The 144,179-nt window shown below is 32.2% G+C and overlaps 3 protein-coding genes across 10 annotated transcripts; 1 reads left to right on the plus strand and 2 right to left on the minus strand.

Moving 5' to 3' along the window:
• The first annotated feature begins 3,893 nt into the window (after window positions 1-3,893).
• On the plus strand, window positions 3,894-30,155 carry LOC123196099 (eIF-2-alpha kinase GCN2). 3 transcript variants are annotated; one of them, XM_044609979.1, is made up of 30 exons: window positions 3,894-4,010; window positions 4,129-4,352; window positions 5,292-5,357; window positions 5,447-5,506; window positions 5,590-5,695; window positions 5,846-5,929; window positions 11,324-11,848; window positions 12,804-12,935; window positions 13,023-13,109; window positions 13,222-13,308; window positions 13,399-13,510; window positions 13,986-14,103; window positions 15,287-15,341; window positions 15,748-15,917; window positions 17,093-17,277; window positions 17,648-17,796; window positions 17,934-18,183; window positions 18,474-18,756; window positions 18,847-18,940; window positions 19,281-19,361; window positions 19,519-19,575; window positions 20,288-20,419; window positions 20,507-20,590; window positions 21,346-21,454; window positions 21,524-21,660; window positions 28,053-28,175; window positions 28,698-28,786; window positions 28,893-28,995; window positions 29,102-29,224; window positions 29,622-30,155. In XM_044609979.1, exons 2-30 carry the CDS (start codon window positions 4,225-4,227, stop codon window positions 29,730-29,732), a joined length of 3,840 nt encoding a protein of 1,279 aa, XP_044465914.1. In that variant the 5' UTR covers window positions 3,894-4,010; window positions 4,129-4,224; the 3' UTR covers window positions 29,733-30,155. The 3 variants fall into 3 exon arrangements, with proteins under 3 accessions (XP_044465914.1, XP_044465915.1, XP_044465916.1); XM_044609980.1 differs by having other exon boundaries at window positions 3,917-4,352; window positions 11,324-11,746; XM_044609981.1 differs by lacking the exons at window positions 3,894-4,010; window positions 4,129-4,352 and having other exon boundaries at window positions 5,601-5,695.
• Window positions 30,156-63,843: 33,688 nt separating this feature from the next.
• On the minus strand, window positions 63,844-69,118 carry LOC123196690. 5 transcript variants are annotated; one of them, XM_044610769.1, is made up of 7 exons: window positions 68,881-69,117; window positions 68,515-68,556; window positions 68,163-68,301; window positions 66,620-66,746; window positions 66,405-66,517; window positions 64,530-65,621; window positions 63,844-64,141 (listed from the first exon to the last, which is right to left on the minus strand). In XM_044610769.1, exons 3-7 carry the CDS (start codon window positions 68,295-68,297, stop codon window positions 64,109-64,111), a joined length of 1,500 nt encoding a protein of 499 aa, XP_044466704.1. In that variant the 5' UTR covers window positions 68,298-68,301; window positions 68,515-68,556; window positions 68,881-69,117; the 3' UTR covers window positions 63,844-64,108. The 5 variants fall into 5 exon arrangements, with proteins under 5 accessions (XP_044466704.1, XP_044466706.1, XP_044466703.1 ...); XM_044610771.1 differs by lacking the exon at window positions 68,515-68,556 and having other exon boundaries at window positions 66,620-66,743; window positions 68,881-69,118; XM_044610768.1 differs by lacking the exon at window positions 68,515-68,556 and having other exon boundaries at window positions 68,163-68,297.
• A 49,298-nt stretch (window positions 69,119-118,416) lies between these two features.
• LOC123195831 (protein FAR1-RELATED SEQUENCE 5-like) lies at window positions 118,417-120,742 on the minus strand. Of its 2 annotated transcripts, none has more exons than XM_044609681.1 (3): window positions 120,634-120,742; window positions 119,539-120,016; window positions 118,417-118,846 (listed from the first exon to the last, which is right to left on the minus strand). In XM_044609681.1, exons 2-3 carry the CDS (start codon window positions 120,004-120,006, stop codon window positions 118,643-118,645), a joined length of 672 nt encoding a protein of 223 aa, XP_044465616.1. In that variant the 5' UTR covers window positions 120,007-120,016; window positions 120,634-120,742; the 3' UTR covers window positions 118,417-118,642. The 2 variants fall into 2 exon arrangements, with proteins under 2 accessions (XP_044465616.1, XP_044465618.1); XM_044609683.1 differs by having other exon boundaries at window positions 119,539-119,963; window positions 120,634-120,722.
• Window positions 120,743-144,179: the final 23,437 nt, after the last annotated feature.

Consider the following 144,179-nt stretch of genomic DNA (forward strand, 5'->3'; position numbering starts at 1 on the left):
ATGTGTAACAATAGCACGACTAGGACAATTTGATCATCACAACTAGAACATGTGCAATACTGGCATGGCTAGGATGATTTGATCATCATGGCTAGAGCATGTGCAACAACGACATGGTTGGGATGTTTTGATCATCATAACTAGATGATGAAAGGCATGACTGGACTTTTTCTTTTCGAGTAATTTTTTCATAACATTGAACGATTAACACACGACTTGCTCACAGGAAAAGCATAACTATATTTTTTTTCTTTACGATTAATTTTGCAAATGTCTCACTTTGTTCCTCTTGTAATGCTTTCATGCATTCCTTAGATATGTTAGCATATTAAACTTAATAGGCTGTTAGGTAGGTGGCTATTGAACCGAGATCGTTGGCACCTTTGTTGCATTCCTATACTAGTAGATATCTCACAATGCTTCTTTAACGCCTTCTGCATAATATTTTCGATCTTTGACACCTTAACCATCCTAGATGCCAAAATTAGTGTCGAGACTGGTGTTGGTGTTAGGGTTGTATAAGTACCAGGGTTGAGGTTGGTGTTGGTGTCGACACATGTGTAAAAGTCTCAAAATGACTCTCCTTTAGAACATTATTTAAATGGTTGGATCTTCTCATTTTCCATTTTCTTTCTACTAAAATCATTCCAAAGCTCAACAAAATAACAATAATCATAAAACATGTATAGTACTCACAACAGTTAGGTCATGGAACGGATCAACATTACGTAGGCCACTATACTCATACACCCTAAGTTCGTACAACCACTTATACATTTAGGATCCCAAAACCATGCTCTGATACAAAAAATGTAACAATTCATCTCCAAATCATACCCTTATGAGTAATTCATTAGGATGATGTGTCACGTATGTAATAACAATTCTTTTATAGACACACACACACTGCAGAAAAATAGTTTAATGAAATACTTCAACAATTTATTTAAAATAAAAGTAAGATCCATAGTTCATGAAAATCATGCTATTAATAATAATGCATAATAGTCCCAAAACAGTTTAACTCAAATGAATAACATAAAATGTCTATGAAGGTGGTCGCATCAACGATGATTGTCGTCCCTTTCATAAGGGGATAGACGTCCCTCGCCCTTGTAACTTCTAAAACCTTGTTGCTTCTAACAATGGTTTGACAATTCGACAATCCAAAATTAAATTAGGACTCCCATAAACTTATTCAATTCACCAAAACCAGTTCAACACACCCATAAACCCAATAATGCAACTCGAAACGAACAAAATCTAATTTATACATATTCTTAGTATTCCATCATCATCTTAATCATACTCATATGGATCAATCATATATGCACACGTATATCTTGCAATCACTACAATTCAACTATTCTACAACAGATTATACACAATACTCATAGAACATGATGTTACAAAAGAAAGAAGGAAAGAAATGTGCCTACATCTTCTTTGATGGTGCTTAGTCTTTGAGTGACAAGAATTTGGCAGCGTTCTCTACTTCGATGACTCTCCAAGACTCTCAATCCTTATTGCTCTCCCTGTGTAGGTGAAAAAAAAGGGTTAACAATATGTACCCTAATCAAAATGCATGGAGGAGTTTTGTAACCGCTATAAAACACGCCTAAGATAGTCGTCCCCTCAAATGGGACAGACATCCCTCAAGATATTTATCACAAAAATTATGCAAGCACAACTTGAAATTGCCAACTTATAGGGACAAGTGTCCCATAGGTTTGACTTTTGCATTGCTTTGAAAATTCAATACTGTCAAACCTCGCGGAGGATTTGGATCATGCCAAATGACCAACTTACCCTTGAACATAATTGATGTTGCTACACAAAAATGTAAAAATTTTCTATTAATGCACCTCCTTAAGACAAGATTCATAACTTCCATGTTGTTTAATAAATTAATACCTGAATATTAGAGCAAAGTTTCTAGAGAAGCCAATACAGAAGAGATTGGGTTGTCTGCCTAACTTCAGAAGCTAATGCTTTAATAATAGGTAATCTTTCATGACAGGAACACCCTAATATTACTAAGCACATGTCTCGAAGTTTACAACCAAAATTATACTAGTTGATATGGAAATAACAGAGAAACTCACTTGGGGTGCATGGTAGAAATTTTGCAAATGTATGCTTCTAATGAGCTTCATCGAAATTTCCATTGCTTGCACATCTGCAAAAGGAAGATACTTATTTTTTTTGAACATATGCGTGTCCAGATGCTGACGAATTTCAAGAATATCAAGCAAATTACTGTGGATTTGCCAGCAGTGTTTGGTTCATCTGTCTTTTCTCCAAAATTTGTTCACTAGATTCAGTGAATTCTGTAAAACCCAAGGTCAGTTTCGGAATCTCGGTTATCTGCAAATGGTAAAAAAAAAAAAAAACATATTCTTTACTTCATTATATTCTTCTATCATGGAAACAACTGTAAGATTAACAGGCCATCTATGATGATTTCTTTCATAGATTGAATCCACGACCTATGACAATATTCTATTCGCAACTCATCTAACAACATGTTTCTTCATCTATTAGCCCTATCTTTTTGGTTAAAATCATAGATTTGGTTTTGACAAAAAAAAACATGCATGTTTTTCTATTCGCAACTCATGGATCAGGCACAAAAAAGTAGCAACTAAACTTTAAACACTTTCTAATTAATGATAGATATCACAATAATTAGAATATGAGTTTAAAAATGTTTCAAATCAGAAAATACTAAAAGAATGAATAGATCTAGTTAATACAGAAAGATGATATTTTTGGCAGTAAAATAGTTAAAACAGAGAAATAAAAAAGAAAAATAATATTTTTTTAATACAATTAATCAATGAATAAATGTTTTCAGATCTTTTACCATTAAATTTTAATGTCTAAAATCTCAGGATAAGCATATTTTATTTATGATGCAGTAAATTTTAGCACTCTGAATTCGAGAAATAAGATAAACAGGGTGATTCTGAAATTAAAATGAGGGTAATATTTCGTCAGATAATAAAATTATTATGTACATGCGGCTGCTGTTAACCGCAAGAGTCCAAACGTTAATCTCGTAACCACGAGTGCTCCGCTGGCTTCTGTGTCTCCAGTCAAATTCGTTGACGCAATCTCCCTAATTCCAATCGCATTTGCCTTCTTTATTTTTTATTATTATTACCCTTTTTATCAGTAGCAATTAATCTCAACAATTTTAAATCAGGTGAGATTAATCGATTAAATCTATTGAATCAAATATTAATTTTAAATTTAATTTAATTAATATAAAAATATAATTTTTTTGATTAATTCAGTTAAATTTAATTAAAATTAGATTTAATCAAATTTAATTAGATTTAATTAAAATTTTAAATTTTTTAAATTTTAATTATTTTTAAATAATTTAGTGTTTTTATTAGATTGGATAAATTTCTAAATATTTATAAAAAAATAAATATTTCATATTTATTAAAATATCTTCTATTGATAATAATTTACATAATTATATTTTTTTATATCATAAAATTAAAAGTTTTTTATTTGAGCAATGTTATGTATATCCAATTTTAATACACAATTTATATACATAATGATATATTATCATATAATTAAATGATTTTAAAACATATGTCATCATATGATAAAAAAATTTACTCATATAATAATATTTTATCTATATATATAAATTATATATCAAAAATAGATACACATAATTTTATTATTTTTATTATAATTATTTTATTAAAATTAAATAAATAATTATTATTTTTTAAAAATGATATATTTTAACTTTTATAATAATAAGTATCATAATTAATTTTATTTTATATAAACTTTTAAGTTAAATACATTTATTATAATATAATAATAAATTAAATCAATAACTCCTCTAATTAAATTAGTTAAACTATAAATCAATGAAACAATCGATGGTCGCTGGTTTTAAAAACATTGGTTAATCTTATCCACATCCCGATCCTTCTCATTTCTATAGAATTTTCAAAGAGCAAAGAAAGTCCTCTTGGGTAATTGGGTTTATCAAATTCGTCGGTTTCGGCATATTTTAACTGTTTGTTTATTGATTTTGATACAGAAGCTGAACTGGGTTGGAGTTGTTTCTTGATTTCTACTCTGTGTTGGCAGTGTTTTAATATAGCAAAAGGGCTCTTGGATTTATCAAAGTTAAGTTTATTCACTGTGCAAAAAGGGTTCTGGGGTTTATCATAAATCTTGGTGTAAATGGCAAAGAAGAAGAAGAAACGAGGAGGAGGGAGTGGAAGGAGAAGTAAAGGGAGAGGTCAACTGAAGGATCATTCTTCTGATAATGGCGGTGATAATGAGCTTCTTTCTGAGGAGATCACTGCCTTGTAAGATCATGTTTAGCTCTGCATTTGAATTCAAATTCAATTTTATTGATTGATGACTTGTTGGTAAAAGCTTAAAGTATGATTTTGTTTTTTCTTTGTTGAAGTTTTGGTTATGTTTGAAGAGAATGACAATCTGTTTGGTTTGAGGTTTCTGTAGAATAGTGGAAATAGAGTTATGAGGAACTGGTATTATTGTTGGATAACTAAGCTTAATAGATGAAGCTTTCTCAATTAGTTAGAATTAAGAATAAAGATAAAAATAAATAAATAAATAAATAAAGAGAGACAAAAAAAAATCTCTCTAGTTATTTGCGATTGATGCGCAGAGCTGGGTTAAAAAGCTAACTCTATGACGTGAAACTGATATCCGTTCCCCCATAATTAATCAATAATCATAGTAGTTCGTTTCCAGCCAATTCCAAACATATCCAGAAGACTTTGGATTTTCACATGCCTATGAAAGCTGAAAGTTTTCTCTAATAGCAAAAATGTGTAGGAGAGAGTTCCACCGGCAATCATTTTTACTTTCCTAAATTTATAAAAGCACTTTAGTGGGACTGTGAATTAAAGATGATCAATGTTTTCCATGGCCTTTTTCACACATAAGAAAGCGATGTGGTTAAATACAAGAAAAGAGTTTAGGAACATACTCTAATTCCTGCTTTGATATAAAAAGTTTAGGATCATACTCTGCAATACCTGTTTCAATATGAACATTTGTTATTCTTTCTCTAGCTTCCCTTATAAATCTGTTGTACTGTTTTCACTTTAGGAATTCATAGTTGTAGTAATCTATGATGTACTCTAACTACTGTTTATATGTGGACTCAAAGGTCCTGCTTAAATGTCATCATCTTTGAAGATATTTTTGAGATCTTGTAAAAGTAATTTGCTATGATGTTGTTAATATATTTTACAATTTTTATCTTTTGGTTTTAGGTGTGCAATATTTCAAGAAGATTGTCTTGTTTCAGGATCACCTCCTCAAATCAGTATTAAGCTCAGGTTCTTTTGTTTTCATTTCAGCTCAAACACGTTTTCAGGAGCTATGATTTCTTCTTGACTTTGTTTTTCTTTCTTTCAAATTTGAGCAGGCCTTACTCAAAGGATATGGGTTATGAAGATCTAGATGTTTCTGCCTCTCTCTCAGTAAGGTAGATGAGGTGGCATTCAATGTTTTTTGTTTAATTGGCCATGCATATACTTTCTTGTAGTTTTCTGCTTATATTTTTATCAGGTGCTTGCCAGGGTATCCTTACAAATGTCCAAAGTTGCATATTACTCCCGAGAAAGGTTTGACAAAAAAGGATGCTGATAATCTTCTTTGTCTCCTTCATGATCAGGTATTTTATGACTTTGGTTTTTAATTAATTTCCATGAACTTTTTTATTTGAATGTCATGAATTTCTCTTATTATGACAGTTTTTACTTAAGTTCATCTAATATATTTATGCCAACAGAGCTTTCCTTCATTGTAAATGTCTTTTTGTTAGGCAAATTCTAATGCTCGAGAAGGAAGAGTAATGATTTTCAATCTGGTGGAAGCTGCTCAAGAATTCCTATCTGAAATTGTTCCGGTGGGCCAGTCTAATGAATCTATAAGCTTTGCCATTAAGAGTTATTTGTTTTAAATATCTATTAATTTGTTTTTCTACATGGCGAAACTGTGTGGTGTGTTTGTTTGCTTAGCAATTAACATATTCTTTCTTTGGAGTTGATTGATATGTCTTGTTTTGTTATTACTTGCTATCGATGTCTATTTTATTTGTCATTTATTTTTGCTTCTTTAATAAGTATTTCTCCCTAAAATTTCCAGCAGCCTCTATTTATATTTCCATTTAATTTACCATGGAATAAATTTGTTTAACTTTTACTTCATTTTTACATGTGCTTTTTTTTTAAAAGAAGAACCAAAGGGATAAAGGGGAGTATCTTTGGGTAGAGTAACCAATATGTATGCGAATAATGATATAGGAGATGGCTTGAAACGAAGAAAAACTATTTTGGACAGTTTAGGAGCAAAGAATTGGGTGGATTGCAGAGCTTAAAGGAAATAAATTGGCATCTAACAATTTGCACTTAGGGGATATTAAACCCTTGCCCCTTGTCTTTGTTCACTGAAAATCGCATGCAGAAGCTGATGTTTGACCCAAAGAATTGGCCCAACCATCAGTTCCTTAAATAGGAATTACAATAGAAATCTTTTTTCTGCTGAGGTCTTCATTATATGTTGTCTTACATTTCATATTAAATGATAGGGGAAATTTCATTGATCTCCCTTGAGATTTCATTGAAAAGAAATTAGCTGTTTTGGTTTGAGAATTAGACAAAAATCTTGCCAAAGATTTTGAAATTGTCATAAGCCTCAGCTGAAATTCCTTTAATGTTTTATATAATTTACAGGGAGGTCCTGTATGCCTTTAAAATCAATGGGTTTCCTTCACTAAGTGAGGTGAATGAAATTTACTGTTAAGAATGTGATAGTTCAAAATCTTAAGCCACTTAATCACTATCCTACCACTGCTTCATGAGGTTAACACACTGAAACCAACTTTGAAATTTTTCTTTGACATGTTCACTTTTTGACCTATATGTAGAATAGGTGGAAAATCTTCCTGTATGAGTAAATTTCAAATATTCTTATTAGCACTATCTTACCACTGCTTCATAAGGTCAACACACTGAAACCAACTTTGAAAAATTTCTTTGATACGTTCAATCTTTGACCTATGTTATAGAAATACAAGATAAGACGATTACTTCTCATTTTATGGATTTTAAAATAACTTATGAAGAACTTAATATTTTATTACTATTTAGTCTTGATGTGAAAGTTCAACAAGCCCAACAGGAGCAAATGGCCATTATGAGTTTTCTAGCCGGTCTTCATCCTAAGTTTGAAATTGCTAAGTCTTAGATTCTTGCTAGTCCTGAGATTTTATCGTTGTATGACCCATTTACCGATGTATTTCGTACAAAAAGTTTTTCATCGTTTCATAATAATAGTGTTTTTGTTAGTCAAAGTAGTGCACATGAAACTGGACATCCATATAACAAAAGTGGTAATAAAGGAGGGGGAACTAGTTATCATGAAAGAGTTATTGATAATCGGAGTTGAGATTCAAGAGGGATTATTTGCTTTTACTGTCATGAGCCTAGACATACAAAACACACTTGTAGAAAATTGTAGAATTGAACTCAGAAATCTCAGTCAACACATATTGCAGTCACCAACTCTGCAAATGAAGAGACCATTATAATTTTTGCAGATAAATTTGCTAAATTCTCTCAATATCAAGAATCACTAAAGTTTTCATCTATTTCTTTTACTACTATTGCTGAGTTAGGTAAACCAAATACATGTCTTGTTTCCTCATCATCCAAATGGGTCATTGATTATGGTGCCATAGATCGTATGATAGGTTTTCCTCGTCTGTTTTCTACCTTCCCGTCACATGCATCTCCTTCTAGTGTTACTTTAGTAGATGGATCAACATTATATGTTCTTGGTTCTGACACTATTGATCTAACTTCGTTAATTTCCCTGTCATTTGTCTTAAGCCTACCAAAATTTTATTTCAATTTAATTTCTATAAGTAAGCTCACTTGTGCCCTTAATTGTTGTATCTCATTTTTCCCTGATCATTGTTATTTCATTATCTTATGACAAAGTAGATTATTAGTAGAGGACATGAATCTAGGGTTCTATAAATCCTTGACATGCAAATTCCAAGACCAATTGCTTGTTTCAGTGTCTTAACTCCATTCGAAGCACATTGTTGGTTGGGACATCTTTCTCTATTTTTGTTGAAGATGCTATGCCCTTAATTTTGTCATGTATCTTCATTAGAATGTGAATCGTGTCAGTTTGCCAAACATTATCATCTGTCTTTAGGTTCTAGAGTAAATAAATGAGCTAGTTTTCATTTAGATATTTAAGGTTCATGTCCTATTGTGTCTAAGAGTAGATTTAAATATTTTGTTACTTTTGTTGATGACTATTCTCATAAGACTTGACTTTATTTAATGAAAAACCATTTTGAGGTATTTTCTCATTTTCTGCTTTTTGTGCTGAAATAAAAACATAATTTAATGTTTCTGTACATACGTTCCGAAGTGATAATGCTAAGGAATATTTTTCCTAATCTTTTCAGTCATAGATTATTCAAAATGACATGCTTCATCAATCTTCTTGTACTGTCACCCCATCTCAAAATGGTGTAGTTAAGAGGAAAAATAGACATCTCTTTAAGACAACTTGAACTCTCTTATTCCAAATGCGAGTTCCCAAACAGTTTTGGGTTGATGCAATCTCCACATCTTGTTTTTTGATTAATCACATGTCTTTATCTGTTCTATAAGGTCAGACTCCTTACAGTGTTCTCTTTCCAAATAAAGCCTTGTTTGCTGTTGAACCTAGAATATTTGTTAGTACTTGTTTTGTTCGTGATTTTTGTCTCTATGTCACAAAGTTGGATCTAAAATCTTTAAAATGTGTCTTTCTTGGTTACTCTCATCTTCAAAAGGGTTATAGGTATTTTTGTCTTATTCTTAACCGATATCTTGTGTCAATTGATGTTATCTTATTAGAGAACACTCATTTTTTTTCCACCTCCCTTACCTATTCCATTCAAGGGGAGGATGATGATTTACTGGTATGCACTGATACATCTTCTAGTTCACCAGAAGTGTTTCCACTTGGTAATCCTACACCTGTTAGTTCTCAAAAGGTTTCTCCACTTGATGATTCTACACCTACTAGGCCACCTATTACCTAGGTTTATTCCAAATGTTAACAACCTCCGGATACATGTTCTGAACCAGTCTTTTCGTCAATAGATCCAGTCTCAAGTGATCTTGATTTTCCTATTGCCTTTCAGAAAGGTAAATGTTAGTGTACTTGTTGTATTCCCTCATTCCTTTCTTATGATCACTTTTTTTTTTCTACTTGTTCCCTTATTGCCTTTCTCGACACTATTTCTACTCTCAAAACTATTCAGGAAGATGTATCTCATTCTGGTTGGCGTGATGCTATAAACAGATGAATGCTTTAGATGATAATGGTAATTGGGACTTGGGACTTGGTAAACCTACTTGCAATAAAAAAAGTTATTAGATGCAAATAGGTGTTTGCAGTTAAGGTTAAACCTGATGGATCAGTGGTTCGCCTTAAGGCAGATCTAGTTTGTTAAAGGATATGCCCAAACTTATGGAATGGATTACTCTGACACTTTCTCCCCTATAGTTAAGTTGACATCTATCCATCTATTCATTTCTGTTGTAGCTACATATGATTGACCCTTACATCAGTTGGACATCAAAAATGTCTTTTTACATGGTGACCTTCAAGAAGAAGTTTATATGGAGCAACCACCTGGGCTTGTTGCTTAAGGGGGGTATGAGAAGGTTTGTCAGCTTCGCAAATCTTTGTATGGTTTAAAATAAAGTCTTTGTGCTTGGTTTGGAAAATTTAGTCAAACAATTCAAAAATTTGGAACAGTAAAGAGCAAGTGTGATCACTTTGTTTTTTATAAATAGTCTGAAACTAGCAGTATTCTTTTAGTTGTATATGTTGATGACATTGTTATTATTGGGAGTGATACTGTGAGAATTTCATCTCTTCAATCATTTGAGTTTCAAACAAAAGATTTGGAGGTATTGAAATATTTCTTGGGTATTGAAGTGACGAGAAGCAAGAAAGACATCTTCGTATTTCAAAGGAAATATGTATTTGACTTATTGATTGAGACAGGAAAATTAGGAGCTAAACCATGTAGTGCTCCAATGATTTCTAATTTGCAATTTGCAAAAGATGATAAATTGTTTGATGACCCTAAGAAATATAAAAGACTGGTGGGAAAGTTGAATATCTTACAGTGACTTGTTTTGATATTGCATAATCTGTCAGTGTTATAAGTCAATTCATGTTTTCTCCAATAGTTGATTATTGGGTAGCTTTAGAACAAATCCTATTCTATTTGAAGAGAGCCCTTGGACATAGCATACTATATTGGAGTCATGGACATAAGCACATTAAATGTTTCCCAGATGCAAACTAGGCAGGTTCCAAGATAGATAGAAGATCCACTACTGGCTACTGTGTCTTTGTTGGAAGAAATTTGGTATCTTGGAAGAGTAAGAAACAAAATTTTGTGTCCCGATCTAGTGCGGAATCAGATTATAGAGCTATGATACAGTTTGTGTGTGAAATAATGTAGATATATCAACTTTTGACTAAAGTTGGTTTCCGGATTTCATTACCAACACAATTGTGATGTAATAACCCAACGGCTCGTCACATTGCTTCTAGTCTTGTGTTTCATGAACGAATAAAGCATATTGAAATTGACTGTCATTTCATCTGTGAGAAAATTCTGCAAAACATGCTAAGACATGTGAAGACGAGAGAACAATTAAGAGATATTTTTACTAAGTTGTAAATGTGGTTTGGATTGATCATATTTGTAACAAACTAAACACGATTAACATCTATGCCTCAGTTTGAGGGGGAGTGTTACAAAATATGTAAACTTTATATTACCATATAGAAGTAGATTATATAGATAATAGAAATTGATTATAGGGATTTAACTATGATAGAGCATAATTATAAGATTGTAATCATAAGAAATCAAATATTTTGCTTTCTTAAGAGAGGATTCCTAATTTGTGTATATTCATGTATTGTTATGGCAATGAAATATGAACGAAATTACTTTTGTTCAATTTTGTACAACCTACATGTAGATTAGGTGGAAAATCTTCTTGTATGTGTAAATTTCAAATGTTCTTATTAGCTAACTTGACAACTGTTCTATCATGATACTACATACTGCTCAGGTAACATTTGTTGATGCATTAAATGTGTAACTTGGTGCTTATTCTAAAATTGGATTATAGTTCTTTTTTTCTTGTTAGTGTCTTTCCCTTTTATAACTTCATTTTTTATCATTCCGCTTCTCTTTTGGCAGGTCTTAAGCTCAGCAAATGATAGCAGCGATCAGTTGTTTAAGGATATTGTAGTCTCAGCTGCCAAGAGCTGCTCTATGAGGGAACCTTTTGTTTATGGCTTCATGGATCTATTCAGTGGCTCTGGAGAGTCATGGCACTGGGGTATTGGAATGGATGAGAACAAGGGCATAGTTTCTTCTGTAAACCCCCACACATCTGATGGTTTGAAACTTGGACGTGAGATTTCAGGGGAAAATGTTGATAAGAATGTGAAGCCATTGACAGTGCAAGAGAAAAAGCAAAGTCTGTTACCTTTTCCAGCTCCCAAACTAGAGTCTGTTAAAGAAGAGCACAGAGAGTTCAATAAGAGTAGATCATCAACTGATTCAAATGGATCAGCTATTGAGGAATCGCTAGACAATGATACAGAGAGCAAGAGTGAGGTGAGCTATGTTTGCATGTCTTGGATGTCTTCGACACATGGAGTTATATTTAGGGAAATGCTAGAAACACCCTCTTCCTCATTCTCTTACTCTTCCCCTGACGTGAGTACAACTGATTTAACTATTACTTCATGCTATTTTTTTACCCAACATCTTATTAACTGTATTACCAACTTACCACTGTCCTTTTCTCTAGTCATGAATCAAGAGAAGGTTGAGAGCAAGAAATAAAGTAAAGAAGAGAGAGTTGCTGCATTACTCTCTAAACTAATACTGTTATATTCCATGTTTTTGGAACTTATCTAATTAATTAATTGTTGCTGTAGCTGCCATTGCTTTGATGGATATATTTGATTTTGCAAGCATCATTTTTTGATCTATTTTTATTATATGCATTGTTTTTATATACTTATGGAGGACTTATTATATTTAATCTAATATATCCATCAAAGCAATGATGCTTTATGTTGCTAAAAAGATAGGGAAAAGGGAAGAAATGATTCACTATATATTTGATCTATGTTTTTATACACTTTGCTCTATATGTTTCACTTTAAATAAATGATGCAGGTATGTTCTTAGGTCATACCCTTTATGTTGCTAAAATGATAGGGAAAAGGGAAGAAAAAGTGCTGGTTTATCAGTATAGGGCGCATACAGTTTCAAAATTCAATGAAGACATGAAAAATTGTCAAAGAAGTACATATGTTATAGTTGGGAATAAACTCATGCATGGTCAACAAATCTTTTCCCCATTTAAGTACTTTGAATTTCAGATGTTAGATTGTGGTTTGTTGCTTAGTTCCGTTAATTACATTTGTTATTCATTAGCCTCCATCTTTTTTCTGGATGAGAAGGAAATTTGTTAAGATAAAGAAGGTGAATACTGAATAATTTGTCTTGTCAGTTATTTATTATTATATCAGAAGCCTTTACAAAAACAAAGTTAATAGGTAAAGTAGCCAAGTGCATAGATGATAGTTATATGGTATGTCTTGGAAGTGCTTATATTTTGATAATATTTCACCCACTGTATAGATATTGCTTGCTTTTGCAGTCTATTTTTATTCAGGAGAATAGAACTGATGAAGATGATGGTGGTTTTGAAAGTGAGACTTCAGACTCATTCTCTTTTGTATCCTTAGGTCAAGATCAGCCATCTCAAAATGTTGAAAAAGAACTGTTAACGGTAATTTTTATATGCTCTGTTACTGTCTTATTAGGTGTCAAATATATTCCATATTATAGGCTGAGTATTAGGTTTATTTTTCATCAGGTTCATCTTCTACGCCTTGCTTGTGCTTCTAGAGGACCATTGGCTGATGCGTTGCCACAAATAGTCACTGAGCTGTGCAATCTAGGTGTATGCATTTTAACCTATTCTCTTCTAGAGAAATAAGGTCTTTTTGTTTAATTTGCAAAATTCTTGTTCTTGTTTTGATTAAACTGCTATGCTCTCTGATGGTTTGATTCAGATCTTTTCAGAAGGGGTGCGGGATTTAGCTTTTAAACCATCTTCACTCTTTAAAAAAACATTTGATCATGTTTTCCATCAACACATGGTTAGTCTCTCATCTTTTTGCTTTTACCCTTTTCTGCCACGTGAGATTTAAAAATTGTTTCACTTTGTTTTTTTAATTAATATTTACTAGGTTTCATCCGGAGTGTCTCAATTTTGGAAACCTACTTTGGAATTTGGAGAACAAAGTGCATCTCTCCCAAGCTCTCGCTATCTCAGTGACTTTGAGGAGTTGCAACCTCTTGGTACTGCCTTTGTCTCAAGTTTTGATTTGTTTTGAAAATTAAGAATTAGATAGATTAATTTGATTAAATTCATCCAATTTAACCCTCTAGTATGATGATTTCTTTGGTAAATGGGCTGCTGACTTTTGTAGTTTGTCTTGAAATAATAAAACTTATCAAAAGTTCAGATCTATAACTTTAACTAAAAATGGTAGTACAGTATGATTACGTTTAATGGAGATTTTTAGTTGAATAAGTTTTCTGAATAAAAGGCTGTTTTGCGCCTATAATTTCAATTATAATATAATTCGACACTACTTTCTCTCAGTAAATCATAATATGGAGTCTAAATGGGTTTATACAAAACAAATTGCTTGGATTGGAGGACATATTTTATTTTTTCCAGCTTGCTTAAGCCTAGAACTATGGGGGAAATCATTTAGGTGTTTTCTTGTGTTTATGCCTTCTTAAGAGTTTTCCTTTACAATGGTAACAGGTCATGGTGGTTTTGGCCGTGTTGTATTATGCAAAAATAAACTAGATGGAAGGCAGTATGCTGTGAAAAAAATTCCCCTAAAGGATAAAAGTTTGCAAATTAATGACCGGATATTGAGGTAAATTTAATTTTTCTGGGAAAGAAATCTGGATTTCATTCACCTCAAAGTGTAATACCTTGTTTCAGTACTTCTAAAATAACTTGATTTACAAAAGACATAATTTATTAATGGTAATTCTTTTACTTTGTTACCTATTATTATATTGTAAGAGGTCCCATGATAATTTGTTATCTGATACATGCTTTGGAGCTGAACAAGCATATTATGAATTATGTAAGATTGTTCCGAGATAGAATTTGGAGTTGTAACATGTCTAGATGTCTGAATTCTCCATTCCCAACATTTTACTTGATAATGGTTGAGGGATCAAGCATGATCCAATATTTGGTGCAACATAAATTTAGTATGTTTCTATGATGCATACCTAATGGAAAGTGTTGGGGTTTAATTAATATTAATTTTTGTCTTCTCTTCTGCTGAGAGATTGTATAAATTTATTGCTAAGAGAAAGAAAGTACTAGACCGCATGCTTAACCAGTGTCTACCTGACTAAGTGTCATGGGAAATATAAGAGAGAGCTAATTTGAAAAGTCCAAAATTTGAGCTTCTTTTGATGGGAATCAAACAACGTCTTTCATGTCTTTGAACTCTTGTTGAATTGCAATCAAATGACAAAAATCCAATGGAGCTTCAAACATAAGAAAAAAAAGCGTTATTTTGGTCTGTATATAAGTTGTATCTAACCGGTGCTAAATATGTTGGCTTTTCCTTTCTTTCTTGGGGTTTAAAAAAGAAAATCATCTTTACTAGTATTAATTCCCAAAAGGTCAAGCTTTTTTTTTTAAACAACATATATAACTATAAAAACATGTGAATTACTATTTATATCCTTAAGGAAACAACAATGTATTTGTTTTCTAGCTGGTAGCACTAGACTAAGCTAGACCATAATAAGAGTCTGATTAAAAGCATGCTAATTGCTAAATCATGCTAGAGTTATTAGTCTTGCACATTCTAGCTATTTTGTCCTCATTATATCTCTTTGAGAGCAATTAGTAACTTGTGTGATTTTATGGTTATTTCTATCTTTTAAACAAAGCCTTTATGCTTAGGGATTAGAATTAATGAGATATAGGGGAATTACTCGGGGAATTACTCTTATACTCCCAACCCCTTTTGTTGATTTTTTTCTTGGACATCATTTTAAAATCTGTTTGTGTCAACTTGGTGAGGTACTTAGGGAAGTGGCCACACTTTCCCGTTTGCAGCATCAGCATGTTGTCCGTTACTATCAGGTGAGAACTTTTTCTTTGTCACCATCTGCATGTTTTTAACACCATTCCTGTCTTTTAGTGACTAGATTTTAGTTACTTGCATAATGTTGGTCCATTTATGTATTATAACACCTCATTTTTAGAACTCTTTGTGGTGCAATATTTGAATTGTTTGATTGATGCAATTTCAATGTTAATATCATGTATAACATGCATATTAACCTGAGAATGACACACAGGAAATGTGATCTTAAACATTTGAGGTTAAAATTTAATTGCCCACTAGTTGTGTGACTTATGTCATAATTTGTGTCAAAAACAGAGGAGAGTGGCATTGATACTAACTTTACGGGTATTGCTACCTATAAGATAGTTTCATAAATATTTGTAACTCTGTCATGGTTTTAATGTTTGTAAAAACTCCCAGGCATGGTATGAAACAGGAGTTGTTGGTTCTGATGTGGACAGCAATTGGGGTTCAGGAACTGCAGCAAGCTTTACATTCAGCCGCAAAGCAGGAAGCTCAGCTGATGTCCTTGGCCTAGAGAATAAACTCGAGTCAACATATTTATATATTCAAATGGAATATTGCCCCAGGTAAAACATTAACTCCCCTTGATTTTCTCCAGGCTTGAGCTGTAAATTCTTCTTTCTGAACTGTGGTAAATTATTTTACCAGATGATTTGAATTAAAGGTGAATGAATCTAAGTTAAATTAATTAATATAAGTTTAAATATGTTGTTGAACTCTCTCTTTTTTTCTTTAATTTTTTTTAAAGAAATGCAAAATTTGTATTATGTGTGAAATTTACAGAAAGTATCCTTCAGCAATACAGAAGAAAATGAAACATGACACCCCTAAGTTTCTATAACAAAAGCAGGACATTCTAAAGTAGCCCTACAGATGTTGGGCTCTTTCCTGTTTAAACTTCAGGATTAATGTTCCTTGACAAGGTATAGATCAAATTGTACAAAAATTTGTATGTTTTAATCCCCCAGTACTAATGAATTATGCAGCACATTAAATTGGCCCATGTTTAGAAAATTGTTGTGTGTGTAAGGTTCCATGTGTTTGTATGATTGTGTGTGAATGCACTTGACATTTTTTTCTTTGGAATTCAACGTTGCACATAAAGAGAGGTGTTAGAGTTTAAGCTACGTTGTTGGATTATATCCATAAGTTTAAGCTTTTATGTCTATTTGGACTACAAGTGTGTGCAAATTCACAGTAGTAAGTAATGAAATTAAGAAATTCTTGTCTCTGTGTTTGATTATTTGGTATTAATCTTTTCTAACCTGATAATGCTACTGTGTTGCACATTTTTAGCCATGATTATTAGAAACTGCATGCATGGAATCTTTATTCATGTTAATTAATACTTGGTACTTGAAAATCATCTTGTCACGGAAAAGCTGATTACATCATTTAATATAGAACAGCCCTAAATGCATTGCAAGGTGAAGTGCATATGTTATCCGAAATGATCTTTTATCTATATCTTCTGTTTCCTCTTCTTCCTATGGAAATTTGTTTTGCTTCATGTTATACATAACCTTTTAAGTTCTTGAATGCGAACACATCTGAAACCACATATATATTTTTTTAATTTTGAAATTGTTAGTAAGAATACTTATTCCATTGCCATTCACCTTAACACTAGGAAGCTGTAGGGAGTTTATTGTTTTTTTGTTTAATTATTTCAATTTTTTTGCAATATGTCTTCTTGATCAATGTTATACTCTATTTGTATGTTCTTCTTGTTGGTTTGAAGGACTCTTCGCCAGGTTTTTGAGTCATATAGTCATCTTGACAAAGAATCAGCATGGCATTTGTTTCGACAAATTGTAGAAGGCCTGGCACACATACATGGACAAGGAATCATTCATAGAGATTTAACTCCCAGTAATATCTTTTTTGATGCTCGGAATGATATTAAAATTGGGGATTTTGGTCTCGGTAAGGTTCTGCCATAATTTTGTTTCCTTCTAGTTTTTTAGTTTCATATTGCCAGTCTTTTCAATATCCATACTGATACACGATAGGCTCCCTAAGTATATCAATCAATGGGAATAACAGTTCACATATGGTGGACAAATAATTCTGTATGTGTTGTACTGCATGGAACTAATGCTTCTAAATGACACTATTTTATATATATATATATACACACACACACATACAATTAAGTGTATTTTAAATGCATCAAAATGGTCTGGTAAGTGCATATATTGTTGAACTATTAAATGAAGCAACTGGAAACATTGAAACTTTATATTTTGCTTAAATCTATGAGATAGAAATTTCATGTTTCTCTTTTATGCTTCAGCCAAATTCTTGAAGTTGGAGCAAGTGGATCAGGATTCTTTTTTTCCGACGGATGCTACCGGAGTTTCAATGGATGGTACTGGCCAAGTTGGTACTTACTTTTACACTGCTCCTGAAATTGAGCAAGGATGGCCAAAGATTGACGAGAAGGTATTGTTTAGATCTCTTTTGCTTCTGCTGCTTTCCAGCTGGTATACCTTTTAAATTTTTTGCTGCAGCAATTTAGTCATATTATCTATTTTGCAAAAGATTACTGCATAACTGTTCTGATTCTTCTTTTATTTCAGGCTGACATGTACAGCTTAGGGGTTGTATTCTTTGAGCTTTGGCATCCTTTTGTGACAGCAATGGAGAGACACATTGTTTTATCTGATTTGAAACAAAAAGGAGAGCTTCCTCCTGCATGGATCGCTGAATTTCCAGAACAGGCATCCTTGTTACAGCGCTTAATGTCTCCAAGTCCGTCTGATCGTCCATCTGCCACAGAACTATTACAAAATGCATTTCCTCCGCGAATGGAATATGAGTTGTTAGATAGTAAGTTATTGGACCCATATAGTATAAATATATTCATGCTTGTACTTTTCTGTTGTGAAATTCTGTGTGTGATGATTTTGACCAGAAAAAAATGTTATAGTTGTTTATTAAATGGAAATTGATGAAAAAAAGGTGAGTGTTGAGTCATTGATCAACTTACATTTTATGGAAACAAACTGATATCCAATGTTTTTTAGCTGTGATAGATGAAATATGGATTTATAAAGTGAGTGTGTGTGTGTGTGTATATATATCTGTTATCTTTCTTGATTCTTTCCCTGTATCTTCAGATATTCTGCGGATGATGCAATCTTCTGAGGACAGGAGTATATATGACAAAGTTGTTAGTTCAATATTTGATGAAGAGACACTGGGCCTGAAAAACCATCATCAGCATGGTGATACCTTAAAGGTCACGAGAGATAATGCCTTGTCTATCCAGTACACAGATGTAGACACTGAACTCCGTGATTATGTTGTTGAGGTCACTAGGGAAGTGTTCAGACAGCATTGTGCGAAGCGTTTGGAGATAATGCCTGTGTATCTGTTGGATGAGAGTCCACAGTATAGAAGGTTTCCTTCTTAGTGAAACTAGTTTTCTTGAGTGCTAGAGCTAGCTAATTAGTTTTATTTATCTATTTATTTATACATTTTTATGAGAAGGAACACTGTCAAACTTTTGACCCATGGAGGAGATATGCTTGAACTTTGTCATGAGCTACGTCGTCCTTTTGTTTGTTGGGCTATCGTACACCAGGTATTGTATATCTAACTTCACCCAAATTGGCACTTTTCTATATTTCTTTCACATTAATTTTTGGTAAATTGCAGACTAGGCACCCATTAAAAGTTTTATCAGGAGTAACTGATAGAGGCAAAGAAATAAGGTAGATAATAAATATACAATAAAGAACAAGACGAAGAACATCAAGAAGCTACAAAAAATTAGAGAGATAAGCCTAGGGAGAACAAAGAAACAAGGAAATAAAATACTAAAGCAACTCAAATGAAATAGAATTCTAAAATCACTAATCCTACAAACTGTCCTATTTCTCCTACATCAATAACTGTCATTTCCTTGAAATTTCTTGTTGCAGAAGACTTCATTTAAACGATATGAAATATCATCTGTTTATAGGAGAGCAATTGGTCATTCACCACCCAATCGCTATCTTCAGGTATAACCTTAAACACTCTATTTCAAACATTCTTCTTTTATTTTTACTAAGTCAAATGGAACATAATTTTGGATTAATTTAATGCCTTTGGGTTTACTTGCTTCTTAAAATTGATGTTTGCTGAATTCCTCTTTATAACATTATTAATTGATAATAGGGTGATTTTGACATTATTGGAGGTGCATCAGCTTTGACAGAGGCAGAGATTCTCAAGGTGCGGTTCTCTGTCTCATTATACAGTGCCTCTCACTCCTTATGATTGCAAATCTATACCATATGTATAGAAGTAGCATTTGTGTGAAACCTATTGATTGATTTAGGAGTTCCTACATTAAAAAACTGAAAATTATATTTTAACTCTCATGTATGACTGATTTAAATAAATTTCATCTGCAATTGGTTAAATTCTTATATATTAAATTTGACTTTGACAGAGGTAGAGATTCTGAAGTCTTCTTTGTTAATTAAAAAATCATTGAGTAAGCAAATTCTGTGAACCTGACTAGGTCATTAATGACTATGTGAATTACATCTTTTCAATATTATATAACTCTCAAAATAAGTAATATTAGTTTCCAAGAACCTTTTATATGTGAATGATTATATAGTTATTTAATATGTATGACTGATTTGAAACAACTCTTGCACAGAATTGTACAAGTCCTGTCCACAACTCTACAGAAATTGCATAATTGTATTAATAATAGAAAATGACCTATAGTCAAATTAAATCTTTACACAATCCATCCACATCAGCATCAGTTGTTGCCATGGATGGGCAAGATATTACCCTTTTAAACATTGATAAATAACAAGCTTGTTGTGGGGGCAACTAGTCTTTAACCTTTCAATGATTAGCTTTAATTAACTGCAAGGTCTCAAGAAAAATTCATCTTTTTAATTTCAACTTTTGACTTGCTTTGCAGGTGACAGTGGACATTGTAACCCGGTTCTTTCATGCAGAGTCATGTGATATTCATCTCAATCACGGGAACCTACTGGATGCAATTTGGTCCTGGGTTGGAATCAAGGCTGAGCATAGACAGAAAGTAGCTGAGGTATATCTTTTAAGATACATTTAATATCTGTAGTGTTCAGTATGTTAAGTATGGGTTGATTGATGCTTTTTATGTTTCCAAATAAAGCTGCTTTCCTTGATGGTTTCCTTGAGTCCTCAATCATCTAATCGAAAGCTAAAGTGGAGGGTAATCAGACGCCAACTTTTGCAGGTTTGAGGAAAAGTGTAATCTTTTGCATTTAGCACCCTGTTATGTTTCTCATTATAAACTAGCACTGGAGGACCAAATTTTACTTCTTAGTAGATTAACTTTTTTCCGTTTAAGATTATCTGCAAATTTGTCATAGCTAGTAGGGGCATCAAAGAATTAGATATTACTAAATTAAGTAGTACTAAGAAATAAAAGGGATACGTCAAGTGTTGAATGTAAGTGGAGAAAATTGATTCATGTGATACATCCATGTAGGTGAGGATAAACCTCGTAAAAGCTATTAAATAATTGAGGATGACTCAAGTCTTGAGAAATCCTTTTGAAACATTGATAACTTATTTTAGGAGCAAGTGATAACTTATTATTACTCAGTTGAGTTTGTTAGTTTAACGCACTAATTTTTCTTGAGCTGAAAAACTTGGTAATATTTGCAGCATTATTCAAGTTATTTTTTGTCTATGCATTTAAAGAAATTTGGGGGGAAAACTCGAACTTCAATTTTATTTGATTAACAGATTGAGCATCTAAAAAAATTTGAGGTAAAATTTGGTTGGCATGAGCAACTGGATCCTATAGTTTCATTTGTATGCATAATAAAGTTAAATTATTTTGCACTAGCATTGCATTCTTATAAAGTGATAAGCAAACACAATTTAGATGTCTTATTCAATTTGAAGGAGATGAAACGATGTTCATTTGTTGATTATATATTTTTATTTGTGTAATTGATCTCGCTTAAATTTTACTTATTTCAGGAACTTAATTTAGCTGAAGCTGTTGTAAATAGGTTACAGACTGTTGCTCTTCGGTTCTGTGGAGTTGCAGACCAGGCTCTTCCTCGATTGAGGGGTGCTTTGCCAGCTGGTAATCTTTTTACTACTCACATTATTTGGGGGAAATTTGTATGTGTCATTCATTTTGAGAGCACTGCAGATAAACCTACACGCAAGGCACTTGATGAGCTGTCTGACCTCTTTAGCTACTTGAGAGTGTGGAGAATTGAAAAGCATGTTTATATAGATGCTCTAATGCCACCCACAGAGAATTATCATAGAGATTTGTTCTTTCAGGTAAACTAATTAATTGCTAATAACCTAATATAAGAAGTAAACCTGATGATGTGATTCTTTCTTCATTCCTGATAGAAATTCCTAAATAATAAACCACTGCATTGTAAAACGAAAATGCCAAGTTGTCAACTTTGATCTAACATCTACAATTTTTCATAGATTTTCATTTTGTAGGAGTTTGTCTTCTCCTTAACATGTGTGCAAGATCTCTTGTTTTTACTTTGTTCTTTTTCCCACGCCACTAGCCCTGGTGACAGTGGATGGACACTATTATGGTTTTACTAGCATATATGCATCCAGTTCATACAACACAATTCCTTGGTTTGTGGGATCATTTTCTCACGAGAGATGATGAAAAGAATTTTATAATGGATTTCTACCTATGCCTAGATTGCAGATAAATGAAAATTTTATTGATAAGACCTTTTCAACTATAACCAATATCTTATTACGAATAATTCCAACAACTTTAGGAGAAAAAAAGGCATTTACCTGTCACAGAGATGGCCTGATTTAATTATTCTTTTCATTAACACTTTCCGTGTTAGGAGAAAGAAAGATGATGTACAAGATGACATATAAAACTAAAAGGGGAAAATTGGAGAATTTTACTTGTCAATGCCAAGTATCTGGGATGAGGCTGCTGCCCCGGGGTTGCTTTGCATGCTTGTGTAGGACTCGTATATATTGTTGTAGAATTTAGAATAATCTTTTTTTAAAAAAATAATTTGCGTACAAAAGTTGTTTGGTGAAAACATTATAGAAGAGATTAGCATTTTGTTTTTTCTTGATTTTTTAAAAAGACCTAATAAGCCTTTTAAATTCTAATTGTTTCATAGTTGGTCTAATTTTGTAAACCCATGGTGAAACTGGAAACTGTTGCTATTAAAAACTGTGGATTTTGGATCTAATTTTATTTTGTTTGTTGAAAGCAAGTTTCTGTTGAAGAGGTCAATTACAGAGATGGATATATATATTCATGGGCAGTTACTTCATTTTCGCAGAAAAAGCAACTCGTTGAGTAATTTTAATTATTAGTGTTCAGTTGTATATGAGTTATATAGGCCATATTAGGATTAGAATCTATAAAATAGGAAGGTAGTTTATTGTATTTTCAATTATTGTGGATTGTAATAATATATATAGGTGTATCTTCTTCATTATGAAGAATATAGAAATTATTCAAACTTATATTTCATATGGTATCAGAGCTTATATTAAGCTTTTAAATTTTTCCCGGTGATCCTAACCCGTTTTTCGATAATTCCAAGTCATTTTTCTAGTTGCCTACTTCGACCACCGTGTTTTTGTCCTTTTCTAATGGTCGTGTCTACACCATTGTGATTGAAATTGTCTCGTTGTCGAACCCTTGGAAGAAGCATCAACATTCATCGTTACACGTACCTCCACGTACTGTTAGTTCTCTCGGTAACTTTCATGATTGATCTCCTTCTATGGCGAACGTGCGAAGACACCACCTCTCCCAATGGACTCAAACAATGCCGACGAGTCATTCTGTGGTAACCTTACCATTATTCACTAGAATCTGTTGCACACGTTGGTTGTTTCCTCCTTGGGCGTTATCTCTAATCTGCTTTTCCGGCGTGCATGGGACCACACTATCAGCACCATTATCTTCAGACAGTGTTGATGAAACTTTTCTGATTAGTCACACACGTTCATTTTCGGCCGTCTCTATCATCGTCGGAAAACCGCTTCTACAAGATTTTTCCCTTCTCTCTGGGCTGTGTTCTCACCTCCCCTTGCCAACTCAGATTTTCTCAAGATGGTCTATTCTTTTGGCTTAATCATGTCATTTGACACATCAAGCTCTAAATCAGGTCCTTTTTCTTTTCTCTCTCTTTTTGCAATCACAATCGATAAGTTGATAGGGAGTGTCAACTATACTTCATGAGTTACCTCTATTGAATTATGGTGTATGGGACAAGGCTTTGAAGGTCACTTGACTACTAAGATTGAAGATGTGACAACTGATAAAACCACCTGGATTAAGGCGAATGCTTTGTTATGTAGTTTACTGTGGCAAACGATTGACTATCAACTTCATTCGATTTATAAAACATATAGAACATGAGTTGAGATATGGAATTAGGCTAAACTGCTTTATACTAATGACATTCAAAGGTTGTATTTTATTGTGTCAAGTTTGGTAAATTTGAGACAGTAAGATATGAGCATGTCAAAATTCTGTGGTAGAATGGCGTCTCTTAAAGCATAATTTAATTTATTACTGCCCACTGGTAAGTCTGTAGCAGAAGATTTGGCACAACGAGGCAAGTTCTTCATGGTTCTAACTCTTGTTGTTATAAGCCCTGATATTACACCAATCAGAGATCAGATTTTGGCTAGTGCTACTATGCCTTCTCTTGATGAAGTGTTCACTTGACTACTACGTGCTTCCTCACCTAGCATTGTGACAAGATCTCCTATTGTAGACTCTTTTGTTTTGGCTTCTCAAAATCAAAATACTACTAGAGGAGAGTAGAGAGATCGTGATGGCAGAGGGAGTTGACTCAGGTGTAGTTACTGTAATCGATAGGGGCATACCAATGAGAAATGCTACAAATTGCATGGTGAACCTATTGGGGCAACCAATATTGTTCATGTTGATCACCCTGATCTTTGTTTTGAAACATTTGAAGAATATACTCAGCCATTCTTGACTTTTACTGGTGCTGAGTATGAAAAATATCTCAAGTATTAGGCAAATAAGCAGTTTTCCTCATTTGTTGCTTCTATTGCTCACTCGAGTAGTTCCGTTGCATGTCTTACTCAATCTTCTCCTCTAGGGCCTTGGTCCTTGATTCTGATACTCTTGGTGCTTTTGATCATATTTTTGGTACCCCTCATTTGCTAGCTCATTTTACTAATGCTATATATTTGTCATTAGTTACCTTAGCTAATGGGGCCAAAATAGCTGTTAAATCAGTGGATTGTGCTAATCCACTTCCCTTACTACCATTAGACTCTGTTCTTTATATTCTTAATTGTCCTTTTAATCTTGTATCTATTAGTAAACTTACGCTTCTTTAAATTGTTTTATTACTTTTGATAATAAATTTGTTGTTATATAGGACCAAGGCACTAGATGGTTGATTGGCACAAGTTATGAGTCATAGAGCCTCTATCATCTCAGTTTATCATCTACACCTATAGCATGCACTATCCCTAAGTCTCCAACTCTCTTTCATAATCGTTTGGGTTATCCCTGTTTATTCAAGCTTCAGCAAATGGTTCCAAGTCTATTTAATTTAGATTCTTTAAGTTGTAAGTCTTGTCAACTTGAAAAACATTTCCGTAGTTCATTTCCAAAGCATGTCAATAAGCAGGTTACGTCCTCTTTTGAGTTAATACATTCAAATATGTGAGGTCCTTGTTGTGTCTCTTCTATTTTGGGTTTCTAGTATTTTGTCACATTTATTGACGATTATTTTCGTTGCACTTAGTTATTTTTAATGAATCTCATTCAAAGTTATATTTTATATTTGAATCATTTTATGTTGAAATTAAGACTCAATTTAATATTGTTATTCATGTATTGCAAAGTGATAATACTCAGGAATATTTTTTTACTTCCTTTACTAAATTTATGTCTTTCCAGGGAATCCTTCATCAATCCTTTTGTGTTTACTCCCCACAACAAAATGGGGTTGCTAAGCATGAGAATAGACATCTTATTGAAACTACCCGCACTCTACTTTTACATAGTTAGGTTCCTCTCTTGTTTTGGGTAGACGTTGTGCCGACTGCTTGTTTCTTGATTAATCGGATGTCTTCTTTAGTCCTACAAAATAAGGTACCTTATTTTATTTTGTTCCTTTCCCTACCAGTATACTCTTTTCCTCCATGTGTCTTTGGTTGCACGTGTTTTGTTCATATTTTTTCTCCTAATCAGAATAAACTGTTTGCCAAGTTTCCCAAGTGTATTTTCCTGGGATACTCACGTCTTCAAAAAGGGTATAAGTGTTATTCTCCCAAAACACATCAATATTTCATATCTACTGATGTAACCTTTTTTTAATCTTCTCCCTTCTTCCCTTTATCTCTACGAGGAAAAGACTATAATCGAGGTCATTCCCATCTCTTAAATTGCTTCTTTTTTTGAGTTTGTACTCGTTCAACAGTCTTTTTCTCCTACAGGAGATTCTCCTCCTCCTACAAATAATGCTCATGGTTCTCTTATAGGTACTGACATTGTTCTTGCTAGTGTTCCTGAGGTTCTCAATGGTGTACTTCCTGCTTCAAATTCCTTGTCTGTTGCAATCTTACCTCTTGATGATTAGTTTCCCATTGTCATTCGTAAAGGTATGCAATCCACTGGCACCCTTTATCCCATTTATAATTTTCTTAGTTATCATTGCTTATCTCCATCGTATTGTGCTTTTGTGTCCACACTTTCTTCTGTTTCCATTCCTTTTAATGTTCACAAGGCACTATTTGATCCCAGGTGGCGTCAGATGATGGTTAAAGAAATGATTGCTTTGCATAATAATGATACTTGAGACTTAGTTATGTTGCCTCTAGGTTAATCGACTATTGGTTGTTGCTAGATTTATATTGTCAACGTTGGTCCAGATGATCAAGTTGATCAATTGAAGGCACGATTGGTGACAAAAGGGTATCCACAAACGTATGGGGTGGATTATTATGACACATTTTCCCCTGTGGCTAAGATGTCAGCTGTTCGTCTGCTCTTATCTATAGTTGCCATTAGACGTTAGCCTCTATTTCAATTGGACATTAAAAATGCATTTCTTCACGGTGAGCTTTAGGAAGATATCTATTTGGAAAAACTATTTGGCTTTGTTGCTTAAAGGGAGTCTAGCTTGGTACGTAAACTTCATCACCCTTTCTATGGATTGAAACAGTTCCCACGTGCCTGGTTTGGACACTTCAGTACTATCATCCAAGAATTTGGCATGGTTTGATGTGTATCTGATCATTTTGTTTTCTATAGACATATATAACCAAGAAAGTACATCTATCTAGTTGTCTATGTTAATATTAATGTCATTACAAGGAGTGATCAAGATGGTATTGCGCAGTTGAAGAAACATTTATTCAGCCATTTTTAGACCAAATCTTTGGGATTATTGAGATTTTTTTTTTGTATAGAGGTTGCTCAATCCAGTTTTTCATTTTCTAGAGAAAATATGTATTGGATATTCTAAAAGAAACAGGGATATTAGACTGCAAAATAGTGGACTCTCTTATGGATCCTAATTCCGAGCTCTTACCTAGGTAGGGGAAGCCTCTTACAGACCCTGGAAGATACCGAAGACTGGTTGGTAAGCTTAATTGCCTGACCATCACCCAGCCTGATATCTCTTTCTCTGTTAGCATTGTTAGTTTTTACAATCTCTGTGAGTCATTGGGCTATAGTGATTCAAATTTTGAGATATATCAAAGGTGCACTAGACAAAGAGTTGTTATATGAAAACCAAGGTCATACACAGATTGTCGGATACTCTGATGCTGATTGGACAAGTACTTCACCTGATAGACATTCCACTTTGGGTTTTTGTGTTTTTGTTGGAGGAAACTTGGTATCTTGGAAAAGTAAGAAGCAAGATGTCATTATGTGATCAAGTATAGAGGCAGAGTATTGTGTCATGACCTTAGCAATTTGTGAATTTATTTGGTTAAAATAGTTGATCCAAAAGTTGAAATTTATAGAAGTTTCATAGATGAAATTACTCTGTGATAATCAAGTTGTTTTTCATATTGCCTCCAACCTAGTGTTTCACGAGAGGACTAAGCATATAGAGATTGATTGTCACTTTATTCGAGAAAAATTTCAGTTTGGTTGTGTTAGTACTAGTCACGTGAGCCAATTTACAGATATTCTCACTAAATATCTCAGTGGTTCTTGTATTGGTTTTATTTTTAGCACGTTTAGTGCACATGATTTACATACTCCAGCTTGAGGGTGAGTATTGAGCTGTATATGAGTTGCACAAACATATTAGGATGAAAGTCAAAAGTTTTATTAGGATTAGAATCTATAAAATAGGAAGATAGTTGATTGTTTTTCCAATTATAGTAGATTGTGACAATATATATACATGTATCCTATTCATTATGAAGAATACGAAAATTTTCAAAGTTATATTTCACAATCAATTCTTAGTCACCATTCAGATATGAATTTGTGCATTATTTAACATGCTTTCATATCATGTAATATCTATTTTAATAGGCATCTCAGATTGATTGTGGCAGTAATATGTTTGTTTCTGTAATGTTTTCTTGGTGATCTGATTTGTGCTTATAAATCAGATGGGTAGATCCATCTAAAAAGCATTGTACAGAAAAAAAAATCACCATTGCCGATATATTTCTCTAACCCAGTGGAACCTTTCCCTGCCCAGATTTTCTTAATGAAGGACAACAATCATCGATCACTTGTTGAAGGTACATTGCTTGCTGTTGGTGGCCGCTATGACTATTTGCTTCATCAGATGTGGGATCGCGAATATATAGGCTATGCACCTGTGAGTTCTTTTGCCTACTTACCTTTTTTTAAGACATAATAATTTATGCTTGGGCACTTGGTGCACAACATGAATGTCACTAAGAAAGTGCCTTTGAAAATTGGATGTGCTGTGTACTGTAAAAGGTAATAGATTAGGCCGAAATATAGCACGGCCTTTGTTGCTGATCAGTAAAAGAAAAGGCAAAACTGAATAAGTGAAAGTCATTGGTTGAAGTGGTTCTTCAGCATTCTCCCAGTGAGTTCTAAAATGAATCTCCCGTGTATTTTGAAAGTACATATTTGATAAATCTTATTTCCGTCAGGCCCATTATTATTAAATGACTATTTTTAATAAATGTGGATATGCTTTATTTGGTGAAGGTAGAAGATGCTTTTAATTTCAGATTCGAACTAAACAATGCCATCTGTAAAATAAAAATTATAAATTACAGGACCAAGCTGATATGTATAGTTGAATCCATGAAAATCTACAACTTTATACTTTAATTTACTGCTATATTGCTAATATAATTTTTTGCAGAGAACAACAAATCCTCCAGGTGCTGTTGGCATCAGTCTTGCACTGGAGACAATAATTCAGCTTTCCCAAGTTGATTTTAAACATTACAGGTGCAGTTTGCTTGGACTTAATGATCCTTTTTTACTTGAGCCTTCCATTTAGAGTTCCAGTTTGTTAGTAAGGCCTTTGAGATCATTTTTCTGTCATCTGTTACAGATTTGAAACCAGCACCAGTGTTCTTGTTTGTTCCAGAGGAGGAGGGGGTTTATTGGTTGAGCGCATGGAACTAGTTGCTGAACTATGGGAGGAGAATATCAAGGTTGGTAATTAAAGTTATCCTGTAATGTATTATGTAAGCTGCAATTCTTATGTCACTTGGAAGTATCTAAATTGCCAGTTGATTACTGATTACTTATCTCCGTCAGGCTCAATTTGTTCCTGTGCCTGATCCAAGTCTTACAGAACAGTATGAATATGCAAGTGAGCATGATATAAAATGTCTTGTCATCATAACAGACATGGGTGTATCTCAGACAGGTTTTGTTAAGGTAATACTAAAGTCAGAGCATATTTAATTTTACTAAGGTTTATTCTCTGAAATTCCCTAGTGTTTCCACGGAAAAGATGCTAAATTAATTTTATGAGTGTCATATTAAAGTTAAGAGATACTCCAACACTTTCATAAAGAAAGTGGTTTGCTGGATTTTTATGTCTTGACATGCATTTCTAATTAGAACTGGATTTGAGCCAAGCTAGCTCGAGCTTGACCCCCTCAAGCCGAATTGAACTTGAGCAAGTCCAAGCTCGAGATTAGTTTGGCTCAAATCCACTCCTATTTCTAATACCCTTGTTTCCCCTTTCTTGATTTTCGACTTGATGACATATACCCATAAGATATCTAAACCATTCTGATCGTGTGAAGATGGAATTGATATTCATTGCCAGGTACGTCATCTGGAAGTCAAGAAGGAGAAGGAGGTTCAGAAGGAAGATCTCGTCAAGTTTCTGTCAGATGCAATCTTGACTCAATTTAGAAAGCCCTACCTCTGGAATTAGACGAAGTTTACAGTTCTCATCAGCATTTCATCAATTCGTCACCACGCTATAATTGAGGAAGAGTACAGTTGCTTTTGCAAGAATAACAGAGTTTTGGATCACATAATCTGTTTATTTGCCCCACCCTCTATCTCACAGAAATCAAAAGTATAGCTTTCATTTATAGGAGATTTTCGTCCAAGGAAATTTTGCGGTACAATTTTTGGTGTTTTTGAAGATGACTTCATCAACTGATCTGGTACATGATGTAAATTTTTGTAAATGTCCATAGAAAATTACCATAGTGAATTTGGAGGCACTGTAATTTTTTGTTGAGTTTTCAAATTTGGTAAGGATTTTTTTTAGGTATTTGTTATCAAATCTTTTACTAGTGTAAGTTGGATTCACTGTGACATTAAAGGTTTAGAAAACTATTTTTGCTTACCTTATTCTTTATGGAACACTTATCTAGCAGTTATATATCATTTTTGTTCATGTATCATAGCAATTGCAGGATAAATTCAATTCCGGTAACTTCTCTTCAAGATATTCTTAGATTGAAGGGATCTTTAAAACAAACACATAATTCAATCTACTGGATAATTCCAATTTGATAATGTTAGTTTGATTCAAGTTTGAATTCAAGCTCAAGTAGCTTGGATGGAATTAGAGGTGGTGGTTCACCAGCTAATTCTTGAAGTTGAGCTAAATTGAAGGTTTAACTCAGAACATGGATTCGAGTTCAAATCAACCAGCTTTATCCACCCTTGGACAGAATCCGTTCCTGATCATGGCAGATCCTAATCTTCAAAAACATGTTTGATAAGAAATTGCTTCAAACCAGTGAATATTTTTAACTGATAAATAAGATTTAGTAGTATTGTACTAATAGCAGTTGTAGCACTACAAGTAATCCAGAAAATTGCATCTTTTTCTCGTCACTTCCCAAAGCCTCAATGTCTTCTAGAAATTTTGCTGCAAGAACTTCTCCTGAGGAGATGCAGGTCCAATCTCTTCGTCTAAACTCCTCAGCCCATCTCCAACGCATGACATATTTCTCAACTAAATCATTGAGAAATATCCATTGATGGTCTCTTCTTCCCTCTCATCCTCACACATTGCAAGCCACATTTGCAATCCGTTTCAAGGCATCAACATCAGTTGGAGGCTTCAAGACTTGATCAAGAATGGCTGATAAATCTCCAGTTTTGACCAAAGGAACTGCCCATTCAACTATATTGCCTTCATTATATCCCATATCAATGGTTTTTCGCCCCCTAAACCCTAAACCCCGGTGAAGCCTGTAGTACTCAAGATCAAGATATCAAAGAGTCCCGACAGGAAGCTCAGCTAAAGGGGAACTACTATCTGCAGGTACCAACAAAGAGAGATCAAAATCAGCGACTCGAGCATTGTGCTCTTCATCGATAAGGATGTTCGATGACTTGATGTTGCGATGAATCATAGGCGGACAGGTACATCCATGCAAGTATTCAATTCCTCTAGCTGCTTGGACTGCAATTGTCACCCTTCTAATCCAATCCAATCGATAAGCACAACAAATTTGATAAAACCAAAACAAGCACAGGAAATATTGCTCTACAAGTGTTGATTTTCAAATAACCAGATGGGGCAATACCTCGCCACAAAGCTTAAAAGTTCCATCAGACAAACCAGTTCACTCGTTCAAAGATGAACGAATCCTCCAGCCACACCATATAACTTAAACAACTGGCCTCCAACAATGTAAATAAATTAACATACAGCTCCTAAGTTGCATAATTTTGTTTTAGATTTAAGGTAACAAAAGCTACAATCTTTGAATGCTTAGATTTAGAAGAAAAACTGGAACTCCAGTATCGTTCATTTTGCACCCTAAGCTTCAAACGAGAACAATGAGAAGAAACACTATATACAAAAACTTATAGGGAAATTGAAATTTTTAACCTTATTTTAATCTGTGTATACATAAATGTCACTCATTTTAAAGTTTAAATAAATATACCACAACAGTAATCAACTTTTTCAAAATACTCCTCTTTAATCTTTCATGCAAAGATTCTCTCTCTCTTTTTCTCTACAACTTTTTCTCTTTTCTTCCTTTTCTTTCAAAGTAATAAAGGAATCATGCAGAGAGATCCTCTCTCTTCTTCCTTATCTTCAAAAACAAAAGAAGTAAGAAAAAAACTGAATTCTTTAAATTAAGAATTATTCAAAGTAAGGATATAAAAAGAAAGCGCAACCCACAAAAACTCAACCACATCCATTTTATACCCTGAAAGAAATGACGATTGAAGAAGATCATTTAGTAGGATTTAACTGAAAAAAAAAATAAAAAATTGACATTTAAGGATTTAATTGAAAAAAAATAAGATTGTCATTTAACTTAAAAAAAAAAGTAAAAAAGGGATAGCGTAAAAAGTTAACTTGGTAAACCCCTGTTATATTTTTTTAATTATAATGCCAACCCTTATATAATATATAATATTATAATATTATATATTATATATTATAATATAATTATAATTAAATGGTAGACGCCAACCATTTTTTTACTATTATTAATAATTTTTTGAACATAAAATATATTATATTATATTTTCACCAGTCTTAGAATTCTCACAAATAACCATAAAATATATTATATTATATCAATATGAAGTTTAACATTTTCATAATTTGAACATAAAATTCAATTACTATGACCAACTTCTGAACCATCTTTGGCTTGAGATTTGTACAATTTAAAGCAGGGTATCTTGATAATCAACCGCTCTCTATATTTATATGGATTCGATCTCCACCAATTAGATTGAAAAAAGACATTTTCTCTATCTCTAATAATATTAGGAGTAATTTTATCTAAGATAAAGTTATTATAATGCTTGCAATACCTTACATGTCTTGTACTTCGTTGATTTGGGAAAATAGAGAGAGATGTTGACTTTCTTAAATTCATTACCATTCTGCGTTCTTCAGCGAGCTGTAATTTATCCACACATTACCAATAATTCTTGAATTTCTTATCTCGGACAAGATCAGAAATTATTGAAGTCCAATAATCTGGTAATGACCTTAGTAATCTAGATATCCTCTCATTTTTAGTTAATTTTATGCCCTTGTCTTTTAAATCATAATATCTCTTATGCATGACACCAAGATGAGTGAAAAAGTTATGCACTGGATTCATCTTATAGTTTAGATAGTAGTCCTTAATCAACATGTTCACCTTATATATGACCAACAAATAGAAAACAATAATTTATACATGCATAACAATATAAATATTTACTTTAAACAAAATATATATATTTTTATTTAAATATAAATAAATTAAGCCAAAATAAAAAATGTATTTTTAAAATATAAATAAATTAAGCCAAAATTCAATAATAAGGTGTGGCCAACCCTTTATTTTTTCCAAATCTTTCCAATCAAAATCAGTTTTCTAACAGTTTTTTCATTTTTAAAGTTGAACCAATTGGCTAATCAACAATATTATGAAAATTACAATATTTAACAATATGTTGGTTTACTTAAATAAATTCCGATATTTCCAAATGAAATAATGAATACTGACATAAAGTTGAATTATAGACATGAATAATTCACTGGCTGCCTTGTCTGAATATATTCACTGTCATGCTCTCCTTCTTACTTTTCCCGTGGAACATTTGCTTGACTGGAAATATATATGTGCAAGTGTTTTCATTTTTTTCCCACTAAAGTTTTTAGTTGCTTACTTCCATAGTTCCCACAAAAGTGTTTAGTTGCTTGCTTCAGGTTATTTTCTCGTTCTGAAGAAAATCCAATAAATAGTTTCATCGAACATCGATACTATCAACGTAATGACAGGAAGATAGGTTAGGTTTCATTGTATCAAATTTAATAATATATATTTTCAAAGGTTTTTTTTTTTTGTGGGTTTGATTAATAATATGATCAAAGATTTTGTAGGTTAGATTATGTAGTTTAGCATAATTTAGCAATTTTGTCCTTTTTCATTTTTCATTGGCAGCAATTTTTGTGGGTTTGGCGCATTTATTTATTTATTTATTAATGGTTTTTTTTGTTTTTCCTTTTTCAGTGGAATTTTACGAATTTTGATTTCATTTTGCTGCAAAAGTAAATTAGTTAATGGTTTAAGCTAAGGAAACAATTTTATAATTTGTGTCTATGTTTGAGGGAAATGAAGTCAAGTTGTTGGGGGTTCGATTTTTGCATTTAGTTAGATTTTATTTTTCTTTTAGAATTAAATTATTCTTTCTCTCTGTATTGAGAATGTAAATTATTTCTTGGTTGACTTTAGTTGTATGAAATTTAAGTTTGTTCAACGTGCATTTTCTAAGGATACATATATTTAATTATGACTAATTTAAAACCTATCATGTGTCAATTTACAGTTATTTTAAAATGTAGAAGAAAAATATAAAAAATTAAATTGATAACAAAATTGATAAATTTTTTGTTTTACAGGAAATTAACCAAAATAACCCTTTTTCCTGTATAAAACATTTTAGCCCATTTTTTAATTATTATTATTTTTTTGGTTATATCTTTCTATCTATATAGTATGTGCATAAATGATTATTGCAGTGATGTGAAGAAGAAATTGTGTTATGTTAAAGCGGTATAAATTTTAATACATGAATCTGGTGTGTTATCGCTTTTTGAATTTTTAAGACATGTTTGTACAGTTTACGTTGTTTTGCATACATGCTATGTTTTTATTGTGACATCTACCTTATTGAAAAAGATGCATTTCATTTTACAAAATCGCTATAATGTTGAGGGGAAATTTACAACAAATTAGCTCTCTAGTTATAAGAAAAAATAGAAAACTAAAATTTATCATCTATCACAAGATAGTTAATTTAATAATAATAATCCAGTTTCTTCCATTAATGTAATTTAAGGAATTAATATATATTTTCAGACATTTGTAATCAACCATCAAGAGGGGGCGTACAGATTCCACGATGCATACAGATTCCGTGTACACATGTCGCTTCAGACAAAAATAGACACTGTGAGTATAATTAGGAATAAACTATCATTTACTCAAAGAGCCATTTTCAAACAACTTTTTTTGGACATTTATTAGATTTGGCGAAGCCACGGTTCAGTGTCATTTTTATTCAAACAATGTTATTATGTATGATCAACCATGAGAACCCAGACAAAGAAATGTGGTTCAAAATAAATGGTGTTGAATTCCAATTTAGCCCTGTTGAGTTTGCACTCATGACTGATTTGATTTTCGGGGAGGACATGGACTTGTCCAATTACGTTGATTGCACGGATACGCCTCGATTGAGAGAGAAATACTTTCCGAACATTCATAGGTTGTTATCTCATGGGGAGATCGAGCAAGCATTCGACAATGAAGTTTGGGGAGACAATGATGATAATGCAGTGAAGTTTGCAGTCTTGTATTACGCATTTACAAGATTATTAGAGGCTGACAACAGAACCAAAGTATCTAATCATTTTTTGCATTTAGCGAACAATTTAGATGCATTTAGTTGATGCCCATGGGGAACACTGACATGGAATAAACAGTTGACTCGATACAAAAAGGTATACATAACAAATATCAATATTGTGTTGAACATTACCCGTCGTACACAAGTCCGCTCTCACTTATCAGTTATAGTATTTTGGGATACCCGATTGCTTTCCAAATAAGTATCATATAATAGATAAAATTTACATTCATAATGACTATTATAAATATTAACCATAAATGTTGTACATTGTGTAGTATTGGATTTATGAGATAATTTAGAATCTATCGCCTTATATCCGTTTGGAAGCAAATGATCGAATCCCCCGTATCGTAAAATGGAAAACAGTTGTACTACCTACATGGGATGACATATCGATACTTTGGGACGTTTCTCCGGTATGTTGCTCATTTATATTTTATTATTCCATTTTGTATTTCATTAATTTTTATAAATTTCTTTCATGTTCTAAGAGGAGATTACAACTGCATTACATCCGACTAAGATTGAGCGTTACTTTGAATGGTATATTTGAGCTTTGGAGTTTCTGGGAGAACAGACACCATCTACACATTTAGACGATGATGATGCCATCCAGTCAAACCGTCGTACACAAGTCCGTTCCCACTTTTCAGTTACAGTATTTTGGGATATCCGATTACTTTCCAAATAAGTATCATATAATAGATAAAATTTACATTCATAATGACTATTGTAAATATTAACCATAAATGTTGTACATTATGTAGTATTGGATTTATGAGATGATTTAAAATCTATCGTCTTATATCCGTTTGGAAGCAAATGATCGAATCCCCCGTATCCCAAAATGGAAAACAGTTGTACTACCTACATGGGATGACATATCGATACTTTGGGACGTTTCTCCGGTATGTTGCTCATTTATATTTTATTATTTCGTTTTGTATTTCATTAATTTTTATAAATTTCTTTCATGTTCTAAGAGGAGATTACAACTGCATTACATCCGACTAAGATTGAGTGTTGCTTTGAATGGTATATTTGAGCTTTGGAGTTTATGGGAGAACAAACACCATCTACACATTCAGACGATGATGATGCCATCCAGTCAAACCATCATGTTGCCTTTCAGACAGTCCCTAGAGGGTTTTCATTGTCTTCCACTTCTTCCGTACGAATTTCTTCATCATGAGGTGCCAGACCCGTGGTGCCTAGGACATCTCGTATTGGACATACATCCTCTCCATAGGTGTCATCCTCCCACACAACATACCCCCGAGAGTCACATAAGGACACACCTAATGTACCTATTTTCCCACCACGGAGGTCTACTTCCCATGCCTCCTATTCTGGAGAGCACTAGATAAATGAGCCTGTAAGACACTTGGTCCACGGGATGTCGTACAATGGTGTTTCATACGATCGTCTTTAACAAATCTTAATAGAACATGGAAGAGGCATCGACTCTCAGATGTAGCAGTAATTGGACCAGCACATTGCAATGATGTGTGCGGAATGGGAGCGATAGTCATCAGTGTTTTGTGAGGAGATCTAATCCTATTGGCAATAACAAACATTGATGTTTTGAGGAGAGATGCAGGATCAATGGCAACAACAAACATCGATGTTTCGAGGGAAGATGCAGGACCAATGGCAACAACAAACATCAACATTTCGGGGGGAGTTACAGGACCAATGGCAGCAATAAACATCGATGCTTCGGCGGGAGATACAAGAAAAAATGACATCATTAAATAATCGAATTGCAGGACTTGAGAATTCTTATGTTCAAGCATAAGAATCAGTACAGGTTATTATCCACCATACCTAATTTTTATTTTCAATCAGTTGTATTACTTAATTTTTATTTTTAATTGCTTAATTATAAAATAATAATAAGTACAAATTTGTTAACTTTTTCTAGTTAGACGAATCATCAGACGATGATGTCCAACAACAAGTGCAGAACCAACCAATAACTGTTCAGAAGCCGACGACAACTAAAATGCTAGCTTTCAGACATGTATTGCGAAAAGGGAAATAGTTGGTAAGTCCATTCATAGATCCTAATAAGAGAAAAAAAACAAACAGCCTATAATTGAGGACCGTCATCTGGACCTGTAATTGGCTGAGTCCTATACAGAGTTCACATTATGGTATCGTCAAGTGTCAGATAATTCTACTCGACGTGTCTTCCTCGAGGGACCAACTAGAACGACTGCGTATATGCCCAAACCATGGTGGACCCAAATTGTAACACTAAAACAATGGTTGGAAAACACGGTATGTACCCTTCCTTTGTATTTGTTCATATTAGTTATCACTTTCAACTTATGATGTGATTTATCTGTGTACACAACATATCGAAAATTTTATGGGTATACTCCGTAAATCCTTTTCAAATGGTAACTGGATGACTATTTCGACCCAGTTTGTTGGACTTCTCCCACAGTGTTACAATGAGTTTAAATAGTTGGGTGCAAATATGGAGTGGCCCGCATTTTTCCTTGATCAAATCAATAACATCTCACGTCAACAGTTAATTGAATTCTTTCGGCCATGGAGTAGTGTTGACAAGGTAGTGTACAACTGTAAGTTGTTTATAATAAAATTGATTATTAGTACTTATTTCTCTTCATTGGTCGACAGGTATTCATTCCCCTTAACTTCGACAACCAACATTGGGTGTGTGGCGTATTGGATATCAATGATTGGAAGTTGTATGTATACGACTCTGCCCAATATACCAATAGCTTAGAGAGGGTGAAGAAGTTATTGATGCAATTTAGGACACTGACACACCAAATGAAGGCAAGTAATTTCTATACATCAAAGGGAATTCAACCGCCAGATACTTCATTGACATTACAATACAAGTGTGTTTATGATGTGCCAAAATAGGATGTTGGAAGTGAAGACTGTGACATTTTTTTACTTATGTTTATGAAATACCTTGATCGAGATTGGCCATTTAACTTTACATCGACACATTCCAGGAGGTTAAGAAAGCGCGTGGCTACAACCATATTCCAAGGAAGGGCCCTCAGGAAGTATTTAGTGTTTATGAGTTTATTTATATGTTAGCAAACTTTACTAAATTGGTTGTATTTATTAAATCCAATTGGATTGTAAAAATGCAAACTTCGAGGAATTCGATTAAGGCATGGATGGACGGGCATGCATATAAATTGGATGTCATTTTATTATTGCTTGTATGGTGTATTTTATTATTGTTTGAATGATGTCATTTTATTATTGTTTGTATGGTGTATTTTATTTTTGTTTTATTGAAACACGGTATGGGAAAAAAAATTCAAATATATAACAAATATATGTTGTGGTAATTCCATGCAACTATTTTGATCTATTGTCATCACATACATGTAAGAGTTTGAACAAAAATAATAATAAAATGCAATACATTAAAATTTGTACAAAACCTAATAGATAAATTACATAAAATTAAACATGCAGTACATTAAAATCCATTGTCATCGTGTACATGTACAAAACCTAATAGAAGATTCAACATGATAACTTATGCAGCCGTATGAGTTGCACCATAACTACTACAACCTCAGGTTCATGTGTTACTAGGTGTGCGAGATGAGCTAACCACATATACTGGAGCTGGACTCTGACATTTCAAATGAGTATGACCAGGTTGATGACATCGATTGCAATATTGTTGTGGAATTTCCTCTCCTTGTGAAGGTCTTCTTGCATGATTGGAAGGGCGATCAGACCTTTGTTGCTCCATCACTAGAGGATAAATCACAGACATATTTAATGGTGCCCAAATTGATTGATCCCCTAGTGGATTAATATCTTCTTTGTACATCCTACGTAAATATTCGGTAGAGTAGTATATACTAATCTACCCTATACAGTTCGATAAGTTATTATACCTTGCTATAGCTGCAGCATGTGCACATGAAATCTGGGAATGTTGAAATTTGCCATAATCACACGTTCGATATAGAAGATTCACGATGAACATTTGTTGTCGTGAATCATGAATTTCGTATTGTTGCATGTTAATTGGTTTAACAACCATATTGGGAGATTTGAACATATGTCGAGCAAGCTTGTCCTCAGCCCATGGTGTTAACGGGTGAGATCTCTCACTTGCAAAAAAACAACTAAAATAAATGCGATGAAAAAACAGAAACGTCAAAATAAATTTTAGTCATATGAACCAACCATGTTTCGCCTATTGAAAAACCAATGTTGCATTGCGCTTCAAAGAAACTCTACCAATATGGTGATAGGCAAAATATGAGTAGTCCGTGTCAAAGCATTGAAGGACTCAGCAATATTGGTCATCATAATATTATACCGCCATCCTCCAAAGTGGGCACGTACCTATCTTTCATACCTAATGTCGGTTAAATAGGCTACTACAGTGGGATTTACTCTAGCAATTCTACTCATAACAGCTTGAAAGTTCGTGAAATGATATGCCTTAGCAGCTTTCCAAAATAGTCCTTCAATATGTTTAGTTTTTTTGAATTACGAATGCATGTTACCCTTTATATGGTAATTACAAAACCCATAACGAGCATGAGGCATTACATTCGCGACCGACGTAATTATTGAATGATGACGATAAGAAATAATAGCAAATCCAGCAAATCACCAATGCACATGCTAAGGTATGTCAAAAAGGGCGTCCATGTATCTATTCCCTTTTTGTGCCCAATACCAAATGCGAGAGGGTAAATTTGATTATTACTGTCCTTCGCAACAACAATGAAAAGAGACCCAAGATCCTTTCCTTTTAAGTGTGAAGCATCAATGCATATCACGGGACAACAAAATTGTTGGAACCCTCTTATAAAACACCCCATACACATGAAAAAAAAACTTAAACCTATTTTTCGAATCGACATCAATACGTGTTATAGTTATTGGGTTCTTAAGCTTCAAATTATGATAGTACTCGTATAATATACTGAAAGACTCTTTTGGAGATCCTCATAGCACATTTATTGCATATGTTTTGGCACGTCATGCTTGCGTGTAGGATATGTCAATTTGGTACCTATCTGCCAGTCTGAAATAATTTCCTTTGGTCAATAAATACGATCAACCACAAACATTGACTTAAGTATGTTACCTAACGATTTTGCACTAGCTTGTCTGTGATGTGGCAATATTTGATCCCACAGACAAGTGTGCGTCTCATCCATACGTCGTAAGACCCAATAGTCTCCATCTTGCTCTCTCGTTGCTTGTGCCTACCGTTTACATTATAGGTGTACGCACTTAAGCTCATACCGTATGTTATCGGAGTGACCAACCTTCCATTGAATTCTTGTCTCAAAGGCATACGTTCAAAATAATGCTCTCAATTCTGCCTTAGAGTTATAAAAACTCATTACTTGTAAATGGTTGCCCCTTTGTGCTGCCCGATTAGTAATACCTGCATTCTCAACATCAACAGCAAGCTCAAGAACCCATTGAAATGGATTTGGATTATGGATGTGACTTAGATATGCTCCAATATTCATAAAGCCATGATATCTTATGCTACATTCAGCCTCATCGTAACAAGCATGACTTTGACTTCTACCAATGTCTTGGCTCGAAACATCATATATGTCGTCATCAAACCCTGAGAATTCTTTGTCTTCATCATCATCATCCTCTTCCTCCTCATTACCTTCTACTTTATAATCCTCATCCATGTCATCGTCATTATCATCATCAACACCATAATTCCTACCAAACTCTTGGAAACTTTGTGGATGTGCCCACTCATCTATCGGATGATTTTCCCTTTCTTCCTCATGAACATCTTTGCCTTGTTGATTATCCCTTTCGTCATTTGACTCTCGGTAACAAAACGTTTTGTGTATCCTTGTGAACTTCTTGCTACAACCATCAAAAACTCCATATCATCATCGCCTACAATCTCCATTGGACCCATATCACCTAGTGTAAATACCTGCACATTTGACTGACTTCGATCGAGCCTTAGACGATAACTAATTCTTGCAATGAATCCTTCAAAATCAACATTTGTGTTAATACAAATCTCTCTCTCATTCCTACCAACATATTTTGTGACATTATCATCACCTTCAACCCATTGGCCTCCATATCGACTCTTAAATGCAGCTTTTTCCATCCTGACTAAAAATAAACCTAAAAAACATAAAAACTCCAAATTACACTACGTTACCATTTTTTCAAATTAAACCCCAAATGCAATATCAATGCAATCAAGCTTCATATATACGTATTTACAACACATTAAACTATCATATCATCTGCTAATGTACAAAAAATTATCAAGGCAAGACAATAAAAAAATGAAAAAAATGACAGTGGCAATTTTGTTATTTTTTATGTAACTCTCTGTCAAGACAAGGAAAATAGTACACATACAAGCTCCAAATTGGAATAAACAAGCATAAAAAATAAAAAATTGAGTGCAATGGAAGAAAACAGAAAATAAATAAATAAATTTGGTGTTAACGCTGACCTGTTCATCATCTGAAATTTGTTTTGGGCTATATTTTGGTATTTTATAACCATCATAACAACATTAAACAATAATAACAACTTTAAACAATAGAAACAACATGAAATAATAGCATTAAACAATCTAACAACATGAAATCATTATAAAGTTAAATCATCATCCCAGACTGGGACGACAGCTTCATCTTCGTATAGGAAGACGAAGCCTTGATGAAGTTCTTCGTCCCCCAAGGCTTCTCTGACACCGATTAGGCATCCAAATGAGAGGAAAGAGATCGCCAAAAGAAGAGGAAGCTTTGGGAGGGAGAGATCATCGGTAATGGAGCCAGAGATATCGTCAGAGATTTCAAAACGAAACCCTAGGATGAAACTGCCATTTTTTAAAACTTAGGCTGGGGAAAAATTTTAGTTTTTAAAGTTTAAGGGAGCAACAATAGATTATATTTTAGTTTATTTTTAATATTATAGAAAAAATGATAATTTTACCCTTATTACTGTTAATTTTAACTGCTCATGGGTAGGTAAACGGTATTTCCATAGTTAATGGGGGGAACTTTAAGAATTCAGCATAGTTTAGGTGGAAAATAGTCGTTTGGCCTTTTTTTTCCAGTTAAATCCTACTAAATGATCTTCTTTAATCGTCATTTCTTCCAAGATATAAAGGGGATGTGGTTGAGTTTTTGTGGGTTGCTTTTTTTTTTTTATATCCTTACTTTGAAGAATTCTTAATCTGAAGAATTCCATTTTTTCCTTCCTTCTTTTATTTTTGAAGATGAGGAAGAAGAGAGGGGATCTCTCTGCATGATTCCTTTATCACTTGAAAGATGAAGAAGAAAAGAGAAAAAGTTGCAAAGAAAAAGAAAGAGAATCTCTGCATGAAAGATTAAAAAGGGGTATTTTGGAGAAGTTGATTACTGTTGTGGTATATTTGTTTAAGCTTTAGAATGAGTGGCATTTATATATACACGGATTAAAATAAGGGTTAGAATTTCAATTTCTCAAACTTATATGTCAATACACATCAATTCATGAAAGAATGAGATTTTCGAAAAAAAAACACATAAAAGATGCTACTAACACAACCATAATTACCAAAAACCCAGATGAGAAATCTCTTCTTTGGTCAGAAAAGAAGCTCAAGAACCACCACAATCTCATAAAAAAGAAAACACTTTCAGAGACAAAATTAAAACCAACAAAAGTTTCAATTTTTCTCAAAAACCCTTGTGTGAAAACGCATTCTTGTTTGTTTTTTCTGCAACAATGGATCAAGAAATATAAACTTCATTCACTAACTTCTTCTCCAAGCCAACAATCCACCTCAACTTAAGTTAAATTTGAGCCTCACTCATCCCTCTTCCCATGCATGCATGTTGACTCAAAAACAGAAACCATAAAGAAAGAAAGAAAGTTGAGATGAAGAAGATGACAAAGAAGAAAAAGAAGGTGAAAAATGAAAGAAGGGAGGTTGAAAATGGTGGTTGCAGGACTGCAGGGAGGGAGGGAGGAAAGAGAGGCAATAAAGAAGGGCATAAAACAAGAGTACCAAAAAGTGGGAAAGTGTAGGTGAACACGTTAAATGAGAAGTTAATGCTTATTGTAAAACTTTTTCGAATGTTCTTAGCTATCCTTTCTTGTTCATGCATGAGTTTAAAGTGATTTCTTATTGTAATTTTCCTTGTCTCTTTCTTCTATTTGGACTTGTATATATATATATTAAAATTATTAATAATAAACAATAAAATGAAACTTTTTAGATAATATACAAGAGATTGTCCTTTAATATTTTAGAAATTCAACTAACAAATTCTTAAAATTTTATAAAATATATATTTCTTTGTATTAGAATAATATATATATATATATATATATATATATATATATATATATTAAGGGTTTTAAAATAAAAAATTGTCATATATTTTCCATTTTACTGATAAATAAATTAAATAAAACCAACCAAATAATAAATTGAATAAAAAAAACTATGTCAAAATCTCTATCAATAAACTTGTAGGCTTCATACGGATATTTTAGTCTATTTAATTTAGAGTCATGATATATTTGTAAAAGAGTTTGAAAATGGCATTTATTTTTCAACAAATCCACCCTTTCCCCAACACGGCAACTTTTTTTTTTTATTTTTAATTTCTTCAATTTAATCTTGGTGTGAATGTCTTTTATTTTTTTTATTATTATTATTGGTGAAAGTTTATTTAAGCTATTTACTATAAGAAACAAGATAAGAATTACTTATTATTATTAAATAACATTTAAAACCACTAAGCTATTTTGAAGGGAAAAATAATAATTATATTGCGTGTCATTCAAATGACAATAATCTTAAATATGGGATCAATAATAACTTGTTGGACCCTTGATTGTTTTGACTATGTTAAAGCTAAGTTTAATGTTGATATTTAATAATTATTGTGCTAACAAAGTCCATGGCATAAATTTCAATGACCAAAAGATAGGCAAAATGCAAGTATGTAATTTTTTAGGTTAGGGACATCCGTCCCCCAATGAGACGCCAATCTCTTTGCCAATCTCATGCCTGTCATTAGGAGTCTAGAGCTCTTAAGAATGTTTTCTAAATTACCAATGACACTCGTCTCTCTTAAAGAGATGTTCATCTCCTACTGAATGACAACCATAAAATGCTCATTCCCTCTCCAATGCATTATCAAATATAATTGGGACGGTCAACAAAGTTAGCACATTGGGATGCTTGTCCCTATGTTCAGCTCATGCCCGTCCTCACGTGATTGATGCTTTCTAGAAATTTTAAGGAGCAAGGTAGGATACCCATCCTCGAAAAAGCGATGTTTGTCCCTCTAGTGGTATGTTTCAAGAATTTGATCATTGGACAACTATTCCAAAGCTGTCAAAACAGGAATGTGTAAGAGGATGTTTGTCTTGCATAAAAGGATGCCTATCCTGTGATGTTTTTCAAAATGAAAACATCCTTTTCACAAATCAACGACTAGTAAAATTAATCCAATAGATCTTTCAAGTCTCAAGGTTATATAAATAAGTTAGATTGAAGTCAAAAAGGGTTAGAGAACATGTTCAAAGTTTTCAAGAACTATCATTTCAATCTCTAAGCTCTCAATCTCTCTCTAGGAATCAAAACTCATATTTTTCAAGAAAAACATTTGTATAGATTAGAGGCATACTCTACTTGTAAATCTTCTTTCAAATTACACTTGGGTGAAATCTTTATCGTTACTGCAAAAGGGCGAAATCTCGAGTCAATTAGTATAATTTGGAAGTGATTCGAATGAAAACTTCAACTTGATTGTTTGAAGAAGTGGACGTGGGAGGCTCGGAAAGAAAAGCTTCGAACTACTCTAAAATTCTTGAACATTTTCTAAACTCTTATCTTTTACTTTATACTTTAATTGTTTATTTGTTTTTGTTTGTGATATCTTGAGTAAAAATCAAGTTTGATAAATTTTGTGTTTAATTTTTTTTATTAGTCCTATTCCACACCCCCCCCCCCCCCTCCCCTTAAGAATTAATTTGTCATTGGAGGTTTTTCGTAACTATTAATCAAAATACAAATCTAATTAATTATAATAAATTTGATAGATTAATGTAAGGTTTATATGATATATAATGAAGAGTCTATGTCACTTTCCTTTCTTAAGTATGAAAAGCAACACTGTACACATAACCAGCTAGATAATCATATGTTGTTTTATTTTTAATTTAAAATTATACAAGTATATAATCACATATCATCTAAATAATCAATTGAATACATATAATTTTATTAATTCATATCAATTTTTTTTTTTTTTAATTTCAGTGAAGTTTACATAGATTTTTGTGAGGTCTATATATGGGCAATTTGGCTTTGGTTTACAGCTTGCTAAAATCTGACTTTTGGTTTTGGGTATTTACTATGTGATATCATTGTTTTTTAAATAATAATTTATTACAATTTATCTCCTTAAGTATCATAAATAACAATTTAGCCCCTAATTTCAGTGCTCCAGTAAGTTATTGCCATTTAATTTATTGATTAACTGTAAAATGTTCATTTCTATCAATCAGGTGGCAGAAACACTAACATTTAACGACCATAAGAGATGAATTGTTATTTCAAATACTTAGTGGGGCAATTTGGAATTTCAGATATCTCAGGGGATATAGAAAATAATAATCTTAATAGAAGCAATCAATTAATTAGGGTTTTATACTGATATCAAAGTTTGGTAAATTAATTTACGGAGTCCATATTTTGAGAGAATAATAAGGCGAAAACATTTTTCCCACCCAATGTTTGTTAAACTGACATGCACACCCTCTAAATTTAAGAAAGCTGGATCCTCACCTGTTATCCATTTCCATTAGTGAATTTTATTAAGTAAAGAGTAAAAAAAATCATTTTCCATAAATTTTTCTATTCTATTTTCCCTTTTCCAAAATGAGGTTTGTTTGATGATATATTATAATTTTTAAATATATTAAGGTTTTTGATGAATTTTATAGGAGTTTTGGAAATTTGAAAAAGTTTGGGTGTTTTTAAATTTTTTAAAATTTCAATATACCCTTCAATAGTGCCAAAAATGATATTTACACCTTTAAAATTTTGAACAACATATAATATTTTAAGGTTTGTTATAGTTTTTTTACTAAATGATGAATTTTTAAATTGATCATGATATATTAATAATTTGACATTTATGTTAAGTGTTAACAATAACTTTGTAATTTCAATAAAAGAGAAAATAGTTATTAACCAAAAAAAAAAAAAACAATATTCACTCACATAAGTAGATAACGTGTGAAAATTTAGTTTTTTGAAACTTAAAGGGTATGAATTGTCATTTCATCAAATCTTGGGCGTGAAATAGATATTTGATTGAATAATACAATTAGTAACTTTTCATACAAACTTTTTTATACAAAGGAATGTGTATAAATGTGAAATAAAACTAAATATTTAAACAAATTCTATTAATTTATTTATATAAATTGATTTGATAACATGTAATTGAGTAATATAACTATTTACATTCTCTCTCATTTCAAAATTATTTAATCATATTTTACAATATCCGGTTATATGCATAAATTGATAAAATTTATTTGTATCAAATGATTTAATTGATTACTTTATCTATAATTTAAAATCTCTAATCACATTTATACACATGAGTTCGCAATGGTGGGCTTAACAAAAAAAATTAGGGGGATCAAGGTTAAATAAAATAATAATAATAAAATATAAGAGGTCAATGAAAAAATTTAGGAATTGTTTTTATATTTTACATATTCTCAATTGAAAATTTGTTAAGATAGGCAGTTGATCTCATTTGACTCTACCTAGCTCAGTTTGCATGAATAAATAATGAAAAAAAAAAAGGTATAAGTGTAGTATTATTCATTTTGAGAGTTCAAGTTTTATGAGTTACATAAATAGTGAGTATTAACATATATAAACAAGTCGATGTATAATCATGTGAAGTCGATGTATTAACATATATATAACATATATTAACATATCTAATAATAGAAATATTATTAAAGTTCTATTATTAGTAATTCTATTGGATTAGAGACAACTTTAGCCATTATTAGGTGCTAATCATAATCTAAAGGGTAAATAACATATACCACACAAGGTTTGATCTAAAAAGCTTTTTCACCCTTAGTTTGCATAAATAAAATTTTTCCATCTAAACTAAAATTTTGTTTTAAAAAATTGATGATGTAAGGGTAAAGTAGTAATTTTAATATCTATTAATTTTGAAAATAAAGAATAAAAATTTCTATTTGACATAAACATTTTAAATATAACAATTTAACCCTTAAAAATAACTAATACATTTTATTCAATTTTTTGGAGATGTATTATCATTTTTGAAACTATTAAGGGACAAAAAACATATTAAAATTTTTCCAAAAGGCCCTAAACTTTTTTAAAATTTTCAAAAACCTCCTAAAAAGTTTCTAAAGACCCATGATATTTTTAAAAATTACAATGTACCCATAATATATAATTATACAATAAAAACATCTCTATCTATTAAAAGCGATAAAAAAATAATAAGAGTGAAAAATAGTAATAATAATAATAATGATAAATAACTTCTTAAATAATTTAGATATTTAAAATATTATTTTAAATTTTTATTAATTTAAGGTTATATAATAATTTTGAAAAAAAAAATAGTAGGGAAAAAATGATAATTTAAGTCTTTAATAGTATGATTTCATTAACAAAGTTTAATTTTATCTAGGAAGTTGTTATTTATACTTGATCTTTTGGTGAACAATGTTTTTTATGTTAATTAGGGGTAGAAAAGTGTTATAAGGCTAAACCTTGGATGGGAAAAGTAATTCACTCTAATCTAAACAATAAAACTAAATTAAAGAATTTACAAGATATAAAAGGATGATGGAGTAATATCAATATTGTTATCATCTTGTACAATGATAGATCAGATATAACTTATCGGAATAAAAGTTGAATAAAAATAAAATATAGAGAGATTAACTAAGAAACAACACAATCTAAGAAGGATGAATAAAATTTTAGGGTTATATTGATGGTTTTTATATGTTTAATTAATGATTTTTCAAACTCAAAACGATTAGCTAACTACCCTAGACCGCTATATAATCTTGCCATTTATTTTTCTAAACATATATGAAGTTTTATAAATTAAAATTTTACAGTGAATTCATTATAATTTCTAGTTAATTTAAGAAAATCAATGTTGAGACTAAAAATTAATTTTAATAATATCATATATAAAATTATTTTTGACGCATAAACATAGTATCAAAAAAAATCAAATTAAAATTGAAATATTTTTAGTGGGATCATTTGCCAAGGCTGGATTCAAGCCAAGCTCAAACCCAACCGAGCTTGAAATGAGTCTGAGCTCAGGCTCGGCTGGCCAAACAATTCAATACTTGAATTTGACTCGCTTACAAGCTGAGTTGTTTGTGAGCTCAGTTCGAGTAGGCTCAATAAGCCTGATCACGAGCCTATTCAAAATCCATGTACTTTTATCATCGTTTTAATAATCTGTAACTAAATTGAACTATAATAACTCATCTAATAATTTGAAACTCTGTCACTGCTGCTAAGGATCACTATATTGATCATCATGATGTGCCAAACCATTGTTGTTCCTGTCATTGCCGTTGTTACTATTCTCAATCTTATGACCAGATTCTGCCTCCTTTTCCCTATTCCATTGCTCAATCTTAGCCCTTCTTTCAACACTACTTTCTCTAACAGGACTCTTATTCCTCCTTGACCTTAGGCTTTTGCTTCATCCCCCTTTACATCCAGGACTTCGGCTTCTAGGCCTCCTACCCCTATCATAGTAGCGATGATCTCTTTCATCATGACATCTACTTCAACCAGGGCTGCCCCTTCTCCAATTTCTCCCAAACAATTGCCTCCTCAAGTCCCTAAATTGATCCAAAAAGAGCATTTAAATACAACCATATCACCTAGTAGAGGGAACATATATGCCAAATCTAAAAAAAAAAAGGGAAAAATAAATAGAAACCAACCTGCTAATCTTTTACAAATGCATGAAGTTACAGTAGCCACCTCGATTGCATACATTTTCCTCATACTATCTACATGTAGCTTCTCGAAGATCTGTCATTGAGTTTAGTGTGAAGCTGGGAGCACCAATCTGCATGACGGCATGCTCCGATCTTGAAACAAAAGGGGCAGTTAACTCTATCCTTCTATGTTCTGAAGATGGATGCTAAGTGCTCCGCCATGCATCTAGTCTAAAGTAATCAATTCAAGGATCTGATCTATCTAGGGTTTTAACTTAGTTTTGAACTATGATTTATAATGGAAACACTTGAGTTTGGCCTCGAGCTCGTTTTTTTAAGTATATAAAGCTTGAGATCGAGCTTGTTTATGTGTGAGTTGTTTCAGGCTTGTTCAAATCAAGCTCGATTCAAATCTAATCTTATTATTTGTCTTACTCACCAATAAATGGATTTGTACCTTATTATATGTTGTATAAATTGAATTTATATCATAGTTTAACGGTTGCATAGACTATGATATAAAAGTTCGTATCAACAAATTTATTGTTGTTTTTTTATGTTTCCAAAATTTATATTCTAAGTAATACTTAGAGTTGATTTATATCTATCAAATCAATAATTCATGTATAAGCAATTAAGTATTAGCAAGTATAAAAAATTAATGTCATAAATTAAAAATAAAATAAATTATTTAATTATTTAATTATATGATAACATATAAACCTGTTAATATTTATTATTTGAATATATAATATTATTATATAATAAATCTCTATCTTTAAAATAACACCAAATCACTATATCCCTCCCAATGATTGATTAAATGATGAATTTCTAACTTTTAGGTTTCAAAATGTCAACTTTCCACAAATTGTCCAATTTCATTGGTGAATTATGTTTGGTTTCATTGAAATGACTAATTTACCAAATTATTAAAATTACTAAATTATCATTAACACTTAATATAATTATTTACTTATTCATATATTCTTACAAATTAAAAAAATTTATCAGTTAAACCCCTAAAAATATTAAAACTCTAATTAACTTTAAAATATTGAATTTTGTTAAGTTATTTATAAGTGCAATTATAATTTTTAATATTATTGAGGAGTATATTGAAATTTTAAAAAATTTGAAAACACCCCACACTTTCTAAAATTTTTTTAAGAATGCTATTAAAAAAATTATTAACATCTTTAATATGTTTAAAAACAACTATTCAACCCCAAACATACATCATTTTGAAAAGAAAAACTGAATAGAAACATCTATGCAAAATGACTTTTTCACCCTTTCAAACATACATCATTTTTATTAATAAACTAAATTTATTAATAAAAATGGATGACGGGTGAGAATATGACTTTTTAAAAGTTAAAAAAAAAGAATTGTCATCATATAAACCTAGAGTGGTAAATTGTCATTTCGCCTTAAAATTAAAATTTAAAATCTCTTAAGAAGAATTGCCGACAAACAAAGAACATAGAATATATTTTACTATATAAGTTGTAGTAAAACTATATGAATTTATTATAATTTCGCGCCTTTCATAAATAAATAATCTTCAATTAGTTGGGATAATGCTTGTAATTAAGGGACCATCATCTGAATTTATTTATTTTTTTGTCTTTATAAGTTATTTCTCATTAAGAAAATTGTATTTAACTTTTGGAATATGTTTCGGGGGTGAATTGTAAAATTACCCTTTTACTGTTGAGATTTATTAATTTCCTATGAGTTAAGTTAGGTTTTCTATTATATGTAAAAATTAGTACAAACTTAACCTGGCAAATTGGTAGGACAAGCCAGTTTATCCAACCGCTTTTCGTGATAACAATGAGGAAGCAGCTTGTTTTTGTGATGACAATGAGGCAGGGGCTGGTGGAAAAAGTGACAATAACAAACACTTCATTCTTTTATATATATTTATTAAGCATAATATTCGTAAAACTAATTGCATATTTATAAATTATAGAAAATAAATAAATTAACTTAAGCTTTTAAAATTAGAGCAATCTTACGTGTAGCAGCCATTTCTATGAATTTATTGAACAAATCAAAAAGTGTATCAAAACATAGATTAAAAAAAATCTAACTTCTAAGAATTTTATTTAAAAAAAACATATTGTGACCTCTTCAAGCTAACCCTAATTTAGTTATGAGTTTTGATTAATTATAACCATAGTTGATGTAGGCTTAATCCCTAAGCTCAATTGATCAAAGTCCGTATGAGTTTGGTATTTCTGGAATGGCAGATCAAAATCAAATCAATTTATTTAAGTATACCCAAGTGACTTGATTTTTAACATGTCAATAATACTATAGATAATTGTTTTTTTTTTTTTTTTTGTTAGTCTTTGTATACATTGGAAACAATTTAACATGTCATATATTGAATTTTGTAACAAGTTTCTGACAAAACTCATTTGAACACAATACAAGGTGTTGATATGAGTCATTTTTATGATTTTATTTGTCCACGTATTTGCATTTCTTTTGGGAGACAAGGATTACTATGCAATTTGGTTCTGTGTGTGGAGAAGAAGAAAAGAAAACTTCTTCTGAAAAATATTACATTAATTACTTTTGAGAGAATGCAATTTTGGACTTTAAATAAGAGTCAAACTGCTAATAACTGTCACACCAATTGCCCTTCGCAGTTAAAGTAAATTGGATCAGATCAACCCGTGATAGGTGAACCTAAACCTAATATCTCTCACTCACATATGATTGAAGACTTGAACCAAATACTTATCCACAAAAATCTCATAAGATAGTACTTTCATACTTATAAATGTGTCATACGACCTCGCGAGTAATTTATACTTGGGAGCTAAAACTATGCATCTGTTAAGAATAACATAGTCGCTTCAATTGTATTAAAACAAAATAAAGCGCTAGACTCACAACACCCCAAACTTACTCAATAATTCTAGCTTCATTTAATTCCTCATTTATCATTATATTATTTTTCTATGTATCCATGATTAAGTCTATTCTCTCACATAAGTGACATGATCAGCCAACCAATGGACACACATAATATTTGTCTTCCTCTTATACTTGAAATTCTAAATTTAAACTTAGTTGTTTTTTTAGTCATGTTTCATAAACCGAATCATTTGTACTCATAGGTGTCATGTTAAGATAGCAACACTAAAAGTAAACATCGAACAACAATAAAGAGTCAAAAGGTACTAACATGAGATAATCCTCATAAAGTCACACATAGTGAGGGGGCAATGATTCATCCTCTCACTATTTTAACTGGTCATTTTGCTTATGCGCACATGGTATGAATCATGTGTTGCATGTGTATTTTCTCAAATGTCATTAACAATATATAGATCTCAGTTCAGTTACTACATCCAACACTTAACCTGAGTTCTTAATTATCTTCACACTTGCAGGTATTTATTCATATTAAGAACTCACATCTAGCATTCACAAGTGTAGATATAGGGAATCTAAATCGGTCATTTTCAAATATATCTATCCATAACCTTATCTTGATGGATCATTAAAATGACATTTTAACTTCGATAAATTTTTTCTCGAGAAATTTGTCTCCCATTGGTATTCTCTCTCAACATCACTTTTCTCAAGAATAATGTCTCGTTTTTGCATGTTCGTTCAGTACTAAAGGCGATTGCTCATGTAAGTAAGCCAATCTCTAACTTGTGTGACATTATAATTTTGTTGAGCTAAAAACGATGTGTATATAATGAAAACCCAAGAATTTCAAAATGCAAGTTCAAATATAGAACGCACTTGAATTTATGGTTTTCAATGTTGAGCCACCAGTATAATATATAAGTTTAACAACTTATCAATCATGGTCTATATAATTCAAGAGATTTAACAAGTGCATGATATAATTTTCTTGAAACAATCTCGGTCAAAATATCAGTGACCGTGCAATGCATAGAATTATATTGTACATTCATTTTCCTCTTGAAAATGGAGTCTTTCAAAACATTATGTCTAATGTTGATATATAATTGTCTTATAAAAATTTAAAATTTTTTATTTCAATGAACAACTATTGCTCCAACAATGTACTCAGATTCACAAATAGCCTTCTTAACTAAATAATTTTTTGCACAATCACTAAACAGGCTATATACTTGGCCTCTATTACGGATAAAGCTATGCATTTATGTTTCTTATCACTCTAAGATATGAACCTTTTTAGAGTGAAAAAAGCATAGCCAGAAATTGATTTGCTTTGGTCTAAGTTATTTCCCTAACTGACATCTAAATAGCTAATCAAACGCAAATTCAATCTTTAATTATATAAACAATAATTCATATAGCCTTTTAAATATATCAATATTTTATAGATAACTTTTCAGTACTCTTTTCAATATTGATTTATATCAACTAACCAGCCTAACTACAAAAATAGATGTCTAGGCATGTACGCACCATAATATACATAATACATCTGATGACATATGAATAAGTAACTATTAACATTTATGTGCTTCCATCTTGAGTTTTGCGACATAACTCTCAACTCAATAATTCGTCATTTGATACAAGAGTATCAATACGTTCACAACTAACCATATTGGATTGTTTTAGAATCTTTTAAGTATTATGCTCCTATGACAGAGTCAAAAATTTCTTTGAACAATCTTTCAAGATTTAATTCCTAATATGTAATTTGCTTACCTATATCTCGCAGGTAACTATCCTTTGATGTTTATCACTTTCTTCAAATCATTTCTAGTTATCCACACATCGTCACACATATTGATAAAATTATAAATTTGTCATCAAACTTTGTCACATAGACACAGTGAGCTCGATTAATCATTTTAAAGTCATAAGATATTAAGTCTTATAAAATTTCAAATACCACTGTTTGAATGACAATTTTAGGTCATATAACGTTATTAAAGCTTACACACTCTATGCTTTAGACCTATAACAATTAGATCTATTTATTTTTTTGTCAAGTTCTCCACTAAGAAAAGTTGTCTTGATATTCATCTAGTATAATTTTAAATTCAAATATGTTACTACAGCTAAAATCAAATATATTGAAGTAAATCTTATAAATGACAAAAACGTTATTCTTCACAATTTATACCTACTCATTGGGCATAGTTATTTGTTATAAAGTGAAATTATATCTATTTATTGAGTCATTCACCTTACAATTGATTCAAGAAACCCACTTGTTCTCAATTGGTTTCCAACCCTGTAGTGAGTCAACCAAAACCTAGAATTTTTTTGTTTTCAATGTATTTCATTTCTTCTTCCAATGCATCTTAATATTTTTCTTATTAAGGAATGAGACAACTTCTTTTATGATTTTAGGTTCTTCATCATTTTGGGGAGTGGTTATGAAAACCTCATTTTCAATTTAAAACATCACTAAAGTATTTTCAAACGTTCATTCCTATACAATTGAGGATCATTGTTACTACTATCCAAAATAGATTGAAACTTAATCTCAATGCTCTTACTAGGTTGAGATGGATGAAGCAAACTATTAAAGATCATTGTTCCCACTATCTGAAATAGGTTAAAGCTCAATTGCATTTAATCCCATTGTTTGGAATAAGTATAGATATTATCTCTTATGACTCAATTAATGGTCATTAAGTTGTACATATCCTCATTTTTCTCTCATCTCATTAAAATAAAATCTTTTATCAACATCATCTTTATTAAAAAAAAAAATCCTCTATAAATGTAACATCTCTTGATATAATTTCGGTTAATCTTCCAGTGGAATCCTCCCTAATAAACACATACTCATAGGGTCTTTAGCATATCTGATAAAGTTACATTCCTTTCTTCTTGGTCCTAATTTTTCAAACTCATGAAAAAAGCTAGGGGTAAATGTTGCTAATCACTAAGGTTGCAATTAATTAACTCAGGTTTAATACTTGACCATAACGCATAAGGAGTGGGAGCAACTAATTTAATAGGCACTCGGTTAAGTATATAGGTAGCAATTAATGTCATATCATTACAAAGTGATGTTAATGTTTTGCTTGTGCCATTGTTCACCTAACCAATTCTAATAGAGTTTAATTACTCTTCTCTGCTACACCATTTAGTTGCAAAGTTTTTGGAATTATTAGTTGCCACATTAGTCATTTTTCATTGCTTAGTTCCTCAAACTTTTCAGACAAATACTCAAGACTTTGGTCAGTTCTTAAAACTTTTATCCATTTTGTCTAATTGATTCTCAACCTCAATTATATATAATTGTCTAAAACAATCTATTGTTTTTAACTTATGAGAGATCAAGTAAATAAGGGCAAATCGAGCATTGTCATCAACACAAGTAATGAAATATGAGACACCTTCATAAACTTTACATTCATAAGAAAACATATACCTAAGTAAATAAATTGCAAATGAAGTTAAACTCCTACAGTTTTGTCAAATGGTTTTCTAGTAGTTTTTCCAGTTAGACAATGCACACACATAAGTAGTTTTATTTATGTGAAAGTTCCTAATAAACTATCATTAATCAATTTATTTAATCCGTCTTGGCCAAACGTACCCTAATTTAACATGTCATATATTTGCATTCGTATCCATATATATAGGAGAAGTAAACAATAAAAAATTAGCATTATTATAATAAAATGTGACAAACATTGTATAACCATTCAGCCAACAAACCAAATCCATAAAAATCAAATCTATTACATTTGATAAAGTGCCAAGAGAAATTCAAATTATATCATAGTTTAAGAAGAACAAGCACTTTGACCAAGATTCATCGAATATTTGAAGTATATTGGATTCTATATTAGTATAAGATTTGACCACCTTGCAAAACTTATTTACTCATGTTCGTTCCTCTTACTGTAACCCTTATGTTGTTCCTTACATATATCTAATTCACCTTCTTCAGAATTCGACAGAAATCTACTAAAGTTATTCTATAATGAGTTACTTGATCGGTGGCTTCTAAGTCTAAAATCCAAATAGGATAATACTCAGTAATTATGATAGTACTGAAAATAAAGTTTCATTACTTTATGTAGAATAAGACAATATCATTTTTAGCTCCATTCATTGCTTATATTACAACTATCTATTTTTTTTTCTTCTTCCAGTACATTTGTTGTTCTCTCGTTTCAAACTCTTGTTCTTGTTCTTTGAGCATTATACGACCTCCTTCCCCTACTTGGAGTTAAGTCACTCACTTTTGAAACTTGACTCTGTAATGTATGCATGAGCACCAAGTCTAATTGTCATAAGGGCACTTGTCCTCTAGTTCTATAGGGCAAGAACTACTAACAAAGGTTCTTATATTCTTATTATGGGTCATATACACCTACATACACTCCCACTTTCGGGAAGAGATATCTTTACAAAATGAACCTTTTGTTCATTTGTCAGGTTGCATTTAACTAACTTCAGTTTCATAATCATATTTGACATTATATCAAATTTAATGATCAATTGCCTTTATTTGGGGATTGTAGTTTCTCTAAACTTTTTTATCAAAACCATACTTATAGCATATGTAATTGAACATTACTAGTATTCGTATACCAAATAATTATTCATGGAATTAGTAAAGACATCACACAAAGTGAGTCTTGCTTCTTACATACGTGATGTGCATCCACATCATGTTTGTGTAAGGCACCATTCAAGTTTTTATCCCTTAGTCAGTTGTGACTTTATCTTAACTTGATCTACAATGTCCAAAGTTTTTTGCTTATCTAGAATATTATGCATTTTAAATGTTATATGTTGGAATTACCCCTATTTAGTATCATTGTCATTTAAATCAGCCATCACGCCCTAGGATGTTATGATTAACTAGATCACAGAGAGATATATCAGACACAACTCAATCAATGCACTCAAGTAACATTAATTGTCGCAATTACCAATTAAAATTTTAAATATCTCACATAATGCATAAAATCGAAAGTTAACTATGTTTCCAATCATTTTCCATTACTCAAATGTTTGACATTTTAAAATTCAATCTATTTGTACTAATATTAATTTTGGATAAAAATTTCACTAAATTCTATCAATCTGAAAATTCTCACATATAACATATATAAAATATATGATGCAACAAATGTATTATTTATTATGACTAAGACCATTTTATCAACTCATATCATTCTTAAAGTCACTTTATCCATGATAAAGTCTTTATGAAATTTGTGGTGGGTCAAATACCTTGCATTTTGTTAATTTAGGAATGACGTCAAAACAGTGGATTTTCTCTCATACATTACTAAGCATTACCTTTTAGCAAGCTGTAATGTATTCGCTCAGTCCCAAAAATTTTTAAATTCTTGTCCCAAATAAGATCATTAATTATGCGGCTAATAGTCAAACATGAATATTATTAGACTATGTACTATCTTTTTTCTAATTAAAATAGGATAATTGATTATATATAGTCTCAACATGCATTATTAGATCATCAAATAATCATATCATATACACAATATGGTGATCTCTAATCAACAAACTCATATGAATTAGAAACATATGTTTTGAAATACTAATATGTGTTTTCGGGAGTCAAAATGAGGTATTACATGCCTTTACGTGCACTAGGACCCACGAAACATATTCCACGCACAGATCCAAGCATCACACAGTTGCCACGCTCTAGAAAAGGGTTTCAAAGGCCAAAACGCATTGAAAGGAGTTGCTCACACACTATCACGTGCCAAAATACAGCCTTACGTGCCTTCACTTGCTGAGTCGATGTCACACGCTTTAGAAAAGGGTTTCATGGGCAAAAATGCATCGAAAAGAGTTGCTCACGCACTATCATGTGCCAAAATACAACCCTACGTGCCTTCACTTGCCGAGTTGATGTCACATGGGTCAAGAGTGAGCTGCACGTACCTCTACGCACTTGGAGAAGACTTTTGCACACTACTACGTGTTGATGTCATAATTAACCATTGACCTTTATTGATCATTGTCGTTGATCAGTCAACGGTGATTAGTCAAAGCTTTGACCATTGACCGATCAACTGACCCAATGGGTATTGATTGGTTCGGGTTGAACTTGGTTGATTACGAGTTGACTCGTTAACCAAACGGGTTAGGCAATTAGGTTTTCCTAACCCGATTGCTACTCGATTTTATGCGATAAACCTTAATTCTTTGGCCGTTTAATTAGGCAACTTCTGACGATTTTTCGACAATGGGACCATAGGGCTTTTGTACCCTCTAGTTACTCATCCTTATCAAACCGACGATGTCCTCCAACGATGTCATATTCCAACGATAAGAGGGCTAGTAAATATGCCTTTTTGGTCTCGAACTCGGCTCTAAATCCGTCAATGTTGATGTTATTTCAACTTGATTTTTAATTTAAAACATGTAAAACAATTCCAAACAACTATCCAAGATGTTTTCTATCACCAATTTCATGCAATTTCGGCCTAACTTCAAGTTTGTGATAAAACCCATTCGAACACGATATAAGTTGTTGACGTGAGTTATTTCCCACGTACTACATTTCTTTTGAGAGACAAGAACTACTATACAATTTTGGTTCTGTGTGTGGAGAAAAAGAAGAGAAAACTTCTTTTGAAAAATATATGTTAATTGCCTTTGAGGGAAGACAGTTTTGGACTTTAAATAAAAGTCCAACTACCAATAACTTCTATACCAACTGTCATTAATAGTTAAAGTAAACTGAATCAGGTAGACCCATCATAGGTAAACCTAGACCTCATAATATATATATAAAATTTTCTTTTTTTAATTTACTATTTTGCCCTCTCTTTCACAACAATTAGACATGATTTAAGTGGCTGAATGATATTTTGTCCCCACAATTTTCCATCCTTGCTTCCAAAAACACCCAATCTTAACACCAAATTTTCGAATTAAGTTGTTAAGCTTGACTGTAAAATAAAAGAGATTCCCCGAGAGTTGGGGTAGGTTTTCTGTTATGTATGAGAGGTGAATTGACAAAATTACCCTTTCACTATTATATTAATGTCTGAATTGGAAAAAAAAATGTTAAAAAGTCAGTCGGGCGTTTTTGTGGGGGGGGGGGGGGGGGGGGGGGGAGAAGATTGGGGCCAAAATATCATTCAACCTAAATTTAAATACTAATTTGTAAAATTCTAAGTGGTGATAAATTTGATGGATTATAGCCTAATAATTTTTTTAAGACTATACAAGGTATTGACCCGGATAAGAGGTTGGCCCGGTCAGAGATCGGTCTAACTGTAAAAGAGCCAATTGGTAAAAGAATAGTTCAAGTTCTAATTATTACAAAATTTATTTGCATGCAGATGATTGAATCAAAATAATTCCTTTTAAAATTCAATATCTGTCATAGGGCAAGATGAATGTTTTATCATGTTCCATCAACATACTAGAGGAGCTATGGGAGATATCTAGTGTGAAAGTAGACCAATACTTTTATTGGCAAATAGGAGGTTTCCAAGTGCTTATTACTTGTTGGGTTATCATTGCAATTGTTTTAGGTTCAGTCCATATAGCTGTTCGGAATTCACAAACCATTCCTATTGTTAGTCAGAATTTCTTTCAGATTATCAATCAATTTGGCAATAGCGAAATAAAAAGATTACTAGTAATACGTGCTACTCTTACTAAAGTGTATATCCTTGTAGATATTAATATATCACTCACCACTCTATTAAAAAACAATGATTTTAATCTAAATACAAATGGTTTGAATGAAATCATAAGAATACACATAGGGGACATTTGGTTTGGGTAATGTTTTATTATAAAAATAAAAGATTACTTTGAAAATAAATTACTTAGAAGATTACTGAGTATAAATTATTACTATGTTTGATAAAATTTGGTAGATATAAATAATTATTGTGTTTAATTAAAAGTAATAAAAGATTACTAGTAAATTATTTTACTTAAATATCCTTCAATATAGTTATTTTTAAATATTTTTTATATTATTTGTCATATTAATTAAAAATAAATTTATTTTTGTCTCAAAAAATTAATAAATAATAATATAATTATAATAAAATCAAGATTACCTCGATAATTTTTAAATACCTAAGGTGAAAATGGTAATCAGATTACCACATATATTACCTGTCATGTCAGCATTGGTAATAGAAGATTATTATAATATTTTATTACTGACAAACCAAACAAAAGAATAAAAGATATATTACCAAAGTAATCTTAAAAAACTCAAACCAAACGCCCCATATTATACATTTTACTTCCCTGGGATTGTAGTTCAATTGGTCAAAGCTCCACTCTATCAAGGTCAAAGCTGTGAGTTTAAAGATCAGAGTAATGACATTCAATGAATTCTCGATGGAGTTGGTTCTCATCATTCAGTTCTCATCATTCAAAGACTACAAGTGTAATAGGTGCATCCATCGACAAAATGATCACCCTGAGATGATCAACTTATAACTATTGAGAACAAATCAAATCAAATAGTTTCATTTCTTGATCTTTCTGACTTACTCTTACGGAACCAAAGTCGAAAAGATTGAAAAATAATCAATCATTCACAACCAGTGATAAAGGATTCCTCAAAAAGTTAAAGATCAGTGATCCCTTTTAGCACTTTAAACCAATCAAATGTGACTCACAATCCAATGTGATTCGCAAGTTCACTCAGTAAATCAATCTAATCTAATAACTAATTAAACTTTAAACATTAACCTGAACTGGACTAATCACTAGATCCCGTTCAAACCAGACAAAAATAAAACTTTAAACATCAGCCTTGCCCGGGTTGTATAAAACTCCGGTGGAGTTAGAATATACAAAATTACATAGTTTAATTCCAAAAACAAAATCCAATACAGCCAGAAATCTTAAGTTCATCGTATTTACTTGCATCAGATTACTGGCCATTTTGTGACTAGTGAGAGAGGATTCAAATTGGATTCTAAGGCGTCAAGTACCTTGCCAGTTTACAACGTTTAATTTTTCTTCAATGAATGTAGCAACCTGCGGCAAACACCAGAATGGACATGCTCTAAGATCATTCAGTTATAATTTGTATCAACTTTGAACTCATAAACCTAATTCCTGAAATATATCCACCTGACATTATGAAGATATTGAGTTAACAAGGATTTAGCCTAGTAAATGCAAACCGCGAATTCACTTAAATGTTACGCAGAAACTAAACAAAACATAAGTTTCATTCTCATTGAAAAATACCAATGTTTTACAAAATGAGAGATCAAGAAAAGCCTCATGCTTACAATGATCTGTACTCTGGCTTCCAAATAATATAATGTATTGTTGTCACTCAGCCATCGACCAACTAACTGGAGGGCGCATACATATAGTTACTCATAAAAACATCCAAGGCAAGATATTTTTAGAGAAAATATTCATTCAAAAATATGGTTTCTTTTTGATAACCGGAGATCCTACCCATGTTTGTTGGACGAGTAAACCCAGGGCACAGTGACCGGATCTACAATCACTGCATTAGGAAAGTTAAGGTTTCAAAAACGTGACAGAGGTTCAAACCCAAACTTTAACTTTGAAAGTTTTAATACTCCATCAGTTTTACTAACCCTTAAGGTCCACACAATTTATTTATTAGATAACATAACTGAAAATTTCAAAAATAGAAGAGCAAGAATGCTTTTATGTTTCATGTGCTTCCATGCAGAACACTAGATACACTGTAATTTAACGAATGAGGAAAAAAGGAGAATCTATTTTAAACATTAAAGGCCAACAACATCTGATTTGAACTGTTCCTTCATTATTAAATCTTGCAGGCAGGTTTATTGGCCAGTTTGATATTACCATAATTTTGCATTGTGAAGAAACAAGCATCAGAAGAAGCCTAGACTGAAGGTGCCAGCAGGGAGACATGGGATTAGCAGACAATTGTGTTCTTGTTGCCAGTCAAGCTCCTATAAATTTACCTGACTGACAGAAAAAGAAACAAGATACAAATTACCTAAACCGTTGAACCAGGGCATTGCGTAAAAATATGCTCAGAAGACCACACTGAATCCAGGTCCCTGTGTTTACAATCAGAACCATTAGCTCTCAAACAATTTCACGCTCAAAAGACAACTTTATTGCACCCCAAAGTAATCCAAGAATTTTCCACGGATAGATAAAACATGAGAGACATCAAGCACTCTAGATTTTCATTTTCTCGTTCTCCCGTATATTCCACATCCAATTTTATTCAGTAAATTAATAAATTAGTGATTACCCTCTTCAGTTTGGGTATAAGGAAAAGCAATCTAGGGAAAATAAATAAAATCACATGACAGTAGAGGATAAAGAATTGAAAAAAGAGTAATGCATGATTTGATGCTTACACTCATTTTGTTAATCTGCCTATATGTTATGCAGAACAACAAAATGATGCCATCTATGCAATTGCATGAGTACAAGTATCATGGAAGAACCTTAGCAACCAACCATGTGGACCTTCTCGAAAGGACCTTCCCAGCAAAACACTTTGTGCTTCTTAAAATCCTCATGCTGTCCATATGAGGCCTCAATTTGTGAATGTTCTTTATTTGATACCAAGTTATTCAGCCTTAAAGAAGTCTTGTCAAGTGAATCATCCAATTGAGAGCATCTGAAACAGGTATACGTACATATATATGCATGCTAAGATGATAACAAAAATAGAATTAAGAGCATGTATTTTTGTTGAGAACAGAAATTTCTCAGAGCTCTCTCCTCCAACGGTTTTGTTCCCTTCCTGGAATCAATAATGTAGACATAATTTGTAGAGCATGCATTATAGCAAGCATAAACATAATAAATATCACAGCAGCAAAATTTTGGGATGAGATAACATAATTTATTAATTTCAATATAAAATTAATAAATATGAAAAATGCGAAAGAAAAAAATATCTACTTGCTAATTATTTTTTCTCCCTGTTTGTTGGGCAAGCCAGTTATATGAAAAGAGAATAATCAAAATAAAAAGCTTGCTAAAAATAATTTCCCATTTATAAAATTAACACATTAAAAAGAAGCATCCATTGAAAAGGTACACAAATTGCTGAAGCAGTCACCTGATGTATGCTATGTATGCCATACTTGTCAGTTCGCGAGCGAGCACTCGCACAGACACACACACAAAGAGAATTGCAAAACATTGGAATTTCATACCATCTTATGAAGTTCTCCCTAGCAAATGAGCCTAATTCAACAAGGAAAAAAAAAGCACAAAGCAATTACAGCACCTCAACTACTCATTCATTGCTGCAAAAGTAGTATCTAAATAACCATTCAGTACGTGTGCACTCACAAATTTGGGAAGATAGATTATCTAGTTAAATAGAAATTCCATACTGACTCAGAATGATAAATCTTAGGTAGTACATAATCATAAAATGTCACTTCCGTTACATGAAAACAAATAAATCAACTCCAGAATAAAATGATGATCAAGATTATATCTGATAATATGATGAGTGAATAATAGTGATTATGAAACCAGCTCATGCAATATTTTTCATAATAGAAATCATAAGGATGTGCAACTAAAACCACAGGATATTCACCTCACTTCGCTAAAAAATTAAATTTCCAAACTACACCACAACAAAAACGGTGTGATTTCTTATATATTTCTTTTTCCTTCATTTGTTCATTCTCACTTTTATTTAACTATTTCTTTATAAGAAAGTGGATGAAATTTATTTAGAAATATGAATAATGTTACAATGAAGGTTCCCAAAGTCATCCCAACAAAGCAAACTTTACATCTCTAATAAAGCTCAACAAATACAGAATTGAACCAAGCAGCATTCCAATAAGTTAAAAAGGAAAAAAAGATGTCAACCAAACAGCATAGAAATTGAAGCCCACAAAGATGTCAACCATATATGAAACCCTCATCATAAGCATCTTATAACATTGTTCAATTCCTTTCCCTTCAAATAACCCAAAAAGTCGCCAAACGTGGTTTCTGCAATCAAAACAGAGGAAATATGAATCAAAAAACCATGTTTAGCTTACACTTATCTTTCAAGATTTTTTTCCCTATTGCTTAACCACCCATTAAATGTTAAATTCATCTCAGATATGTCGAATATGAGACACCATGACAAAACACATCAGGATATAGTTCTTAAGCCCATAATTTCTCCACTATGTTCATAAAATCAGTGCAATAAATATGTATGACAAGAAACCACAGTACAGGCATGCAAACAGTTTGAGCAGTATCTATAAACATGGTCAACTCTAAGTTTACAGTCCTTCAATTCACTGAATCAATGTGCAGTAATATGCTGATATTTAATGCATTTATGTTAGAATGTCTCTTGCAGATCAGAAGAGAAATAGGGTCATACCCATTCATCAACAGATGCAGGCAAACGATTCCTGCTTATGTCAATATCAGGCTCACTTGAATTGGCTAACCCACTTTGCTCTGTTTCAGTATTGTCCACTGAATCAACCAAATCTATGAATTCACCATTTTTACAAGGCATGAATGATGCATCTTTCTGCTGAATCTCAGCCTCCAACAGTGGTATCTCGATAGCACCACCAGTCGAGCAACCAGCAATTACCACATGAGAATTTGCAAGGCTGCATCTGTTCTCCACAGATGAGTACTCACAGATTTCACTGCTGGGCTTTGAATTCTGATGCTCCAATCTGGCAACACTTTTTGGACAATCTAATATACTTGCAAAACAATTATTAGATAATCTTTTCGCAGGAGTATTAACATCTGAATTGACAGTTGTTGAGCATCCATTTTCATCAGTACAAGAACAAGTACCATCATGCGCATCAGAATTAGGATCAGAAGAGACAAGTCCCTTATCTTCCAGTAAATGTTGAGACATGAACACAGAAATGCTGTTTGGTTTTACCGCAATAGATGTTGAAGATCCATCACCTCCATCAGGATCATTGAGCACTGGATCTTTATTTTCATTCAAAATTTTACTTGGTGAAGACCCAGATGGCACATTGCCATCCTTGACTTGTTGAGCATCTAAATTTTGTAGAAAGGAATTTTTTTGCTGTTTGTTACTCCCTCCAAAGTGCCCAAGCTCCTGATGGAAACTAGAAGACTTGTTCTGGCACGTTTTATCACAAATATTAACTCCAGTTTTCAACTTTTGAATCCACTCTGATGCACTAGAACTCAGGTCAACACAAAGGTTAATCCCCTCTTCATCATGAACATAAAACTCAAAAGACGATGAAGAAGCTGCTTTAAAAGTATTTGCAGAAGAAGGGAAAATGTCTTCCATAGGGAATGAATCCGAGTTTACATCTGTTACATTTGTCTGTTGAATTGGGCACATATCCTCCACCCGGTTAGCTCTTGCAGTACCTGAAGAATCCTGGCACAAATTTGTTGTTGCAGATACCTGGTGGAAATCATTCCTACCACATCGAGAAATAAACTGAGAGTTTGGTGCTTCCTGGAAAAAAAACATGGAGCAACCATGACCTAACTGTATTCACGCATGCAGCTAAAAAAAAAAAAAAGAAAGAAAAACTGGTCAACACTAGGTTGCGGTGGTATAGCAGATACATATAGAAAACATTTCCATTCTTCAAATCTATGAAGCACTAAAAGTATAAATGACTTTCTGTCTTTTTGATAAGGGAAAGAAAGGTTGTGTTTTAAAGTATTTCTTTTTTTTTTCTTCACTTAATGAGAAAGTACCAGTCAAGAAATCCTCCACCTAGGGTTGAATTCAAGCTAAGCTAGCTTGAGCTTTATTGCTAATTCGGCTCAATCGAGCCAGAAATTAGCAGTCCTCAAGCCATAGTTTTAAGAATTTAGCGAGCTTAACAAAAACGAATTAATTTAAAAAATAATTATTTTTCAAAAATATATGTTTCCCAATAAAAGTTAACATGGAAGGAAGTTAAATTGTAATGAGAAAGAAAAAAAGTAATCTTATATATAATGGGTGAGCTGAGTTGTTGGAATTCCTCTTACTTGATGCGGGAGTTTTTGAATTGAGATCAGAAGTTTGGGTAAAATGAGTTGTTGAAGTGTGTTTTTCTAATGTAGGATTTTTACAAACCTAATTCAATTTCCTATTCGCAAAAGTCCCACATTAGAAAGATACATTTCAACAACTCACCTTACCCATTATAATGAAACTTACTTTTTTACTTTATGTTGAGTCATTTGGACTTTTACCTAAAAAAATAATTCACAGGAACATGTACATTAATGAACAATATCATACCCCGTCATAAGTTTTGTCCCCCCAGCAATGACCCAATTCATTACTTCTAAAACTTGTTGAAAAGTTTCCTCCGTTTCCTTCCTCTCTTAAACAGGTGTGCAGTTCATGGCTATCTGCAGAAGCAACAAATCATTGTTCAAGCATTTCTATAAAAAAAAAAAAAAATTAAGAAATTGAAGTATAGTGTCATCAACCAAGTGCTAAATGTTGCACACCTTCTCTAGGATACTCCAAAGAATCAAGCTGTGCTCCAGGCAGTAGTCCTGGTATGCAAAATGCAGGAATTGAAACATCTCTAATTCCGCCTAATCTTTCTCTGGATAAAATTGAACTCGAATTCTTCTACAAGTTTGTCAAACATCAAAATGGTGAATATATTGGCTTGGAAAAAGGAAGTTCAAATATTATATCTTAAGGGAAAATAAATTCATTTAAAAAGTGAAATAAAATGCATGGCAACCAAAGAAATTAGTTATAGAAAAGTTCATGATAAGTAAACAACAGAAAATGTGACAAACAATGAGCACCTATTTATTAAACATAACCATGAAGGGACTTTATGCATTCCAGTTTTCTTTTTGTAAGTGAAATGATATTTTATATTAAAAGCAATATTGAATTACAAGATGGTGAACCAATATTACATCAACAATTGTATATGTTAGTAAGAACTTTGAAGCCATGTAAAGAAAGATAAGAAAACAAGACACACAAGACCTTCAAGCTGATTATTCCAAAACCAGCAATAGCTCACATAAATCATGAGGTTCAGCCCCTCAAGACCCAACGGTTGTTTGATTCAGTCTCAATTACAATAGGTGGCTTCAAAATATTAAAGCCTATGAACACAATATTTTATTGTTGCTCCACAACACCAACTACAAGTAGAAAAATTCTAAGAAACAATTTTATACTTGCAGAAGGCATATACCAAGAGAGATCAACATATATAATTGAAAAGAAGAAACATGGCCAGTTATCAATAGGAACAGTCTTAGAGAACTCGTAAGGCAACAACATTGCTCCAATGTAATGAGTAAATGGAAGCAGACCTTTTAAAGTTACCAGAAAGATTATATATATACATCCAGATGTTATGAGTTAATGAAGAAACCTTAAATGGCATCTTCATTATGTTACAAGGCTTTCCTTCTGAGGAGGCTTCATCATGTAGGGAAAACATGTTGATAAAAATTGTCCAACTATTTGGCCCAACATACTTCACCTATGTTGAAATCAACAAAACCCTCTAACCTCCAAATCCCCAATTACAGCAAAGCAAACCCTAAGGCCTTGTCATCAATACATTATTGATAATGTGATTTCTTGTAATATGGGAAAATTTGCTCAAATAAGCAGTCAACTTCAAGAATACTCACATTTCAGAAGCAAGTTTAACCATAGAACAGTCCACTTGCCATAATCTTGGAAATTGAAATTGATCCACACATATTAATCCATCCATAAACTCAAGTAACTGCTATAATTGTAGAGCTACCTAGTATGTGCGCACAATGTAAATTTTATTAACTATAAAAATACTACTAATACTTCCTAGCCTAAAAAGCATAAAAGTTCATTGTATGCTGGTAAATATAAATGAACCAAATAATTTTAAAAAAAAATTCATTACTGTATATAAACACAAAGTCCAAAAGCAAATAAAAACACAACAGATTGAATAAAGCATATAGTGTCAATGAAAATGCAACAGAATGATGGTTTCACATCAACAAACCAAAAGAAGTAATCAAGTACCTTAAAGAAGGAAGCCAAAGATTTAGCCATTTCCGAACTTGACCTATTAGCAGGCAAGCCATACTTCTTACACAAAGATTGAAGCTCCTTCCTTGAGAGTCTTGTACACAATTTCTGATCTCCATTATTCTTCATCTATCTAAACCCAAACAATCAACAATTCTAAAATTAAGCTCCAAAATAGATAAGTTTGATAAATAAATTACATCAACGTCCAATCGTTAAGTATCACATCTAGAACGTTCTAATATGGCAATAATGAGGAAGAAAAACATTATGCCACAACTCAAGCTTTTATTTTAGGTTCAAAACTTGTCACGTTGCACGTTAAAGCTCAGATGTACAAGGCTACCATAAACTCCCTCAACGACACCGGGATTTTACATCCGGTAACCTAATTGACATCAGAATCAACTATGTACACAAAAAAAAATATAATCAGCTCCATTCACAAATCATAATGAGAATATAATACACAAAGTTGATTCAAAATAAATAAATAAACTAAGAAAGATACATTTTTCCTGTTTGGTTGCTCGGATACCGAAGGAAATTTCACTTTACACAAAGCTTATTGAGGCAGAGACCTTGATTTCTTTTCTTTTCTTTTTTCTTCTTTGTTTTTTTTTTTTTTTTTTTTTTTTTTCTTTTAAGGTTTGTATTAAGAGAAAGTCCGAAAGAAACGAAGGAAGTAGAGCGAAGTGTAAGAACTCGTTACCTAGTCGGGAGAGACAGTTGACAAGAAAGTGAAAGAAAATGCAGGAAAATTTCTAGTCAGAAGTTGTGAGACGAGAGTCGGCTACCGCACGCCAAAGCGAAAGACCGTCAAAGCTTCAAATCTGTTTTTGTTTTTGTTTCATCCAACCGTGGCGGACGACTCGAAAGACTGTGAACCGAATTCGGCTTGAGCAAATTTTGAAATAAATATTTTACATTATCGGAGCTCAAGTTTGAGTCGATGGATATTTCATTCACTGACTTTGCAAGGTTGGAAAAATTTGATTTAAATTAATTAAAATAATATTATTTTAATTAATATATATCAAAATAATATTATTTTAATTAATTGTGATTTAATTATAATATCAAATTAAATTAAATTTAAGTTTAATTTAATATTAGGGAAAAGGACTATTTCCTACCTAACTTTTGATGCATTTTCAAAATGTCATCCATAGTAGATGAAAATCCACTTTTCCCACCCACGAGCTGTTAAAATGGATGATATCTGTTTGTATAAGGGTAAAATATCCATTTTACCCTTGTTAGATGAAATGACAAAAATACCCCTCAATTTAATCTCTCAAAATTGATGTGAGGGTTTTACCATTCACCCCCCTTAGGTTTTAGAAACTAATATTTTCACCTTACCTAAAGTTTTTAAACTTTAAAAACTAACATTTTCACCCCCAAACTAGGGTTTCCATACTTTTCAAAATACAGTTGCCCCCCATAACTTTCAAAACTAGCATTTCACCCCCATTCTTCAACTTCATCTCCCAATGTCTTCTCCGACGTCGTCACCGGCCTCCTTCTTCTCCTGGTGCGACGGCGATGGTGCGACGAAGAGACGGAGATCTCTTCGATGCGAAGAGTCTCTCTTCGTCGCTCGTCGTCTAGATCTGGGAAATCGGTTTCAAACTTCGCTCGTCGTCCAGATCTGGGAGATCACTCGACGAAGGTCTTTCTTCTTCTCTCTTTGTCGTCCTTCGTCTGTCCTTCCAGATCTGAACAACGCTTCGTCGTCCAGATCTGGGTTACAAAGCGTCATCCTTTGTAGTCGGAGAGGGAGATCAGTCGAATGCGTCAGCCGTCGGTAGTGGCCAGAGAAGGAAGCAAACGCCAGGGGTGAAATCTAAACTTTTCAAACTTTGAGGATGAGTTAGTTATTAGTTTTTAAAACCTGGAGGGGGGAAACGGTAAAATTTTAAAGTTTTAAGGTTTTAAATAGCAAATGACGATTTTGACCCTATTCCTAACTGAAAAATTAGACGGCAGTTTGCTCATGGGTGGGAAAAGTGGATTTTCATCTGCCGTGGGTGACATTTTGAAAATGCATCAAAAGTTAGGTGGGAAATAGTCCTTCTCCCTTAATATTATCATCAAATTCAAACTTAACTTTTTAAATTGAGTTATTCTCAAACTAGATCGAAGAAAGCTTGTCATACTTAAATTCGGTTCGGCTCAAATTTATTTTTAATCACAAAGATTTCACACTAGAAATGTAGAGTGATGTGGCAATTTAGTAAATAAATAGATTTATTGAGTTTATTTTTGTAAATAAATATATATCAATCGTATTTCTAAGTTACTCTTTTATTATTGATTTTTTAATTTGCTTTTTTATATTCACTTGGAAAAAAAATTCTTTGCTTTCAAAGAAATTTTAGGGGTGGATTTAAATGAACTTAGCCTAAATATAAGTTTGCTTGATTTTAGTTTAAACTCAAAAAATTCAATTCAAATTATCAATGAGTTCATTGAAAAAATAGTGAGAAGAACAAAATTGGTCATTGGAAATGAAAAAATAAAAATAAAAAATTAGTTGACTATTAGCTCAACTTTAAGAAAAAAAATGAAGGGTTTTGAAATTAATGTTGAGCTTGAGCAAAATTATTTTTAATCATATAAACTTTATATGTAAAATAAAAGAATATTAATTGAATTGTCGAAAATTGGGGACTATAATAATTGATCAACAATCTCATAACCTAACAGTGATTCAGTTATGTTCATATTGTTTTAGTTTAGGTTTTGTTATAAAGATCTTCAACTTTATCTCTTCCTAAAACAGAGCTATATTGACAAAGAAATTATGAATATACCGACCTATGGCCCATAAAAAGAGAGAACAGTTAAGGAAGTGCGAGCCAATGAATGGAAAATGAGGAAGTAGTGCCAAAAAAGGAGACAGGTGATATAGAGTTCACAAACAAACATGTTTGCTGCAGCCCTTGTTGGAAAACCTCTAAAGGCTAGGAAGAATGAAAGTTTTCCTTATATTAATTACTAAAGCAGTATATTATTAATACTTACAAAATTTTCTCTTTAACAATGATACATTCTTCAATTTTAATGCAAATAATTTCCTACCTAAAGGTGTTCATTGTCTGTGTTAGAATTAATAATAACATAAGGTTAATTTTAGAAATACATTAGTTGTAAAAAACTCAATCACCCAAAGTAGTTAGGTTTATTTAATTGACATATGTTTTTCTGTTAGAAAGATGATGAACATGTTAGGATAATGTCATAGAGTCAATCAGCATATCTATTATTTATGTAATCTTTGACATTTAATCAATAAATATGACATTTATATTATCCTTATTTGTTTATCAAAAATTAGATAATTATCTCAAGAATAGTTGAACGGTGACGAAGGTATAAGTGTTCAATACCTAATCGTAAGAACCTTATGTACATTAAATGACTATTCCTAGAACATCTATAACTCTAATATTACTATGATCGAGAGCATGGGTAATAATGATAGAGTTATCATAGTATTAAATAACTTCATCGAAAGATGATGAAAGTTCTCCACATTAGAGTTGTTTATTGACAACTTGGTGCAAACACATTGTAACGCCCCTCTCTAGCTACATACTTCTAATGGGAATATGCAAAAAGAGACATACACAACTGTACTATTTAAAAACTTTAATGTATGATCATAATTATAAAGCATGCAAAAAGGTGATGTAATGAAAACACTTTATTAAGCAATGTTTATAAAACTCCAAATGTCTAAAAATACTGATAGTAATAATAACGACAATAAAACAACATTAGTAGTGGTGAAAAATATAAGACTGATAACTGCATAATAAAAGTCTCTCTCCTTGTGCATCTACTCGTTGGATCACTAGATCCTCACTTACCCTATTGCTCATCTCTACCTACAAAACATACAAAAGGAAACGCTTAAGTAAAACTCAATAAACAGAGACCTTTCTGCCTCCATGGCTATTAAACTATTTGGCAGTAAAACTCGCATTCCATTTGTAAGCTAATGATTATCACACTACAACACCTTAGATCATCCATGAAAACTACAAAGACCCAAGCTAGAATTGACATATCTAATACCCTAGTAAAAGCTACTAAGATGTCTTACACACATGTCAAACAACCTATTGAGCTATCTAACTAGGATACCCTGATCATATTGGGAAATCTCTGATAGTAGCTCATTCCATTACCACATAAGCTAATCAAAACTACTGACTAACCATCTAGAGATGACCCCTACCTTAGATATATATGTGGTGTATCTTACTGATCATGTGAAGAATATTTAGAAGTCATAGTCTTACCATGCACACCTGAACTAAATTGGGTGACTATAAGGGTCGAGTGCATGATATATCTCATAGATATCCAATCCTATTGCTCTTACAAATATAGTCACTTACGCACATAGTTGGTAACTATCTAGTTGTGTGACACTATCTTTAAGGTTGCTAACTTTTCAATTTGGATTCAACTTGATTTGAGTTTGTGTCATCATCCATATAGTCAGGCACTTTATCTGTGTCTTTTTTGAATTTTCTATCTTCTATTAGTTCATTACTCTTCTTATATAACTCTTTCCTTTTATGCACATAGCCTAAAAGTATAATCATCTTTTGACTTTGTCAAGGAATACATGGCCATATGCTCCTTAAACCATACCCATGTGCCTCTTGAACCATATACACGATTATGTATAGAGTAGATGCATATGGAAAGTTAACCTAGACACACTCTCATGTACTTAGATCTACATGTACAAGTCACGTGTCCTCTAGTGCACGTCATCCATTTTTGGAAAGTCATACACAGGTGTGTGTCCTATACCACACAACTGTGTATTTCTCCACTTAGAATGAGTACGAGATCTTTGGACTTTCAAATTTCTGGAATGACACATGGGCACATGTAAGACAATACACAATCATATGTTATGATCTGGAAATTACACCCTAGGGTTTTTATGTTTTTTTATCATAAATCCAACAAGATTACTTTTTCTAAGGCACACACAAAAGTCTCTACACACCTTAAGCATGATATTCTTATAATTTATCTAATGAAAATACACATACATAGCTCTAAAGCATCAATCTAACCAAAACATATAACATTCAGACAATCAAGAGATTAGACATGTATATAATTCCTCAAATTCACATACAACATCAATTTCATTAACTAGATCATCATTACTATATCTAAACACCTCTAGATTATGTATATAACATAAAATTTCAAAGATTTACATAACTAAACAAAGGAAACCACCCCACTTACTTGGATTCTAACAATAAAGCCTTATTTACACAATTACAGTGATCTAATGATCGTTGACAACTATATAGGTGACGAAAATACTCTTTCTCCTATCTATCTCTCTCTCACTCTCACTCTCTACTTTTTGTTATTGGAAAAGATAATGAGAAAGAGTTAGGGTTATCGCATTTTTATTTTATCTCTAAGATGCGATAAACGAGCGTGTATGAACTATACACGGTTATATGTCTAGTTACACAACTAAGACAACTTCATATTTCATTATGATCACTATCTAATCAACAAGTTTGATTTTCTACTGGTCATACACAATCGTGTATATCTCTATACACAGGCATAAACTATTGAAATTTAAAGAAATCACAGAATTTAAAACTAGGAAAAATATTGAAATGCCCTTAGACTTACCTATAGGTGTTACAATCCTCCCTCATAATATGAATTTTATCCTTAAAATTTTCTTAAACAAATATGGGAATCTCTATTGCATATCTTGCTTAACTTCCCATGTGGCCTCTTTAACTCGATGATTTCTTTAAAGAACTTTTACCAGGGAAATCTGTCTATATCTTAGCTCCTTAACTTGCTTGTCTAATATTTGAACTGGTCACTCCTCATAAACTAGATTATCCTTTTGCTTGACATTCTCAACACTAAGTACATGGGTAGGATCACTGATATACTTACATGACAACAGTACATGGAACACGTTATGAATGTGATTTATGCTCATCCGTAGCACAAGTTAATAGGTAACCTTACCTACACGTTTCAATATCTTAAAGGGTCCTACAAATCTCAGTGCTAACTAGCCTTTCCTGTTAAATCTCATGACATATATGTAAGGGGCTACTCTAATGAATACCTTATCACCCACTTGAAACTCAAGATCACGTCTCCTTTGATCTGTATAACTCTTGTAATGGTCTTGGGCTTGCCTCATTCTCTCCCTAATCATCCTCACATCCTTAATCATTCTCTAGGTCAGCTCGGGTCCTAATGACTGAGCTAAAGCATTTCTCTCTCTTATCTTATCTTAATACAATAGTGATCTAGATTTTCTACCATACAAAGCCTCGTAAGGAGTCATCTTGATTGTTGCTTGGTAACTATTATTGTAAGCAAACTCCATCAATGGTAACATATCCATCCAACTCATTCTTCTATCCATGCAATAAGCCTTCAACATATCCTTAATTACTTGATTGACTCTTTCAATTTATCCATCAGTTTAGGGATGATATGTTGTGTTGAATACCAATCTCATAACCAAGGACTTTTACATATTTTACCAAAATGTTGAGGCAAATCTAGTATCTCGATCTGATACTATCATCCTAAGTACTCTATGAAATCTAATAATCTCCCTTAGATAAATCTAACACAATTGATTTAAACTGGTGGTGTCTTTGACTACTATGAATATCTTCCTTACATAAATATGTTGACAGTCAACTGTGATCCATAATATAATATAGCCACCTTTGATCCTCAGTAATCTAACAACAAAATTCATCGATATGCATTCCCATTTCTACTCAGGGATACTAAAAGGCTGCGAAAGTCCATATGGCCTCTGATGTTTAGTCTTAACCTATTGACATATAAGACATTTAGCCATAAAGTCTACAACATCTTTCTTCATTCCTAGCCACTAGAATATCTTCTTTAAATCCTAGCACATCTTTACACTTTTCAGGTAGGTTGTGAAAAGGAAACTGTACACCTCTACTAAGATCTTATCTCTCAAAACTTTACTCTCAAGAAACACACATCCTCCCTTGGAAACTCAGGATGTTCTCTACCATACTGAACTCAATTTCCATATTTCCAATCATCTTTTATCTGATCTGTAGACATCTCTCATCTAAACCTTGTTCTATATGAATTTCATCCAAAAGGGTCGACTGGATTTAGAGACCTGTCAACTGTCTAATGATAATCTCAATTTGCTTTTTCACCAACTTCATTTGTAACTCACGATAAGCAATAATTTATGATAAGAACACTTTTCTAATAAGGGCATGTGCAACTATATTTGCTTTACCTGGGTGGTACTTAATCTTACAATCATAGTCCTTTGCCAACTTTAACCACCATCTCTATCTTATATTCAATTCCTTTTGAGTGAAGAAATATCTGAGATTCTTATGATCCTTGTAGATGTTACTTTTCCCTATATAGGTAGTGTCGTCATATTTTAAGTGTAAACACCATAATTACTAACTCAAGATCATGAGTAGGGTATCATTATATATATGTAGGTATACTTTATGAACTCTTGATCTTGGATGGATGGTGAATTTTTCATTAGTGGATATTTGCATGATTAGAAGGAATTATAAGAGTATGTTAATGGTGAATAAAGGGTTAAGAAACTGAATACAGTGTGTTTGCTTGGTTGTGTTTATGAATCATGTTGTGTAATGAGTTATAAGTTTGAACTTGTGTTTGGGTTGTGTAAAGGCATCAAAAATGGTGATTATGGTAAGAAGTGTAAGTTTTTTGAAGTATGGCAACAGTAGTTGTTAGGTCTAGAAGTGTAGAAAACAACATACAAATTCTAGAGAAATGGACACCACACATCAGTGTGTCACTAGACATACGACATGTATATGTAGAGAAATTTTTTCCTATGTAGAACAATGCCACAGAAGTGTGGATGTAGGAATAAACACACGATTGTGTGGCATAGAATACAAGATCATGTGTCTTGCCCTAAAGAAACACACCCATGTGCCTAGGGTTTTTGCTATGTGGATTGAATAGTATACCCCCATGTGTGAGGAATGCACACCTATATACTTTTGAGAGAAATTGGAGAATAGAGGCATAATAGGTTAGCGAGCAAAGTAGGGAGTTAAGATATGAATATAAGAGTTTAGAAATAACAAATTTAGCCCTAGAAAAATATGGTTATGAAAAAAGCCAATGATAAGGCCTTAACAAAAGTTGCTAGTAATGAAAACTATTATGAGTGTGTCAAACTATGTGGACGATGACATGTACTCCAACTGAAGCACTTTTAAGTTAAAAACTAAAAATGATGTATGATATTAGTATGAACCACCAATCTGTGTGTAGTATGGTAATGGAAACAATGAGGCTAATACACATACATATACACACATATGATTTTGATACCTTTGGATAATTAAACACAAATGATAGAAGTCATAGCATTCGAGATGCATGTGTGATGGCAGACAAGGCCTAGGGTCTCACTATTCTTTTGATATAGTATTTATAACCTAAGACCAGTCGACACGTGCACAAAATGCACTTTATGTATAACATTTGAGATGTCACTTACTTTCATCAGACATTTGGGATGTCAAAATACATCGTTTAGTACTAGTCATCCAAGATGACATCGCTATTGAGAAAAGGACTCTGGGTGTTGCGTTAATTCAGATAGACATTTGAGATACTAAAAAAACATTCGTGATCCCATAAATTGAGAACACGTATAAATTATTGGCTATGGATATGTGTATTACCTATTTACTGAGTGTGTTTCACTTTTGTATTTTGTTTGTATGGTTTTGTAGATAAAGTTTTTAAGTAATATGGTGGCAGTGAGGGAGCCACCAAGTCAGCTCATGGTGAAACATGAAGGTAGAGGCGATTCTGTTATTTTTTAGAATGTATATTTTTTGTAACTTGAACTATTTATTTCTATTTATGCATTTTTAGTTTATGATATTTCAGATTTATATACTACATTTTGATGTATTATTTAATATATTGTACGATTTTTGTTAATAAAACATATTTGGTAGTAATTCTCTATGTGTGAAGTTTTAGTTGACATGCCTCTTCGATTACGCATTTTGTTTAAGAGAATGTATCTAGAGAGAAGTGTTACATATTTGGTATCAAAGTATGGTTTTTGGAACTTAAAAGTGTTTAAATGTGCATAATTATTTTAATAACATGACTATTGTAAGTATTGTTTTAACCTATATTTAAGTTATGATATATCCATTTGAGATTGTGTACATTGTTTTAAGATGAGGAGATCTAACAAATTGCTAACTATTATCCATAAAGACGTTAAAGATGAGGTCTTAACCCAAAAAGGTAACCAATAAATGACTTAAGGAAAAATGTCGAGTGTAGCTGCAGTACCTTAAGTCAATGATGCTTCAATTACATCAATCAGAGATTTAGGTGAGAGGAGAGAGATCGTTGAAAGAAAAGAAAGTGTAGGAGGGAGAGTCTATCAACGATAGGAACTAAGTGTTAGAATATGTCCTAAAAACCAATCGTTTTAATTGGTTTTAAGGGTTGTATATTTTGCATATACATTATTAATAAAAGAAGAGTTATGTCATACTTTACATGTTTTCTATGTCACTTTTATATCTATGTTGTAGTTGTATATTACATCCATATTAGCTACATGTATATGACATGTGAAAGGTCCCGATGAGTTTTAATAAACGTCATCAAATCGTTCCCTACATAGGCAATCTGTTTGGGCAATAGTATTGCATAGTGGGTGTGTGCTATATCACCACAGTATATCAATGGATGATATTAGACATGGTGGATATACACATGGGTAAACAATGGAACTATTTGATGGTTAGAGAACTGATAAAAGGTTATTCTATTATATTGTTTATCGAACATGACTGCTAAACGATGATCACATGGGCATTAATATGTAGTCAATGATACATTGTGAATCATATTAGTGTATAAATCCTTTGACTTAAGATATCATAGTTGTGTTTCATTTTGGAACATATGGTTCATACGGTGTATACCATAAGGCTAATCATGTCTCATTCAGAAGCTGTTTTGATCATATGTTGCTTGAGCGAGAGGACAAGTGATGATCATACAGGGATCCGTCAGCTCGACTGCTCTCGAGTTCTCATACAAATATCAAGAAACATGAAAATCTAAGACACTGGCCAGTGTAGATAAAAGACCACATGAAGAGAATTTCGATGTGGCATGTTATGATGTATTACTTGATATTCGAAAAGATTAAATATTGGATTTTGACATTCCATGAATCCAAGTTTAATCGGGATGTAATGACGGAGGGATTGGACTACATGGTAAGTGTGAGTAAGAAAGGTTTATTTGACATTATGTGAAGCTTGTACTTCATTGTGATGTAGGGGTCATGGGACATTGCTAGATGACACCACATGATTAGTGGGAGCTTCGTTTTGTAGCGGAAAATGAAGTATATCGGTTAACGACAGTTTTAGGTTATATAGTGATATAATAAAACGTATCGTCTGATATGGAGCCTACGACTACGTCATTATGAACCTTGAAGGTCACACCCATATTTTAAAGAATAAAATGGTGTTATGAAGCTGAAAATATTTATCCATGGTTGGCTAGCACTTTCAGAGGATAAAAATTGTGCTTTTCGAATAAGATTCGAAAAATGGGCAAAATTGTCATTTTACACCTTTTAAATTGTTTAGAAAGTTAGAATGAATAATTTTGGACATAAATTATTCAACATGTATCACATTCTAATTTCTCTTAATTATCAACCAATGAGAATTAAACACATGTTTTAACTTGATAAATATCAAGTTTTAATATAATAAATGTGAGAGAAAATGAAGAAAAATATACATTTTTCTCTTCTTCTTCTTCTTTGTCAAGAAAAAGCTTCTCGTTTCTTCCTTTTTTCTTCCTTGAAGGGTGCAAGTTAAGAGATCACTTATTTTAGTGATTCAAACTTCCAAACTTCAAATCAAATTACAAGGAAAAATTGTGAACTTTTGCGAACAACTATATCCTTGAAAGTGCAAGGGAACCTTGTATGCATGTGTATGAATTATCTGCCTTCATTGGTCATCAACTGGGAAAAGATTTGGCTTGTTCTCAAGTCTGAGCTGTCATCATCTTTCTCCACTTGTACGCTTATATATAGAAGTTGGGGATCAATTTTAGGCATTGGTAGCTTTGGTGCATTTGTATTACTGTCTTCGTGTGGTTCTCTTGATGGTCTAGCAGAATCTTAACGCTGAAGCATATATTCCAAATTCCATAAGACATCACCCATAGTTAGCCTATCAACGCCATATTCAGCTAAGCATTTCTCTGTTGTTTCTCCGAATTTTTTCAAAGAGGAAGGATTGAACTTTCCAATAATGTGAGGATCAACAATTTGCTCAAGCATTCCCTTCTTCTGCAATTGCATTGCCCACTCTGCTAAATTCACTTGTTCCTTAGATAGCAATGGATCAACAGTAGGTCTAGCACAAAGAACTTCGAAAAGCAAAACACCAAAGGAAAAAATGTAATTTTTTAAAACTTAACCTAGGGGGAATGGTTTGTTTTTAAGGTTTGGGGGGGGGGGGGGGGGGGGGGAAAGAAATAAAATTTAAGTTTCTGTTTAATATTATATACAAAACAACAATTTTACCTTTAAAACAAACCAACTTAACCACCCATTGATGGATAAATGAGATTTTCAAAGATAAGAGGTGGAAACTTGGGAAAACAAAATACTTTGGGTGGGAATAAGTCCTTTAACTTTTAAGATAATCTGTCAGGGTTGGCACCTAAGACGTAGGTTAAGAGTTGGCTCCTAAGACAACACCTATTTCTAAAGCCCCATACTATTTGACCCAATTGAACTCTAAGAACTGAAGAAGCAATTATAAAAGCTTTTGGATAGTGATTTCATTAGGCCCAATCACTCACTTTGGAGCGTACTGATTTTTTTTTTTTTTTGTGAAAAAGAAGGATTGATGGATGTCCATTTGGATTGACGATAGAAAGCTAAATAAGGTGACTATCAAGAATAAGTACCCATTGCCACAAATTAATGACTTGTTTGATCAACTGAAAGGTGTTTCTGTGTTCTAAAAAATTGACTTGAGACTGGGGTATAGTCAAGTTAGGGTGGTTGAAGGAGACATTTTAAAGACTACTTTTAGGATGAGGTATAGGCACTATAAGTTTGTAGTAATGCCCCTTAAAGTAAGTAATGTGTTGACTTAAGGAGTCATTATGCTCTTATTTTGATGATAACAAACTAATATGTCCCTTAGCATATTAACTAATGATTTTACTTGAGTGTGAGCTTAGATTGCAAGAATTTATCTAATGCACTTAAAAGAGTTTCAAGATGAAAATGAAAGAGAAGACTCAATTGAAGAATTCTTGAAGATTTGAAGAAAAACTCAAGTTTAGGTAGATATATTTGTAAATTGGAGCATTCATTTTGATTAGAATATTTATTTGCATGGGATAGCTCAGTTAAAAACTCATTTTTATATCTTTCACATTTTGGGTTAAAATGTCGTTTTTCAAACTTATTGGGTTAAGCCAAGTTTGTCACTAAAGTTTATTAATTCTTTTAAAGTGATGAAGTTTTGTGAACTATATTTTCATATCTTAAAGTTGGTTTTGAAAGAATTTTCAAAAATGGGTTAAATTGTCACTTTTCAAAGTTTTAGGGGTCAAAATGATTTTTGAAAATTTAGGGGGTAAAATGTAATAAAATTTGGTCGACCGAATTTGACCGACTGAATCAGCTTTCGAATTGTCCAGAAGCCATGTATTTTGGCTTCAGAAATTCAGTCAATCGAATTAAATTCGGTCGACGGAATTTTGGTTTGAATTTTTCCAACGGCTAGTGCCACGTAAGCTCCATGGAAGTGCCATGTCACATCCGATTGACCGAATTCCATCTGGTTGACCAAATTGTGTGTTTTCTGGAAAACTAAAACGGCTATCTTTGTGCACAATGGTAACTTTCCTCATTTTCCCCTATATAAACCCAATCAGATTCATTCGAAAAGAACTTTTGCCACCAAAAACTTTCATATATTTGAGAGCAAATTAGTTTTGAGCTATTTACTTGCAAATTCTTCTCTCTAATCAAAACCCTTGCTCAAACACTTTGTAATTTCATTTGCATTGGGTTGTACTAAGCTTTAACTTTCATATACACTCTTTGAGAGAGATCATATTTCAATTTCATACTAAAATTCGTACTATAAAAGAGTGAGGTTCACTCTTGGAGAGATTAGCAAATTTCTAGTGAGAGAAATTGAGTTTTAACATTTGTAAAGGTTAATAGCACCTTGGAAGCTATTTTGGTTGTGAAGAAAAGCTTGGTTGAGGTTTTAGTCAACTAAGAATTAGTGGAATACTCCAAGGGAGAAAGCTTGGAGGAGTGGACGTAGACCGGGTTGAGCCGAACCACTATACATCGTGTGTTTGATTTTCTCTTCCCTTAAACTTATATTTTATGTTATGTTATTTTGATTGTATTGATTATTTGAAATATTTTAGTTATTTTCATACATTGGATTAAAAATAGGCAACATAATTTGATTTGAATAAATTGCTTTAATTATCAAATTTCGTAAAGATAGTTTTAAAGTTGCCTAATTCACCCCCTCTCTTAGGTCATTCGATCCTACAATTGGTATCAGAGCTTGGTTGCTCATTCTCATAAACTTAACCGTTTAAAGCAATGGCCATGAACCTAAGAAAATCTCATACCATTAGTGAAGGGTTTGCCCCTAATAGACCGCCATTGTTTAATGGCACCGGATATGCCCATTGGAAAAATCGCATGTTGATTTTCCTTCAAAGTGATTATAAATTGTGGGATGTAGTGCAAAATGGACCTTTTGTTCCTATGAAAGAAGTAAATGGAAAACAAGTGCCCAAAACTAGGGAAGAAATGACCCCTCAAGATAAGAAGAATATTGCCATTAATGCTAGAGCTATGAATGTGTTATATTGTGCATTAAATGAATATAACTTTAACAAGGTACAAGCTTGTACCTCGGCTAAGAAATTTGGGAATTGTTGATGGTGTCAAATAAGGGGACTTCACAAGTCAAAGAGACTAAAATTAGCATGCTCACACACTCATACGAGTTGTTTAGGATGAATGAAAATGAAACTATTAGTGATATGTTTGATAGATTTATTACTATTGTGAATGAATTGAAAAATCTTGGTAAAGTTTATACTAACCAAGAAAATGTCAAGAAACTTCTTAGATGTTTACCTCCCTCTTGGGATCCCAAAGTGACGACAATCGAAGAAGCAAAAGATGTCAAGACTCTACCTCTTGAAGAGCTTTTAGGTTCACTTCTCACTCATGAGCTTACTATGAAGCAACGACAAATTGAAGAAGTGGAGAAGAAGAAAAAAAGTATCGTCTTCAAATCATCCATCAAAGAGAATGAAAAGTTCCTAGAAGAGGAAGATGAGACATCAAATGATGAAGATGAAGACATTGCACTCTTGAATAGAAAGATTGGAAAGCTTCTAAGGAATAGAAAGCTAAGAAGAAATGGAAACTTCATAAAAAGGGATGCTTCTAAAGGTGAAAAGGGAGAAAGACAAAGGAGAGAACAAATTGTGTGCTATGAATGTAAGAAGCCGGGACACATCAAATATGATTGCCCTCTCCTCAAAATTGGTAGATCGAAAAAGAAAGCAATGAAGGCTACATGGGATGATAGCGATGAAAGTGAATCCGAAAAGGAGGATAATGAAGTGGCCAACATGTGTTTCATGGCAATTACAAATAATGAGGTAAGTAACTTTAACTCATCTAATACTTTTGATGATTTAGATGACATAGATGATGAGATAGATGAAAACCCCTTATATGAAGAGTTATATGATACACTTGAAGAGATGAATGAAAAACTTGCTCTTTGCATATCTAAAAATGCAACCCTTAAAAAGAAAAATTTTAATTTGGAAAAGGAAAATGAGTCCTTAAAGAAAGAAAATGAAAATCTTAACCAAAAAATCCTTAAGCTTAAAGGAAAAGAAAATGAAGAAAACAAATGTTCCATTCTTGAAAACGAAAAACAAAAGTTTGAAAATGATCTTTGCATAGCTAAAAGGGAAAAAGAAATTATAGAAAATAAAATTGAAGTTTTAAAAAGGGGAGCAAAGGATTTAAGTGAAATATTTTTAAAATTTAAAAATGGAAAAGATATTCTTGATAAAATGCTTGATGTACAAAGGGGAGTCTTAAACAAAAGAGGACTTGGTTATAAACCTTTTATCAAGGCAAAATACTTAAAAAATTATTTTGTTAAAGCCTCAACTTCAAGTGAATCAAATATAACTTGCAATTATTGTGGAAATAAAGGTCATATCTCATCATCTTGCCTAATTCAAAAGAAACATCATATGGGCACTAAGAAAGTGTGGGTTCCTAAGGGAACAAAAACTAACCACCAAGGACCTAACATGATTTGGGTACCTAAGACAAATTCTTGAATCTCCTATTGTGTTTAGGAACCGAAAAATAAAAGGAAGAAAAGCAAATGGTTCCTTGATAGTGCTTGCTCAAGACATATGACCGGAGATATTTCACTTTTCTTGACAATAAGCAAGAAATATGAAGGACATGTCACCTTTAGAGACAATACGAAGGGTAAAATTATTGGCATTGGAGATATTGGTAACAATTCTCATATTATAATTGAAAATGTTCTTTTGGTAGATAGTCTTAAGTATAATCTCCTTAGCATTAGCCAACTATGTGATAAAGGATTTAAAGTCATTTTTGAGCCAAATAGTTGCACTATAAAAAATATGAATGATGGAAAAACAAGTTGTATAGGAAATAGAGATGGAATGTTTACATTATAAATGTAGAAAATGCATCTCATGAAAATCTATGTTTCTCCGTATCGCATGAAAATAGTTGGTTGTGGCATAGAAGATTAGGTCATGCTAGCATGGACTTGATTTCAAAAATCTCCAAGAATGAGCTTGTAAAAGGTCTTCCAAAAATAGATTTTATCAAAGATAAAATCTGTGATACATGTCAATTTGGTAAACAAACAAGAAATTCTTTTAAAAGTAAAACTCTTATTTCTACATCTAGATCTTTACAACTTTTTCATATTGATCTTTTTAGTCCTTCAAGAACCGCAAGCCTAAGTGGAAAACATTATGCTTTTGTTATTGTTGATGATTTTTCAAGATTCACTTGGGTACTTTTTCTTGCATCAAAAGATGAAGCCCTCCATGCATTTTCAAAATTTGTCAAGAAAATACAAAAAGAAAAAGAAATGCATATTTCTTGCATTAGAAGTGATCATGGGGGAGAATTTGAAAATCATTTATTCGAAAACTTTTGTGATGAGCATGGTATTGAACATCAATTCTCTTGTCCTAGAACTCCCCAACAAAATGGTGCTGTTGAAAGAAAGAATAGGACAATTCAAGAGATGACTAGAACCATGTTAAATGAAAAAACTTTACCTCAATATTTTTGGGCGAAAGTCATAAACACCGCATGCTATGTTTTTAAATAGTGTTTTAATAAGACAATCTTTAGATAAAACTCCATATGAACTTTGGAAAAACAAAAAACCAAATATTGGTTATTTTAAAGTTTTTGGATGCAAATGCTTTATTTTGAACACAAAAGAAAACTTAGGAAAATTTGATTCAAAATCAGACATTGGCATTTTTCTTGGATATTCATCATCTAGCAAAGCATATAGAGTGTTTAACAAAAGGACACCAGTAGTTGAGGAATCCATACATGTTATTTTTGATGAATCTAATCCTTCAACTAGTGTGCAAGTGGATATTGATGATGATCAAGTTAAAAATAGTGACCAAACGGAAATTCATGATTCACCAAATGATGATAAGGATGAAGCAAAACAAGAGCTAGAACATGAAGAAGATAAAGATAAAGATCTTCCTAAGGCTTGGAGGTATGCAAATGCTCATCCTAAAGAATTAATTATTGGTGAGGAAAATCAAGGTGTTAAAACTAGATCATCCTTTAATCTTTGTAATAATTTAGCATTTCTTTCACAATTTGAACCAAAAAATTTCATGATGCATTAAATGATGAATTTTGGATTTTAGCCATGCAAGAGGAACTAAATCAATTTGAAAGAAATAATGTTTGGGAACTAGTCCCTCGTCCGGATCATCAATCCGTTATTAGCACAAAATAGGTTTTTAGAAACAAAATGGATGAATCCGGAGTGGTTGTTAGAAATAAAGCTAGATTAGTGGCTCAAGGCTACAACTAAGAGGAGGGAATAGATTTTGAAGAAACTTTTGCACCGGTAGCTAGACTAGAATCCATTAGGATGCTTTTGGCATTTGCATGTTCCAAAAATTTTATTTTATATCAAATGGATGTCAAAAGTGCTTTCTTAAATGGATTTATCATGGAGGAAGTTTATGTTGAACAACCTCCCGGGTTTGAAAGTCATGATTTCCCAAACCATGTTTTTAAACTTCAAAAAGCTCTTTATGGTTTAAAACAAGCACCTCGAGCATGGTATGAACGTTTGAGTAAATTCTTGCTTGAAAAAGACTTTTGCATTGGAAAAGCAGATACTATGTTGTTTATTAAGAGAAAAGAAAATGACATACTTTTGGTTCAAATTTATGTTGATGATATCATCTTTGGATCTACTAATGTCTCTTTGTGTGAAGAATTTTCTAACCTCATGAGCAAAGAATTTGAAATGAGCATGATGGGAGAACTCAAGTATTTTCTCGGACTTAATATCAAGCAAAGCAAAGAGGGTATCTTCATCAACCAATCTTCATACATCAAGGACTTATTAAAGAAGTTTGGCATGGAAGGACTAAAAGCTTCAAGCACACCAATGAATTGAACTATCAAGCTCACCAAAGATGAGAGTGGGCCAAATGTTGATGTTAAAATGTATAGAGGTATGATTGGCTCTCTTTTATATTTAACCGCTAGTAGACCCGATATTATGTTTAGTGTGTGCTTGTGTGCTCGATTCCAATCATGTCCCAAGGAATCTCATTTAAAAGCCCTTAAAAGAATCTTCAAATATTTACATGGTACTAGATTTTTAGGGTTGTGGTATCCTAGAGAAACGTCTTTTGACCTAGTAAGCTATTCGAATGCCGACTTTGCTGGAAGCCAAGTCGATAGAAAAAATACTAATGGTACTTGTCATTTTCTAGGTCATGCATTAGTTTCATGGTTTTCAAGAAAACAAAACTTCGTAGCTTTATCAATTGCGGAAGCGGAATATATTGCTGCCGGTAGTTGTTGTGCTCAAGCCTTGTAGATGCAACAAACTCTTAGGGATTATGGAGTTAGCCTATCTAAAACTCCAATCTTGTGTGATAACACAAGTGCTATTAGCTTATCCAAAAATCTCATTCAACACTCTCGAACCAAGCATATAGAAATTAGATATCATTTTATTCGAGATCATGTTCAAAAGGGTGATATTTGTCTTGATTTTGTATCCACCGAAAATCAACTTGCAGATATTTTTACAAAACCTCTTGGGGGAAGAACGTTTTTGCAAAATTAGAGGTGAACTTGGGATCATGGAATCACCACATTAGCATTTGCACTTGAATATTATTGTGATTGTGGTGTTTTGGTTAAATTAAAGTGTTAATATATGTTTTATGCACCATTTCATGTTTGGCAATATTGAAGTTTTCTTGTACCAATTATTCTTGCATTGATTTTTAATGTGTTTGATTTAATTTTTCCTCATATTTAGCATCAAATTTCATTGTACTTTATGTTATTGAGTCAAAATTGCATAGTTGGATCATTTTGGCTTGATTATACTCAATATGGGACAACAAAGTGCATAAAATATACACCAGAATTTTGCAGAATTCGACTGACGAATTGGAAAATTCGGTCGACCTAATTTGTCAAAATTCGTTCGACCGTTTTCTACAGTGATTTTGCAATGTATAAGGGCAAATGTTGCTCCACTTTTTACATCATGTTTCTTCAACTCTTATTTTATCAAATTGGTTCCTAACATATTTTCTACATTTTCTAACCAAAATTCTCTTTCAAAAACATCATAGTTCACCTAAATTTTCAACAAAATCTCTAAAGACTTTAGACCCTAAAAATTTGAATTTTGCTCCAATTCATCCAAAATTCGGTTTTTGTCTTAAAATACCTTTTTTGGTCATCCTTTTTGGATTTCAACTATACCATTGGATTTCTCTCACAATTTTTAACTTGGATGTGTATTCAAATTTCAAATGTGTGAATGTTCATATAGATTTACATTTTTTGCCCTTGTACATACATTCGAAGCCATGGTGCATTTAATCTCATTTTATTGCACTCAATATGGCATTTGTACTTCTTCTCTATTTTCCATTTGAAAACTTACTCTTGTGCTTCATTTTATTTAAGTTGATACTTATGTGATTAGTTTGTGCATAGTTAAGCACTTGTTAGTCTATGTGATATATTCATGTATTTTACATGAACTTACACTTTATATTGTCTAAGCATTAGTACTCTTACTTGGATGATTATGATTGTTTGGATTTTTTTTGGTTTAGCCTTGATAATCATATCTTCTATGCATGTGTTAAGGTATTTTAGTCTTTCTTTGCCTTATTGGATATATACTTTGCTTAATTTTTTTATAATGACAAAGGGGGAGAAATTATACATGTTATATTCTATATTTGATTACGGATGCATTTGATTATGATTATGGATGTGATATTTAATGTCTATGGCCTTCCACATGCTTTGATGCTTTATCTTGTTTGAATTGTTAATGCTCTTATTTTGATGCTCATACTTATTTAGAAATTATATTTATGCAGTAAGCCTTGATGATTATTTTTTTTGGGCCATTTTGGTGGGCATTTGCTTTTACATCATTTTGTCTCCTTGATTATGTCATTTTATACATTGTCTTATTCTTTTTGATAATGACAAAGGGGGAGAAAAGTTTGATTGATGATTGCTACCTTCATTTCATTGATGTTGTGGATATTTTGATGAAGATAGATGTTGTGGATATTTTGATGAGGATATATGTGATTGATGAGATTAATGTTGAACATATTATTATTTGCATATATTCAAGGGGAGGAAACTTGATTTTTTTTAAGGCGAACTCTTGCAAAATTTTTTTAAAAAAATCAAGTGTTTCTTAACTTTAAGAAAATACAGTCATTGATATTTTTTATAAAATTCCTTGAAGTGCATATGTGTTTGTCATCATCAAAAAGGGAGAGATTGTTGACTCAAAGAGTCATTATGCTCTTATTTTGATGATAACAAACTAATATGTCCCTTAGCATATTAACTAATGATTTTACTTGAGTGTGAGCATAGATTGCAAGAATTTATCTAATGCACTTAAAAGAGTTTCAAGATGGAAATGAAAGAGAAGACTCAATTGAAGAATTCTTGAAGATTTGAAGAAAAACTCAAGTTTAGGTAGATATATTTGTAATTTGGAGCATTCATTTTGATTAGAATATTTATTTGCATGAGATAACTCACTTAAAAACTCATTTTTATATCTTTCACATTTTGGGTTAAAATGTCGTTTTTCAAACTTATTGGGTTAAGCCAAGTTTGTCACTAAAGTTTATTAATTCTTTTAAAGTGATGAAGTTTTGTGAACTATATTTTCATATCTTAAAGTTGGTTTTGAAAGAATTTTCAAAAATGGGTTAAATTGTCACTTTTCAAAATTTTAGGGGTCAAAATGATTTTTGAAAATTTAGGGGGTAAAATGTAATAAAATTTGGTCGACCGAATTTGACCGAACGAATCAACTTTCGAATTGTCCAGAAGCCATGTATTTTGGCTTCAAAAATTCGATCAACCGAATAAATTCGGTCGACCGAATTTTGGTTTGAATTTTTCCAACAGCTAGTGCCACGTAAGCTCCATGAAAGTGCCATGTCACATTCGGTTGACCGAATTCCATTCGATCGATCGAATTGTGTGTTTTCTAGAAAACTAAAACGGCTATCTTTGTGCACAACGGTAACTTTCCTCATTTTCCCCTATATAAACTCAATCAAATTCATTCGAAAAGAACTTTTGCCACCAAAAACTTTCATATATTTGAAAGCAAATTAGTTTTGAGCTATTTACTTGCAAATTCTTCTCTCTAATCAAAACCCTTGTTCAAACACTTTGTAATTTCATTTGCATTGGGTTGTACTAATCTTTAACTTTCATATACACTCTTTGAGAGAGATCATATTTCAATTTCGTACTAAAATTCGTACTATAAAAGAGTGAGGTTCACTCTTGGAGAGATTAGCAAATTTCTAGTGAGAGAAATTGAGCTTTAACATTTGTAAAGGTAATAGCACCTTGGAAGCTATTTTAGTTGTGAAGAAAAGCTTGGTTGAGGTTTTAGTCAACCGAGGATTAGTGGAATACTCCAAGGGAGAAAGCTTAGAGGAGTGGACGTAGGCCAGGTTGAGCCAAACCACTATACATCGCGTGTTTGATTTTCTCTTCCCTTAAACTTATATTTTATGTTATGTTATTTTGATTGTATTGATTATTTGAAATATTTTAGTTATTTTCATACATTGGATTAAAAATAGGCAACATAATTTGATTTGAATAAATTGCTTTAATTATCAAATTTCGTAAAGATAGTTTTAAAGTTGCCTAATTCACCCCCCCTCTTAGGTCATTCGATCCTACATAATGTACTTGTAATCTTTTATGGATTTAATGAAAAGGGTGTTTTAAAACTAGCTTGATAAATTTATTATTGTATTTATCAATGATTTCTTGATGTACTTTAAGGCTCATGAGAAGCACAAGTAGCATTTAAGGTTTGTATTATAGAGACTAAGTGAGAAATAGTTATATGTCAAGTTCTCTAAATGTGAGTTCTGGTTAGACTGTGTGACTTTTATAGGATATGTGGTATTTGTTGATGGTATCTCAATAGACTCAAATAAAATTAAAACTATGTTAGAGTAGTAGAGGCCCAAGACAGCTAATAAGGTGTTGAGTTTTCTAGATTGGCAGGTTATTATATATGGTTTATTTGTTAAGTTAGTCTAACTAATTACTGAGTTGACTCGAACCAATGTTCCTTTCAAATAGTCTGATGCTTATGAGAAGAGCTTCCTGGAATTAAAAGAGAGATTGACTACAATACTAATTATTGTATTACCGACTAAGGGTGAGGATCATGATTTATACGTAGATCCTTCTTACTAGGGTTTGGGAGTTATGTTGCTGTAGAAAAGGAATATGAATGCTTATGTTTCCCAACAACTTTAAGATTTTGAGATTTAATATCCCACCCATGATTAGTTGTTAGATGAATGATGCATTCAAATGTGGTAGAGAGTTGCTAAGGGTGTTGAGCCATATTTCAGTATTGTTGAGGATGTGCTAAGATTCAAAGATCGGATTTATGTTCCTACTGTAGTTAGATTAAGAGATAAGATTCTTGTTAAGGCTCATAATTCTATTTACGTTGCCCACCTTAGGAGTGTAAAAATGTACTAGGATTTGAGAAAATTGTGATGGTGGGTTTGTATAAAAAAGGGCGTGGCAGATTTTATTACTAAATATCTGGTGTGCTAGTAGCTTAAGATTGAACACCAAAGGCCATTAAGATTGTTGCAACCTTTATGCGTTCTTGAGTAGAAATGGGAGCACATCTCAATGGATTTCGTGGTGGGTTTGTTACGCCTTCGAGGTTGACATAATGCTCTATGTGTTATTGTGGATAAATTGATCGAGATGACACATTTTATTCTTGCCAAGGACAACATGAGTATCGATCAATTGGGTCAAATTTATATTAGAAAGATTATAAGGCTTCATAAGGTACCCAAGACAGTCGACATTAGGTTTGTTTCAGCCTTTTGGCAAAGTCTACAAAGATCGATGGGTACTAGATTAGCATTCAACACCACTTATCATCCTTAAATTGATGGATAGACTAAGAGGGTGAACCAGGTTATCAAGGATATGTTGAAAGCACATTACCTGGATCAAAAAGCAAGTTGGATTGACATGTTACTATTGATGGAATTTGCTTGTAATAATGACTTCTAGGCAACCATTTAGATGGCTCTATATAAGGCAATATATAGGAGAAAGTATAGATCATTGTTTCATTGGGATGAGATAGGTGAAAGAGATGTCTTAGCACAGGCTTTGGGGCTTGAGATGACTTAGAAAATGATTTAAGATGTAAGGTTGATCAGGGAAATGATGAAAGAAGCCTAGGATCACCATAAAAGTTATGCTAATCAAAGAATGTGAGACTTGAAATTTGATGTGGGTGACAAATTCTTTGTCAGAGTTGCCCCTACCATCATATGATTACATTCAAACGAAAAGGCAATTTTACACTAAGGTTTATGGGTCCTTACGAGATTTTGGAACATATAGGCAAAGTTACCCACCAACTTGCATTGTCAATAAGCATGAACATGATTCATAATGTTTTTCATGTGTCATTGCTATATAAGTATATCTATGACCTGGTTCATGTATTACAAGTGGAGGATATAGAGCTCAAGGATGGCTTAGTTTATGAGGAGAGCCTAGTTCAGATTCTTGATAGACGAGTGAAGTAGCTTATGAACAAACAGATTCTTCTGGTTAAGGTTTTTTGGAGAAACCATGAGGTCGAGAAGGTCATTTAGAAGATAAAGCAAGAGATGAGGCAGAGGTTCCTACAACTGTTCGAGTCAATTTCAGGATGAAATTCTTTTAAGAAGAAGAAATGTAACACTCATAGGTATGCTTAAGGGTATAATTGTCTTTTATCTTGTATATGTGTAATTATGATGAAATAATTAATATGTATAAAATAGTTGACACATGGTCGTATGGGGAGGCCACGCGTCCATGTGTGTTGCAAATCTGGCAAACTCATATTTTCCTATTTGTTGCTTGATTGTTGTCTAAATCTGGGTGATATACACGCTCGTGTATAGTTAGCAGTTTTGAATTTGAGATTAAGGGCACGTTTCATAAGGATTCAGGAATATGGCTTTAATCGTAGGATGACATACATGCCCATGTGCCTTAATTACATAGTCATGTATGATTGTTTGGAAAGAAAATAAAAACAATTGCAAGCACATTTGGCTCATTATGTTACCCAAATTTTCTTCAGCCAGAGTAGAAAGTTTGAGAGCACTTTACGAGCTTGAAGCTTTGGGTGCTTAGAGAAGAATTTTACAGTTGATTCAAAGCCACATAAAGGTTTCGACATCTTAGAAAAGAGGTAAGTAGGCTAATTTCATTCTCTTAATTGAGGTTGACGATTTGATTACCTTGGATGTATGGATGTTTTATAATTGAACCTATGAATAGGAATTCACATGATTATATGATATTAGTTTATGAAATTCTTAACGGCTAGTAACTTTATGGATTTAGGTATGTGTGTGCACCTATGATTAGATTTGTTTTGTGGTCTTGATCAACAACTGATTTCTTTTTATGTTTTGTGGTTGCTATGTTAATCCAATTATGATTCTTGATGTTTGGTTAATGTGTAAATTAATTGGTAGGGTTCTGAGATGATCATTATATATACATTAATCCTATTATGATTCTTGGTGCTATGTTAATGGTCATTGTGTAAATTAATTGGTAGGGTTGTGAGATGATCATTATATATGTATAAACTTGGCAAAATTTGACATGAGCCGTTAACTCGACACAACACAATATGATATGAAAAAAATCAGATTAGGGTCATGATTTTTAACACGAATAATAGTTCAAATCAAGTTAAGGTTTACCTTAAAAAATCGGATTGGGTTCAAGTTAACATGAAGCCAACTCAAATTGACCTAAACTAACCTGAATATTTTGAACAAATTATTGCATAACATGATATCATGGAAAAATCTTCAATATTACTTATTTTCTTTATTTGACAAAAAGAGTTTCAATACATAATCCATATTTTCTAATTTGAATCTAATTTGAATCAATAAAAAAATTGATATTGTATCACCAAATATCAAATTTGCATTACTCATTCATTGCTTCTTGAAACATTGTATAAATTAGCTAAATATCTTCTTTTTTTTTTTTTGATACATTTTTTATATCTACTTAGAGGACCTACTCTTAGGCATTTTGCCAAAATTGTATTATTTTCTACTAAAGACATTTATTCTAATTTAATAACTCTTTTTAACTTACTTATAAAAACTATTTGTAGTTTTTCTTTGTTGGTTTGTTATAGATACAACTAAATTGAACTTGTTATATTTGATGTGTCATGTTCATATACTTGTGTAATATTATGACAATCACATTCATTATATAGAATAAAAATTAAATTTTTTAAATATTTGACAAGTACTTATTAATTTTGTTAATTATTAATTGCATTATTTTGAAGTTGAAATTGTAGAGTTATTTGGGTTTTTTATTATGATATTTTGTTTTTATCCCTTCAATTGAGTATATAAAGAGATAATAAAAAAATTATTAGTATTAACTTGAAATAGAGACAATAATACTTTTGTTGTTTCTTAATAAATTATGTCATTATATGTAGTATGTTGATACAATTTTACTTTTTATATAGTTTGGGTTAATTTGGGTCAAGTCAAATCAACCTGCAAATATTTGGGTTCAGTTTAAAGTTAAGAAATTTTGATACGATTTTGTTTTGGGTCAGGTTAAAGTGGAGGGTCTTCAACCTTAAACTTGAACTAATACAATATAAATATGATCTGATAACATAAATTGTCAAGTTTATATGCATTTTATGAATTCCTAATCTTGGATGGATAATGAGTTTTTCATTAGTGGATATTTGCATGATTAGAAGGAATTATGGTGGTTTATTGTTGGTAAATGAAGGGTTGAGAAATTGAATACAATGTATTTACTTGGTTGTGTTTATAAAGCATGTTGTGTAATAAGTTATGAGTTTGAACTTGTGTTAGGTCTACGTAATGGTGTTGCAAGTGGTGATTGTGGTTGTATTGTGAATTTGAAATGTAGAATTAAGACATGTAAGTTTTTTGAAGTATGGCAATGGTATTTGGTAAGTCTAGAAGTATAAAAAAAAGGTTCCAAATTTTGGAGAAAAAGACACTACACACCGATATGTCACTAGACACACGATTATGTATATCTGGAAGAATTTCTTCTCATGTAAAACAATGCCACGAGAGTGTGGATGTGGGAATAAGCACATCCCCATATGATATAGGACACACAGTTGTGTGTCCTGTCCTAAAGAAACAAATCTATGTGCCTAGGGTTTTTGCCATGTGGATTGAATAATGCACGCTTGTGTGTGAGGAATACAGACTGTGTATTTATGAGAAAAATTGGAGAATAAAGGCACAATAGGTTAGCAAGGAAAGTAGCGAGTTAAGATAGGAATATGAGAGTTTAGAAACGATAAATTTACCTCTAAATGGGATGATTACAAGGAAAGCCAATGATAAGGTCCTAACGAAGGTTGTTGGCAATGGAAACCATTATGGGTGTATTCGACTGTGATGATGACAACATGTACCAGACCGAAGTAATTTCAAATAAAAAACAAACAATGCATTATATTAACATGAACCACTAATCTGTGTATAGTGTGGTAATGGAAGCAACAAAACATACATACATACATACATACATACATATATCTGGGATGACATTGCGATTAAGAAAAGGGTATTGGGCACCGAGTTATTCAGATAGGCATTTGATATGCTGGAAAAACATATGTGATACTACAAATTAAGAACACGTATAAATTATTGGATATGTATATATGTATTACCTACTTACTGAGTGTGTTTCACTCATGTGTTCTATATGTGTGGTTTTGCAGATAGAGTTTTAAAGCAGCAGGGCAGTAGAGGGGGAGTCAGTGGGTCAACTTGTGGTGAAGCATGAGGGTAAGGACGATTTTGTTATTTTTTTATTTCGAATGGATATATTATGTAACTTGAATTATTTGGATTTATATATTGGATTTTGATGTATTATTTAATACATTTTGGGAATTGTGGGACTTTTATTAATAAAACATATTTGACATTAATTCTCTACTTGTGAAGTTTTAGTTAACACCCTTCTTCAGATACAAATTTCATGTAAGGATATGTATCTGGAAATGAGTGTTACATTTGATTTTTGGGACATATGTGTATTTCATCCAAATGACATAACTACCACAAGTTAATGTCATCTTTCTTTCTTATTAGTGCTTGCCATTACTGGTTTCTGAATCTAATCTCCAACCATATCGTAGTTGACTGAGCTACTTTGTATTGAAAACCTGCTTCTAAAGCAAGCCTTACAAATAGATCTTGCAATTCTTCCTTACTATTATAATAAACCATCAATTTGATCCTCACATCGAGTCGTCTTTCAACATTACCAATAACTTCATTCTTAACATCCATAGCTATTGACAATACCCATTAAAATGGATTAAGGACATCTATATTACCAAAGATACTCCATGATCAACTGAACCAAGACCTTAACATTATGAAAATTACTTGGACTTTTGTTAGCGTCTTCTTTTTCATCCAACTCAGGCTCCTCAATCAGTACATCATACATCTCATTAACATTTATAAACCTATCAAATTCTTCCTCAAAAACTTTATTCTCATTATCATTATTGAGATTACCCAATTATTTATCTTTCAAATGTTCTTCCTTAACCTGCTATTAATTAGGATTGTATCTTTTTTCTATTTGACTATTTGTAATATAAAGACGTGTAAGTAATACTTTTTTCCTTGCTACCATCATCAAAAATTCAACATCATCATCATCATCTCAAAGTTCATATGGGTTTCCAAGCACTGCAAAATCATTGTTCATATATATACAAACATTTGATCACCTTTAATTGATTTTGAGACTATAATAGATTTTCTCGATTAATCCTTTGGAATCAACTCTTGTATTAACTATTAACATTCTTTCATCTCCATCAACATATCTCATAATATTGTTATCTCCAATAACCCAATGCCTTTAAAACTTAGTTATAAATGCATCTTTAGTTATTTTGAAACAAAAATAATGCATGTAATACAACATGAGCAAAGATATAATATAATCACAAATATATATATATATATATATATATAAAATTATATTTAAAATTCAAATAAACCATCCCACACTTAGCAAAGCTTAAAACCCAGGTCCCAGTAGTTATGTTTTCATTTTCTCCTAGATATGTGATTACAAAAACTTTTGTGTTCTACTTGATATACTGAATTTTTTCAGTTAATTAATTAATACTTTAATTTATTTAACTTTGAAACAATAGCATATATCAAGCACTTATAAATTATTTTACAAAATCACATTGTACATGCTCTATAAATTTCAAATCTCTAATAAAATAAATAACATTATAAAGATTTAGATATATTCTTACTTAGATCTTTCTGAGTTTGATGCAAGATTTCAACAATTTTGTTTTTGTTTCTTTGCTAAAAAGTGGCTGAGCTTTCCTCTTTTTACAAAGATTGTCAAACTATAGTGTATTATGAGTAAAACTCAGATCCCATACATTTTAGGTATCCACATTTTGTGACAGTATTTTACATATTATAATCACTAAAATTAACAAAATAATTAAAAAAAAGCTAAATGATGTTAAAAAATAATAAATATGATAATAGTTTGAAATCACAAATTATGGTCGAATCACTAATTTTATTAAGTATTAAAAATCTAATTTTTTGTATAGTGTATTATGTATCATATCATATGATATATCGTTAAAAAAAATAAAATAGAGTAATGTTATATGTATACAATTTTTAATAAACAGATGATATATCACAATGTAATTGAATATTATTTTATATTTAATTTAAAACTATCAAATCACACAATGATAATATTATATGTATATTTAAAAGTATGTACACATAGTTTTATTAAATAAAATAAAAAAATTTAATTATCACGTCATCATCTTAAAAATATCACAATACTTCCTAACTTTCTAAAATTTTTTAAATACACCACCACCACATCATCACTTTCTCCAAGAAGGTGTACCAATTGATATTAATAAAATATATCGTATCATATAATACGTATTATATTATATGATATATTAACCGCATCATATAAATTTTGATATACCTTTATATATATATATATATATATATATATATATATATATATATATATATATATGTGTGTGTGTGTGTGTGTGTGTGTGTGTGTGTGTATCACTTGTTTCGTATATTATAGAGGCCAAACGACTATTTTCCACCCAAGGTTTGATGTTTTCTCAAGTTTCCATCTTTTAACTATGGAAACACCAAACACCCACCTATGGGCGGTTAGATTTAACAAAACTCTAACGGTGGTAAATTTAATCTCATTTTTCCCCTTAAAAGTTTAAAAACTAACATTTTTTCCCTAAGCTAAGTTTGAAAAGATCGCATTTCCCCCCTAGGGTTTATTTCCAAACCCTTTCACTTTCTTCGACGCCATCACCGGCCGTCTTCCCCTCCCAACGGTTTCTCTTCCACCGACGACCCCCCTCAACTCTTGCACTACGCATCCGATGCAGAGAGAAGTCGTCTGAGAAGAGAAATCGTCTTCCCAAATGATGAAGACGAGATCGATCGATCTCATCTTCGTCGTCTGGAAAGACGATCGTCTTCCTAGATGAAGACGACTCGTCTTCCCAGACGATGACGACTGGGAAGACGAAGTTCGTCTTCCCCGAAGAAGTTCTTCGTCTTCCACGGCTTCTCTGACTTCGATCGGACATCCAAATGGGAGGAAAGAGATCGTCGGAAGGAGAGGATGCTTCGGGAGGGAGAGGCCATCGACAATGGAGCCGGAGATGTCGTCGGAGATTTCAAAACGAAACCCTAGGGTGAAACTATGATTTTTAAAACTTAGGCTGGGGGAAAATTTTAGTTTTTAAAGTTTAGGAGGGCAAAATTAGATTCTATTTTAGTTTACTTTTAATATTATAGCAAAAATGACAATTTTACCGTTACCACTGTTAGGGTTTTATTAAATCTAATCGGTCATGGGTGGGTGTTTGGTGTTTCTATAGTTAAAGGGTGGAAACTTGAGAAAACATCAAACCTTGGGTTGGAAATAGTCGTTTGGCCTATTATAGAATATTAATATCAATAAAGTCACAAACTTTTCAAACAAAAAGGAAATACAGACAAGAACAACAATTATAGCAACTCATCTTTGAAAAGCAAACATTGGTTGATAATGTTGGATATCTAATCAACATCCCCAATCTTTGTTACTTCAACAAGATTGGGTTCAATTTACACAAAGTTCGAATAAAACTTAATTCAAGTTCAGTTTAAAATTAACAAATTAAAACTCAAACTTAATTAAAAATAGTTTAACATTAACTTCAATTTAAATTAACTCAAACTTTATTTATTTATGAAATTGACTCTAATAATTAGACTTCAACTCGACTCATTAGAACTTAGGTCAAATTTGAGCTCAAGCCGTTTAAATAGAATTCAATCTTTTGTCAATCCTTGAAATTTTATAAAATAACAAACCAACCCAAACATGTGGTGTCATAAAATTCTTGTTAATATTGCTCTTGACATACCACATATAAATGATGATATGACGTTACTTTAATTGTTAGTGCATGAAAAATTGGCGTGCTTCCTTAAGTATTATCTAATTTCATAAGTATAGTTAAATTTTCATAAACTTTCATTATGATACAAGTTATAGGGATGAAATTATTGGAACTTAAATATTTTTGTAATTGATTATGTATAAATACCATTAAACTAAAAAAAAATTATGTGTAAAGTTGTTCAATAAATACATTTAATATAAATGATTTTATTTATCTCATTAACATCTTCAATTTTTTATTATTAGTAGTCCAATCCTCCAGGTTTCTACAGTCGGAATTGACGGGTGTCAAAAAATTAAACCATTGTTTAATAGACCTACATAACGATAAACAGGTCAAAAGACTTATTTTCATCCCAGGTTTGGTATGGACAAATTTTTATCTGTTAATTTAAAAAAAAAAAATTTCAATATTCATTCCTTATCTAATTTTGTGAATATTTTTTATTAATTCAAGGTTTAGGGTTCATCAATACTCTATTATCTTTTCAAGATCACTCTGGTACAATATTAATCAAGATTAAGTAAAGATTAAATAGGATTATCACGCAAGAATGTAAAGAAACATGCAATTAACAAATGACAAGGATTTTTATTTAGTTGAAGTCTTCACTGAATACACAACATATAGACTCGAAGGTCAGACCAATAAATCAGTGTCTCCTATGCCTGTGAACTTCCAGTAATCTGTTATAAACACTGTGATTGAGAAACTAATATAGATGGTACTTAACACTGTTTTCTGTTTGTTGTAACCCAGTGGACTTCCCAAGCTCTGCTTCTCGGGTTTCCTTATCTTTCTCATCCAAACAGCTCTTTTTCTTGGGCTATCTTCACTCACTGCCATGCATCCCTGTGCATGTTTGATAGATCATCTTTTGATTGGTATTTTGATGGGGCGTTAAAGGTGTTGGGTTTTTTTATTATTATATAAATGATCTATTTTATACTTCCATCTAACGAAATTCATTAACAAAAACTATTCCTAGATAGATAATTAGATTTTTAAAAATTATGATTATCGTTTAATGTGTCTCTCCCATCATCTCTCTACAAATACCAAATACGCGTAAACGAAGGCTTGCTTCTTCTATTTTAAGCTTACCAATTCACTCTCCAACATTTTCTCACAGCCATCCATTTTCACTCAGTTAAATTCATCCTTTTCTAATTTTGCTCCTTTCTTCTTTAATTGTTCTTTCACTTCCTCCAAATGCCATCCTTTCTCTTAAGACTCTTCCTTCTTCACAATCTTCTCAACTCTTTTCTCCTCTTTTTTATCCCTAAGAAGCTCAGATCTTTCCTCTCCACTTCCTGGTACCCTCTGCCGCAACTAGCCGCCGCCATTATCGCCCCTAAAAAACTATTGGAAAATATATCCCTGGAAATCCTGCATAATCCCTGAAAATCATACTCCAGATCATTCTCCATCAATCTCCAAATCATATCCAAGATTGATTGTTATCACATCCCTAAAGATCATATCTACATTGATGAGCAAATCAACTGTCTTCCATTCAGAGCATGATTCGATTGTACAAATATTACGTTACCAAATGTAGACTAGAATTATAGTATATAAATCATAACATGTAAAGATTGAAAGTAATAAGAAATACAGTAATTTTTCATTTACATTTTCTGAGCTTCTCTGGTTCACTATGATAAGCCAACTCTGCTTTCTCTGATTTTGGCATGGTATCAGAGCAATTCTCCTTTTCTTCGTCAAGTAAGCAGGCTTACTTCTTCACTGTCTAGTTCCAAGCCTTGCCCTCAACTTATTAACCTGCACAAAAGAAAAACAGATTAGATGGAGCCAACCAAAACAACACCCGTCGATCCTACATCACCAGAATCCACCGTTGAAGCATCAATAGTGAACCAGGCTTCTGAAACAAACGCCAGTTCACAACAAATGTCGGCCTTTCGCCTGATTCCCACAAACAGAAATAAGCCAGAGCCTGGAGATGTTCTATACGCATCGTCATCAGATGGACCAGAGCTTGTTTTAATAAAGCAAACCTTAACTGGAACCGAGAATTATGCCCAATGGGTTAGGGATTTCAGAAGAGCACTCATAGCAAAAGAAAAAATTAGGTTCGTAGATGGCACTGTACCCATGCCATCTGAACTCGATCTTGCTCGATTTTGGGTACTATGTAACACGCTTGTCCGAGTCTGGATTAGCAATTGTTTGACTGAGGAAATTACAACAGGTCAACCACCTACAGAAGATGCTGGTGAACTATGGGGATTCATCAAGGACATGTACGGAGCTCTGGATCTTGCGAAGATCTATAGCATGCGACAAACACTTGCCGAGATCCAACAAGACAATCAAAGTGTCACAGCTTACTTCAACAAACTTTCTGTTGCATGGAACGAGTTGGACGCTGTCGAAGAATCAATCGTCAAACCACCAGAAGTTCTCCGGTAGATTCAACGCGTGAAGGAACGGGAGAGACTGACTCATTTCCTGATGGGGTTAAACGAAGCGTTCGTCACCTTCAGAACCCATATCCTTGCGTTCGTAGAAGCGCCTTCATTACGACGAGCGTATTATCTCACCGTTCAAGATGAGAGCCAGAGAAGCGTTGGCCATGATGAAAGAGCTGCTGGAGCTGCTGCGTTCAATGCTTACCAAAGGAGGTAAGCGGCTGGAGAAGAAAGAAAGGATTTAGGGCCAGCTCAACAAGTTTTTCATTTATATGGCAAGATCAACAGCCAAGATGAAGTCAACAGATCTAATGGTGCATGTTCACCCACAGTGTAAAATCAAATTGGCTCCCAAACTTTCAATAATTTTTGTCAAGCCCCAAATAGTTTCAATAGTTACAATCAGCCTCCCAAACAAAAGGGAAAGTTGTATTGTGACTATTGCAAACGTCGTAATCACACCAAGGATACCTGCTGGAAGCTACATGGTCATCCTAGATCCAGTAGAATAAAGACAAAAGGGCCCACAACGAATCAAGTAGCTTCAACTAATCTAGGATCTACAACAGGACTCTCATCTGAGCAATATGATCAACTAATTCAGCTTCTCAATCAGATACCAAAAGGTAATGACACTACAACTTCTTACGCAGGTACGATTTCATGCTTAAATACTTTTATTTCTTCAGATGTTTGGATAATAAATTCAGGGGCTAGTGACCATATAATCTATTCTCTGGAATTTTACACCAACACCAAATATCTGTCTCCTCCAACACCTGTTAAATTACCTAATGGGACCACAACTCAAGCCAAACAAATAGGAGATGTCCAAGTAGGTAAACTCAAACTAAAAAATGCCCTTTGCATACCCACATTTCATTTCAATCTCATCTCAGTATCCAAAATATGCATAGACAACAAATGTGTAGTAACCTTTTCGCCTACTATATGCGCATTTCAGGACCATTCGACTGGCAATCTGATGGGCTTGGGTAAAGAACAACATGGGTTGTATCATTGGACATCAGACCCTAAGACACTTTCTTTATTCAATAAAAATTGTATTGCCCCTTCTTATTGTAATACAAATCAAATTCATAAAGTGTCATTCATTTCCCATCAAAGAGTAGGGCATTCGAGTACTATCCCATGTCCAAAGTGTCCTATTTGTCCCCTTGCTAAACAAACTCGCCATACCTTTCCTATAAGTACATCTACAACCACAAAACCATTCCAATTGATACATTTAGACATTTAGGGACCTTATAATACACATAATTATGATGGTTCTAAATATTTTCTCACAATTATAGATGACTTCTCACGTGCCACTCTTTTTTCTTGAAATTTGTGTCCATGATCCAAACTCAATTCCACACCAAAATCTAACGTATCCGAATAGACAATGCAAAAGAATTCTTTAACCACACCACCACTGCCTACCTTGACTCCCTATGAATTCTACATGAAAGTTCTTGTCCTTACACACCACAATAGAATGAGATTATGGAATGAAAACGTAGACATCTTTTAGAAGTAGCCTGTGCCCTCAAACACTAACCAAAATCCCACCTAAATTCTGAGGAGATTGTGTGGTCACGGCAGCCTATCTAATCAACAGAATGTCAACTACAGTTCTGGGTAGGAAAACACCTTATGAACTTATCTTTGGCAAGAAACCAGACATCAGGAACTTAAGAGTATTTGGGTGTCTCTGCTACTCCACCAAACCTCAACAAGTAGACAAATTTGACACCCGAGCAACTCGTTGTGTATTCATGAGATATCTTTCACTACAAAAAGGATATCGTTTGTATGATATGGCTACAGATAAATTCTTCATCAGTAGGGACGTCACATTTCATAAAGACATCTTTCCCTTTGATGAGATTAAAGACGTAACACCTGCTAGCTCAACACCTATGACGTACACTGAACTCCTTGAATAAGAATATTTCATGATTCCATCATCTCACAACACGGACAGTATATCAATAGGATCTGACTCTACACAAGGTGTTAACTTACCTTCATCTATTCTAGATCTAACTTCATCATCCATGGATGTTCCAATTACCTCTGATGACCCTGCATAGGTTTCCTTGATGCATTCATCAAGATCCAAAAAGCCTCCCATTTGGAGCACTGACTATGTTTGTGTTGTTTCATCTGAACCATATGCTATTTCTTAATATATTAAATATGACAGGTTATCTCCAGGGCACAGAGCTTGCATCAGTCACATCTCTGAACATCGTGAACCTGCCTCATATTCAGAAGCAGTTCAGACACTGCATTGGCGTCAAGTGATGATAGAAGAATTGGAAGCTCTGTACCTCAACAGAACTTGGGACTTGGTACCATGACCTTCTCATAGGAAACCCATAGGCTGCAAATGGGTCTTCAAGATAAAACACCGAGCCGATGGTTCCATTGAACATTATAAAGCTCGATTGGTTACAAAAGGATTCACTCAGCAAGAATGACTGGATTACCAAGAGACCTTCTCGCCTATCATCAAACATGTTACAGTTCGCACATTACTTGTCATTGCAGCTTCTCATGACTGGTCTCTTCATCAGATGGATGTTCACAATGTGTTTCTTCATGGGGACTTAGATAAAGAAATATATATGAAAGTTCCACCAGGAATTCGTAGCCAGGGGGAAAATCTTGTATGTCGACTACGAAAATCCTTGTATGGCCTGAAACAAGTATCATGATAATGGAACACCAAAATTATAGAGGCATTGATCAAGCTGGGTTTCAAATAGTCAAAACACGATTATGCCTTGTTCACAAGAAGACAAGGAAATTCATTCATATGCCTTGTGGTTTATGTAGATGGCATTCTTATAACTGGAGATGATATAACCACCATAGAAGAACTGAAAGCACACCTCTATAAATCATTCAGAATAAAAGATTTGGGATCTCTAAAATATTTCTTGGGAATTGAAGTCGTTCGATCTGCAGATGGAATTGTCCTCAACCAAAGAAAATATACCTTGGAATTAATAGCAGACACTAGATTATCTGCTTGAAAACCAAGTATAATCCCAGTAGAGCAAAATGTCAAACTCACCAGTCAAGAATATGATAGTAAAACAGGAGAGGACTCGCCACTATAGGATCACCTCGAATATCAATGAATAGTGGGGTGATTAATCTATCTCACCATGACTGACCAGACATAAGTTATGTAGTTCAGATCCTCAGTCAGTTTATGCATGCACCAAAGCAATCTCACATGGATACAACCTTAAAGGTGATTAAATACCTAAAAGGATGTCTAGGTCTAGGGTTATTATTCCTTCGAGAAAAAAACAAAAAGGCGACAACTTACTGTGACTTAGACTGGGGTACATGTCCTATGATGAGGAAATCACTGACAGGCTTCTATGTAAAACTTGGGGGTTCACTTATCTCATGGAAAACAAAGAAGCAATCTACAGTCTCTCTTTCTTCAGCTGAAGCAGAATATCGAGCAATGGCAAAAACTACTTGTGAAATAATATGGATTCGTGGTCTATTAGAGGATCTGGGCGTGAAAGAACTAAGTACATAGAGATCTATTGTCACTTTGTGAGAGACAAGGTACAAGAAAGATTGATAAAACCCTACCACATTCGAACTATAGAGCAATTGGTCAACATATTCACCAAACCTTTAGGATCAAGACAACATTTCTATCTCTTACACAAGCTTAGAGTTTATGACATCTATAAACCACAAGCTTGAGGGGTAGTATTGGAAAATATATCCTTGGAAATCCTACATAATCCCTGAAAATCATACTCCAAATCATTCTCCATCAATCTCCAAATCATATCCAAGATTGATTGCTATCACATCCCTAAAGATCATATCTACATTGATGAGCAAATCAACTGTCTTCCATTCAGAGCATGATTCGATTGTACAAATATTACGTTACCAAATGTAGGCTAGAATTACAGTATATAAATCATAGCATGTAAAGATTGAAAGTAATAAGAAATACAGTAATTTTTCATTTACATTTTTCGAGCTTCTCTGGTTCACTATGATGAGCCAACTCTGCTCTCTCTGATTTTGGCAAAAACCTCCACAGACCTTCATTTCCTTAAAGAATTGGACCCATCTGAGGTTCACCGCGTTTTCCAAATGTTTGATCGTGACGGGGACAGGAGAATTTTGAAGCAAGAGCTCCGTCACTCCTTGGAAAGCCTTGTAAAATTTTCATTCCCAAAGTCGACTAGGCTCAGATGATTGAACGGATCGACGTGAACAGAGACGGTTGTGTGGACGTGGATGAGTTCGGGGAGCTGTACAAGTCGTTGATGGTAGAGAGAAAGGAGAAGAAAGAAGACGACATACGAGAGGCGTTCAATGTGTTTGATCAGAATGGAGATGGGTTCATCACATTCGATGAGTTGAAGGCGGTGTTGTCGTCGATGGGGCTGAAGCAAGGGCGCACCACCGAGGATAGCAAGAAAATGATCATGAAGGTCAACGTGGACGGTGATGGGATGGTTAACTATAATGAGTTTACGCAGATGATGAAGGGTGGCGCATTTACCATTTTAGCGCTTTAACTTGGGTTTATTCATCTATGTTTTTTATTTTGGGTTTTTTTGATGACGAGGACAGGGGAGGTTTTGTGTTTGGGTCGATCGAAAGGTGTACAAATTTTGGTGGATTTTTGTGATTGGTGATCGGACAATCAAGATGTAAACACGTGTATGTGCTTTAATTCGACAATTCATCATCAATGCAAAATAATTCAATTAATTTGAAGAAATGTTTGGTTGAGGACAATATGTGATTAAGTTGGTCATATATTTTTTGGGGGTAAGGTGACAGATATATATAAGATAGGGATGATAATAGGAAGGGGTGGAAAGGGGATTTCAATCTCTGTTTTCGTTCTTGTTTAGAATATCAATTCTCGTCTTCAACTCGTCTCTGTTATAGAGATGAAAATAATTCTTCGTCCTTTCCTCGTTTTTTCTCCGTCCTTGTAGGAAAAAATCCCCTCTTCATACCCATAAGAAAAAATCTTTTCTTTATATCTTTTAAACATAATATAAATATATTAAATAATAAAATTAAGTAAAATTAAAATCATTTCACTATTTCAAATGTCACAAATATAATATATTAACCATTTTAATATGTATAACAAAAATCTAAATAAATTTGAAAAACATAAATAGTCTAAAACTATAAAAATATGTTAGTATTTTAAGTAAATATATTAATATATGAGACACATGTATCCCCATCCCCATCCCCAATCTATCCCTGATTACGAAGATTTTTTTTATCCCCGTCCCCTTCCCTGTTTTTATCAGAAAATCCCCTCCTATTAGGATTAGAGAGGTTTGAAACCCCTAAAATCAGGTCAAAATTGTCATCCCTAATATAAGGTTTAATTTTTACCTACTTTTATAATTTTATCCCGACTAGTAATTTTTAGGATAGAATTATTATATTTTCGATTAAAATAATAAAAATACCACTATTAAATTTAGTTTTTTTTTTTAAATAATTAGAGACTTACTTGTATTTGTTAGACTGATAAACCCATGAATAAATTTAAACAAGTAAACCCATGAGTAAATTTGGAGTACAGTAACCGGACCCATAATTATTATACCAGATAAGTCAATGTTTAACAAACACGATAAAGGGTTGAACTGAAACATTCATCATATAAGTTTTAATACTCTACTAGTTTTATTACCATTTGAGGTCAAATTTAGTTAATTTTATTATTTGACAAAATAAAAAAGGCCAAAGAATTATTTTTCACTTAAGTTTTAATCCAATTTCAAAAACATATCCATGATAGATGAAAAACCCAAACATTTGGCCATGGGTTAACTGCTATTAAAATTTTCAGTTAGAGGTAAGGATAAGACTGTCATTTTACCTCTAAACCCTAAAACTTTAAAAATTTATATAATTTTCTCCCATTAGTTTAGAAAACTAACAATTTCCCCTATGATTAAACTTTAAAAAATTCACTCCCCCTTATTTCTAGGTTTTATCTAAAATCAGCATTCAATAATTTAATACAGTTTATGTTGTACATGATATTTAAAAAATTATGCAACAACATGATTATAAATCATCTTTATAAATTTAAGCCCAGTTTTGATTAATCTAATTACATGTAAACAATATATAAAATTAATCAAAACTAATTACAAGTATAATTTTCATGAAAATTTTGCTAAACAGTGGCTTTGATACCATTTTAGGGTTTTTCAAGGAGTCGACAATCATAGGATGTTTTAGATAAATAATCTTGAAAACCCTACTAGGATGCCTATTTTAGAGATAAAATTCATGAATATGCTAAACATTCATAGGATGTTTTAGATTTATAACTGTGTTGATGGTTTCTTCAAAACTTCATATGACTTGAGACAGTATGTTATCTAACCCTCACAAGGCAGTGTCTTGACATCCACACGGAGCATGAACACAAAAGAAAAAATCTAGGCAAAAAGACTGCAAAAGCTCTTGATTGGACTCACAGTGTTTATGGGAAAGAGAAAAACATAAAGAGTGGCAACTAGGTTTTCATTGTGTTATGTGTTCTCTATTTTTATGTAGAAAGACATGTTATATATATATATATATAAAAGATTCCCGAGCACTACTGGAATTTCAACCAAGCATGACACTCATCAACACACATGTATAACTAGCATGAAAAATGCACAGTCAACATTCCACCAAGCTATTTGCATGGCTGACATCACATGTGTGTGCTAGCCAACATGTCTTTTCATTCATGGTACCAACCAACATCATGCATTTGCATGACCGACACCTCTCCCACCAAGTGCACAATTAGCACATTAAGTGCATAACCGTGCCTTGGTCAAGACACAGGCAAACCAAGTCCTCTTAACCCTATTAGGCAAATCTAGTCCATTCACGGTCTCTTTCTTGATCCTAAACAATAAGATTGTCAATAAACAATACACACCTCTGAGTTTGATTTAACTCCTTTATGCATGTGATTCATAAGCTCTCTATTGAGCCAATGGTGTCTAGATTCAAGTTGGATTTGATACAAATGAAGAATGACCTCTAGCAAAGCATTATGGCCACTCAAACGACAAAGTGTCAACAAACATCTCTTAAGCTTTTACAATATCAATGTTACGTCTAATTCAATCTTTTCGTCAACTAATGACATAAAAATGTGTCTATCTAAATAGTTTCTCAATATGAACTGATATACATCAATGACTGTCATAGATTAGGTTACAATCTTATCCTACTATGGGCACAGATTTAAACAGTTAGACATCATCCAACATTCTCATATGAAATATCTTCTTTTATGTTCAAAAGTAACGAATCTTTTTATTGATCCATCATAGCCTCCATGTATCTCACGATATTGTCAATTGTTACCTTTATAGATACTTATTTACAATGGCATGTTGGATAGCATCAAACTATGCTATTCTTATAGAAGACAATCTGATGACCTCAAGTCAAAGGATTACATGCACTTCTGGTGTTAAGAAGATTTATCCCATAAACACTAAAACAACTATCTATATGGATATTCTCTGATCGGGTCAGTTTAATAAACATGTATACAATGTGCACCCAAATATTACACTAAGTTATTTGCAACAGCTTCGACATATGGGAACTATTGCTACTTTTAGTGAAGTTGTTCAACACTATGATAATCTCATCATCATTGCATATGCCTTTATTCATTGCAATGTCAAAATTACGAACGTTTTTAAAATAACAACTTATGGTGTACATAGGGTTCCTACAGTCAGTCGTCTGATTCCTCATTATAGTTCTATCATTCTAAGGATATGTTATTTATACGACCATATAAATAAATAAAATATGAATTGAATAACAATAAATCATTTTATTAATGATTAAAATAAAATTGGCCAAATGACTGTTTCCCACCAAAGCTTTAGCCTAATCTCAAATACATACCTATGACAGATGAAAAACCTAGACATCCATCTATAGATTAATTGCCATCAAAATTTTTAATTAGAGGTAAGGATAAAATCATCATTTTACCCCTAAACCCTCAAATCTTAAAAATTTATATCATTTTTCTATAATTTTTAAAAACTAACACTTTACCCCTATTCCTAAAGTTTGAGAAGTTTATATTTCACCCCTAAGGTTTGTTTCCCTTCTTCGACTACCACCATTCCTACTGAAGGCTAGTATTTTCCACCCATCTTCTAGATATGGCTACAAAGAATGACCATCCACCACTATAAAGGATGACAAAACATTGTCTAAAAGATATCACATCGTCTAGATGCGATGACGATGGATAACACTTTGTCATGTCATCTAAACGATGAAGGATGAGACATCGTCATCGTATTTGGACGACATGAGGAAGGTCAACGAAACATCATCATTCATTGCTTCTTCTTGATCTAGATGATATAAGACCATGAAGCATTATTATTCTAGATTTGGATGATGAAAAATCATCCTTTGTTAGAGAAGATTGTCACTTTTTCTTGATCGATAGCTAGATTCGTTGCCATTAGAGATGAAACTTAGAAATAGGGGAAAAGAGAATTTTTTAAAGTTTAATCATAGAAGAACATTGTTAGTTTTCTAAAGTAAAAGGGGTGAAATAATATAAATTTTTAAGGTTTTTGGGTTTAGAGATAAAATGACGATTTTACCCTACTTCTAATTGAAAATTATAACAATAATTAGCCTATAGGTAAGTGTTTGGGTGTTTTTATCTATTATGGGTGTGCTTTTGATATTAGGCAAAAACTTGGGTGGGAAATTATCCTTTGGCTTATTAAATTACATCCACAAATGTCAAATACGATTGGTTTTAAGGCATCTACCCTATCATGCTCCTTATTTAGAAATTCAAATGCGTTAACTAAAGGGCATGTATTGTTAGTACACAACTATCCATGCCTTATAACTTAGCCAAATTATGTAAATTGCTTGGAAAAAAGACCATTTTGCTCTTTACTATTGCACACATGGGTGTGTGGCAACCCCACACGATCGTGCACCACGATTTTCAACATATTGGATCCTTAAACATAAATAATAATAATTAATTACACGTAAGTTCAAAAGACTAAAATACCCTCAGACATACTTGTGGGTGCTACACTAGGATCATTATGAGGGGGCATTGTGACTATACACTCCTTACATCGCCTACATTAAGACATATCTACAGAAAGACACCATACCCTCAACAGGGTACTTGCTCGCAGTAAGCCTAGTAATATTTCGACATCCAGTAGTGGTGTAGGTGAGTGGATTGTACAATGAATACTCATTTGGCCAAGGTGTCAAATTCTTGTATTGATTTAATTTGATCCACTTAGTATACATCTTATAGTATGATAGTGTTTTTACCTAAAAATAATATGGTCACATCAATTTTGGATTCGGAGTGATTTTTTAGTGACAAAGTGGGACACAATTGACCTCGAGAGATGTGTTATGTAGCCTAGGCTTACAGATATAAGTTATAAGACCCATTATAATCCTATAGGGTTTAGTGATAGACTTTAAATGACAACGTTATGTTGGGTAAAACTAAGGGCAATTTGGGGATTGTGTAAAAGAAAGTAATAGAGTCTTTTACTTACTGAGTGACTATTCATTCATTCCCCTACTTTTCATATGTGCAGATACAAATGATTGTGGTGGGTATGGTGTGAGTAGTGGTCAGCAAAAGTATAGGCTGAATGAAGGCATTTCTATCAAGCATGATTTATGTTTATTTTATGTTCAGACTTGGAATTGATTTACACATGATGTATTAGCTACACTATATGTTTATGTTTAAGACAATGTTTATGTTTTATTTTATAGAAATCATTTACACACTTACGATTTATTATTAGTAAAGGCATTTATATAATTTCATCATATATGGATTAATGGTTTCAAGTTGTTAAGTGAATGCTTACTTATATAGTGAAAGTTAATAACATATTTTTTTAGAGGATAATACTTTTAGAGGAAGGTGCTTAGGGATCTTGAATCTTTCAAGTCAAATGGAACTCGAGTTGGCTCAAGCTCAAACTTGGCTCGGCTTGAAATCTAACCCTAGCACTATGTACCATTACCTAGAAACTTCAAGGCATCTTGAATTATTAGCGAGTAGAAGCTTCTTCAACAACGACCTTTTCAATAACTTACTTTTGCACTGTAGTGAGTTTAGGCTTAGGCTTATTGCCTGCTCCTTGGTCTTTAATGACCATGGGCACAAGCTTTAGCTCATTCTCCATCCTTAGAGCTTTATCAACTTTAGCCTCCTCGACTACCTACAGTTACCTTCCATTATCGACTTGCTCAGTGAAGCTTTCACTAAGGGAAAAGTAATAAAGATCAAGATATTAAAGCCTGATCACATAGAAGACATTGAAGAGTTAATATCTCTCTTTGACCTCGACCTTAACCTTAATTATGATAAACCTCTCTTTCACTTTCATGGTTTCCATGAGCCCAATACTTTTAATAATTAAGTAATTTGTATACCTTTAACAACTAAACTTGCAACTTGTCGACCTCTTGGTCATTCCACCAAAAATTTTCTTCCTTTATAAATAGTCTTTTTCTTTATAGATAACTCAAGTTGTAGAGCCTAGACATCAGTCTTGTGGCTACTTTTAACAATTTCTAAAAAGGCCTCATTAAGGCACAACCTTTTCTCTTAGGTTGTAATTTTACTTTTTCGCTTATCTACACCTGGTTAAGGAAATTGTTTCTCCCTTACCCATGGTTCACTAGTAGAGTAGGTAAGGGTTGATGAGCTACTTATCAAAAGGAGATGTCATACATATGGTCTCATTGTTCTCGCATTTCTTTTCAATGAAAGAAATGGTCAAAGGTTCATATCTACAAGGATAAAAATCAAAAAATTTATGCAAAATAAGAAAAGAAAGCACTTAGATGAATGACAATAAGAGCTTACACAAAGTTAAAGAGTTTTGTTGTGATTTTCTAGAAGAATATAACTATTTACAAATAATAGGTACTAATTTGTATGTTAACGATGAAATATTATCATAAGATTAGGTGTTACTTTATTCTTAATTCAAAATCATTCAATCAAATAATGACATATCATTGTTAGTATATAAACTAATATTTATTTTCATTACACATAGTTTTATTATTTTTGCAAATATGAGAAAGTGATACGACTTGAGGGACAAGGACATGCAATTGGAAATTGGTAATGTAACACCCATAAAGTTCAAAAGAGAGAGTTGAGAGGGAGGTTTTGAAACATGGACGCAAGGAAGAGATTTTGGGTGATCAATCAAGCCACGTAAAGATCATTGCTTCATTGGAGGAAAGGAAAGTAAACGATTTCCCTTTATTTGATTTGAATTTCTATGCATTATTATGAATTAAAGTCTCATATGTAGTTATGGATGTATTTGAGATAGTTAGGATTTTATATGGATGAATTGGTGTTATGATTTAATTATATGATTTTGATTTGTGATTGCTTAAGTGAATTATTGTCTATATACATATGCATAAATTCGGTAGAAAGGAGAATTATTGGTGCTATTTTGATCAATATAATTTGTGAAGTTTATTAATGGTAACATAATGATAGAATGAACTGTTATGGTTGATACTTTATGTGCTTTATGAAAGGAGATAAATGAGCCATAATTATAAGCTATGTGATGTGTGTATAGTGAAAGAAAGCTTGAGTATGTTTTGCTATATGATTCAACGTTTTGAGATCATTAGTATTGATTGTTTTTGTGGGAGAAATACTTAGTTGAAATATGATAATAATGCAACATTGTTTAGGATGTGACCTTTCATTTGGGTTGCCTGGAAAATACAAAAAACAAAGTTATGATAATAGTGCAACAAAGTTTTAACCTTTAGTTGAAATATGACACATGCCCATGTACTTTTGGACAAAATTTCTTCTTGTGTCAGACTGAAGCCACGGGGGTTTAGATCTAGGAATGGACACATACTTGTGTGGTATGGGACATATAACCGTGTGTCTAGGTTTCATGTCATATGGATTGGGCAATGCACACCTATGTACAAGAGATACCCACCAATGCATATTTGGGAAAACTTAGGAATAAAGATGTATAAAGTATACCAAAAGTATATGAGGTTCTAACATGCATATAAGAATATAGAAATGAGTATTTTACCCCTAAGAGGGATGATTATGAGGAAACCGAGTGATAAACACCTAATGAAGGCAGTTGATGATGGAAAACATGATAGGTATGTCCAATTGTGTGAATGACATGAACCTTAACTGAAGTGGTACTATAAACCCACAAGTAAGGCTAAGGGTATTTTAGTCTTTTTCTTATATTTAGGTTTATGTTTAAAGTGTCATTTAAATGGAGTTATAGTGGGAGCGGTTGTGCATTGCAAGAGTGATGTTCGTTCATACTTGGAAAAGGCAAGAAAGTCATTTCATACGAGTGCATCAAAGTTGTTAATTAAAAAAGGATACGCACCCATGTGTCATACGACACATGCCTATGTGTCGTGTCTAAGCAAGATTTATATTTAAACACAAGATTTGATCGTTTTGCTTTTGCTTTTACCCTAGTAGTCGCCTCACCGATAGAGAAAAAAGAAGTCTAGTTGCCATAGAAGAGCCTAAGGTCACTAGAATCCTTATAGCAATGCCAAGAACTTGCAAGCTTTGGAAGACAATTAAGTATAGTGGTTTCTTTGTTATGGACTTTAGGGTTTTTATCCATAAAACTTTATAACTATGCTTTGGAATATTAATAGATCATTTGCACACGATGCTTGATGATTTAAGATTGATTATATGTTGAGTTTATGTTAAAATATATAGAATAATTCTACATATTTGATAATATGCATTAAAAGGAGAGAATTGGTGAAACCTTAATGAACATGATAAGAATTTGATAGATAATGGTTTGGATGCACAATTTCTTTGATGATATTATGGTGTTTATCTTGATTATATTGTTGTTTTTATTAAAAAGAATTTATTGAACAGTTATGGATTTTATGGATTGATTGCCTATAAGAAGAATATGCTATTAGGTTGATGAAATTCGAGCAAAAGAACAAATCTTTCTATAGTTTGATGTTATTATGATATATTCATGTCATTTGATTAAAAAAAGAGTATTTATGGTGTTTAGAAGGATGATCGATGCAAGTTTGGTTTGATTAGTCATTAGAGTTTCTCTAGAAAATCATAGAAAACTGTAAGGGATGAAACTCAAAGTTGCGACACATGATTGTGCATAGTTAGCATATGCATGTGTGTCACCTTTTTCCAATAAAAGAATAATGATAAAGTAGAAGCATACTCGACTTGAGAAGGATGTCCATAGGCCATGCAGTATGGGACACATGCCTATGTATGGCTTTTCCAACAGTAGACAAATGTGTAGGAGGAAGAACGACCAAGTGGAATTAAATCAAAAAGACACTTGTTTCTTACCAAGTATACCTTCGTGATTACTCTAAGGAATGACATAAGAAGGTAAATTAAGAGTACGCCCATGCAAGGCTAAGTGAAGGTCCTGAGAAAGAAATGGTAAGGGACACATGCGTAAGATACTTTAGTAAGAAAAATAAATAGACTATTTTACCATTATGCTAAGTGTAAGAATGAGGAAGAAGAAAGGAAGAGAATAAAATGTCGTAGCAAGATAAGTTAAAATAGTTAGAGATAAAAGAGATTTCTAACTATATGAAAGATGACACAGAACCTTGAACGAGTCAAATTTGAGTTGAAAATTAGAAAAGTTAAGGAAAGTGGTTCACATCTAAACAACCGCTGGTTGTGTGCATAAGTAGTAAGATATTTGAAAACAATAAGACTAGATACCCATAAGATGCATCATACACTCGGTGTCAAGGTGCATAACCATTCAGTTCATTTCAGGTGTGCATCGGAAGGGATTGTGGCTTTTCATATATTTCCTCATGTGTTTAGTGGGATGCATCACATATGTACCTATAAAGGTCATCCTAGGATGGTTTAAACAATAATTCCAATAAGCTTATGCAATAAAGGAAAAACTATTGCCAAATTTTCTTCGTGTGTTCACGGTGTCCCAATTAGCTAGCCCAATAGGTTATATGCATGTGCATAAGGCATAACAGATAGTGACATGCAAAGTGTCTTATGTTTTCACTAAGACATTAGATAAGTTAATTTTAGCTTAAGCCTTAGTAACCTTTATAGATTGTCTATCTCGTGTTAAGTTGTGACCATATCTAGATTTATAAATGGAACATCAGGTTTATCAACTCTATGTGTAATATAGGGTATCACAGTTAGTTAGCCTAATAGATTATATGACATATGCGTAAGGCATGATATTGAGTAGACACCTAAAGTGTCATTTGCTTTCATTAAGGTATAAGATATGTTAAGATTAGCTTAGGTCTTACTAGTTATATGAGATTGCCTATGTATTCAAGGTACAAAGGTGTCGAGAATAGACCGATGGGTAAGGTAGAGAGCCATAATGAATCTGTTTTAACCACATGGATAGTTAGTGATAGAATGTTAGGATTTCAGTTTTATATTTTGTGTAGGGTACCAAGATGTCACCAACTTATTAAGTGTTTTCACTTACATGTTCATTTTTGTGGTTTTGCAAATAGAGGTGAGTAACGAGACATGAAGGAGTCAACGGTCCAGCCAAGCTGTTACATGAGGGTGAGGAGCAAAATCATCATTTCTAGAAATTGTCTTTCATGTGTTTTGTTTTCAATTATGCACTTTATAGATTTTCAATTGCTTTCAAACATCCCATTTTTAATAATCAAGGATTTATTACATATTAAAGTATTTAATCACTTTACACCTTTTTGCACACTTTTAGATACAAGTGAATTAATGACATAGTTTTAAGTTCTACTATTTTTAATTAAAAAATAAAGTTGTGCATGTCTCTTCCAGCCATATTTCTTGTAGGGGTATGTTCTTAAAGAGAGGTGTTATATTTATGGTATCAAAGTATGATTTTGGAACCCAAAAAGGTATTAAGTTCTAGTTTGTTTAACAAGTGCATAAGTAAGCAAGTTAGAAAAATAGCCCTTTATACAATGTTGACTGCTCTTGCACGTCTACTGCTATAAGTGTAATAAACCTGAATTCAGTTAAAGTATTTTATGTCCCTTAATAATGGTTTCATTTCAGGATGAGAAGATCTAGGATATTGATAAGGGATGCCTCAGAGATCCCCAACTAGGAGAGGAGCCAAACCAAGGCTTAGGGATAACATTCAATGCGTCATTTACATCATCAGTAGATAGTGAGACTATCCAACGGATAGTAGAGGATATTCTCAAACAAAACAAAGATATATTAGAAAGTGTTGGATATCTAGTTTAGCCTCACCAGTAACAAAATAGCCCTAGTGGATGAGTTGTCACCCTAACAAAATAGAGTAGGCAGGGAGGTACAAAGATTCCCAATTGTAGTAGCAGGTGGTAAACGAGGTTAGCTTCACCCTATCTATAGCATGGCCGCTAGACATTAGCCTCTTAAGTTTAAAGACAACCTAGTTTTAGGGGCAATAGTAACAGATAAGTGGCTGAAGGTAGTTGAGGATGCCATGGGGCTATTTAGCTTTCTTATAAAAGAGATGCTAAGATATGGTGGCAAATGTTTAAAGTGTTTGAAATTTGAATTTTAATTATAATCACTTGAATTGATGAATTAAATTGTTTGAAGTGTTTATTATAAATACTTAAGCCCTTTTTACGTTGGCAAGTGACTTCCAATTTAACTAGAAATTTAATACTTAATTCGGCTAGAAAAAAAAATACTTAAAATGATAAGGATACCCTTTACAATGGATAAGATAATTTTGAATGTTTATCTTTAAAGAAACTAATTCAATTTGTAACAGAAGACCTAATTTAACTAAGTCGAGCAAACTAATCTAATTAAGACTTTAAGACATTGAATTAAAATTAATTTATCAAACATTAAACACTCTTAAACACATTAGATCTTTTTAAAAACTTAATTGTTACGTTATTTTTTATTATCATGTCAATTACCACATTATCTTTAATTACCAAATCATATGTCATGTCATCTTTTTATATTTAACTTATTTTTTCAACATCTTCAATATTTTCTATTCTATCACCTTCTTACCATGAATCTTTAATGTTATTAATATTGTTCTTATCTTTATTCACCTTTTCCATCCAATCTCCCACCTACCTTAGATCTTTTTTCCATCTGACCTCTTTCTTACTTTAAATCTTTATTTAACCTCTTTTTACTCCACATCATACCCATGTTTTCTCTCTGCAAGTTGAATATTTTGGTCCCCTATCATTATTCTACTAAATTTTCTCTAAGAAACTAATAACATAACAGCAGATGTTGGCTTCTAATCTATAAGCCGAACCACTTAAAAATTTTCACCGTGTTCTTTTTGGTTTCATAGAATTACACCACTGATATTGTGCATCAATGGTGAAATTTTTCCCATCAATAGTTGATTCTTGATTGAATAAATGTTAAAAAAAAAAAAAACCATAATCAACCATTTAGCACAGTCTGACCATATAATAAATAGATCATTCTCTATAAATAAACAGTACCAAACAAAATTTCAAGATTGTTCAACAAGCATAAGTCTCAGTTTATGCCGGTAATCTTCCAAAAGAGCTTCTGATCAGTTCCCTACCACAGCACAAAATTCAGAATCTGTAGCCTACCAAAAACACAAAATTCTCGCCTGATGTTTCATTTATGATCAACCTCTTTAACATAAATGCAAGCATGGGCATCGCAAACAATTCACTGAGTTTTGCTCAAAACGCAAACATCCGTGCATCAAAATGAACTACTTAAGCATAAGCTAAAAAATTGATGATTGAAGTTACAAATATAAACATCAACAATTACTGTGAGTACTAAATTAGCCACATCAAATGACATATTTGACATCAGATAAAAAGAAGTTCAGTCTTAAACTAATAAGGTTGTAGATAACTTTACTGAATATGTTATTCTTTTGGGTTGTTGGCAAGCATCCCAGCCATTAATATAGAATTTTGCACATGGCAGTAGCAGTTTAGCCCGAACAAAAGAAAAGGTAAATAAAAGTGTGATTTTGCAACAATTACTGGTATAAATCATCACAGTTGCCAACTATATTGTACATTTGAACAAAATCATGTAACATAATCAACTAAGAAGCCTACAATGCTCTGCAAGACAGCAACCCATATAAACAAATATAAACCTAACAGCACAGAAGAGAAAAGACTACAGAAAATTGCACAGCTAATTCAAAAATGGTGCTGAATACTCACTTTAATGCTATCTATGGTTCAAAAGCTCTTTTTCTATAGATTCAAATTCTTTCATATTGTTGACTACATTCTCAACTTTCTTCGATAGCTGGTTGCTATGCTCTTCAATGACTTTCACAAATGCAGTTAGCTGTTCTTGATATGCTGTACATAGCCGCTTCTTATTTCGTAGCTCTGCAGTCAATTCCTGAATTCTCTTATCCTTTTCATCCTACAAAAAATGAAAACACAACAAATAATTATGTCACAGGTAACAACATAAAAGTAGTTATTTTGTAAATAGTGTTTACGGAAAAAGCAGCTATGCATAGGAAAAGAAAAAAAGACAGAACATGTAACTCTATACATACATGGATAGACTTATACATGCCATTGCAGATATAATCTGATGACCAGCACGGAGAAATTTATGTATGCAAGCATGTCCGAATAGACTAGGAAATGCCAAACTAGTAAAATAAATGAGGGGAAAAAAGACAGTACAATGGAAGCTTGGGAAAAGTTCTGGTTCCAGAACAGAGAAATTAATGCACGCAGGCTTGTCCAAATAGACTAGGAAATGCCAAACTATTAATATAAATGAGGGGAAAAAAACAGACAGTACAATGGAAGCTTGCGAAAAATTTGATGAAAGTTCTGGTTCCATTAAGTTATGCAAACAAAAAGCAAAACTTAAACAGAAGTTAAAGTATATAATAATGATTGAACAAAGCCTATTAAAAAAGACCTTCAAACACAGAAAATCCAAAATGCTAGATAAAAGTAACTTCTTGTCCCAATTTCAAAAATTATTATCATAAATGTTAACAATTTCTTCCTCAATCAAGTCTTCACCTTCCAGCATTAGACATATCAATTATTGCAAATGAATTCTATCAGATATAAGAACAAAAAAACACTCACCATTGTTTGTCGAGCTTCTCGTGGGGCCACCACAAGTGCATGATTATGGTCCTTTACAAATTTAGTTATCACCCACTTTCCAGACTTATCAAACTTTACATGAATCATTGCTTTACAGCCTTCCCTTGTGCTTGGTCTTGGTTTTCGAACATGACCAAACTTCCCTCTGATGCTAACACAATAACCCTCTTTATTACATCCAAGTCTACGTGCAAGAATCCGACCATCCCTTTCTGAACGACGACAAGACATCACCCGCATAACAAATCCCACTTTTCGTGCATATTTATCATAAAATATCTTGGCAGCATCTTCAGATTCAAACTCCATTCCCTCACAAGGCTCGACAATCGAATCTTCTACATATACATCCATCTCCCTTCCCCCAGAGCTCTCGACTGCTCTAGCTCTCTCATCTGAATCCACTGCCAAACAAGACATGTAGCTGTTATTTTCTACAAAGTCCATTAGATATCATCTGCAAAGATCAAAATCATTCACAGGAAGAAGAGAATGTTGTCAAATAATGATACCAAGGGTACACCAATTCAAGTTCAGAATACGGAAAAACTGGAAAATCAAATTTTAGAACATAAAAAATTGAAAAAAGTAAGCAACTAAACGACCAGAATACGCGACATATATAAAAATCATCAATACCAAAAAAATCCTTTGCCACTTATCAAAACAGTTTAAATTAGAGTCACTAAGAGTGCCTTAAATCTACAAAAGCCAAACAGAATTACATTACAGCAAAACAATACCAAACTTAATCCGTCACTGTGAATAAAAAACCTGAAATTGGAACTTATATTAATGAAATTCCATAATACTAAGCAGTTCATAAACAATTATTAGCTAATAAAGCACACTATATTTGACATCACTACAGAACGAAAACACTCATCCTAAAACAAACCCACTAAAATTCAAGCGCTCTTTACTCTCAACGAATGGTTTTTCATTTAAGAAGACACCAACCAAACTGAGCATAAATGAACGGCCCATGTCAAAACAAATGGAGGGCCTAAAAAAAAAAAAAACTGAAAATTTTGATGGGCAATTGTTAAATTGCCTCAAAGAGCTGTGACTTACTGGTTTCGAGAAGCAGAAGCAAAGATACGTAGACCTTCTTCGGACTTGGGAGATAGAGAAAGAGTGGCTATTGGCTGTAAATAAGAGAAATTAAACCATTAGACAAAACAATAGGGCCTTAAAAAAAAAAAAAGGAAATTATAATAAATAATCAAAATTAAGGAGGTCTAAACAAAATTGTCTAAAACAATCAGGGTAAAGTAAAAATATCTAACTTTTACAAAAATAACGAAACTACCTTTATATATAAACAAAGAAAATTTTCTTATTTCCCACAGTAATCTTTCCGTAGTTCACTGTGTAAATTCAAAGAAAATGCGAATTCCTCCACTGTCCCACAGTCAAAAGATTTTTTACTATTTTCGTGTTTTTCGATGATCAAAAATAACAAAGAAGGTTAGTATATCTTCTGTAATCTTGTTTGAATCAAGTTATTATTTATATTATTGAGATTTGAGTGAGATTTTGCAGTTTGAAACTTTAGGATTTCGATTTTGAATAATGCTTAAAATGTTTTAATTTTTGGTTGTTTTTGTTGAATTTGTTGGGGAGTTTTATGTTATAGCCTATGTAGATTTGATATGTGTTGAAATTGGATGCCGAAATAACAAATTTTTGGTCAAAAAATGCGTCTGAAGTAATCGGCAGTCCGATCATGGGAACAGTGTATCCCACGGTCAGGACGAATACTTCCACAGTCAAGAGAGATTGACTGTTAGTTAGGGGGTTAAGTAGTTTTTTCAAAATGTTAGGGTGCTAGCCGAGAGCGATTAGTCCACGGCAAGCGTTTCTGAAATTTGCCATATGACCGTACGCTGATGTCGTGAATACCATGGGTTGGGGAGGAAATTTACTTTTTTGAAACTGCAGGGGTGCTAAAGATTAGAAAATTACTGAGGGGGCAAAAGAAATATTACACTTGTTTGCAATGGAAATTTTCTTAAGGGGTAAATTGATATTTTTCATATATAAGGTTTCTCGACATATAGTTTTCGAATTTTATATCCGTTTTTTCTGTTTTAGGGTTTTTCAATATGTAGTTTTCGAATTTGAAATTCAATTTTTCAATTTTTGTGCTTTTTTGACATATTTTACCATGTAATGACGTAATTACACTCAATATTTTGGGTTTTTCATTTATAAGATATATCGATTCGTATTTTTGAATTTCTTTTTCTTTTTTTCGAATTTTGTCGTTTTATGATATATCGACTTATATTTTCTAGATTTTTGAACGATTTTTCGATTAATGACATTCTTATATATTTCAATTGATAGAGTTCAAATTTCAATTTCGTTTTTTTTATTTTCGTCATTTTAGGATAAATCAAGTCTTTTTTTCATATTTTCTAACTATTGTTCACATTTTATGGGATTTCAACATATAGAATTTGAATTTCATTTTCGCTTTTTCAAATTTAGCCGTTTTATTTTATATCGACTCGTACTTTCCAGATTTTCAAATAATTTTTCGATTATTACTATTCTAGGGTATTTCAACGTTTAGAATTCACATTTCAGTTTCATTTTTTAGAATTTTACCGTTTTTGGATATATCGACTCATATTTTAAAGATTTCCAAACGATTTTTCTATTATTGACATTTTAAGGTATTTCAAAGTATAGAATTCGAATTTCAGTTCTATTTTTTTGATTTTCGTCCTTTTAGGATATATCGATTCATATTTTCATATTTTCGGTTGATTGTTTTATTGTTAACATTTTATAGTATTTCAACGTGTAGAATTCAAATTTCATTTTCGTTTTTTCGAATTTCACTGTTTTAGGATATATTGACTCGCACCTTCCAGATTTTTGAACGATTTTTTATTGTTGACATTTTAGGGTATTTCAACGTTCAGAATTTGAATTTCAGTTTTGTTTTTCGATTTGCACTCTTTCAGGATATATCAACTCGTATTTTTCAGATTTTCAAACGATTTTTCGATTATTGACCTTTTAGGGTATTTCAATATTTAGAGTTCGAATTTCAGTTTTGTTTTTTCGAATTTTGCCATTTTAGGATATATCGACTCATATTTTAAAGATTTTCGAACGATTTTTCGATTATTGATATTTTAAGGTATTTCAAAGTATATAATTGAATTTCAGTTTCGTTTTTTCGATTTTCGTCCTTTCAAAATATATCGATTCATATTTTCATATTTTCGGTTGATTTTTTTATTGTTAACATTCTATGGTATTTCAATGTGTAGAATTCGAATTGCATTTTCGTTTTTTCGAATTTCACTATTTTAGGATATATCGACTCGTACTTTCCAAATTTTTAAATGATTTTTTTATTGTTGATATTCTAGGGTATTTCAACATTCAGAATTCGAATTTCAATTTTGTTTTTCGATTTGCGCTCTTTTAGGATATATCAACTAGTAATTTCCAGATTTTCGAATAATTTTTCGATTGTTATTATTCTAGGATATTTTAACATTTATAATTCGAATTTCAATTTCGTTTTTTCAAATTTTACCATTTTAGAATATATCGACTCGTATTTTGAAGATTTCCAAACGATTTTCGATTATTGGCATTTTAAGGTATTTCAAAGTGTAGAATTCGAATTTCAGTTTCGTTTTTTTGATTTTCGTCCTTTTAAGATATATTAATTCATATTTTCAGTTCATTTTTAGATTGTTAACATTTTATGATATTTCAACGTGTAGAATTCGAATTTCATTTTTGTTTTTTTGAATTTCACTGTTTTAGGATATATCGACTCGTACTTTCAGATTTTTGAACGATTTTTTTATTGTTGACATTCTAGGGTATTTCAACATTCAGAATTCGAATTTCAGTTTTATTTTTCGATTTACGTTCTTTCAGGATATATCGACTTGTATTTTCTAGATTTTCAAATGATTTTTTGATTATTGACCTTTAGGGTATTTCAACATTTAGAGTTCGAATTTTAGTTCCGTTTTTTCGAATTTTACCATTTTATGATATATCGACTCATATTTTGAAGATGTCTGAATGATTTTTTTATTATTGACTTTTTAAGATATTTCAACGTTTAGAGTTCAAATTTCAGTTCTGTTTTTTCAAATTTTACCGTTTTATGATATATCGACTCATATTTTGAAGATTTCCAAATGATTTTTCGATTATTGATATTTTAAGATATTTCAAAGTATAGAATTGAATTTTAATTCCATTTTTTCGATTTTCATCCTTTCAGGATATATCGATTCTTATTTTCAGATTTTCGACTGATTTTTTTTATTGTTAACATTTTATGGTATATCAACGTATAGAATTCGAATTTCATTTTCGTTTTTTCGAATTTCACCATTTTAAGATATATTGACTCGTATTTTTTAGATTTTCGAATGATTTTTTGTTTGTTGACATTCTAGGGTATTTCAATGTTTAGAATTCGAATTTCAGTTTCATTTTTTTGATTTACGCTCTTTCAGGATATGTCGACTCGTATTTTTCAAATTTTCAAATGATTTTTCAATTATTGACATTCTAAGAAATTTCAATATATAGAATTTGAATTTCAGTTCCATTTTTTTATTTGAAACACTTTTATAATATATCGACTCGTATTTTTCAGATTTCTGAATGATTTTTTGATTGTTGACATTCTAACGTATTTCAACGTATAGAATTCGAATTTCAGTTCGGTTTTTTTATTTTCATCGTTTTAAGATACTGAAATCTTATTTTTTAAATTTTGTCATTTCCTTTTTTATTGTTTTCTATTTTTCATCTTTCTATGCTTTTTTTTATTACTACGTTTGTTTACATATTTGCTTTTTATGAATGTCTTATGAATTTTTAAAATTTTTGTAGGATATTTCTCGCAAAAGAAAACGTGTTGAAGGCAAGCTGCGAATCTCCGATGAGTCAGACACTTTCAGATATATGTGATATGTCATGCACAACGCACCGCATTATCGAAGATTATTTCTACATTGGCCCTAGATCAGCTACAACTATTTGAGAGGACATGTTTCGGATATCTCCTTCGTTTACCTGAAACCAAATTCTTTGGGATATTGGTTCATGCATTTCTACTACGACAACTACATCAATCCTCTGCCAGAGATGAGTTGTGGTTTAGGATTAGTGGGGTTGATGTGAGATTTAGCCCGTTTGAGTTTTCTCTGGTGACGGGCCTTTCGTTTAACTGATGAACTGATATTTCTTCATATATTCCTCGCTCCTCCAAATATAGGATCAGAGATATGTACTTTCGAGGTTGTCCGAAGGTGTAGTATCATGACATAGAGCGTGTTTTCTTGGCGAGGCCATGGGGTGATGACGACATTGATGCTGTCAAGATGGTCTTGCTGTATATTCTTCACATGGTTTTGTTGGGGAATGATCGACAAAAGAAGGTGTCTACGGAATACTTACAGTTAGTTGATCATCTGGACGGGTTTAATTCCTACCCCTAGGGCATTATCGTGTGGCATATGATGTACGAGTCTATGTCATAGGTGAGTGACAGAGTGTGTTCCAGACGAATATCTAAAATGCATAAATACGACCTCTATGGATTTCCTTTCGCATTTCAGGTAAGTTTTAATTTATTGACTATATATATTAATTAGCAAAAATATGGATTGATTTATTTAAATCGTAAATTATTATATTGCAGTATTGGATATATGAGACGTTGGACACCTTGTACGATTGGGTTGACATTATTGATATCTATGTGTCCCCACGAATATTTAGGTGGCGTACAGGGACGTCCTTAGTTGGAGTCATATAGTCACTATTTTCACTGGTGACCCGATATGTATTCATTAATTAATAAATCGATTAATTCATTGAATGTTGCAATTATTTTGACTTATATATCTTCATTATTAGGATGATGTCACATTCCCGCTTCGTTCATCACCAATGGAGGAGCGTTTACCATGGTATGCTGACATTCGCGAGTACACTGGTTTACCGGATGTTAATTCCTCTTCATCATCTTTGGTTCCTCTCGAGACAGGAGACGAGGCTTCTTTAGCCTCAGGATATTCAGATACACCCGTTGAGACTTCTGAGACACATAAAGAGCCTATTTAGCCTCTATGTCTCCCTAGAGTTCAGAGCCCACTAACCATAGACCATCCTAGAGTAGAGGATCATACTACCCATCATGTCACCAAGGAATGTCCCCCATCCGTACCACTTAGTATTTCCATATTAGATGCTACATTGACGTACTAGAGTGCTACAATTTTGCATGAGATTTCGAGTTTTCGCAACGATATGTCTTCACAGATGACTCGATTACGTGACGATGTAACTTGATTACAAGATCATATGACTCGTTTAGAGGACATCGTCACGCGTACATATCCAACCCTCGTCGCTCAGGTTGTAAAACTATATCGACACTGAAACCAATGGGATATATCTGGTTATTACTATCAAGAGACACCGCAATAAATAGATGCCCTAGATATCAACCTTTAAGGAAAGCAACATCGATGTAAATAATAGGTCAAAGATATTCTCTGAATGCACGAACGAAACATCCTAATGCCATGAAAAAATTCTTAAATCGATGCTCATCATCCGTTTCAATAGTAGTGACAATGCCCAAATTAGTGCGTTGTAGATTGTAACAATAATCTAGTAAAAACATAAATGATTCCTCCGATAAGCCTCTCAATAAATTTATAGCCCAGTTTCTTGACCGTCACGCCTATGAATATGAAATATCAATTTTATATCGGTCGACGATGTCCACAATTATTTCCTTAAGCCGATAAATTTGATCAATTATCATAAACTTTGACCTCATTAATTGACCTAAAGCTCGGGCCCCAGCTTGTTTGTGATGTGGCATGATTTGATCAACTGAACATGTGTAGGTAGAATTCATATAGTTGATTTGAAACACTTCACTGACTTTGGACTTGGTTGCATGTATATACCACTCACAATTTTTAGCCTTGCATTTAATTTCCCATCGTTTCTTGTCAGACTTTTTGACCATGAATTGAAATCCTTTAAGTAAGGTGAATTGCTTTACAGCATCTTTCAATTGTACTTTATTATAGAAAATATCACCAACCTTTACACCATTCTCCTTTCGGATCGATCTGGTACCACTTGATAATATTGATGGTTGTAGAGGAAAATCAGGGAGCCACCTAAATAGATCAGTAAGGATATTGTCAAAAAATGGCCCAGAATAATTTCCATCACCTAAAATAGGATCTTCAAGCTGTAAACTATCCATACCCTCGATAACTGTTGTCATATACTCAAGGTCTACATCTTCAGAAGGAATATCGGGCATATCATTTCCATCAAAGTCACCCCAATTTAGGAACCCTATCTTTTTCTCCATGAGCCCATAAGTTTGCAATGTATAATGGGTCATTACTGAAATCAATCAAGTTTTCCAAATCGTATTCTTTTTTCACCCCACTAATTTCTTTCTCTTCTTCTTCTTTCTCCTGCCCTTCAATTGGGGTACATGTAACAAAAACATGAATACATTCCTGTAAGTACTAAGACATATCAATAAGACCCTGGACATCTTCATTATTTTGGATCTGTACGGGGCAGTCGAGCTCAATTTTTCTTGGCTTCATTGATAGTTGACGGTAGTATTTCATTGGATCAATACCGCAAGACTCCTTCAAAAGCTTAATAAATCCCTCAAATGTTGTTCCATAAGGAATTTTAATTAATTGTTTGGATCCTCCAACATATTTTATTGTGTTGTTGCCACCTTGAATCTATTCTCCTTGGTAACAAACCAATACATAACTATTCATTTTAATTATCAATCCTGCAATGACAAGTTTTTGAAAATAATTATTCATTTATAACAAAAAAATCTGTAATAACTATGTAAAATAGTCTTACAATTATTAATATTAAAAAACCCTTCATATCTTTCTAGTATTTCATTTAACCCCTTATATTTTTCTAATATTTCATTTAACTCCCTACATTTATTTAACAATTTGTTTAACAACATTTTATGTTACCTTGTATCAAAATGTATCTATCTATTCTTAACATTTCATTTAAAACATTCTTACAATGTTTAATATCAAAATACCCCCATATATTTTTTAATATTTTATTTAGCCCTCCATACTTATCTAATATTTCATTTAATACTCTCATATGTTTCCTATTATCAAAATACATCTATTTATTCTTAACATATTTTTAAATCCTTCATGATATTATGAAATATCAAAATACCCCTATGTTTTTCTTAACATTTCATGTAACCCCCTATAATTATCTAAACTTTCATTTAACACCATTTTATGTTTTCTTGTATCAAAAAACATTTATCTACACTTCACTATTATTTAAATCCTTCATATATTATATAATTTCAAAATACCCCTATATTTTTTAAATACCCCGCCATATTTACCTAAAATTACATTTACTACCCTAGTATGTTGTCTCATAACAAAATACATCTATCTATTCTCAAAATTTCATTTATAATGCTCTTACAATGTTTAATATCAAAATGTCCCCCATATTTTTATGACATTTCATTTGAGCCCTCATAATTATCTCTTTCTTTATTTAACATCCTTGTATGTTGTCTTATATAAAAGTATACCTATGTGTTCTTAACATGTTATTTAAATCCTTTATATATTGTATAATATCAAAATACCCCTCATATTTATCTAACATTACATTTAACCCCTATATTATTATCTAATATTCAAGCACCCCCTTTATATGACATATAAACTAGATTTAACAAATAAAATTAAGTTTTTAGGTTAAGATTCGTATACATACCTTTTTTTCATGAATAGTCTTTTTTCGAGTCAAATTCAGAAATACTAACTTCTTCCATCCGAACGAACCCGTACTAATTGATATTGAGTAAAAATAAGAGTGAGAGTGAGAGTGAGTGTTTGAGTGATATGAGAAATGTGTGTAATAAGAGTGAGTGAGGGGGTTTATATAAATGTAGGGAAAGGTAATTTTGGCATTTTAAAAAAAGTTGAGGGCATTTTTGCTTAGGAATAGGAAATTTGGGCATTTTTCCTTAAGAATAGTGAAATTGGGCATTTTTTCTTAATGGAGGGGTATTTTGGCCATTTATTAAAATTTCCCTAAAAAAATTGTCCAAAAAATTACAAATTAAGTTAAAATGTCATATTTCACTGCAATGATTAAAATGTTTTTAAATATAAACAAAAAATTTTCGTATTCCTCCCTATTTTCCCTCAAATTCACTGTTGAAATTCAAAGAAAATCCCAAGTCTCCCACAAATTCAGTGCCATTCGTCTTCTCTGGAATTTTTTCAACATTTTTGGTGTTTTCTAACCACGAAAATGGCAAAGAAGGTTAGTATATCATATCTCTTCTTGTTTGAATCATTTTATTATTAGGATTATTCCAAATTGATAAAGATTTTGAATATTGAATGTTTAGGGTTTCGATTTTGAACAATACATAAATGTATTGATTCTTACTTGTTTTGATTGAATTGTTTAAGGGCTATTGTGTTGTAGGATGTGTATATTTAATTTTTGTTGAAATTTGAGGCTAAAATGACTATTTTTGGTCGAAAAATGGCTTAGATTCGCCGCTCTCCGTGGTGAATAAAATCTTCCATGAGTTTGAACGACCCCATGTGGGAGGGAGTAGAATGCCATTTTTGAAATAGTAAGACCCAAGGAAGATCGGGGGAAACCATAGGGTAGGGGTAGTTTGAATAGTAAACTCGAGAGGTGCTCCGAGGAACTTAGGGGAATTTAGGGGGGGAAATTAATTTTTTGAATCTATAGGACTTGTGAAAAATAAGAAAAATGATAAGGCACAAAGAAAAAAATATAGGACTGTGAGAGAGTAAAAAAATATATAAGGGGGCAAATAATATTTTTCAATCCTAGAGTTTGTGGACATTTAATTTTCGAATTTCACGACCATTTTCTTGTTTCAAGGTTCTTTGACATGTAGTTTTTGAATTTCAAGACTGTTTTTTCATTTTTATGCTTTCTAAGGCCATTTCTCGATGCAATTTTTGAATTTCAGATCGATTTTTCGGTTTTTACCATTCTAAGCTATTTTAATGTTTAATTTTTGAATTTTATGTTTGTTTTTCCTGTTTTAGGGTTCTTTGATATGTAGTTTTTAAATTTCAGATCCGTTTCTTGATTCTTGTATTTTCTAGGCCTTTTTTTGATGTAATTTTTGAATTTCATAACTATTTTTTTATTTTTGTCATTCTAAGCTATTTCAACTTTTAATTTTCAAATTTCATGTTTGTTTTTCTTGTTTTAGGGTTCTTAAACATAAATTTTTTTAATTTCAGATCTGTTTCTTGACTTTTGTGCTTTCTAGACCTATTTTTTGATGTACTTTTCAAATTTTAGATTAATTTTTTTGTTTTTGTTGTTCTAAACTATTTCAACAATTAGTTTTTGAAATTCAGATTTGTTTTTTTATTTTTTTCATTTTAGGGTATTTCGATTTGTAATTTTCAAATTTTCAATCGATTTTTTGGTTTTTAAAATTTTAGTGTATTTCAACGTGTAATTTTCAAAATTTAGATCTGTTTTTTGATATTTGTTATTTTAAAGTTTTTGAAAGTATACTTTTCAAATTTTTGTTCAGTTTTCATTTTTTGTCATTCTAGGGTATTTCAACATGTAATTTTCGAATTTTAGATCGATTTATCGATTTTTATACTTCTAGGGTATTTCAACATTTAGTTTTCAAAATGTAGGTTTGTTTTTTTATTTTTGTCATTTTAGGATATTTCGACTTGTAATTTTAAAATTTTCGATTGATTTTTCAATTTTTGTTATTTTAGGGTATTTTAACATGTATTTTTTAAATTTTGGGTCTGTTTTTCGATATTTGTCATTTTAAGATTTTTAGACTTGTAGTTTTCAAATTTTATTCATTTTTTAATTTTTGTCATTTTAGAGTATTTCGATATATAATTTTCAAATTTTAGATCGGTTTTTATCGTTTTAAAGTGTTTTAATGTTTAGTTTTTAAAATTAAGGCCTTTTTTATTTTTGTCATTTGAGGATATTTGACTTATAATTTTCAAAATTTTGATCGATTTTTCGATTTTTGTCATTCTAAGGTATTTCAACATGTAATTTTTGAATTTCAGATCTGTTTTTCGATATTTGTTATTTTAAGGTTTTTGGACATATATTTTTCAAATTTTAGTTTAGTTTTTTTTTTGTTATTGTAAGGTATTTTAACATATAATTTTCGAATTTCAGATTGATTTATCGATTTTTGTCAATTTAGGGTATTTCAATATATAGTTTTTGAATTTCATGTACCATTTTTTCTCTAATTTTATATCTGTTTTTTATGAAATTCTTATAAACTTCAAATTTTTTTATAGGATATTTCTCATAAAAGAAAACGTGACGATAGCGAAATGAGAATTCCGAATAAGGTAAGATACTTTCGAGAAGAGGTTACATGTCATGTTTAGTGAACTGTCATATCGAAGATAAGATTTATATTGACATTGGAGTAGTTGCAGTTGTTTCCAAGGACGTGCTTTAGGCATCTCCTTCTAGTACTAGATACCAGGTTTATTAGAGTGTTGGTACACTCATTTATGCTTCAACAGTTATATCAGAGCTTAGGCAGAGATGAGTTTACTCTCATGACTAGTCTACCATTCAATTAGATCACTATAACTCATCATATATTCCACATGAATTTAGATATAGGATTTGAGATACCTATTTTCAGAGATGTCAGAAGGTGCAGTATCATGATTCAGAGCATGCTTTCTTAACTAGGCCATAGGGAGATGAGAATATTAATGCCTTCAAAATGGACTTATTGTATTGTTTGCATATAATGTTATTGAGGAAAGTCTGACGAAAGAATGTATCCACACAGTATCTCCAATTGGTTAATCACTTGGATGGGTTTAATTCCTTCTCGTAGGGTGTTTCGGTGTGGAAAATAGTGTTTGAATCAATGTCTCAAGCTAGTGACAGGATCTACTCTGGCCAAATGTCTGACATGTGTAAACTACGGATTCCCCTTTTTATTCTAGGTAAGTATATATTTGTTGATTATATATATTGATTAGCAAGGAAAAAAATTGAATGTAATAATTCATATTTACATTGCAGTATTGAATATATGAGACGATTGACACCTTGTATAATTAGGTGGACTTGGTTGATGTCTATGCGTCTCCTCGAATGTTCAAGTGGCATATACAAGATGATATTGTTGAACTCATATGGGAAATATATTCACCAATGATAAGGTATGTAATCGTTGATTGATTCGTTAATTGATTTATTAGTTTATACAAATAGGTTTAATTATATATCTAAATGAGTAGAATGATGTTACTTTCTTGCTCTAACTGTTACCAATTAAGGAGGATACACCATGGTATACGAACATTGTTGTGTATACAAGTATGTTGGATCCCCAGTCATCCTCATCCTCCTCGACACCTTCCTTGGCAAGAGATAGAGTATCTCCAATGATGTCACCTATTGATATACAAGTCGTTAGTCTTAAGACATCGAACAATGTTTTGACTCCTATTACGGAGCATACTACATTTCCTATTGTTGAGACCCTAACCACTAAGACCATACCTCTTCCTAGGGTTTAGGACCATGTTACCGATCACCCCACACATGAGTTTCCATCAACTATATCACCCATTCTGTCCCCATTAAATGCTACATTGGCTCACTAGGGTAATATGATATTACGTGAGATTTCTTATTTATAGGACTAGATATCTGTCATGCGAGAGTAGATGCCTTAATTAGAGGATCGTATAACTTATTTAAAAGTTATCATCATGCGTACACGACTAGCTTCAGTCGATCAGGTGACAAAGCCACTTCTCATTTGTTCATTCTATAAATTGTATTTACTCGTTTCTTTAACATGTATATTAGTTTCATGTAGAGTACTCACGACGGTGTTGGAAGGGCCTTACCTATTAACCCTTTCGATTTCATAATGCCCCCTAATGAGATTTGTAATTAATTGTTTTTACTATGTTTTATATGAGATGTTGTTACTATATTTTATATGAAATGTCAAGGTATTGTTCATGAAGGGGTATCAGTTGGCCTTTTGGTTACATCACCTCTCACATTAAAGGTTTGCCATTTATTGTTGTCATTATATATTTTTTAAATTGTTATTGATCAATTTGTTTTATATATTCGTACAAGGTATTGGCCATAAAGGGGTTTCGATTGGCCCTTTCGTTGCATCACCTCTCCCATTCGAGATTTGTCATTTATTGTTGTTATTATATTATTTTTGAATTATTATTGATCAATTTGTTTTATATATTCGTATAGGGTATGACCATGAGGGGGTTTCGGTTGGCCCTTCGATTGCATCATCTCCCCTCCCCCCCCCCCCCCCTTGAAGTTTGTAATATATTCCCCTCAAAGTTTGTAATGTATTGTTGTTATTTATTTTTTATTAAATGTTATTAATATTCGTTTAAGGTACCGGACATGAAGGGGTATCAATTGAGAGTTTTCCTCGTATACCTTCCCTGAATGTGGAGGTAGTGTATTTTTTATAAAATGTCATTGATCAATTTGTTATTGATATTATTATGTATATTTAAATTGTTTTTTTCCTTCTTTTTAGGATGAGTGGTTGTGATTAATTGTTGATATCCTAGGTCTAGTAAAAAGAGCATTGAAATTAGTTCACATGGGGACAAGTTACCGGATGTTATTTCATAGAGAGAGCAAGGTTAGGTATTTTTATTTTAATTTGTATATTTTCAGATATACTGATCACTAATGATATAAAATTACTTATATAGTCTATCTTTAGGGTATAGATGGTTGACTTGACAATAATGGAGGATCCCCCTACCAAACCTCATTCATTGTACATTGATAAGGTAACATTAACCGATTTAATCGAATTTATCAATTAAGATTAAATATTGAATTAACAAGTTTATCTTATTTTTCAGTTGGTGTAGACTGTTCATGGTAGGGTCATCTGAAAGGTTTCATTTATTTGTACTCCGTATACAAATCTAATCAAATTGAGGGCAAAACGACAGATTTGAACCATTCCATCCTCTACTATAAAGTGTGAGGAATCATTCCTCTTGTGGTACACCAGAGCTGTAGCATCCGATAACCACAAGATTTATTGCATTTGAGCGCAGTCCAAAGCCACCTTTTAAAGGATTGTTATCGAGTTATGCGAGTGACTGACCAACAATGTAAGTGGTCTATATTTATTCAATTTGGTTAAATGTTTTATATATTCATCAAAATATAATACAACTCATTTTTTATATCCCTTTCAACACGTAGATTCTTTCTTAGCGGTTTTTCATCAGCACTAGCATGAGTAGCACATTATAGTTCCATAGAGTTGGATGACAGCCCACACCTTCTTCATAGAGCATATCGAGATGACATATGATAGTTGGAGTATCACACTGCTAGAAGAATACGGCTGGCCTGGGCTATTCACGAAGATGGTGGAAATAGATTACATCCCCAGTTTGTTTTACAAACCATGGGTGTTTCTATTATAATTTACTTTGAATTAACTTGTATACAACATGTGTATCTATTATAATTTCTTAATGTTTATAGCTTTTTATCCTTATAAACTTAGATTATGCCCATTGGGTCATTGGAATCATTATTTTTATAATTGATCGATCACCGTATATGACTCTGAGGTATCGTATACAGGTAGACATAATAGGCTTACATAGCAAATGTGACACTATATGACATTCATACTAGTATTATTAAAGGCAACAGATTTTTAGTTTACTTCTAGGTGTATACTATAAGTAGATCACTTATTATTGTGTCGAGCGGAGGGTGTCCTCCAACAGAGTGAGGGTTTCGATGATTATGGTATTTTTATATTACGCTTCATAGAGTGTCTAGTGCTTTCACAGAACCTTGATTTTCCCTGCAAGTTGACCACCTCTATGTGTCGACATTTGGCCTCATAGTTATATTTTCACTATATCAAGTAGATCATTGATGTGTATTTGTGTTTATCATTGTTTATTCATATGATTTCTGAGTTGTTATGTATATATTTATTTATAATGGTTTATTGGTTATGCATTTGATTTTACTTTTTTTTTCCATTTTATCTTTGTTTGATTTCATTTTTTTTCCATCTTTGTAATTGGTTACGAGTTGTCCATATATTCACGATAGTTTTTTTCCAAATGATTCTAAGTTGTTATGTATATATATTCCATCTCTGTTTAATTTCATTTTTTTTTTCCATTTTATCAGTTTTATTGCAACTTACTTGACAAAGTATGATTCTGAAGTTAAATAATATGAACACATGTTTGGAACATAAATAATATTGATATAATATTCATTCCAACAACTACATAAGCAAATTATACATTAATCAAACAACAAAATGTTTATTCCAACAATTACATAAATAATGCTCATTCCAACAACTATAATCAAAACATTATTCACACTAAATATACTATAAATGTATAAACACATTACCAAAGTTTATAAATAATATGAGCACTTCATTATCAAAATTTCTAAAATGTTAACAAGTATAAAAATTTTATAAATGTATAAATACATTACCTGTGAGTCGCATTTGTTCTTTGATTGCACGTTACAGAGAAGGTGATGGTAACAACACCCATGGTGTACAAATGAAAAGACTTTAGCTATTGTAAAGTATATACCATGATGTTGATCTGAGATTGTTGCCAACTCTAGTATTTCATTGATGCATTTTTTAACGTTCGTCAGAAACCAACACCACATTTCATAATCTTCTTTTTTACTGATACTAAAAGCAATTAGGTAGATCTGATTATTACCATCGAGGGCTATTATAAGAAATAAATGCCCAGATATCAACCTTTAAAGAAAATAACATCAATGCAAATAATAGGTCGAAAATATTATTCATCATTTGTTTCTATAGTTATCACGGTTCTCGGATTAGCATGTTCTAAATTATAGCAATAATCGGGTAAGAGCATAAATGATTCTTGTGATAAGCCCTTCAATGAATTTAAAACCCAATTTATTGCCTGTTAGGCTTGCAAATATGAAGTGCCATTTTATACCTATCAGTGATGTTGATAATGATCTCTTTAGGCTAATAAATTTAATCAATTAACACAAACTTTGACCTCATTAATTGAACTAAAGCTTGAGCCACAACTTATCCATGATGTGGCATTATTTGATCAATTGAATATGTGTGGGTTGAATTCATTTTACCAATTTGGAAGACTTGACTAGGTTTGACTCTTTTGTTTAATATAAACCATTGGCATTTTTCATTATAACACTTAATCCTCTATCTCTCCGTGTCAAACTTAAACACTCTATACTAAAATCTTTTATCCAAGACAAATTGATCCACAACATCTTTCAAGTGTTTTTTGTTATAAAAAATGTCACCAAGTTTTACAACATTCTCTTCTCGGATTGATCCTGCACCACTTGATGATGTTGAAGACTGTGAAGGAAAATTGGGAAGCCACTTAGACGAATCAGTAGGGACATTATTAAAAAATGGTTCTAAATAATTTTGGCCACCCATAATAAAATCTTCAAACTGCAAACTATTTATATCACAGTTAACAAATGACATATCCTCGAAGTCTACCTCATTAAGAGGAATATCAATCATCTTATTCCCTTCAAAGTCACCCTAATTTGGAACCCCCTGTTTGTTTCCATGAGCCCATTCAACAACAATATAGAATACATCATTATTGAAATTAATCAAGTCTTTCCCAGTAGATTCTTTTTCACTTCACTATCATTGTTACCAGAATTTCTTCTTCTTGTCTTTCGATTGGGATACATGTAACAAAAAACAGGAATACATTCTTTGAAGTATTGAGACATGTCAATAAGGTCTTGCACATCTTCATCATTTTTTATCTTTACAAGGCAGTTGAACTCAATTCTTTTTGGTTTCATACATAGTTGAATGTAGTTTCTGATTAGGTCAATACCATACTATTCACTCAAAAGTTAGATAAATCTCTTAAATATTGTTTCAAAGTAAATTTTAACCGATTGTTTACAACTTCTAACATATTTCATTGTGTTCTTATCACGTTAGCTCTATTCTACTTGGAAACAAACATCAACATAACTAAAGATTTTAATTATCAATCCTACAATGAAAAATTTTAGGGAAAAATTAAACATTTATAAAAAAAAAAAACAAAATATTTGAAACCTCTAATTTTAGGTGATAATATATATGACACCTCTAATTTCCCAACATGTCATTGAATACTCCTATATATCATTTGAAACCAAAATATTAATTTCATATATTAATTAGTATCCAAATGACCCTTATATTTTTCTAATATTTTATTTTACTCTCTAATATATTATAAAATATCAAAATGCTTCATTTTTAACAATATAAACGAACTTGATATTCTTATAATATCGTAAATTCCCTCTCATTGTTTGCGTATTGTATTTAGCACCCTCATATTTTATCTAATTTCATAATACTCTTTATATTTATTTAAAATTTTATTTAACCCCCTCACATATTGTATTGTATTGTATCGATATGCCCATAAATTTTATCAAAATGTCTTTATATATTCCTAACATTTCATTTAAAACCTCCTTACATTATTTAATATTAAAATGTCCCTCATATTTTTATAATATTTTTAACTGCCATATTCCTAATATTATCTAATAATTCATTTAACACCTTTATATGTTATCTTGTATTGAAATGCCTTTATATATTCCTAACATTTTATTTAAAACCTTCTTAGACTGTTTAATATCAAAATACCTTCATATTTTTTTAATATTTCATTTAACCCCCTATATTTGTCTAATATTTCTTTAACAACCTTATATATTGTCTTGTTGAAATGCCCCTATAATTTTCTAGCATTTCATTCAAAACCTTCATACATTATTTACTATCAAAATGCCCCTTATATTTTTCTACTATTTCATTTAAACCCCTATATTTATCTAACATTTCATTTAACACCCTCATATGTTATCTTGTATTAAAATACCCTAATATTTTTCTAACATTTCATTCAAAACCTTCATACATTGTTTAATATCAAAATACCCATATTTTTTCACTGTTTCATTTAACCCCCTATATTTACCTAACATTTCTTTTAACACTCTTATATGTTGTCTTGTGTCAAAATACCCCTATATTTTTCTAACATTTCATTTAAAAACTTCATAATATCAAAATGTCCCCTATATTGTTCTAATATTTTTAAACCCCTAAAATATTATCAAATATCCAAATACCCCTTTTATATAATATACGAACTTGATTTAACAAATAAAATTAAATTTTGAGTTAAGATTCGTATAAATACTTTTTTCTCACAAATTGATTTCTTTCTATTCGAATTCAAAAATATGAATTTTTTTCTTTCCGAACAAACCTACAGTATCAAATGTTAAAAAAAAATGAAAGTGAGAGTGAATGTTTGAATGATGTAAGAAATTTATGTAAGTGAGGTTTAAATAGAAGTGGTGAATGGTAGTTTTTGCGTTTTCAAAAATTTTAGGGCATTTTTGTTTGAAACTTTAAAAAAGAAATATTTTTGCTTAGGAATAGGAAAATAAGGCATTTTTGCTTGGAGGAGAGGGCAAAATAGGCATTTACTTTAATTTCCCCTAAAGTAATTTCAGTGTAAATTCAAAAAAAAATAATAATAATTGAAATAAATAATTATTATAAATCCAATTTGTCTAGTAAGGAACTGTCTCAGTAAAAATAGTGCATAATTTTAATTAACGAGTTAACGACCATATATATATTAGAAATAGCATAAATAATATTATCTTTAATGAACATTTAGAATTTAATATTGTAGAGTTGTAGAATTCATGTTATTACTACAACAATGAAGGAAATTCTCATTATTTAATTACATCACAGAAGGATTATTGTTATTATAATACTCACTAATAGCAAACGAGTTGATCCATTGATAAGCTATTGTTGACTTAATTCTTGGCAAGTTAAGTTTCACTTAGTTATTATCAAATCGAGCTAAAGTATGTAGCTCAAGTTTAATGTTTTTCAATTTAGTGAGTTTGTGTTTATATGATCTGATTTGAGTATAATATAAAAAGGCTAATAGATTTATTCGCATTTAACATTTAGTCTATTAACAAATTTTCATTCATTAACTTTGGAAAATCTAAATATTCATTTATGACCCAATTTTATTAGTATATTTAGATAGTTTAATTGAAAATTATTGATTTACATTTTTAAAATACTGATAAAAGTACCTTAAAATTTTAATAGAATTTATACTGTTTAATTGCATAATTAATTTGTTTCTTCTCATCAATGCTACTTAGATCTTCATTCTCATCCCACCCGAGGTCATGAATAAACAAAGCTTGGCCACCCAAATTACCCCAAGCAACCACTGGTTTATTCACTTTTCCCTATATCAAGCCTTCAAATAGGGAATACTCATCCCACCCGAGTTCCCCAAGGACAAACATCATCTTAACCTAAAATGGATTAAACAAAAAGAGATAAGAGATAATAAAGAAAATCTATAAAATATAAGAGAAAACATAATTTCGCAGAAAAATAGACAGATTTTCCCAAGAAAAGCCATAAGAATTAACTACATTGAGTGAGTACAAAGAATATATCGAAACCTTTCTTTCAATGAAAAGAATAACAAAAGTCAATCACCTTTTGGTGGTTATATCTCTACACAGCATGTGCCACTCTTGGAGAATCACTGTTTGGAGAGTAAGATGTTTAGCCTTCTTAGGTGTTAACTTAAATAGAGTAGAATTCTTCACCTTCTTGTTTCTCCTCATCTTCTTTCTCTACCTCATGGGCCTTATCAAATCGCATACTCCAAGTTCCCTAAACTCTTGTAGATCACAACGGTATGTTTCAATGACCAATTTAGTTTAACAATTAAGGTTTTGATTAAACCACAAAAACTCTAGCCATCACTACCACAATGTAAGATTTATTTTTGTAAAAGCCTAATAAATAAATCAATCAACCATAATTTCAAGATTTACACATAAATTATAAAATACTGAATTAATTTTTTTATGGTTATAGGAATACTTGAAATGTCAAACAATTTGAATCCATAAAACGGTCAAAATTACCTCTCGATATGACTTGGTTTTTCACTCTAAAAACCTCTATGTATGACAACTTCAATGGGGTAAGCTATACTACAGTTATACTACATCAGGTTTTGGAACAAAGACCTAGACAATATAGGTGACCATTAAGAATAAGTACTCTCTACCGAGGACTAATGAATTGTTTGATCAGCTTAAGGTTGTCTCAGTGTTCTCTAAAATTGACTTCAGATTTGGGTATTACCAAGTCTGGGTTACCGAGCAAGATAATCTAAGGACTTCTTTAAGACGAGATACAAGTACTATGAGTTTATAGTAATGCCCTTTAGATTGACTAATGGACCAATAGTCTTTATAGATCTATTGAATAAAGTATTCGAGGATTATCTTGATAAATTTTTGGTGGTGTTTATTAATGACAGACTATTATATTCTAAGACTCAGAAGGAACACAAGCAACACTTGAGATAAATAGTCTTTATAGATCTGGTTGGATCGTATGGCTTTTTTGGAATATATAGTATCTATTGATAGTATCTTGGTAGACCCGAGAAAGATAGAGGTTGTGTTAGAGTGGTAAAGGCTTAAGATAACTAAAGAAGTGCGAAATTTTCTAGATTTAGCAGGTTATTATAGACGGTTCATGGAGAGCTTTGCAAAGTTGGCCTAATCATTAACTGGGTTGACTAGGAATAATATTCCTTTTAGATGGTTTGATACTTATGAGAAAAGCTTCTAGGAATTAAAAAAGAGATTGACTTAGGCACTAGTGTTGGCATTATTGACTGATGGTAAGGATCATGAGTTGTGTATAGATGTTTCTTACTAAGGGTTAGGAGCTATATTGATGTATAAAGAGAAAATGATTGCTTATGGGTGTGCCCGACTATATGGACGATGACACGCACTTAACCAAAGTGGTTTCAAATCGAAAATTGAAAATGATGTATTATACTAGTAGAACCACCAAGCTATATGTAGTGTGATAGTGAAAGTAATAGGGCTAATCTATATGAACTTGATACCCTTGGATAATTATGTATCAACAATAGACATCGTAGCATCTAAGATGCATGTACAATTGTAAGAAAGGCCTGAAGTCTCACTGTTATTTTGATATGGTATCGTTAACCCAAGTCTAGTTAGCATATGTATAGGGTACACCTTATAAATGAAATTCAGGATGTCACCTACTTTCACTATATGTCTAAGGCGTGAACATATATCGTTTAACACTAGTCATCTAAGAGGACACCACCATTGAGGAAAGGGCACTAAACACTAAGATAACTTGGATAAGTATCTAGAATGCTGGGAAAACATTTGTGAGACCATAAATGAAATAGCAAAGGACACATAAAACCATATTGGGTACAAATATGAGATTATGTATGTGTTTTATGGGTTTCCCACTTACTTAGTGTGTATCACTCATGTGTTCTGTTTATATAATTTTATAGATAGAATTATGGAGAAGTAGGGTTACAGCAAGGAAGCCAATAGATCAAATCGTGGTGGTATAGACAATTTTATTATTTTCATTATGATTGGGCATTCTATGTATTTCGAGATGTTTACGCACGTTCAGTTTATGATTTGACCTTTTAAATTTACATACTTAGATTTCACATAATAATTAATACACTTTTGGGATTGTGAGTTTTTTTTTTTTAATGTGGCATATTTGATACAAGTTCTTTGTATGTAAAATTTTATTTAGACATATCTCATCAGGGGTATATTCCATCTGGCGGTATGTGTCTGGAGAAGGGTATCACACAATAAATGGTCATGTAAAGTATCTTAAATGCCCATGTATCTCTTGTATAAAATAGAAATCTCTATGGTTTTGGCACGCTTACAAAAGCCCATTCATGACCATGTGGTATGAGACCATGTATGACTTTTTTAAAAGTGGACATCATATTTAAATAGAAGAACATAGGGGTGTAACTTCAGTACATGCTTGAGCAAGCATGAAAAATTAGAAAAGACCATTTTACTCCTAAACTAAGTGTAAGAATAGGGACGAGGAAAGAAAAAGTATAAAAGACCTTAATGAGATAAGGTACATTAGTTATAGATAGAAGTGGTGTTTGACTACGTGGAAGACAATATAGACCCCGACCGAGCTAGATCTGGGTAAAAAAATAGGAAAGTTAAAGAAAGTGGTATACACTTAAATAGACACCAGTTAAATGCATAAGTGGCAAGATATGTAAAGGTAATAGGGTTTGATGAAAGATAGATACCCATAAGATACATCATACATTCAACATCAAGGTGCATTAGCCACATAATTCAAATTAGTTCATATGTGTAAGGTAAAGGATTGTGGCCTTCTAGTTAGTTCCTCATATGGTCAGTAAGATACATTACATATGGACCTATGATAAGGGTCATCCAAGGATAGTTTTCATATAGTAGTTTCATAGCTAGTGTATATGGTAAGAGAGAGACTATGACTAGATTTTTTCTGTGTGACTAAGGTATCACAGTGTAACACCCCTCTCTAGAAGTACTGCCTTCTAGAGGAAAACATTATTAAATTGTCTATTTTTAGCATGCATTTAATGTGAAACCCTTAATAAAATCAAGAGCATTAGAATAAAACCTTAATTATTAAACTTCATAAATATACTAAAATGCCTTTATAGAAAAAAAAATCTAAAACATTCAAAAGATATTCAATCTCATATATACAAATTAAAAACCATAGTATGTATAGTTAATGATAACCATAAAAAAATCATCATGAAATAAAACTAAGAAAGAATGAAATGACTAAAATGCCTTTGTAGCTCTACGCCCTTTAATTGTCGCTTGTCTCACAACCATCACGATCACTATATCTACACATATAAAAGTAAGGAAGTGAGTGATAAAACACTTAGTAAGTAAGAGACTTTATTGATAACTTTCACTAAAATTCCCAATATTCCTTTAATCTCGACCTATATTAACTTGATCATTATAAGTCGACATTAAACTCCTCTGTGGATGATAACATGTCCTATGTATTGTTTCTATGCTCATACTAAACTCTAGGGACCGTCTAAGTTGTATGTCATAACTCTCAGATTGAATTGTGTCCCTCTCGGTCACTAATAGAACCACTCCCTCGAAATCTTATCTAGAATGACCATACTAAATTTAGTGGAAGCATATGATTTTAAAAGCTGTAATAGAAGTTATATACTATGTTGATCAGTTTGGATCTAAAACAAGAATTTGACACCTTGGTCGTGTAAGCTATCTCTTTGTTCCATTACACCAACTATATCTCATCTAGACTCTACTATAAGTAAGTACCTAATTGTGGGCAGTGTAAGAAATATGCACTCACGATGCCCTCTTGTAACGATCCTATGATATTTAGTATACATGCAATCTTAAGCTTTAAGTAACTCTGGCTTGCTCTCGTTTCCACCTAAATATGCATCTTGTGTCATTCTATATCTTAACTCTTAGGCATAAAATAACCTTTCTATTACTCAGGAAGACTCTTAAATCTCTAGCCTAGTCTTTTTACTCTTTTTTTCCTTCTTCCTTATACACATAGACGTGTATTTCTTAATACATAGGGGTGTGTTTTTAAAATCTCTTGCACACAACTACTCTTAATTTATCTATACACACAGGTATGTGTTATTTAACACACGAGTATATGTCCCTTCAAGTAATATTCTCACTTTCCTTTTCCACTCTCCTTCTCAACCATACTACTTCTCTAAGGCATTCTTTTAATTTCACTCTACACACGGTCATGTTAATACTACACATAAGAATATCACATGTCCTTGTTGACCATTAACCAACTAACGACATCCAACTCTCATTAGATCATTGGAAAACATTAACAAAATTCTAAGCTTCACATACATAGATGTGTGTCTCATACTATATGATCTTGTGGTGAATCCAAAATGCAGAAAACATTCAACCAATACCCTATTTTGCTTCTGTACCAACATTCGCTCTTTTACTTGCAATCTATCATCATACTAGAATAATCTTTATTCCCAATATTTTCATCCATAAAAGTGTTCACACATTCATAACTCATTACACTCATTATCATAAAACCATTGCATAAACATGAGGGATTAAAGTAGTACCTCTAACACAAGTATTTGTAGATTTATTTACATCATTCCAAAAATCTAGATTATTATTAATAGCCTCTAATGTACATATTAAATAGTACATATCTTCAAACCATAACTACTCATGTTTTAATGCAATCCATCACTATCAAAACCTAATAAAATATAATTAATTACGTGTCTCTATTAGTTTGATCTTGCTAATATGATATGGTGCATCAATTTCATACCGAACATAATCATATGCCATCCACATAAACCTTAAAAGAGCTGGCAGTTTTTACTTACCTTAATTCGCAGCAAAACATAACACACACAGTT

This window comes from Mangifera indica, chromosome 14 (genome assembly GCF_011075055.1).
Source record: "Mangifera indica cultivar Alphonso chromosome 14, CATAS_Mindica_2.1, whole genome shotgun sequence".
Classification (NCBI taxonomy): Eukaryota; Viridiplantae; Streptophyta; class Magnoliopsida; order Sapindales; family Anacardiaceae; genus Mangifera; species Mangifera indica.

Bases quoted from the DNA above. Each gene is read 5' to 3' on its own strand.
- LOC123196690 (XM_044610768.1), bottom strand. From the start codon at position 68,297: ATGAAGAATAATGGAGATCAGAAATTGTGTACAAGACTCTCAAGGAAG. The intron at 66,518-66,619 runs GTGTGCAACATT...TTGCTTCTGCAG, and splicing joins TTTGGAGTATCCTAGAGAAG to ATAGCCATGAACTGCACACC. The intron at 65,622-66,404 runs GTATGATATTGT...TTTTTTTTCCAG, and splicing joins GGGACAAAACTTATGACGGG to GAAGCACCAAACTCTCAGTT.
- LOC123195831 (XM_044609681.1), bottom strand. From the start codon at position 120,006: ATGGACTTTGTAGAAAATAACAGCTACATGTCTTGTTTGGCAGTGGAT. The intron at 118,847-119,538 runs GTGAGTGTTTTT...CATTTTTTGTAG, and splicing joins GAGAAGCTCGACAAACAATG to GATGAAAAGGATAAGAGAAT.
- LOC123196099 (XM_044609979.1), top strand. From the start codon at position 4,225: ATGGCAAAGAAGAAGAAGAAACGAGGAGGAGGGAGTGGAAGGAGAAGT. The intron at 5,507-5,589 runs GTAGATGAGGTG...TATTTTTATCAG, and splicing joins TCTGCCTCTCTCTCAGTAAG to GTGCTTGCCAGGGTATCCTT. The intron at 21,455-21,523 runs GTAATCTTTTTA...AGAGCACTGCAG, and splicing joins GAGGGGTGCTTTGCCAGCTG to ATAAACCTACACGCAAGGCA.